The sequence below is a fragment of the Peromyscus maniculatus genome, chromosome 16 (assembly GCF_049852395.1).
Source record: "Peromyscus maniculatus bairdii isolate BWxNUB_F1_BW_parent chromosome 16, HU_Pman_BW_mat_3.1, whole genome shotgun sequence".
In the NCBI taxonomy this organism is placed as follows: Eukaryota; Metazoa; Chordata; class Mammalia; order Rodentia; family Cricetidae; genus Peromyscus; species Peromyscus maniculatus.
In genome coordinates this window covers 13,149,279-13,293,457 of record NC_134867.1, presented here as the reverse complement: position 1 = coordinate 13,293,457, position 144,179 = coordinate 13,149,279, and the positions used below count along the sequence as shown (strand labels likewise).

The 144,179-nt window shown below is 49.8% G+C and overlaps 1 protein-coding gene across 6 annotated transcripts; it reads right to left on the bottom strand.

Annotated features, from left to right (window-relative positions):
* Positions 1–39,866: 39,866 nt before the first annotated feature.
* Positions 39,867–142,044, bottom strand: Foxo3 (forkhead box O3). 6 transcript variants are annotated; one of them, XM_006982768.4, is made up of 4 exons: positions 141,811–142,044; positions 140,026–140,742; positions 57,455–58,895; positions 39,867–44,296 (listed from the first exon to the last, which is right to left on the bottom strand). In XM_006982768.4, the coding sequence occupies exons 2-3, from the start codon at positions 140,641–140,643 to the stop codon at positions 57,489–57,491; spliced, it is 2,025 nt and encodes a 674-aa protein (XP_006982830.1). In that variant the 5' UTR covers positions 140,644–140,742; positions 141,811–142,044; the 3' UTR covers positions 39,867–44,296; positions 57,455–57,488. The 6 variants fall into 6 exon arrangements, with proteins under 6 accessions (XP_006982830.1, XP_006982829.1, XP_076408504.1 ...); XM_006982767.4 differs by having other exon boundaries at positions 57,468–58,895; positions 141,811–142,027; XM_076552389.1 differs by lacking the exon at positions 57,455–58,895 and having other exon boundaries at positions 141,811–142,041.
* Positions 142,045–144,179: the final 2,135 nt, after the last annotated feature.

The following is a 144,179-nucleotide window of genomic DNA, read 5'->3' as shown; positions in this document are numbered from 1 at the left end:
TTTGAGCGGGGGCTGCAGGGCACGGAACTCCTAGAGGACCGTTTCCGTCCTTGGCGAGGCACACGGTGAGGAGACACGCCGGCCTTTCTTATGTTCTGTTTGATGAGCTCTCTCCTCCAGAGAACAGATGGTGACTGGTCGGGGGAGACAGAAGATCCAGCACCCAGCTCTCCCACTTCTCCCCCACACCCCGGGCTTGGAAGGTGACATGGATGGGATTGACGACTTCACTTGGAGGTAGTTTCTACCCTTGGCTCAGTTCGAGGAAAGAGGCAGAAGACCGTGACCCGCGGCAGGGGAGGCCTAAGTTGCCGTGGCACAGGCACGACCAGATCTATGTGGCACGTCCCAAGTGAGTCCTGTAGGCCCCCTCTGGAACGATGGCATTAATGTGCACACTCCTCATTCCCTCTTTGGCGCCCCAAAACGAGTCCTCTTCCTTCCCCAAACGCTCCCGTTCTGCATTTCTTGTCTCTGTTGTGAAATCCTGGACTCCACATACGGGACAACAGACAATCAAACGTGATGTTCATCTTTCTGATCCTGACTTAGTTCACTCAACACGAGGATCCCCAGTTCCGTCCGCTTCCTCCTGGCAGGTGACGCGACTTCATTCTTTAGGGCTGGATACAGCTCCATTGTGCCACATTTTTAAACCCAATCACTGTTGATGGACATCTAGGCTGGTTCCCTATCTCGGCTGCTGGGAGTGGGGTTGCGGTAAGCATGGATGAGCAAGGTTCTCATGCTGATTCAGAGTCCTCGGTGGCACAGCTGGGTCACAGGGCACTTCTATGACCAGTTTGTTGAGGAACTGCCACGCCGATTCCCATAGTGTCACGCTAACATAGTCTTCCCCCTAACAGTGAGGTGGGACAACACTGTGTTCTGGGCCAAAAAGAAGGCTGAGGCCTCATGATCTGGGGGAGAACTGTGCATGCGGAGGGTCAGGGAAGGTCCGGCTGGGCTAGCCTGGAAGCCAAAGGAAGGGACCACGTGGCATGTCGGCAGGCATCGTGGTGTGCTTTGGATGGCAATGCGTGGCTGCTTTGTGGCATGCCTTCAAGTGTTCCTAAAGTAAGCCTAGGATAAACCAGACCGCATCTGGAAGTCTAGATCCGAGTGTATGTAAGTGTGGAGTGATTTCTTTGAGTGATTTTAAAAAGAAAAATGCAAAAAAAAAAAAAAATTAAATTGTGGGGCCCAAAGCCAGGAGCCTACTTCCTCCTCCCCTCCCACCCTGTATGTACCTCCCCCCAATGTTCCCTTCCCAGAATAGGGACAAGATCGCTTTCCTTGCCTTGGAATAAATCTATCAAATCTAGCTTGTGACGGTAGAGCACTCTTGGGGAACCACAGTCAATGTGGGGTGGGCAGAGAGGTGGAGAGCAGAGGAAACTGGATTAAACCTGGCTATTACTCACTGGTTGTGGCAGGCATTTCATCTGGGCCCTGCTTACTGTCTCCCCCAAATCCAGTGTCTTTCTATTATGCCTAACCATTTAAATTTAGTCCCCGCAGTCTGAATGACAGTCTAGAGAGGACTCAGTGGAAAATCTTACTCGTCAGAGTTTCTGGAAGTATTTGAAGTGAGAATTTAAAAATTTGCACTTATTCACAGATCCATGAGAGGAGGAAGCTCTTGGAGGGATTTGGGGAGGCAGAAGCCACCCACATTCCTCTGGCTTTGTCGGCCGCTGCCTCCAGCACTCCTAGAAATTGTGACCAAGAAGTATTTCCAGAAGGCTAAAGCCGTAGAGATGATGTTCCATCCTTTTTCTCTGTTAACCGTAGAAAATAATTCCACTTCTCTGAACCCCAGCTGTGTCTCCACATAAATGACTGTTATATATGTTAATGTTCACTTGTTTGTTTGTTTATTTTGAGGCAGGGTTTCACTATATAGCCCTAGTTGTCCTGGAACTTGCTATGTAGACCAGGCTGGCCTCCAGAGAGACCCACCTGCCTCTGCTCTCCAACACTGGTATTAGAGGCACGTGCTACCACACCTGTTCTATGCTAAATTTGATCTGAATACTCAAATTGATGGCACATAAAATCCTGGAAGTGAAATGGGAGCAAATGATTACACAGGAGATTTTAAAAAATCATGGTGTCTCAACCAGGGGATGTAGCTGAAGTTTTCTCTGGTCCTGCCCAGCCCCATGGACCCCATAGCCGCTTATAAAATAATCACTCAGAAGCTTATATTAATTAAACTGCTCTGCCATTAGCTCAGGCCTACCACTGACTAGCTCTTCCATTTAAACTCAGCTCATTTCTGTTCATCTATATGTTGCCACGTGTTCCATGGCTTTACCTGTGTGCCATTACATACTGTTCCCTGGACAGCAGTTGGTGTCTCCTTTCTCAGTCTTCCTGTTCCCAGAATTCTTCTTGTCTGTTTATCCCGCCTTTACTTCCTGCCAGGCTACTGGTCCATCAGCGTTTTATTTATCAACCAATCAGAGCAACACACTCACGGCATACAGAACACCCCACAGCAAGGGGACAGCTAGCAACCAGAGATCAGCAAGAGTCTCAAGCCACCCCCACTGCCTGAGGCTGGAGGGACAGGGCTGGGATGGAGCTGGCCAAGTCCAGGCTCCCAGGGTCACCAGATGCAAACTGCAGCTTTGGAGGAGCTGGGTGTGGGGAGCAACAGGGGAGATGCGCAGGTGCAGCCAAAGGGCACGTACTCGGAAGGGGGATGGGGGTGCTGCCTCCTGCCCTCCCCCACAATCCCTTGTCAAAATGACCCCTTAGCTGGGCCAATACCCCTGCCCCAGGCATCCTGAGAAGCACGGTTTTCAGGGCTTAATCCTTGCCATTCAGAGCTGGGGAAGCTAAGAACAGGCCTGAGGTCAGTCAAGCCAAAGACTTTCTCTCTCTCTCTCTCTCTCTCTCTCTCTCTCTCTCTCTCTCTCTCTCTCTCTCTCTCTCTCTCATGTTTTTTTTACAGCATCTTCCTGTGTAACCCAGACTTGCTAGAACTCAAAATCCTTCTGCCTCAGCCTCTCCTTTGCTTTGTTTTTGAGACGACAAATCCTCACTATGTGGCCTCGGCTAGCCTGGAATTCGCTATGTAGCCGGTGATGGCCCTAGCCTTGTCTCTGTAAGCAAGAGTAGGTGGATCTGCATTCTCTCTAAGCATGCTGCAGACTCCCAGTACAAGGCTCCACTGAGAGCCCTCCTGTGGGGGGGCAGGCTAGACAGCATCTAGCCCTGAGGCGTGTGGACTCCCAAGGGTGCACAGGACTAGCAGACCAGTGGGCCAGGCTCAGGAGTCCCTCTCTAAGCCCCGCCTATGATAGCCAGGGTTCCAAGAACCAGGAGGAGCGGAGCCCTCCCCTGCACACATACACACTCTGTTCTGTGTGTCCAGGACCCTGAGCAAACAGACCTGCTGGCCGACCCCCTCCCTGCTCTGTTCTTGTGGGCATGGGCCACCCTTACAGCACACCTATCCTTAGGCCGGAGGCAGCCATGTGCCAGGGAGGGGAGGGAGGCTGGTAGCTCACACTCCAGGAGGGTGGCTGCCACACACCTGTCCAGGGAACGACTCATAATGAGCTGTGTATCTGCAAACCTGGGCGGGCTCTGGCTCCCCTGCTTTGCGCGGGGTCCAGGGGGCTGCTTCTCCCTGGGGACAGCTTCCCTGGCTGCAGAGGTGTCAAATGGTGAGGACGGAACAGATTCCGCAACGTTAGGTTTGTAACTGTCATATATGGAGAACTGATGTACCCCTGTCCCAGGCCCCACAAATTCCCCACTAGGCTGGTTCCTGGAAAAGCAAGGATGGGCTGTGTGTACAGGGAGGCTCAGGCAAAAGATCAGAGTTCAAGGCTTGCCTAGGTTACATGGTGAATTCAGGACCAGCCTGGGCTGGCTACACAGTGAAACCATGTCTCAAAAAACAAAATAATAAATCAAGCAGAGATGAAATAAGGTATCTTTCACAGTCATAAAATAAACCACAAATACCCCCCCCCCGACACAATCATGGTAAGTTTGTGAAGTGAAGGGTATGTTGACTAGCCTGATCTAATAGCACACATTCTATAACATATACTATGGATGTCAAAACACCATATTGTCCCCCATGGATACTTCATCATTTCTCAAATGTAAACATGTAACTTTTGGGGCTCTGAGAAGATGGTGCTTGGGCAGGGATGTGGGGAAGCAACCCCAGAAGCTGGGGCAGGGCCCACACAAGGAACCTGAGTGTAGAGAGAGCACTCAGATCTGGAGGGCACTCCTCCAGGCTTTGGGGACAGCACACACTCAGATGGTTTAAGCCAACACTGGCTGAGTGTGACAGACTTGTCATTGAACACGTTCCGTGCGGAGGCACTCCTGATCTCTCAATGAGGCAGTCAGTCATACAGTTTCCACACGTCACAGGTAAGGAGGCACACGAGGAAGGGGAGGACAGTCTTAGAAAGCGGCACAGCTGAGGTACAGATGCCAATCTGGGTCTAGCCAGGCTGTTCGTGAGACACACCTCCTGGGCCATGAAGGTGCGTGTGGATGGTTTCATCAGCCTCCTAAAGCGCCTGGGCCCTCACAACCTCACCTGAGTTTTCCCATTTAGCTCTTCCTGATTCCTCCCTCCCTCCCTCCCTCCCTCCCTCCCTCCCTCCCTCCCTCCCTCCCTCCCTCCCTCCCTCCCTCCCTCCCTCCCTCCCTTCCTTCTTGTAGCCCAGGCTGCCCTAGAAGTCACTGTAGCTCAGATCGGCCTCACACTCGTGTTATCCTCCTGCCTCAGCCTCCAGAGTGTTGTGATTACAAGTGTGAGTCCCCGTGCCCAGCCCACCTTCTTTGCTGACAGTGGTCACCTTCACGTCCTTCTGTGGGATCACACTGCCCTACCCCCTTGTCTCTTGCATGTCAGAGTTATCTCCCCTACCCTTCCCTATGTGATCAGGATGAGGGAATGAATTTGTCCACCATTTGTGTCCAGAAAAGCCAAGGTCAGAGTTACCCTGTAGACCGCAGACCCTCTCTGTGGAGAGTGACAGACACCGGCTCAGTGCAGCAGAGAGCCTGCTCTCCAGGAGGGACTCCGGGCATTGGACAAAACGTGCTCGGTGCCACAGGGGAGACCAGGAGGGTGCAGCCCACGGAATAAGTGGTTCCGCCTGGGTGGGGCTGCTAAGTGGATCAACCAGAGGAGCTGGAGTTCACCCGGCAAGCTGAAGGAAAAGAACGCAGAACCAAGTGCAGGTGGGTGGAGGGGTACAGGGGCATGGGCCTTCCAGAACCTACCAAGTGCCTGGGGGCCAGCTCACATGTGCAGGGGCCGGGGGTGGGGTGGGGGCTTACACATGGTGCCGAGGAAGGACCTGACATCCTGAAGGAGTGGGGGGTCCATGAACCCTGTGTTGTGGCTTGACCCTTGCAAACTCATTTTGTATTTTCAGCCCCCAATCCTTAAATCTGGACTCTTTCAAGGATTTGCTAAATTGAAATTTAGAACTTTCCACTGACTCTGCTTTCAGTGTTATGTCCGTCTGTCTAGATCCTGTTTGTCACAAATGGTTGATCTTGCCTCCTAACTCTGCAGCATCTGTCCTGAAAGCCGTTGGTCACCAATATCCCGAACAAGGCTGGGCCAGAGCTTCACTGTGAGCCGCCGAAGTCTTCCATTAAGTTCTCGTCAGCCCACATCCTCGGGCTGACGGTGTTGCTGTCAAGTTGTAAGAGGAGACACCTCCATCCAGCTCACACCTTCCAGTCGCTCTCCAAAGTCACAGGCCCTGCTCACCATCTTGCTGAAATGCAGATGTGCCAAACCAACTGAGGTCTGCCAGCTGTGACCCTGTTTGAAGAGGCAATGACTGGCCCCTCATAGCTCTTCTAAGGAGTGTACAGCATTTGCTGGGAGCCGGCCCAGCACCCGAGTTGGTACCCCCCTCACGCTCTCAAGGTCCAGAGTGCTGTTCATCCCTGCAGACTGGCACTTCTGCCCACTCCGGTCTTTGGGGATGCCTCACACTTGCTGTGGTGTGTGAGACATGAACAAAGGTGGCTGATCAAGCTGCCCTGCCGCCCTGCCTTCCTCAGACGGCCCAGCCACCCTAGCATGGTCATGCCAGTCTTGGGCTCAATGGTGTTAAAAGAACATTCCCAAAAGAGCAAAGGCAAGAACAGAGGGGGAGAACAAGGAATAAGAGACCATGGTAAATGGAGACCCCATGGGAACAGGAAGAAACAAAGTGCTAGAAAGGTCCCCAGAAATCCACAAAGATACCTCCACAATAGACTACTGGCAATGGTTGAGAGACAGCCTGAACTGACCTACGCTGATGATAGGATGGCCAAACACCCTAACTGTCATGCTAGAAATCTCATCCAATGACTGATGGAAGCTGATGCAGAGATCCACGGCCAGGCCCCAGGTGGAGCTCCAGGAGTCCAATCGTCGAGAAAGAGGAGGGATTGTATGAGCCAGAGATATTGAGACCATGATTGGAAAAAGCACAGGGACAAATAGCCAAACTAGTGGAAACACATGAACTATGAACCAATAGCTGAGGAGCCCCCAACTGGATCAGGCCCTCTGGATAAGTGAGACAGTTGATTAGCTTGAACTGTTTGGGAGGCCCCCAGGCAGTGGGACCGGGACCCGTCCTTAATGCATGAGCTGGCTGTTTGGAACCTGGGGCTTATACAGGGACACTTGGCTCAGCCTGGGAGGAGGGGACTGGACCTGCCTGGACTGAATCTACTGCCAGGTTGAACTCAATCCCCAGGGGAGTCCTTGCCCTGGAGGAGGTGGGAATGGTAGGGGGGCTAGGGGGAGGGGGGCGGGAGGAGGGAGGACAGGGGAATCCATGGCTGATTTGTAAAATTAAATCAAATTATAAAATTTTAAAAAAGAGAGAGAGAAACTCTGGGAAGCTGTACCATTTAGACTATGTTGCCCATACCTTAAGTGGTGAAGTATAAACAATGAAATAAAACTATATCTTTGAAAAAAAAAAAAAAAAGAGCAAAGGCGAGCCAGAGCTGGGTACTCTCAACCTCTCTCTGGTGTTTGTTTTGCACGCTGAAGAGCTTGGTCTTTGAACGATTTCAGGACATGAATACACATCTCTTATAAACATCTAACACTTGCCGTGACCTTCAAGGGGGACGGGCAATGCAACACACTCACTGAGGTTGGCTATTTTGTCCTCACTGTGAGAAAGAAGTTCCAGGAAGACACAGGGGCAGATCTGGCAGGCGTGGGTTTGAACACCAGTTCTCTCACTAAAAGGCTGGGGACCTAAACAACCACCTCCACACCCGTGAGTGTGTATCATCTACAAAATTCAAGTCCTAAGTGTGCTCTCCTGTTTCGGTCGGCTCTAAAATGTCCCCCCAGGCTCAGCTGGTGGCACTGTTTGGAGAGCGTGTAACCTTTGACACGGGCCTCGGTAGTGAACACGGTCAAGGGTAGGCAGGCCTTGGAGGTCAGTCTGTTTCCGCTTTGCCTCCTGACCACGGTGATGCGAAGAGACCTCATCATAAGCTCCAGGCTGCCGCAGCACCTCTACTCTCCCGACTATGGTGGGAGATGCTCTGAAATACTCTGACGCTGTAATCCCAAATACACTTCTTCCCTTGAGTTGTCTCTGTTACATTGACAAGAAAAGCAAAACATCACCTCCCGGCGTGGCCAAGAGGAAGGAGATAATGAAAGGAAGAGGACCCAGAACCACAGAGGTTGGTGCTCAGCAGGTGTCCAGTTGGTGCTCAGAGGGTTGCAGTCACCTTGCAGGATTCCTAAGCCTCCCAATGCCAAGGACATAGCATGAGCAGGGCGGGGCCAGGCAGCTGTGGAGTCTGAGCTGTGGTGTCCGCAGGCCCACACAATGCCAACCCTTGAGTGACCTGCAGGGGAGGCTGGCACTGAACTCCCAGAGTCCCGGCCACTGTCCCATCCTAATTATTACCACCTTGGTGGGGTGAGTCAGGAAATGCAGGGTTAATAGCTGGAAGAATCAGGTTTAAAAGGCACCTCCAGGAATTAATCTGGGTGACTCCTCAGAGGTTCTTAGAGCATGACTGGGAGGCGCCAGGCTCCAGAAATGGCATGTGTCCCGGGCGGCTGCAACTTCCTGCACGTGTGGCCTGTCGCCTCCCACACATCTGTGCCACATCCTCCCACCCGTAAGCAGAAGGAAAACACGGTATGCCGGGAGGAAACAAGGAGAGGGAGGGTAGCCATGCCTCTGTCCTGCTGGCCTTCCACCTGCCCTCTGGGCGGCCTTCCACAGCTAAGCAAATGGAGCAGATAAAACTCAGGAAGGCTCAGCGCAGACCATCAGAAGAAGCTGCCGTCCCATGGAGCCCACCACCACCTAAACACCCTGTCCTGTCACTGCGGTATGAGTCCTCTGGGTATACACACCACACTCCACCCCACCTGAGCGAGCCGGGCAGTGATGGTGCACGTCTTTGCCCCCAGCACGCTGGAGGCAGAGGCAGGTGGATCTCCGTGAGTGTGAGGCCAGCCTGGTCTACAGAATGAGTTCCGGGATAGCCAGGGCTACACAGAGAAACACTGTCTCAAAAAAACAAAGAGAGAGCGAAAACCCTGGAATTCACCAATGCTGATGTGGAATGCTGGGCACGCTGCTACAGGTCCACACAGAACGATACAGTTGGTCCTCACTGTATGCCTGTAGCAGAGGCTCTGCCCCAATTCATGGATGAAGAAATGGACAGTTTGATACCTAGTATCTTGCCTAGGGCCCCGTGTCCAAGCAAGTGGCAGAGACAAGACTTGGCATCTTAGAAGCTCACGCTACATATCTATTTTTTTCTCATATTATAGAAAGTCGGAAACTTAGAGACTTCACAAGGACAATCACCAGATTCCACGGCCCCCATCACTTCCTCTGGTATCTCCAAGTAAAAAGAATCATAGAATCACAATATTAATGACAAGATCAATTTGGGCTTCTAGGACCTCTGGAGCATGGTGGAGGCAGAACAGGACCCCAGGAACCTTCTCCTACACATGTGGGTATCTGTTACATTCATGTGCATAGGAACACACACACACACACACACACACACACACACATACACACACACCTCCCACGTCTCCTGTGTCTGGGCTGTAGCCACAGACTTTGACCCCTGGATTCTTAAATCCACCATTTTATTGTGGCAGAAAACATAATGAAGCCCTCTTAGCCATATATATATATATATATATATATATATATATATATATATTTTATTTTACAATACCATTCAGTTCTACATATCAGCCACGGGTTCCCCTATTCTCCCCCCCTCCCACCCTCTCCCCTTACCCCCAGCCTACCCCCCATTCCCACCTCCTCCAGGACAAGTCCTCCCCCGAGGATTGCGATCAACCTCGTAGACTCAGTCCAGGCAGGTCCAGTCTCTTAGCCATTTTTAAGAGTATAATTTATTAGTGTAGAAGTTATTTGTTTAAATTTTATTTACTTATTCATTTTATATGTATAGGTGTTTTGCCCACATGTATGTCTATATACTATGTGTATGCCTTGTAGTCAGAAGTTTTCCTGTGTCTTGCCTGGTCCCACAACCACTCAGACCCAAATGAACGAAGGCTTATATCAATTATAACCGCTTGGCCTTTAGCTCAGGCTTATTACTGACTAGCTCTTACACTTAAACTCAACCCATTTCTGTTGATCTATATGTCACCACATGTTGTTCCATGTTCCGTGGCTTTACCTGTGTGCCATTACATGCTGCTCTGTGGACAGCAGGATGGCATCTCTCCTGCCTGTCCTTTCTCCTTGCCCTATCTCCCTTGGATTTTCCCACCTGGCTCCATCCTGCCCTGCCATAGGCCAATGCAGCTTTATCAACCAATCAAAGCAACACATATTCACAGCATACAGAAAAACATTCCACAGCAATACCTGGTGCCGGTGGAGGCCAGATCTTCTGGAACTGAAGTTACAGATGGTTGTGAGCCACTATGTGAGTGCTGGAAGCAGGACCCTGGTCCTCTGGAAGAGCAGCCAATACCCTGAACCACGGAACCATTGCTCAACCCCAGTAGTATAAAGTTAACTGAAGTTTTGGGTGTCCAATCTCTAGAACCTTTTCATCTTGCAGATAGAATCATATAATATTTGTCTTGTTTATCCTTTTCACCTCCTGAGGACGACTCTGGGTTTTGCCATGCTGACTGGATCTATAGGGAGAGAGTTCTTCAAGTTTGGGAAGTGATGTGTTAGAGGGAATTTGGGGTGAGTAGTGGTAAAGTCTCAGCTTTTCTTCAAGAGAGAGGTGTATCTTTTTTGCTCTTTTCAGGGGAGGTTTTTAAGGATCTCAGTACCTTTCTGTGCCAACAGCATCGGGCTGGCATTTGCCAAGTGCACCTCCAGACACAAAGGCACCTGCGGAAGGAATGAGGAAGCAGGCTTCAAGTACTAGGGACAGACGGACACAACAAAACCCACTCCCTTCAGTATTGTCTAAGGAGAAGGAAATAGAATGTGGCCAGCCCAAATGCCACAGCTAGATGCCACAGTCCGTAAAAACCAGTGGGAACACAATGTTGCTGGCCCCGCTCCAACACACACCGCTCTCCAAAGATGTCTTTATCAGCTCCGTCTTCCCCATTGCCCCAAGTTTAAAATGTAGTTCCTACCAGACACATGGTAAAGCCAAAGCCCATTCTAGGGCTTTGTGGGGATGTGAGACGATAGCAGACCTTCAAGTTCAAGGTCCACCTAAGGCTTGAACCTTCCTTCTTCCCGCCTTGACCTCAGTGGTTTCACACGCTCAGAAACTGAGTGCCCTGTCTACCACACTCACTCTTTGGTTCTCTTGTAGACTGGCTTCCCGGAAAGCAGACACTGACTAGGGTGAGTGACTGATGGAGGCCAAGCTCCCAGAGCAGAACAAAAGGGAGGAAGCCGAGGAAGTTCTCAGCAAGCCTCCGAGGGCACTCTGGACTCACCTGAGTCTGCACATGAGCCGTCCCAGTTGTAGGGAAGGGAGGTGGAGGAAAAGACACCAGAAAGCAATCTTTCTTCCTGTGGCTCTTAGTGACATGCTTAGGGGACATTGTGCTTCTGTGCTCCAAGACTGTAGGTTCTGTGGGTCTGGAAGTCCTGCTGCCCAGGAGGAGGCACGTCCATCAGTCACAGAGCTCCGCTGAATCTCAGTCTGTGGTAACCAGAGGTTTGGGGGAGGAATGTTCATTCATCGGTAGACCACCAGGCCAAGACAGACTTCCCTTAGGGGTGGACAGAACTAGCCCTGAGCAACAGAGGAGAACAGAGCCCTGATTAGGCCTGGGTCACCTCAGGAGGGAGCAACCTGCAGAAACGCTATCCAGGTGAGAGGGGAGGAAGGGTGCCATTTTTGCCTCCAGGTGAGCCACAGCAGGTGAACACATTGCTCCGCTACCCATGCTCTCGACGTCTGTTCTCTGCCAACCGTGGCCAGGGCCTAAGACAGAGACTTCATGGTAGGAGAGCGGGCTTGAGTGCAAAACGTGAGGGAGCAACGTCCGTGCCCCACCGGGGCCCTCCTAGGTCCCTTTGCTGCCCATGCTGTACCTGGCCTCAGTGTCCCCTGCCTTCCAGCTCACCCCTCACGCCCACTGTCTTAACTGCAGGCATGAAGACCCATGTGGCTGGCTGAGAGGCAGGACAGAGCAGGGCAGGGGCTCAGGTCAGCATGCCCAGAGCACAGTTCAGGCTGCCCCAGAAACCCTCCTGAGGGATGAAGATAATCGAGAGACAATTGTGCCCTCTGCCCCCACCTCCCCGCACTGTAGCTCTCAGATATTAAAACAACAGAACCCAAGAAATCGGAACTTCCTCAAGAATTGGAAGCTGGGAGAAGGAAAAGGTTGAGGCTCCCCGATGCCCTTAGCAGGACCTCATCCTTCAGAAAAACATTCCACACGGCTGTAACAATCTGTCTAAGCTCTGTCCAGGAGAGACTGCAGCCAGGGCAGCGATGGGTCAGTGACAGACTGTTCCACACCTTGAGCCTTTAAATCCAAGTCTCATGGGAGGACCCTGGAGATGGACTCAGGAGAGCCTCTCCATCGGCAATTCTTCCTAATACGGTCACATCCAATACATCTCCTTTCTCTGCTTTTCTCCTTTAATTTCCTGTTCAATTGGCCTACTGAAGCCGGGCGGCGGTGGCTCACGCCTTTAGTCCCAGCACTTGAGAGGCAGAGGCAGGCGGATCTCTGTGAGTTCGAGGCCAGCCTGGTCTACAGAGTGAGTCCCAGGACAGCCAGGGCTACACAGAGAAACCCTGTCTCAAAAAACCAATAGTAATAATAATAATAATAGTAATAATAATAATAATAATAATAATAATAATAATAATAATAATAGGCCTACTGAGGATCAGTGGCCGAGCATGACTGTTGAGGGCTGCTGGGATCCAGGCTCTGACCCTAACAACTCCAGTAACAATGACACAGGCAGAGGAACTCCAAAGCGCATATAGGTCAGGATTCTGGCTCTATCCAGCCTGGCTAAGCAGCTCCAGAGCCCCCCAAATGCTGAGTACTCAAAGAATCTAGCTTGTTGATTTAGTAGCAAAAGTACCCCCCAAGCCAGGCGGTGGTGGCGCACGCCTTTAATCCCAGCACTCGGGAGGCAGAGGCAGGCAGATCTCTGTGAGTTCGAGGCCAGCCTGGACTACAGAGTGAGTTCCAGGAAAGGCACAAAGCTACACAGAGAAACCCTGTCTCGAAAAACCAAAAAAAAAAGTACCCCCCAAATCTGGAATGTGTCAAAAGTGAAAAGGAGGCCAGGCGGTGGTGGCACTCGCCTTTAATCCCAGCACTCAGGAGGCAGAGGCAGGCGGATCTCTGTGAGTTCGAGGCCAGCCTGGGCTACCAAGTGAGTTCCAGGAAAGGCGCAAAGCTACACAAGAAAAACCCTGTCTCAAAAAAAAAAAAAAAAAAAAAAAAAAAGTGAAAAGGATAGGGAAGCCCAAGACAGGGCACTGACATCAATCACAAGGCTGGTTTTGTCAGGCAGGACAAAGATCAGCAAGGGCAGTTGGGCAGACTGTGTCCTGAGCTGCCTGGGAAGGGGCCTCACGTGCAGAGGAGGAAGGAGCAGAGACTGTCCTTTTCTAGACCCTCCCTCTGGACTGGGAGAGGAGAAACCACTGGTGGTTCATAAATCACAGCCAAGACGCCCCCAGGCAGAAGGAAGTGATTCCTCTAAGGAGGTCATTAGCAACCCAAGAGGAAGCACATGCGTGCGCGCGCGCACACGCACACACACACACACACACACACACACACACACACACACACACACACACACACACTGAAACTGGGCAAGTTTCCTCAAAGCCGCTCTGAGCGCGACCCTGTTCGTAGTTGGTTCGATCTCGGCTTCTTCCTTCCACTAAGCATCCCTGGGACCGTGCAAACAGGCCTGGTGGACCCGGGTGCAGCGCCCCAATAAGGACTTGCTTGCCTAGCATGTGAGGCCCATGTTCCACCCCAGCACAGGGAGAAAGCAGGCCTTGTGTGTGCACAGGGCTGGGGAGAAGCAGATACCCTGCCCCTGTGGCATTTATAGTCTATTAGAGAGATAATCATCAAATCAATACAAACTCACGTAAATAGGAAAATAGGAATCGTGATGAGTCTTGAAGAAAAAGCTGGAGTGCTATAAGTGAGATCAGGAGGGGGACTGAGGGCCTGACTTCCCTCTAAAGACGTGATAAAGAAGGGAGTTAAGACCTGAAAGCTAAATAGGACATCAGAGAGAGAAGGGGAGGGGGATGGTGTGAGTGGCCTTCCTGGGCAAAGAGGACAGCCTTGTGCAGGCCTGGGACTGGAAAGATGGCGGCCGACCAGAGAATCAAACCTAGCCACAACGAACACACCCCAACGCTGGCTCCAGACCCCTCAGGGACAGGTTCTGTGTGCACGCCACGAGGGAGGGACACTAAAGCAGACCCCTAAACTAGGCAGAAATAATCAATAGTTCTGATGAGTGATGAGGCAGGAAAGTCCCGGGTCACCGCACAGTCCCTCGGGCCACAAACGAGGACAGCCATGGGGACAGGACCCTCAAGAAAGGCAATGTTTGAAGAGAACCAGGGAAAGAAGAGAATATTGTTGGTTTGTTTACTGTGAACAAATGCTTTGCCTCATACACGTTTGTGCACCACATGTATGCCTGGTGTCCTCAGAGGCCAGAAAGGAAGTCTGAACCTACGGGACCGGAGTTACAGATGTAAGCCACCATACGGAAATTGGCACTGAACCCTGGTCCTTGGGAAGAGCAGTCAGTGCTCTTAACCATTGAGCCATCTCTCCAGCCCAGAAACGCCTTGAGTCTGTAAAAGATTTAACCTTTAGGGAGAGAAGAGGAGGTTAATGTAACAGTTTATGTTCTTATTTTTGGAGACTGAAGGAGTTAACTGAGGCCAGAGAGCATGCATGGAAGCAGGCTGTATGTTGAAGTGGGGGCTTCCGCTGGGTGTGGTGGTTCACCCTTGTAATCCCAGTACTCTGGAGGCTGAAGCCACAAATTTGAGACCAACAGGGAAGAGCACATAAGAAGTCCCAAGCAGCCGGGCGGTGGTGGCACATGCCTTTAATCCCAGTACTCGGGAGGCAGAGCCAGGTGGATCTCTGTGAGTTCGAGGCCAGCCTGGGCTACAGAGTTCCAGGAAAGGCACCAAAGCTACATAGAGAAACCCTGTCTTGAAAAGAAAAGAAGAAGAAGGAGGAGGAGGAGGAGGAGGAGGAGGAGGAGGAGGAGGAGGAGGAGGAGGAGGAGAAGTCCCAAGCTTGGGCTATAGAGTGAGACCCAGCTTCCAATACTGAATCAAGCAGGCCAGGCCCTACCTGGTGAAGTCAGTTTACAATCTAGCAGTGAACAGGAAATATCCATTTCAGTAACACAAGAGCCGATGAGCAACTGTAAGTTGAAAAGAAGTGTGAAGAACAACAGTGTGTGTGTGTGTGTGTGTGTGTGTGTGTGTGTGTGTGTGTGTGTGTGTAAGGGTGTCTGTGCTAGGGTCTCAGAGTCTAAAAATCAGCTCCCCCAAGGAAGTAGTATAAGTTAATTAGGCAAAAAGTTGGATGAAGGTGGGATGAATGCCTAGAATATTCTAAGCATTGATGTAACCAACACTCTTGTGGTAGGAACATCAGAGGAGCTAGAAACTTAGAGATGGGTGCAGAGAACAGAGCAAGGGGACCTCATTCGATTTAAACTTGTCCTGCTCCTTCATGGAAGATGGACGGAGGGGATCAGAGAGGAAGCCGAGCAGCTAGTGAGGAAATTCTCATGAGCGCTGTGGTGGCCTGCAACAGGGCAGGGCAGCGGGACTCGGGAGGTGGCTGGGTTCAAGACATATTCAGCGTATAGACAGAGCAGACTAAACGGGTGTGCTCAGTGCTTACGGGGCGAAAAGGAGCTAAAGGCTGAGGCTCACAGAGTTCGTGGGCACGTGCGGCCATTCATCAGGTTAGGGCACCCCAGAGATGATGAGGTGCTGGCTAGAAGGTGCTAATTTGGATTTCTGACAGTTTGCAGAATGGGCTCCTTGACACCCCATTAGAAACAACTGGTAAACAGGCCAGAAACTCAGATCAGAACTAGACATGCCCACCTGGGGGCTGGGCAGATGGTCCAGTTGGTAAAGGACTTTCTCACACGCGTGAAGACCTGAGTTCAGATGCCCAGAACCCATACAAGTGTGCTTCTACAACCCCGGTGATGACAAGACAGGAAACAGAGACAGAGGATGCCTGGAAACTCACTGACCAGCTGGTCTAGCTACTTGGCGATGTTTTTGGTCAATGAGAGACCCTGCCTCAAACAAAAGGTTACAGGCACCTACGGACCAATACCCGGGGCTGTCTCAAATGCATACCACGCATGTACGCACCGACTCCTACGTGTATACCACATACACACATGCAAAAATAAAGACAAACGAACGACGAAATGCCAGTTTGGCAGACACTGGTGGCTGTGAGTCTGGCTCACGTGGGGAGAGTATGGCACCTAACTGTGCAGAGGGTAGAGGTGCGTCGGTGGGCAGGCATCACACGGAGGATCCATCCGTCAAGTTGGTTTGGGACGCGCTGGACAGAAACACTGAAGCCGATGTCTTCCGTGCAAGACTTCTCAGGGCCTTCCGCAGTGTGGGGGGAGGGGGAGCCAGTGAGGCCTAGGGTCTCCCACAGGCAGTGCCGCACCAGAGGGTCTTAAGTACGTCTCTTGTTATGAGAACTTTCTAGACCGGAACACCTCCTGGACTAGACAAATCTTCCCGACAACCTCGGGTGTTAGGCAGAGCACGCCCTCTGCCCGCCATCGGCAAAGCAGTGTGTCACGCTTAACCAAGTCCTTCCAAACCATGTGGGTCAATGCAGGACCTCCAGCAGAGGCCGTCCCTATCCCCCAGCCCTGGGAAGGCTCAGACCTCGGTCTCACTGAAAACGCCTTCACTTTTAAAAAGTGATTTTATTTGTAGGTGCCGAATTTTGGGCTCCCCCTTCTTGTCACCTTCTCTCTGCCTTTGAAAGACCTTGTTTCATTCTTCTGTTCTGCTGAAAGGTCAGCTGGGTATTGATTGTATCTCCGCACCTGCTCTGTGGTCGGGTTCCAGCACAGCTGTGTTTACAGTTTTTCTCTGCTTGGTGTGGTGCTCGTGAACATCTGTTTGCATGTTCACATACGTGTGAGTGCATGTGGGTGAGCATGTGCGCCTGTGTGGAGGCCTGCAGTGGATCCTGAAGTCTTCCTTGATAGCTCTGTTCACGAGGCAGGGCCTCTTACTTGAGGAAGAACTTGCCTCTGTCTGAGTCTGGCCAGCCAGCTTGCTCTGCAGAGAGAGCCCTTGTCTCTGCCTTCCGACGCTGGAATCACAGGCAGGCTGTCACGCCTACTGGGCAGTTAGCTGGGGTGTCTCTGACCTCCAGCCTTCACATTTGCACGCAAGCACGTTGCTCTTCGTTGCTCTCCGAGCTCCCAGTCCTGGAGAACTTCTTGAGTCCGTGCTTTTCTGTCTTCTGCCAGTTTTTAAATCCTTAGCCATTTTCTCTTCAAACATGGTTTAAGCGGCTTTTCTTCTTTCCTTTCTACTAAGACTCTGCACGCATGTGTACTCTGGGTCTCACTTCACTCAGGCGTGTGTCTGTGCTTCATAAACCTTTTCTCCTTACAGGGAAGTCTGGATATATTCTTCTGACCTATCATCAGGTTCACAGATTTTTCTCTTCTCTTGCATGTAATCTACTTTTAAGCTCTTCTGAGTTCTTAGGTTTCGTTTGATTCTTTTTTTTTTTTTAAGACTCTACACAGGGACTAGAAAGACAGCTCAGCAGTTGAGAGAGCTTGCTGCTCTTGCAGAGGACCTAGGTTCGGTTCCCAGCACCCACATGACAGTTCATAGATGTCTGTAACTCCAGGTCCCAGGAATGGGACATTCTCTTCTGGCCTCCTCACACCAGCCATGCATATGGTACACTTACATACATACAAGCCAACATGCATACATAGAATATAAGAGCAAATAAGTATTTTTTAAAAGACTACATATACATTCGTGAGGTATAAAACAATGTATATATGATGCGGCCTCAAATGATACCGAAACTGAAAACTTCTTATCACTTAGTGCTTTTACTATACTTTTCTGTTTAGACATGTTTATTAGTGAATAAATACCTAACAATCGTGCTATAATTGTCTACACTATTCAATATAGCAGCATGTTACCTGGGTTTGTAGACTAGGTACAAAAAGAGGCTGTACCATTAGCCTAGGGGCATAGCATGCCTTGTGGATGAGATCACCTAATAATCCAATGGTTATTTCTCTAAAAGTGTCCCCATCGTCACATGACACACGACTTTAAACTCTCCTATTTTTTTTTCTTGGTTTTCAATCACTTGATCTGCACTCTCAGTGTGCCTTGTAATTGAAAACCAAGGGGCTCCAGAGAGGGTATGAAAGAACGTAGTGATGGCTGAAGCTGTCAATCAACGCCATCTTCCTCTGGAGAGGATTCGCGTTGGTTTATGACAGGCAGTCCCTCACAGACGCTCTCCTTTAATTAAACCTGAGACTGAATTCTCAGCTAATAGCTTGGGACGTTCACTAGGCTCTCGGCCCTTCAGCAAGAACTGAATGCTAATTGTTGTCTTCTATCCCTGCAGTACAGCAGAGAGCTGCTGCTCCTGATGCCCGGTCTCTGTCCTGACCTGAATCTGCAAACGCTTCCCGGGGAAGCCGGCTGTTCACCTGCGTGCCTCTCCGTCTTTCTTCCTTTTGGTGGCTTCGATTTGTCTTATTAGTTCTCTGGGGCTTTCCAACAGCTGTTGCTCGCTTTTTACAATCAGGTTTTCTAGCTGCTCTTAAAGGGTCTGATTCAAGTTAGTCCGTAATGGCTAGATGCAGAGGTTTCCCTCTAAAGAATTACCAATGTGTGGCTCTGTTCCAGGTTTTCACTTTCTATCCTTCAGTAACTTTTATTTTAAACCTCAGCCCAGTGACTATCATGAAAAATCTCAAGGTAACAAAAATATATTTTTATATTTCTGAGCCTTATATGATATTATCTTTCAAGCAAAAAAAAATTTTTTGGCCTTAAATCTTTTTATTTAGACAGGGTCTCACTCTGTAGTACAGGGTGGCCTGGAACTCACAGCAGCCCTCCTGAAGGTTATAGGGTTGTAGGTATGGGCCACCGTGCCTGGCTCTGAAAGCCTTTTTAAATTAATTTTTAAGTGAGTGGACAAGATAATGGTTTAATGCTGACTTTTTCATAGATGTCCACAAATGTCCTTTGTCCTTATTCAGCCCTTTGCTCTCCTTCCCAAGTCCTCTTCTTCCTCCCAAAATAGTCCTGTTCATGCATTCATCACACACACACACACACACACACACACACACACACACACACACACACACTCTCTCTCTCTCTCTCTCTCACACACACACACACACACACACACACACACACACACACACACACACCAAACCTAGACTCCACCTATGAGAGAAAATGTGGTATTTTTGAAGACTTAATTGTTATACACACACACACACACACACACACACACACACACACACACACATATCAAATCTAGACTCCACCTATAAGAGAAAACATGGTATTTTTGAAGACTTAATTGTTACACACACTCTCTCACACACTCACACTCACACACACACACCAAACCTAGACTCCACCTATGAGAGAAAACATGGTGTTTTTTGAAGACGTATTGTTGATAGACTCTGGTTGTCTGGATGAGAATGACCCCCACAGGCTCATAGATGTGAATGTTTGTCACTGAGGGGTGGCACTATTTGACAGGATTAGGAGGTGTGGCCTTGTTGGTGTGTGTCAATGGAAGTGTCTCAATTCGGGTGGGCTTTGAGGTTTCAAAAAGCCCATTCCAGGTCCAGAGTCTCCCTCTCTTCCTGCTGCCTGTGGATCCAGATGTAGAACTCTCAGCTCCTTCTCCAGCACCACCAGCCTGCCTGTGTACCACCATGCTCTCCACCATGATGACAATGGACTGAACCTCTGAAACCTTAAGCAAGCCCCAATGAAATGCTTTCTTTTTCAGAGTTGCTGTGGACACGGGGGTCTCTTCACAGCAACAGAGCACTGGCTAAGACATAAACTAACCCATCTGGCCTATTTTATTAACCAGTACTTTATAATATTAATGAGTACTTAGAGCCAAGTGTGGTGGTACATGCCTGTAATCCCAGAAAGCAGAGGCAGGCGGATCTCTGTAAGTTAGAGGCCACCCTGGTCTACAGAGTGAGTTCCAGGATTAGCCAGGGCTACACAGAGAAATCCAGTCTCAAAAATAAAAAATAAAAAATAGAGTGCTTAGTGAGTGCTTTCTCTGGACCAGGTAACATCCTCATGCCCATTAATTCATTTGATGGCATACAACCAGCAGGCTTTGCCGTTCATAGTCATCAGTTACAGATTTGTCCAAGGATGGGTCACAGGTAAGACATGACATATCATTCGGCACACAAAGCCAAGGCAGTGTGCAGAAGAAACAAATTTAGGTGGCAGTATTGTGTAGGTTCTCAGATTAGATAGACTGTAGATGTAAAGCGGGTACCCTCAAGCCCTGAGTACGGCTCCATTGGTGTTTTCCAGTGGGAGCTACTGGCACGAGCTGGTTGACCCAGAAGACCACAGGGAACATGATTTCCTCCAACTGTGTCCTTCCTGGTGGCGGGGAGGAGATGTATAAAGCAGGAAGAAGAAACAGGAAGCTGCAGAGAAAGAGGAGGAGAGGGGACACTCAGGAGCTGGAGTCAGCTGTCCTTGGGTATCTTGAAGCTTTATTTGCAGTTAGCAGACATGCAGTTTTAGGTCATAGAAACAAGTTGAACAACAGCTATAAGACCAAAATGAACACTTGCTGCTCTTCTAGAAGACCAAGTTCTTCAGTTCACAGCGCCCACGTAGGATGGCTCACAACAACCCGTAACTCTGGTTCCAGGGCATCTGACACTGTCTTCTGGCCTCCACAGGCACCCACACACATAAATGATTTTTTTATTAAAAGAGGAATGAGGAGGCTGGGAGTGGATGGCCTAAGACCTTGCCAAGGGGAAGTGGCGATGTAGCCTATTGCACAGAGACGGACTCCTAAGCCAGGTACGGAGCACAGGACGGAGGACTCCTGCTTCAACTTCAGCTTCCAGCCAGGCACTCGGTGTGACCTGACACTGCTCATTCTGCAGGCTCTTCCAGCCCGGGACATAGGCAGTGCGGACTCTGTTCCTGCTGTTGAATGGAATCCTGTTACACTCCCTCTGTACTCCAGAGAGTTGTGTCTTCCCCAATGGGAGCAGCACGAAGTGGGCGAGGCATGAATCTACCTCATGAAGGTTGACTGTAGCTGTTAGTTAACTCAGGGCCCTGGGGTATGTAGGTAGAGTTTACCTAGTCTTCAAGGACTGGGTCTCACGGGTCGTTCCGTGGATATATGACTATAAGAAAGGATAGATATCCAATCCAACAGACGCAGTGCTCTATGGCTAGCATCCAGGACGTGGAGGAATGTTGCAGAATACAGGCATGTGGGAGGTCATTGGCCAGGTGTCCTGTTTTCACCCCTCCCTGGGAGGAGCTGGCTCTCTCAAGGTCATCGGCGACTCCTTCTTGAACACTGGGGCTAAATGGACATAGGTTAGTAATGAACTGGATGCCTTTCCACCCTTAATGTTGGAAGCACTCCTCCTCAGATCACAGAGGCCTCGTCGTCGTCATCGTCCTCCTCCTCCTCCAAACCTCTGACTGGTAAAATAATCAAAGCAATGGTTTAGTTCCTAGTGTGAAGTGAACTAATGTATTGTGTCACCCACGCACACTTATGCTGTAGCTTGTCTTCACTCTGGAACGACGTTTGTACCTGCACAAAAGCCCAGAAGAGAGTTAACAGGCAGCCATCGTATGTGTCAGAAGGTTTCAGCCCAATCCCGGTTGTCATTGGCTGTGTGGCTTTGGGTGGTCCTGTCTCTTTTCACTGTCCTTAGAGCTCTCATTGAAGGACCTTCAAAGTCCTGGCCAGACCTGAAATACAATATCTATGATGGCGGTTTTAGTTAGAAGACCTGAAGTTAGTCTAGAAATTCCCACAGGCTGAGAGAGTGAGCCTGCTCATTCCGGACTCAATCCCCTCTGAACACTCACAGCGAGTGGCTCTCACTCGCCCTCCCCAGCCCCATGTGAGGACAGGCTCACCCAAGCCAGGCTGTGAGGACGCCGGTTCCCAGCCCTGATCCAGCCTCTCTGTGGAGCCTTCTCCATGCCCTTCCCCTCCAGTCCCTTCCCTCACAAATGCGGCAGCTCAGGCCGACAAGGACAGTCTACAAACTTTCCTGCCCTCTTCCTCTTCCCACTGACTTATTCTAAACTGGGTCCAGTCCCGGCAGTTTGGTTCTCCACGACATCCCATATATAAAAATACTTCAGGGCCCAGCTCTCCTGCTTGGAACATGGCATCAGCCTCCAAACCACCGGCCAGGTCTTTCCTGGCAGGCGGGAAGAAGGGCAGCTCTGTGAAGACTGGAGTCTAATTAAGTACAGAGAAAACTAACCATGGGCTTTAAGCTCTGAAAATAGCAAGGGCCCAGGATTCCTGCTGTGGTCCTGAACTGGGAGAGTCATCTCCCTTTGCCTATGGAGTGGGGAGGGAAAGATTTCCGGGGCCTCTACATCCAGAGAAGCAAGCAGGAGAAGCGGGCCTCTGCCAGGGAGACAGACAGACAGACAGACAGAGAGACACAGAGATAGAGACAGAGAGACAGAGACACAGAGAGAGACAGAGACAGAGAGGCAGAGACAGAGATGGAGAGAGAGAGACAGAGACAGAGACAGAGAGAAAGAGAGACAGAGAGGCAGAGACACAGAGAGCCAGGCCCTGGGGGAGGGGCAGGCCACCGCCTAGGTCCCGGCTTGGCATCCTCACCCTGATCCTGGAATGAACCGATACCCAGGAGTTCTGAGCCCTGCTGAATGTTCCTCCAGGGCTGGTAGAGCTGTGGATGCTAAGCTCTGGTCAAAGTTGAGGCGCATCTCTGGGAAGCTAACGTCATATGTCACAATTCCTTACACAGCTGGCCCTCCTGAGCACAGGACAGCTCCCAACAAAGGGATGCATGAGAAGGAACGCGCCTGGGAGTCACCGGAATGTCTAGGTGGCCCTGGCCCACTCAGATGCTAGCCTTGCTAGCCTCTTCCGGTCCCCCTCTTCTCTTGCATGGAAAGAAGTCAGCTTGTGGGGAGATCGCGGCATGGAAACAACTCACCATAGGAATCGAGGCGTGTCTGAAGTGGGAAGGGAATGTAGTTAATGCTGACCACTCAGCCCCTGTTCACTCTTCCCATTCCATATGGAAATGACCATCATCTTCCTCATCGGACAATGGGGCACACATCCTACAGGACAGGGGCTCCCCAGAATTTCTCCTTTGCTGTGTGTGATTGAGTTAACAGAGGCAGTGAGTAAATGAAGGACAGACAGACACACAGAAAAGCTGGGATCCAGTAGACCGGGCTCTCTGTGGAGAAGCAGCAGCATCCAAGAAGTTCGGGATATTTATTACACACAGCTAAATGAGGAGGTGGGCGGGAGCGAACTCCAGCCATAACACCCGGGGAGAAGGAAGCTACGGCGGACATTTCCTGCACACACTGTCAACGTGAGCAGGTGGATGGGGGGGGGGGGGCTTTGCCATCTCTCTGAGCCTTACCCAGAGAAGGCTGCTACTTCCATGGGGCTGAGGCATTGGTCCTTGACATGATCCTGCCCACATCAACAATACCCAGGACTTCACTGGGTCCTCCGCTCCCGAGACATGGTGCCCGGCTGATGTGTTTACGGCACCCGCCTTGCCATGAGCACCTTACAGCATCGTGGGGGAGGGCGCTCACGATGCAGGGTGACCCACCTGAGCTCCCCGGAGAAACTGGTCCAGGCTTCCATGCGACCTCGTGGGGCTATGCAGAAATGGCGCTGGACCTGGGAAAGGCTCCTTGCGTTCCTGGTGGCTGTGAGGAAAAAGGTCCTGTGCACCTGCAAGCCTGGTGCTCACTGCCCCTGGGGAACTGTTAGAAGGAGGAGAAAGTTAGGGCATGGCGGTCAGGGCTCTTCCTGATATGGCTTCGCAAAAAACCTATCCATGTTGGCTGGGCTGCCTAGTGGGCAGATCCCTGTCCCAAAGTCTCTCTCCTGGAGACACCTCAGGTTTCTGACTTTTCTTCAGGTTTGTCAAGTTACACTCGGGCTTGGGCTTGAGTTCCTGCTACAGTAGGAACCCTCCTGTAGTACGGACAGTGAGGGCCCTGCCTGTCAAACAGCCAATTAAGGTGCCACTGAGGGGTTAGGAACCAGGGCTGAGAGGGAGGGGGTCAGGCCAGAGGACCCACAGCTGCTCAGGAATATGGTGCTTCCAAGAGAGACGGACGGTCAGCCTCGGCTGCCTTCCCCTTCTGTTCCCTTCCTCTTGCAGCTCTTAACTGCCCTAGTGGTGCTGTGGGGAGCAGAGGCTGTGGGAACACTGGTCACTCCCATGGTGCCTCGGGTACCCGGCCCCCTTCCTTCTCTGCTCTCTGGAGTCTTTCCTGGACTGGCCTTGGACTTAGGACCCTCCTGCCTCAGCCTCCTGAGGAGCTGGGGTGATGAATGGTACCACAACACCCAGCACAAAGTCGGAGGCCAGAATATAAGTCACGACAGGCCACAGTACACACGGTGACAGCGCACACAGGCCTGCAGGTCAGGCCAAAGTCCCGGCACAGACAGAGGAGGGGCCCACCAAGTCCAGCCCTGCCTGCCCAAGAAGCTACGTGCAGAGGGAACCTGCTGGGAGAGGGAAAATCAGTGTTGTCCAGTGGAGTGACACAGGTGTATCAACCCACCCAGGGCAGGCCCCGCGCTCACGAGTGGTCAGCCAGCACGCAACAGACTCCATGGGTTGGGGATTTGTGCGTGTGCGTGCGTGCGTGCGTGTGTGTGCGTGCGTGTGTGTGTGTGTGTGTGTGTGTGTGTGTGTGTGTGTGTTGGGGGAGTGTTTTGTTGTGGTTTAGTGACTTGTCTTTTTAGCCTTAGTTTTGCTTTCTTGTTTTGTTTTGTTTTTTTTTTTTGAGAGAGAGTGAGAGAGAAAGAGCATGATGTTGGGTGGGTAGGGAGGTGGGGAGGACCTGGGAGGACTTGGGGGAGGGGAAGGGATATATATATATATATATATATATATATATATATATATATATATATATCATATGAAAAAATTGTTAAATAATTTTAAAATGTAATTGGAAAAAAACAGTGCCTGTGGACGAAGGGGCGGTGGCTGGGGAAAATGCTGCATCCCTGAGCCCCACCCTGTGGGTGACCGTCCCAGCCCTGGCTCTGCATGAGGGGACACCTCAGTGTGGCCAAACCAAACCACAGGGTCCCCATTTGGAAGATCCCGTTCTCTGACCACCCTGGCCCAACATCAATAGTAATGTTGCCCCACCAGAGGCAGGCCATTGACTGTGGGAACACCAGTGTCTGGGCTCAGACCAAACTCACACACCAGGAACTTCCCCTGGAGAGGGAAGTCACCATGGGGGTGTGGGGGAGAGGAAAACAAGGCTCAGAAGTCCAAGTTTCCTTGACTGGCCTTGGAGGAGGAGGGCTGCCCAAGACACCCTGGGCATCCCTCCTCCTCACAGCTGGGAGGGTCCCTCTCTCCAGGCTTGCCCCCTCATTAGGAGCTAATAAAGCCCAGCTGTGCCAGCTCCTGCTGTCCAGGTTAACCCCTTGCTCTCCTCGGGTTGCCAAGTGCTACAGCGCTCACCCACCATCTGGTCAGTGGGGTGCATTAAACAGCTTCTCCTGGGAATAGTTGAGAAGGGTCTGCCCTTCTCCCTGGGTTCACCACTACCTCTCCTGAACACTAGGCTGTGTGACGGTTCACCCTTGGAGGTGAAGGCAGGATTTCACTTGCACGGGGGCTCTTTGGGGCCATCCTGTCCCGCGCTTGGGTAAAATTAGACTTTCAGTGTATAGATTACAGAGATCAACACCCTTGCACTGTGCACCTCTAGATGTTTGTAAACTTGGCGCACAGAATCCTGGGTTGAAAATAGGAAGGCTCTAAAGCAGAATGATCGACTTTGGACCTCTATGGATCTCCTTGGGCTTCGGCCTCCTGGTCTTCAATTATAGCACAAGAAAAAGTATCTGCCTCTCATGCTGGTGATACAGCTCAGCAGTAAGTGCCTGTTAGGACTTTCAGGCATTCAGGGCCCCAAGTTCCATCCCCAAGATAGATAGATAGAAGGGGGGGAGGGGGGAGGGGGGAGGGAGGGAGGAAGGGAGGGGAAAGGGAGGGAGGAAGGGAGGAAAGAAGGGAGGAAAGAAGGGAGGAGAAAGGCTTTTTTCTTCTCTTGAATTTATTTGAAAACTAACTAGATTCAACATTGTAATACGGAGCGTCTCAAGAAGGACAGCGATGTTCCATGACCAGCAATAGATTTAACCAGATAGTTTGAGTGACTTTGGAAGTCCTTCATTTCCTTTGTAAGAAGCGGGCTCTGGGGCCGTCTGTGAACTTGTGCTTTTTTTGTGATTCCAGGAGTTGATTTATCATGGTTGACTCCTTTATGCTAACTGAAAGAAACCAGGTTGTAGCTAGAGTTTTCCTGCCTGGCCCACAGTCAGGACAAATCTTTGTCACCCGCCAGTCCCACAGCCGCTCAGACCCAACCAAGTAAACACAGAGACTTATATTGCTTACAAACTGTATGGCCGTGGCAGGCTTCTTGCTAACTGTTCTTATAGCTTAAATTAATCCATTTCCATAAATCTATACCTTGCCACGTGGCTGGTGGCTTACTGGCGTCTTCACATGCTGCTTGTCATGGCGGCGGCTATAGTGTCTCTCTGCCTCAGCCTTCTGCTTCCCAGAATTCTCCTCTCCTTGTCCCACCTACTTCCTGCCTGGCCACTGGCCAATCAGTGTTTTATTTATTGACCAATCATAGCAATACAGACATACAGACCGTCCCACAGCACTTCCCCTTTTCTTTTTTTTTAAAGGAAGGTTTTAACTTTTACACATCTCCAAAGCCAGCTTGGTATATTCGGGAATTTGGGCGTAGCTTCTCTTACTACTTCCTGCTGGAGGGGGGCGCTGTATCTTATGGGGACACAAAGAAAATTTTAGGATCATGGAGTAGTCCGTGAGACTGTATCGTCTGAGCCAGTTGCCTTGAAACGATTCTGGATGTTGGATCATCTGGGCCATGGTGTCATCAGAGACCTTTCAGGTGGTCTTGGCTGGTCAAACCTGATGTATCTTAATCTGGAACAAATCCATAGCCTCTGGCTTTCTGTAGAAACAAAAGCAGAGCCTCTTTTCCAAAGCAACATATCCTTACAGCCAAATTTTGAAGTCAAGGTACCTTTAAAATATACATTTTGGCATAACTCAACAGCTTTTGCAATCAAATGTTTTTCTTCAGTTACAAATATCAAAGAGAACATAATCCAGATTCTCTGTGTGGTAGCCATCTTAATGTAGCTTAAGTTTTATATTACCTTGAGACTATTGCTTTAAACTGCAGCCTTCTTAGCACTGTGGCTGCTGACTCCGCCCACTTTCAGCTTCCCAACATGGCGGTGGTACGTTTTCCGCCAGCTCTGGGAGCCATCAACTCTCAGAAATAGTGGGTCTATGCTTTTATCCAAGCAGCGTGTAGCCCAGAAACCTCTTTTTGTTTTGTACTAGCAAAGGCTAAATCCACCATGCAGCTTAATGTGCCACTTGCAGAGGCCTCATTCCCGCCATACTGCAGATTGAGCGCACACGCCAGGAACCCGCCAGTAACTCAAACTGGCAGCTGCTGCTCATTTGAGAGAGATAATTAGGAAGCTGTTTTTAGCTCCGTTTTAGAATCCTTTCTCAGGTTTTAGGTGGAAACTCTTGCCCTCTCGTTGGGCGCCATTAGTTGCTAGAGTTTTCCTGCCTGGCCCACAGTCAGGACAAATCTTTGTCACCCGCCAGTCCCACAGCCGCTCAGACCCAACCAAGTAAACACAGAGACTTATATTGCTTACAAACTGTATGGCCGTGGCAGGCTTCTTGCTAACTGTTCTTATAGCTTAAATTAATCCATTTCCATAAATCTATACCTTGCCACGTGGCTGGTGGCTTACTGGCGTCTTCACATGCTGCTTGTCATGGCGGCGGCTACAGTGTCTCTCTGCCTCAGCCTTCTGCTTCCCAGAATTCTCCTCTCTCCTTGTCCCACCTACTTCCTGCCTGGCCACTGGCCAATCAGTGTTTTATTTATTGACCAATCATAGCAATACAGACATACAGACCGTCCCACAGCACCAGGTCGAAAAGAGTGCACACGGTATGACTCCAAGCACATGGCCTTGCCTGGGCCATGCTTTCCTGGGAGGAGGTGTGGGCCTCTCCTGTGGGTTCCTTCCTATCTTGCATGGGTTTGGGGGTGCATCCTATACTCCTGGAAGAATCCTTTTCATTTATCTGGGTTTCTGGGAGGAGCCAAGTGGGCCATTTTCAGGTGTCCCAGCCCCCCAGGATAAACACGATAGAGATCCTTTGGGCATCGGACTGTGTGTCATAGATCTCTGAAAGCTCCTGATGCACAGGATTTTTGCTCCATGGTTGTCCAAGCCCCAGACTGAACAAAGAGACCTACATGACATAGGAAGGACAGCCCACAAGCCATACTAGACCCCCCGGCCAGGTGTGGACACAGGAGTCACCCGCATCTAGTGACACGGATCTAAACTGGAAAAGAGCATGGGCTTCCTACCGCCACCTGTACAAATCACCACCACTATAGTAACTTAAAGCCACACACGTTTATTGTCTTATGATTTTGGGGGTCTGAAGACCAGGGCTGCTCTCGCTGAGCTTAAACCAATGAGGCGGCAGCTTCCTTCTGGTCTCCCCCATCCTCAGTGCCAACAGGCTGGCAAAGCCCTTCTTTCTCTGCCTTCCTTACGGCCTTGACCCTGGCTCCTCTACCCCATTCCAAAACCTTTACAATGACGGGGACCCACCGAGGATGACCTTATTTTTTTTAATAAGGCTGTGCAGTTAACCCTTAATTTCCCCTTGCTGCACTACCAAACACTTACAGGTTCCAAGTTTAAGACATGGACATTGCTGGGCGGTGGCGGCGCACACCTTTAATCCCAGCACTCGGGAGGCAGAGCCAGGAGGATCTCTGTGAGTTCGAGGCCAGCCTGGGCTACCAAGTGAGTCCCAAGAAAGGCGCAAAGCTACACAGAGAAACCCTGTCTCGAAAAACCAAAACCAAAAAAAAAAAAAAAAAAAACAAAGACATGGACATTGTGTCCTGCAGAAGCCCATTCAGGGTTGGCATTTTTACCTTTGACTGAGATACCTAAACTTTAGTGTTCGTCAGAATCATGGTAGACAATGCCCTCAGATGTTGACACTGAGCCTCTGTTGGATTCTGATTTGTCACTTATGGCCCAAGGTAGCTGACTTCTTAGCTAACCTCCTCACGCCTTCCTGGCACACACCATCTAGACACCATGCACTGAAGAATTTGCCTTCTTTTGCCTTTGGATTGGGGAGAGTGAATACATTTTAGATACCAGATTTCATGGTCTGTGATCAGGGGCTGATTGAGAAGTCCTACTGTACTCATAAATAGTACTGATCCTACCAAGGCCTACTGTGTGCCGAGCTCCAAGGCCTTCCCTGCATCATCTCTTTTAATCTTCACAGTAACACAAGATAGGATAAAATTGCCACCTTTACCTTTCAGATAACAGAAGCTCAGGGTTTAAGCCAGAGGCCACACAGCACAGCTGGATGCCCATCCATTTCCTTTCTTTTCTCAAAGTGTGAACTATTAAAAAAAAAAAAAAAGCTTAAGCTCTAATCACTGACTCTAATACTTGCACATAGGAGGTCCTCGTGAACACACGTTGACTGACAGGGTCAGTAGATACATGGGTGATTTGTACGCATTCGCTCTAATTCTTGTCAGAATCCTCAAGGGAGGTGTTGTGTTGTCCTTCTCCCTAGGGAAACAGACAATGGCCCTTCCATTCAAGGAGGCTGAAGCCCCGTGGCCACAGCTCTATCTGAAGTCCTGAGCTTCTCCCTGTAGCATGGGCCCCCAGGTTCCAGGCCACACGTCCTCACAAAGGGCTGGCTGTTTTCCCATTTCACAGACCACTCACCATCCCAACACTTCCTTTGGTTAGAATTCTCTAGTTAACAGATGCTTGCATGGTGAAGAGCTTACTGGTACTAAATGAGGCGTGTGTGGTGTGCACCACTCAGGGAAGATGTCTGTATTCCTCCAGAGGTGGAGCCAGCCTTGGGCATGGGCAGGCCTCAGGGAGGAGGCCTGAACCCTTATGCTCAGGGAAGCATAAACACAGCAATTAAAGCTTAAGCCACCCCAGGAGCCCTCTTTAATTACATTCTTCCTTAAACACCAGCCGGGCCAGCAGTGCTGTGGGCAGGAAGTGGTCCATGAGGACCCATCCTGGAGACAGCAACATCAGAGGGAGACACACACACACACACACACACACACACACACACACACACACACACACACACACACACACACGAGGACAGTTTCCCTTCATTACATGGGCGTGTTTCAGTCTGGGCCCTTCCCTGCCTCCCTCAGACTAGTGAAAAAATCTGTCTGGCTTCCTCTCTGCATCAGGCAGATAATCCATTTGGGCCACTGCATGATTAATGTTGTTAACTTGACAGGACCTTGAGTCACCTAGCAGATAAACTCTGCACACTCCTGTGGAGGGTTATCTAGATCAGGGAAATTAAGGTGGGAAGACCCATCCTAAATGTGGGTGGTCCCAACCCCAGACTGAATAAAAGAGAGAAAGCGAGCTGAGCACCAGTGTTCATCTTTGGGCTTCCTGACTGCAGATGCGATGTGACCAGCTGCCTCATGGTCCTGTCACCATGCTTCTTTTGTTTGGTTGCTCTGGGAAGGTATTTCATCATAGTGAGGAAAAAATAAATGATATAGCCACCTTGGCGCCCCATTTTCTTTCTCTTCTTTGAAACTGAGACTGGAGAGATTTCATGCAATGACAGGCATGTCACAGGGCTTGAGATTGGGGCAGAGCACATCACCTCCTCTGAAACAGATGCCATGGACAAGCACTCTCCCGATCTCGACGACACACCTGCTCTGTCCATCTCCATTTCATCTCTACACCTATCCTCCCCACCTGACCTCCTCTATACTCCTTCCTACCTCCACTCCTGTCTTCTCCATCCTCATCTCCATCCCATCTTCTCCATCCTCACCTCCATCCTCATCTTCTCCATCCTCATCTCCATCCCATCTTCTCCATCCTCATCTCCATCCACATCTTCTCCATCCTCATCTCCATCCACATCTTCTCCATCCTCATCTCCATCCACATCTTCTCCATCCTCATCTCCATCCACATTCTCATCTTCTCCATCCTCATCTCCATCCACATCTTCTCCATCCTCATCTCCATCCACATCTTCTCCATCCTCATCTCCATCCACATCTTCTCCATCCTCATCTCTATCCACATCCTCATCTTCTCCATCCTCATCTCCATCCACCTCTTCTCTATCCTCATCTACATCCACCTCTTCTCCATCCTCATCTCCATCCACATCCTCATCTTCTCCATCCTCATCTCCATCCACATCTTCTCCATCCTCATCTCCATCCACATCTTCTCCATCCTCATCTCTATCCACATCCTCATCTTCTCCATCCTCATCTCCATCCACCTCTTCTCCATCCTCATCTACATCCACCTCTTCTCCATCCTCATCTCCATCCACATCCTCATCTTCTCCATCCTCATCTCCATCCACATCCTCATCTTCTCCATCCTCATCTCCATCCACATCCTCATCTTCTCTATCCTCATCTCCATCCCATCTTCTCCCTCCTCATCTCCATCTGTGTCCCCATCTTCTCCATCCCCTACTTCTCCATCCTCGTCTCCATCTGCGTCCTCATCTTCTCTATCCTCATCTCCATAGTCTCTCTATTTCTATTTCCATCTCCTCTGTGCCCCATCTCATCTCCTCCCTCCTTCTCCCTGTCTCCATCTCTGTCTCCACCCTGTCTCCATTTCCTCTACCCTCTCCAACTCTATCTCTGCTACCCTTGTCTCCATCTTTGTCCCCATCCTCAACTCCATCCTCCTTTTCAAATCTGCCCCAGTTTCCCTTCTGGAAATCTAAAATATTGTCATCAACAACTACCTCACTCAAAGCAGTGTCTGTGACTTGAATAAAAGTCTCTATGTGCTCCACCTGTGTGTGTGCTCCACCTGTGTGTGCTCCACCTGTGTGTGTGCCCCACCTGTGTGTGTGTGCTCCACCTGTGTGTGCTCCACCTGTGTGTGCCCCACCTGTGTGTGCTCCACCTGTGTGTGTGCTCCACCTGTGTGTGCTCCACCTGTGTGTGTGCTCCACCTGTGTGTGCTCCACCTGTGTGTGCCCCACCTGTGTGTGCTCCACCTGTGTGTGTGCTCCACCTGTGTGTGCTCCACCTGTGTGTGTGCTCCACCTGTGTGTGTGCTCCACCTGTGTGTGCTCCACCTGTGTGTGTGCTCCACCTGTGTGCTCCACCTGTGTGTGCTCCACCTGTGTGTGTGCTCCATCTGTGTGTGTGCTCCATCTGTGTGTGCTCCATCTGTGTGTGCTCCACCTGTGTGTGCCCCACCTGTGTGTGCTCCACCTGTGTGTGCCCCACCTGTGTGTGCCCCACCTGTGTGTGCTCCACCTGTGTGTGTGCTCCACCTGTGTGTGCTCCACCTGTGTGTGCTCCACCTGTGTGTGCTCCACCTGTGTGTGTGCTCCACCTGTGTGCTCCACCTGTGTGCTCCACCTGTGTGTGCCCCACCTGTGTGTGTGCCCCACCTGTGTGTGCTCCACCTGTGTGCCCCACCTGTGTGTGCTCCACCTGTGTGCTCCACCTGTGTGTGCCCCACCTGTGTGTGCTCCACCTGTGTGCTCCACCTGTGTGTGCTCCACCTGTGTGTGCTCCACCTGTGTGTGTGCTCCACCTGTGTGTGCTCCACCTGTGTGTGCCCCACCTGTGTGTGCTCCACCTGTGTGCTCCACCTGTGTGTGTGCTCCACCTGTGTGTGTGCCCCACCTGTGTGTGCTCCACCTGTGTGTGTGCTCCACCTGTGTGTGCCCCACCTGTGTGTGTGCTCCACCTGTGTGTGCTCCACCTGTGTGTGCCCCACCTGTGTGTGCTCCACCTGTGTGTGCCCCACCTGTGTGTGCTCCACCTGTGTGTGCCCCACCTGTGTGTGCTCCACCTGTGTGCTCCACCTGTGTGTGCTCCACCTGTGTGTGCTCCACCTGTGTGTGTGCTCCACCTGTGTGTGCTCCACCTGTGTGTGCCCCACCTGTGTGTGCTCCACCTGTGTGCTCCACCTGTGTGTGTGCTCCACCTGTGTGTGCCCCACCTGTGTGTGCTCCACCTGTGTGTGTGCTCCACCTGTGTGTGCTCCACCTGTGTGTGCCCCACCTGTGTGTGCTCCACCTGTGTGTGCCCCACCTGTGTGTGCCCCACCTGTGTGTGCTCCACCTGTGTGTGTGCTCCATCTGTGTGTGTGTGCTCCACCTGTGTGTGTGCTCCACCTGTGTGTGTGCTCCACCTGTGTGTGTGTGCTCCACCTGTGTGTGCTCCACCTGTGTGTGCTCCACCTGTGTGTGTGCTCCACCTATGTGTGCTCCACCTGTGTGTGCCCCACCTGTGTGTGCCCCACCTGTGTGTGCCCCACCTGTGTGTGCCCCACCTGTGTGTGCCCCACCTGTGTGTGCTCCACCTGTGTGTGCTCCATCTGTGTGCTCCACCTGTGTGTGCTCCACCTGTGTGTGTGCTCCATCTGTGTGTGTGCTCCACCTGTGTGTGCTCCACCTGTGTGTGTGCTCCATCTGTGTGTGTGCTCCATCTGTGTGTGTGCTCCACCTGTGTGTGCTCCACCTGTGTGTGCCCCACCTGTGTGTGCTCCATCTGTGTGTGCTCCACCTGTGTGTGCTCCACCTGTGTGTGCTCCACCTGTGTGTGCCCCACCTGTGTGTGCTCCACCTGTGTGTGTGCTCCACCTGTGTGTGCTCCACCTGTGTGTGCTCCACCTGTGTGTGTGCTCCACCTGTGTGTGCTCCATCTGTGTGTGTGCTCCATCTGTGTGTGTGCTCCACCTGTGTGTGCTCCACCTGTGTGTGCTCCACCTGTGTGTGCCCCACCTGTGTGTGCTCCACCTGTGTGTGCTCCACCTGTGTGTGTGCTCCACCTGTGTGTGCTCCATCTGTGTGTGTGCTCCACCTGTGTGTGTGCTCCACCTGTGTGTGCTCCATCTGTGTGTGTGCTCCACCTGTGTGTGTGCCCCACCTGTGTGTGTGCCCCACCTGTGTGTGCTCCACCTGTGTGCTCCACCTGTGTGTGCTCCACCTGTGTGTGCTCCACCTGTGTGTGCTCCACCTGTGTGTGTGCTCCACCTGTGTGCTCCATCTGTGTGTGCTCCACCTGTGTGTGCCCCACCTGTGTGTGCCCCACCTGTGTGCTCCACCTGTATGTGTGCTCCACCTGTGTGTGCCCCACTAGTGTGTGCTCCACCTGTGTGTGCCCCACCTGTGTGTGTGCCCCACCTGTGTGTGCCCCACCTGTGTGTGCCCCACCTGTGACTCACTGTGACGTCCCATGAAGCAGATGATCATGGAGTACTCTGCGGATGGTGACACTGGCTCCTGGGGACGCTGACACGGTTCCCAGCGTCCCAGTGTCACTAGTGCTGTGGTGAGGCGCCGTGACCGAAGCCCCCTGGGAGGGTCTTTGGCTCACACTTGCACTGCACTGTTCATCCCCGAAGGAAACTGAGGCCTGGACTCAGAGCAGGAGCCTGCAGGCAGGAGCCGATGCAGAGGTCGTGGTGGGTGCTCCCCATGGCTTGCTCCCTATGGCCTGCTCCCTAAGGCCTGCTCAGCCGCCTTCTTATACAACCCAGGACCCCCAGCCCAGGGGCACAAGCTCACAGTGGCCTGGCCTCCCCCATCCATCACTCATTAACAACAGGCCCGCCTCCAGCCTGATCTATGGAGGCATTTTCTCAGTGGAGGCTTCTTCCTCTCCAGTGACTCTAACTTGTGTCTCGTTGACATAAGACTAGTCAGCACCCTCGGGGAACACGGCTGTGGTGGCAGAGCCTGGGTGGCAAACACATCATCGGATGTTCTTTTCCTGGACGTTTGAGTCTCTTAGATCTCGGCTGTGATTCGATGGTTCACAGCATGCAGGAAGCCGACTGTGGATATGGCTCTCGCCAGCATCCTAGCGAGTATCAAAGAAAAGGTGAGTGGGGAGATCTTACAACTTTCATTCTTCATTAGTGTGTAGTCAAATTATTCTAATGGATCCATTAATGTTTGATTTATTTTGCTGTATGGTTGTTTTGTTGTTTGTTTTTTGGTTTTTGAGACAGGGTTTCTCTGTGTAGCCCTGGCTGTCCTGGGATTTGCTCTGTAGACCAGGCTGGCCTTGAACTCATAGAGATCTGCCTGCCTCTGCATTGTGTATTTTCATATAGTAAAAATTATCAATCGCTCCTGGAGGGTCGATCTGCAGACCTGGATGAAGTGTTTGCTCAGAACTTTCTGGAAGGGTGTGTAGACACATCTGGGCACACTCACACCATCTGCATAGTGCTGCAGCCTCGCTTCCATTTCACTGAGGACATTAATTATCATTCTGCCGGAGCTCGGTAGGGCAAGGCTCCAGCGGATGTGGTCCTATTTCAAGGCAGACCTTCCTGTGACTCTAGCTCTGCAGTCTCCAGAGGTGTGTGTGGCTTATTCCCACCCCAGCTCCTTTTCCATGGTGTTGGCAACCCGCAGGGTGGGCAGTGGGAGAGTGGGAGAATTTTTCCTTTGGATAGCAATGCCCCAGTGAGCGCCTGAGGCCTCCCGGCCTTGGGAATACCTCGCAGAACCTTTGGAAATAGGCTTGCTCAGAAGGCTGGCAGGCAGGCCCTCAGCGGCGCTCCTCTCTCAAGCACAGCTGAGCGATCTTCCGTCGGCTTGCGCAATCTCACTGTGAATGGGTCTGCGTGTGCGCTTTGGAGCCAAAGAGACCAGACTTGTTGCGTCGGGGGTGATAGCGTCCCTCTGGAATTCTGGGAGATGAGGGAACCCAGCTGCCAGGTTAGGCTGCCGACCCTGAGGCAATGCAGTCCAAGCTGGTGGCGTGAGGGGAGGAGACTGTGGCCAGACTGGATGGACAGGTTGGCAGCGAGACTTCCTGGTGTGGCACAGAGATCACCTGAGTGCTCAGGACGGCTTCCCTTCCCCTTCCCAGCAGTGTCAGGTGGCTCTGGGGCTTCCCTGAGTCCTCACCCTCACCTCACTTGTCCCTTGAGACCCACTTGACCCTTGCCTTGCCTTAGGTGTGGGCTTCCAGTGGGGAGGGAAACACAATTTGCAACTGTACTTTTTTTTTTTTTTTTAACTTTATTTTATATGCATTGGTGTGAAGATGTCAGATCCCCTGGAACTGGAGCCCACGTGGGTGCTGGGAATTGAACCCGGGTCCTCCGGAAGAGCAGCCAGTGCTCTTAACCGCTGAGCCATCTTTCCAGCCCTGCAACTGTATTTTTAAAGTACTAAAATTATGAGTTGATGAGAAAACAGATCTCATTGTGTGTTGTGAACTGGTCGGTCCATTGGAGGAGAGTTAGGCTAACTTCTGTCAAAATTACCTATGCATCTCTCCCTTGGTTTAAGAATTCCACATTTGGGGATCAGTCCTTCAGAATTCCTGGAACATGTGTGACAGAACACGTGTAAAATTATTTGTTGCAAAGTTGTTGAGAACAACAAACGGCTGGATCCAGTGGCGTGCCTATCGACAGGAGAGTCTGGGTTAATTATAGTGTAGCCACACAGCAGAATCCTGCCAGGTGTGGTGGCTCAGAGCAGCCAGGGCAGGCACTATCTCTATTTTTATATTTTACCTTGCATTATTTCTCCCCAGCTAACTTTTTATCAGTGCATACCACTTGAATTCTGTATTTTATTTTTCTTACATAAATATGTAAGGTTATAAAGATACATTTGTAGGAGCATTTGATATGAACATTTTCTCTGTAGATGGATGGTTTTCATGATTATTGTTTTAACGGCTGTGTAATATTCCTTTGTTCTCAACAGGCAGGGAGAAGTTAAAAAAACTTGAAGTTCTGAGGACACAGAGCGGCAACTGCACCAGCCATGTGCCAGTCACGGCACTTTATCTAATCCCACTTCCGGTCTCCCGTACCCTTCTCCATTGTATTCTCTCTCCAGTCTTAGGAGGCAAAGCCAGTCCACCTCCATGTTTTTGAAGCTATCTTCATACAAGTAATAACACACTCCTCCTCGCTAAGTTACAATAGCATACCAGAAGAGCTACCGAGAGCAAGACCCTCTCGCCTCCCTCCCCCAGACCTGGCCATTGGGATGAGGCTAACTTCTCCATCATGGCTGTTCAACTCGTCTGTGAGAGATTGGATGGTGCAGCCATTTGAGACCGGGGTGGCTTTCTCCACCACTTGGACGGGCCACAGATACAGCAGTCCTGTGGGTGCCATGCTGAAACAGTCCGCCAATCACTATGGCTTCTCATTTCTTCAACACCCTCCTGGACTCCGCCAGAGCACTCCCGGGGCCCTGCCTTTCTAAAGGTCACCTTCGTCCAGGTCACCATCCTGCTGGTTTCCACTCCATCGACGAGGCGGAGCTCCTTGGTCTGGAAGTTCCGGCAGGCTGCTTTTCTTGCTGGAGTTCCTGTTTCTTGGAGCACACCGAGTCCCAAATATGCCCACTACACACTGTCTCCTGAGCAGACTTAACCTTCCCTTGTTGCCTGAGTTCTGATTATCAGTTAGGAAGCCCAGCCCTCTGTCCCTCCAGCCCTCTGTCCCTCCAGCCCTCTGTCCCTCCAGCCCTCTGTCCTTCCAGCCCTCTGTCCTTCCAGCCCTCTGTCCCTCCAGCCCTCTGTCCTTCCAGCCCTCTGTCCTTCCAGCCCTCTGTCCCTCCAGCCCTCTGTCCTTCCAGCCCTCTGTCCTTCCAGCCCTCTGTCCTTCCAGCCCTCTGTCCTTCCAGCCCTCTGTCCTTCCAGCCCTCTGTCCTTCCAGCCCTCTGTCCCTCCAGCCCTCTGTCCTTCCAGCCCTCTGTCCTTCCAGCCGGTTATTAACTCCTCGGCTGCTCCAGCTCTCAGCCCATCGTGCCCCACTCTGTGCATCAATTATGGAACTCATCCACTGAGGGAATCAGCCGGGGCTGGGCCTGAACATTTCAGTTCGGCCTCTTCAGCCCATCTTACTACGGAAAGCAGGATGCCTGACGCATGATAGGCGCTGTGGATCAATGAAGCATCACAGAGCCCGTACCAACCCAAGAGAGGCACCGAGATCTTCTCCTCAGAAGCACGGAAGCGTGTTTACTGCACGAAGTCTTCAGAGACCAAGGTAAAAAGAACGGAGCCACTGCCACGTGCCGGACCTTAGGAAGACCCTCACATGCACACAACCTCTTCTTTAACGACAGCATTAAGCTTCTGCGTTCTTCTTAAAACCTGTCACTTTGGTGTACGGGTGCTCTCCCTGCATGCCTGTCTGTGCACCATGTGCGTATTTGGTACCTGAAGAGGCCCGGTGCTGGCTCCCCTGGAACGGGAGTTATCACGTGGGTGCTGGGACTCAGAGCAGGTCCTCTGGAAGAGCAGCCAGTGCTCTAACTCCTGAGCCATCTCTCCAGCCCTCAACTTCTATTTTCTTTTTCCTTTCTTTCTTTCTTTTTTTTTTTTTTAACCAGGCTGGCCTTGAACTCACAGAGATCCTCCTGGCTCTGCCTCCCGAGTGCTGGGATTAAAGGCGTGCACCACCACCACTCCAACTTCCATATTCTTGACACGGAAAATCGAGAAGAAATGGTTCCTCCAGCCCTGAAAGCGCACAGGCTTCTGGGCCAGGAGCATGGCTCTCTTCAATGGAGCAGGTTCCACGAGTGTTCCCTCTTCACCCTTATGCCTGCCCATTTCCACCACCCAGCTGAAAGACACCCAGAGCACCATGGGTAGCTCCCCACCAGACAAGCTGCTGCCCCACTGCCCCATGCTTCCCGGGGATGGCTGTGTGTTCTCGAGGTTGGCGACTGGCTAGGAATTCCACTTCCCCCTATTGGCCACTGAACTGCAGCTGTGGAGTATGATTTGGACGGTATGTGTCCACAGGGCCTTTGATGGCTGAAAGCCTTGCTTTCGAATTAGAGATTCATACAGACTCGGGTTTTAAATCAGATGTGGAAGCAGGGCCAGTCACCCAGCCCTGGCTCTGCTTTGGGACACACCACGCCTGGTGCACATCACAGCCACGGCTGGGACCTGGTCATAGTTCTCTTAAGGCCGTCACAGGGCTTGGCTACTGCCATACTGACTTGGCGATCAGTAAAGGGATTTTAACCTACTGTTGGCTCTATGTTCACCCGGCTTTGAGAACTCAGTCTTGTAGGACTGGCATTAGAGGTCTCTTTCATCTTTTGGGAACAGAATCAGGATGCGGTATCAGTGAGGCTACCTCTCCCAGTTGGATGCCAGATGCTAAAGGCTTTCCTTTTGTAAAGGTTCAGCAACAGGAGAGAAACAGACTGAAGGCAGGGCTTAGCCTGTTTTCTAAGACACAACTTACCCCAAGAGCCCGACTTGCAAATCTCCCACCTCCTTCAGGTGAACCATGAAGCAGCCTATGTCCCAAAACCTTTAAACTAGTTCCTGGGGGTTTCTCTAAGTGCCGTAATGTTTATAACACTTATTAAAGAAGGGACTGAGACAACTAAGGATAGTTTCGCACCGTTCTGGCCCTCCCAAAGGCGCCTTCCGTGTGCGGGCGGGCCCTGATGCGGGGACTCGCTGGAGGACTCCTTTAGGACCAGGCACTCCGTTAATCTTTCTGATCCCTGCCTTCAGGTTGAGCAGCTTCTCTGGGGCTTCATGACTCAGCGCACACCAAGCCCAGCCAGCCATTAGCCAGCATGGGCAGCTCTGTAAACATGCCATGTTAAACTGTCTGGTCGTCTCTGGAGGTCAGAAGTGGGATGAAAAGTCCGTTTAGTTTAGATGTAATAGCCTCGCAGGTAGGTCTCTGCCTGGGAAGCGAGCCCACAGGAAGAGTGCCACACAAACCCAACCACTTTCCTCCCGGGGGGGGGGGGGGGGGGGGTCCGGTCACAGGACAGAGAGGAGGACGGAGACTTCTGGCCATGGAATAGAGTGTCATCAATGCTTTATTTACATGCGTCACCACCGCTTTTACAAACTAGATTATGGGTTTAAATGGAATACACAGGCAATATCTACAAACACCAAGGGAAGGAAGCATCTCCATGTCACCGGAAAGGGGCAGATTCCCAAATCAAACTGGTTTTGATCCTTGAGAAAGAAGAGAGGCGGCAGAGCTAATTCATGGCAATGTCTGGCTAGACGAGGTCCTCAGGACTCAGAATGCAGCACAATAGTGTTTGCTTTGCAAGGACGAGCTGCTTCCCACCGAACGAGGAACGGCTTCTGAGGTGTCGGGATATGGCCACGCGCCATACTAAATTCTAGTTTGTGTGGGGCAGAAGCGAGAAATCAAAACAGATAAGCCATTTTTATAGAAACGGTATACAGAATTGTTTTTTCATTCATGCAACTTTTTTTGTCCCTTAAAAAAAAAAATTAAACATGTGAAGCTCAAATGCACCAGACATTTTTCAATATTTCCCTAATTCCTCTGGTCTCCTTCACATCTGTTTACATCACCCACGTATATAATGTGCTAGGCCAAGTATCCAAGAGAAGGCTGATCGCCAGGCAATGAGATCATTTTAGAGAAATAAGTGACCAGACACACACATTTTCTTTTTTAAACTAGCTGCACAAGTATTCCCGGAGTGTGGCAGGCTTGTCATCATTAACTCACAAAAGAAAAATACAAATGCATAAAACTCAACAAGAGAAAAGGCTGCAGCCACTTAATCTGCGTCTTACACACTCAAAATTTAGTTCAAATACCACACACTCCTGTCAGTGACCTGGGCATCTGCTCTAAGGTCGTGTTTGACAGACACAATCCCACAAGCCACCTCTCCCCCCATGCCCTGGTCCCTTGCTGCTCCCTACCCACAAGTGGCTCTGTACCAGTGAATGCTTTTCTACAAAAGATCTGCTTTTAATAATAATAAAAAAAATTATTGTGCCTAACCATATGTTCCCCAAATACCTGAAGTAAAAGGAAAACTAGTCTATACCACCTTTCCTTTGTTTTTAGAGAGAAAAGGATTCTGTGTCCCCCCCAGTCCAAGAGACAGACGGAAGGCTTCCTTTCTCTGCTTTACTCCTGAAGGTCTTTTTTTTTTCCCAAAAGATTCAAATGTTGCTTGCTTGTTCAGTGGATGGCGCTCCTCAGGAAAAGGCCAAGTTCTCTATCCCTGTGACCTTTAACCTGTACACGGGCGGCCTGGAAGTTGGCTGAAGTCACACCTGAGATGGGATGTACCTCTCCCCTGGCTGGGAAAGTAACACACGTGATGCTGATCATCACCCTACAAGCAACGTCCGCTTTGTGCTACCCCCGTGTGCATGAGCCTCCATTGGCAGGAGATGCAGGAAAACATCCTATGTGCTTCAGCAGCTGCAGAGGACAAGGAGGAGGGCCGCCGCCTCAGACGCAGTCACAGTGAACAGGGTGTGCCGAACCCCGCCAGTCCCAACGCCAGCACGGGGCAGGCTTGCCATAACGCTCTTCTCCAGCTTTGGTAAAAGACAGCAGGTTCTAGAGCCCGAAGAGAACCACGGCGCTCAAGCATGCCTCAGTCCTCAGCATCGGGCACGAGTGTGCTGGGCGCCCTGAGAAGGTTCATACGGGCATCTCTCATCAGGACTCCACCACAGCAGCTGGCCCTAGCCTCGGAGGTCCTGAGGGCATCTGCTCAGATGTCTCCACAGAGCACTTCATTGTTACAGGCTTAAGACATTGAGACTGCTACTTGGTGGACAATGGCCAGCCTACCCCGAAAGCATGGTTTTAGCAGAAGGTACAGAGGGCCCGGGCGTCACCTCTGTGGAGTATGACTGCCAGAGACCTGGGCTTCTTACAGGAGTGTGGCCTCTCTGTGTGGGGCCCCTGAGGGTGGGTGTGTCAGAGTTCTGGGCCTGCAGGCCTCAGCTCTCCACACATCCTATGCGTGGACTCCGTATTATTTTTAAAAGTAAAGAACATCAAGGCATTTTGCCTCCACTTTTCTGATCTGCTGAGGCCGCCCTGGCCTCACACTGTCTTTGCTTCAGCTTATAATCTGTTTCTAGGACATTCTGTGAAACTTGGTGCCTGAAATCCAACAAACACTGGGAAAGGAAACAAATGAGAAGTTACGTGTCTAAAAGGAATTCAACATTTTAAAACTAGGGGAATACACTGGAGGGTTGCCTTTCCCGCTCCCGGGGCCTGGAAACTGCACAGACGAGCGGCTGACTGGTGAATGAGTCTGCTCATTTCTTTAAACTCAGGAGAGAATTCTCAGGGCCCCCCTGTTGGAAGCACTTGGGTCCTCCCTTGTACCTGAGCTCTCTCCACCCCCTCGACCGCCACCCCCATGCATCCCACCGAGGAAGCAGCACTCTGGGAAGCCAGCCCGCCAGCCCTCTGCTGAAATGACCCAGGTCATGTGGACAGGGGACTACGGAAGCACATGGCGTGGCTAGTATCACCATCAAGGAATGAAGCAAGCAGGTAGGGCTCACTGACAAGCAGACCACGTGAATATTATACACATCTTCAAAATGAGACTTTAAAAATGAAGACTATGAACGTGGCAGTTTGGAAAAGGCAATGTGCTACAAGCCTGCTACAGCCCTAACTGCGTGACAATGCACAGATTCCAGAAAAGGCAGAGTGAAATCGGCAGGGCCATCACTCAGACATGATAACCCGAGTGAGGCCAGAAAGGCGTGGGACAACACCAAATGGAACTCCCATTAGGCTAGGAGCTGTGACTGCCACCAACACCACCCCCCGAGGGGTCAGAAAGCAAAGGTGCACAAACAAGGGAGCCGGTGGTGGGTGCAGGGGACCGGGGGGGGGGGGGGGGCACGCCCGTGTTGGGGTCTGCTGCCACAGTGCATGCAACAGCAGGAACGCAAGCGGGAACCGTGCTGGAACATCAGCCCACATTCCCAAGGCCATGCATGAAGCTCCACCTTTGTGCTGTACACGGTGAAATGTATCTGTACACCTATATGCCTAATGCTTCTCTTCTGCAAAGAAAAGAGTCTTCGTGTATCACTTTGGAGGGGTATGCATACGCTGTGCTAACCAGGGCATCGTCACACCAGTTCTGTATGTACCAAAGGTGTTCCCAACTACGCTGTCTCTCAAAGGAGTCATGAACGCGCTCACACTTTGCAGGTTCAACAGAAAGCACCTAGACAGCACCATAACTGTTGGAAAACAAAACAGAAAAATGAGATCCGTAGAAGCAGAGAGTTAAAAAAAAAAGTTTAAACTGCCTTAACTTGTATTTCCAAGTGTCACTTGTACAATTACAACCTAATCTTCTACATATCACCTTGTACGCTATTGCCTGTCACTCATACACTTCTACAAAGATCAGAGTATACACAGCAAGGTTGAAAATAATCAAAAGATGTGTATGTTTCAAAAACAGTGAAGTGGGACCTGCCTTAGTACAGACTTGGTTTGCCTAGTTCACACATTTCTCACCGCACGCTTAATGGCTCACCAGTAATCCCACATCTATGAAGCCAAACAGCACACATTTCTTTTTCCTTTTCTCCTTAAAACTCAACCCATTAGTGGCATTTGGCAATGAGCGGTAGCTGAGCTTTCCCGAAGAGGTCCTAGTTCCTAAGAGCAGACACTGTCTACTGCATTAGCTGAGGAGAATGATGGGACCGTAAGCCCTGCTGAGCAGGCAGCTGGAGGGGGGGGAATGGGGTCCCCGGCCACAGACCACCCCGACTCAGAACTGGAAACTACTGGGTCAGATGCCTGCCTCCATTTGCTCCGCCCACGCACAGTTCAGTCCTGGACGGGTGCGCAGGGCAAACAATTGTGCCATTGTTCAGTTTTTAGAAAAGGATAATTTTCTACCAAACAAAAGAAGAAAGAAAATCCCCCTTTAGTTTATGTAATGTGTTAAGTTTGTGGAGTTCCACGGGCTGGAAAGCTTGTGACGCTCAAAGCCAGACCGGGAACTGGTACACACTCCCCTTCTGCTTTGAAGTGTGCTAGGGGAAGGGCAGTTAACGTTTTCAACAGAAAAATACTGCAAGTGACTGTGTGTAAAAAAACTCAGAGGGTCAAAGGGAAACACACAACACTTAAAACATCCCATAAACCATCATGATATGAAGCTCGACAGGATCGCCAGGGGCTCCCGGTGTGCTCTGAAGGAGGGTGGGTGGTGTGGAAGGTGCTGTCCTCGCTGGCAGGTCACTCAGGAGTTAGATTTTGCATACATTATAGAGTTCTGTTCCACGGGTAAGGGCTTCACCCAGGGCCACGGCTGCTAACAGTCTCTGCTGGGTTAGGAGAATGGCGTGGGATTCACAAAGCTGTAAACGGTATCACTGTCCACTTGCTGAGAGCAGATTTGGCAAAGGGTTTTCTCTGTCGGTCTTCTGTCAGTTGGAGGGTCTAAAGGAGAAAAGAAATCCAGAGTTATTAAGGCCACTCTGAAAACAACAGGAAGCAAGATGGGGGTGACTTCATCGCCCCCCACCTGCTTGTCCGACTGCAGAGCCCAGGCTCAGGTCTGCAACCGAAGGACAATGCAGAACTACTTACCTTAGTTCTTATTTGTTCTTACTACAGTATCCTCAAGTTAAAAAGCCCAAGGGGAAGGGATCATGCACCGCGGGAGGATACCGAACAAAGGCACACGGGTTTTTTTGTGGGTCTCGTTGTTAAGTTAGGGGCAGCCAGGAAATGGATTGGGGTCTGGTGTAGGTTTTGGAATGTAGCAAGCTTAAGACAAGTCCCCCGAAGCAGTCAGCAGTACTTCTAGGGTTCTCCCTGTCAGCCCAGGGGCAAATTTAGTGAGATCCCATGGGTAATCTACACACACACACACACACACACACACACACACACACACACACACACACACACATAGTGATCCACCTGCCTCTGCCTCCCGAGTGCCAGGATTACAGGTGTGCGCCACCCCTGCCCGCCTCCCACAGAACAGCTTGTTAACATTCTTCTGTCTCCACAGTCATCGGCGGAGGTCTTCCCAGGGCACCGGAGTCCAGGGAGCCCAGTTGAGAGCACTGACTGCTCTTCCTTCCGGAGGACCTGGGCTCACTTCCCAGCACCCCCGTGGCAGCTCACGACTGTCTGTAACTCCAGTTCCAGGGGACCTGATGCCCTCTTCTGACCCCCACAGGTACCACACGTCGCCCTTACATACATGTATGCAAACACTCCGAACACATAAAATAAAAATAAATCTTAAAGATCCTCAGAGATGAAGCTAAAGGAACCAGCATGACAGGCCTCGGGCCATGAGCTCTGTTGTCTGTGGGGACATGGCTGGTGGTCCTGGTGAGTGCAGCAGGGCAAGGCACTGGGAGCTCGACACCGGCCGGCCATCTTCCCAGGCATGTGACTGAGCAGCAGAAAACAGTAACGGTTCACACAGTGAGGAACACCCCACCTCTTCCTTTCAAGACTACTCCAGAGCTGCGATCGTTTCAGAGACTGTCAGTAGGGCGTCTCTGTGGGACGGAGTACCCTGGTCATATTTTCCTTGGTGACGGCTCTGAAGAGCAGAAGGCAGGCTGTTTTTTCAGTGGCAACAAAGACAATAAATCAGGAAAAGAAGGCCCCTCCCTCTCTTTCTGTGGACCCCCGGTTTGGCTGAGGACCTTTTTCTGGGGGCATTCTGTCTTGTAAAGCCACTAGACACTATTTTATTTTGGCCTACAAAACAATGGCTTATTAGTTCCAGAGGAAGAAAAAGCTAAAATAAACCCAGACCCCATTATCTACAAGTAACTTCATTCGGCCTGGTAGAGACACTGTTCTGAGTCTTCTACGTGGGTCCTGAAAGCATGATCCAACATGAGCAGCAGATGAAGTCCTTTGAAAAGGACTAGGCTTTTTCCTTCACAATGAGAGCTAAGAAATCATAGTCTAACATCACTATGACATTATTCACCAGGGGACTAAGTTCCCCAAGTCCCAATCCTGCCTTTCTGAAGTGCCTAGGGAGAAGTGGCAGGGTATTACCTAATTCAGACCCCTCCCCGGTCCCCTTTGGTGTTAATTATTCTGCTGTGAAAACCAGTGCACGATGGGAAGATGACACACTTCATTCCCCCAGAACAGAGGCTGAGCACGTGGCCTGTGCTTTGATACAGAGGCTGGAACAACTTGGAAGGGAAGCATCCAGAGTGCACCAAGGCACCCAACATGTCATCATCTAGTTAGGACCGGCCATGGGCCCTGAAACTGGGACATGAGCCTCACCATAGTAGTCCAAAGTCACACCAGCAACAACCCCCAGGCTGCCACACCCCCATTCCCTCAGCAAAGGCCCAGCATCCTCTGGGAATGTCATCATTAAAAAGAAGAGGCACTAATCATCACTCTCCCCGTTCTGCAGACTGGGGGGGGGGGCCTGTGACACTATGTGCCTGAGTGTTCCCTCCGGGGTCTCCGCAAGGCCTCCTGGGGCGGCCTATGCAGGAAGCTGCCTCCCTGCCTACCAGCTGAGCCAGGAGGGCCCGAGGCGGCTCCTGCAGGGCCCCGATTCACAAAAACCCCTCACTTCAGCCCTCAGGGAGGCCACTGCTTTTAGTTCTTCTTTTCTGTGGCAGAAGGAAAACAGTGTAAAGGAACCAGACAAACCCGAAGAGAAACACAGCCATCCTGAAAGGGACGGCATTGAGGACTCAGGTGAACAAAGGAGTCCCGGAGAGAGCACCCTTGAACGTCCTAACAGCCTCTGCAGCTCACTGTCGGTGTCTCTCCATCAAACAAGAGCTGAGGGGGGGCAACGTGACAGGACCAGCCACTAACTGGGGGTTCCATGGCGCTTGATTGCATTAGTGGGAGTTTCGTGGGTTTTATGGGAGTTCACACTGATTTAGCTAACTCTGAGGCATGTGTATGTGTTGATGCCTTTGTAGCTTAAAAAACCCCAGACTTTAGAAGGAAGCAGACAGCCGACAAACTTTACAGACGATGCTCTGTGGTTACTAAGCCATATACCAATTAACAATACAAAAAGACTGACTGCCCCGGGGAGGAAGAAGAGGCCTCCTTGCTCCTCCCTAAGTTTGAAGCCAGGCTGTTGGATCAAGGACAAGGAAGTGGTCCATTCTAAAAATATCTGCTGAGAGGTACTCCCTCTGTGATCCTGGCATCTAGGGGGAAGACAGGTTTCTGCCTAATTATCACCAAGTCACACGATGTTCTAAGAAAGGAAGATGCCACCACAATGACACCAGACAGAAGCACCCAGTCAACCTGGATTTGGACACGGAGCGCGGCAGTTCCCACTGCCGTCCCTCCCACCTCCGACTCCACCGTGGAGAGCATGCATTTGTCAGCAGGAGGAGGACGACCCCAATAACTACACAACGAGGTGAGAGGCCGGGGAGAGCGAGAGGGCCCATGCAAGTCAGTTAACAACTATTTCTTGGCCAGAATTGTAATTGTCTGGAAGAATGTCTGCCTGGGAAAAGCAAAGTTAAAGTGAAACACTCTGACCTTCGTGCTTCGAAACAGGTAAAAATTTTAAGTCAACCTGCAACTCCAAGGTCAAGCTGGGGACCGTATGCAACATTGAGGATGGATAAGGAGGAAGGGATCCTCTGATGGACCAGCAGCCTCTCCCGGAGCTCAGAGAACAGCAGTACGCTTCCGAGTTTCAATATCTCTGCTGGAGCACAAAGCAAAGCAATGCCTGCCTGCCCCACTCACTCATCAGTGACCTGTCACACTCAACAAAGCCCCAGTGCTGGTGCCATCCTAGGCAAAACATTTTGGTCAGGCTTAAAAAAAAAAAAAAAAAAGATTATTTTTATTTTTATGCGCATTGGTGTTTTGCCTGCATGTGTGTCTGTGTGAGGGCATCAGATCCCCTGGAACTGGAGTTTCGGACAGCTGTGAGCTCCTATGTGGGCGCTGAGAATTGAACCTGGGTCCTCTGGAAGAGCAGGCTCTTATCAGGTGAGGAAGTCTAAACAGAGGTGGTGTATGAGCGCTTTGCCTATCACATCCACGGCTGGGCCTAGGCTGGCTACACAGAGCTGGCCAGAGAGGGGCTGGGGAAGAGCCGTCTGTGTAGAAACCCATCGAGGCAAATGCCGTCTAGGAGCCAGGCTAGGCACTGGAAGGCAAGTTTTTATTTGGTGGCAAAGCCTCCCAGAAGGAAACCTGGACCTTGTGTAGCCCACCTGTCTGGAGGAATGAGCGAGTGTGTTCTAAAAAGAGGTTTGTGCTCTGCTGAAAGAATGGACCCTAAGAACTAGGATCTCCCCAGGAATCTCCCACGGAGAGGAAACGGGTGACGCCCTTGAGGTTGGTCAGGGAGGGACTTATCTCCAGGAGAAAAATGTACAACTAGGGATGACCTGGCAGGGGACACCTGGCATGAGCTGGTGGTGGGCAGGGACCACTATTCCCCGGGCTGCCCAGCAAAGCACCTCTTCCTTTCTATTTGAACCCACCACCACTGTCAGGATCCCCAAAAGCAGCCTTGGGGAGTCTCTGGATCCCATGTTCTCTGCCCATATGGCCACAATGGATAACTCTCCCGTCCTGCTATTTACCACCGTCTCCTTTAGATGGGTATTGCGGACAGGTGACCGAACCAGGCTGTGGCCCCTCCAGTCTGGTAACATGAGCTCTTCCTACCAGGTGAGTAAAGACGGAAGAGATAACACTTGGGGTAAGGTGGAAAGGCACCAACCTACACACACTGCTTAAAGACAAAAAGTTCAGCTTGCAGAAAAGCAGGAGAGACCCGTGACGTGCCGGGCTGGGCTGTGACGGGCTCTCTTTCCTCAGGAGCACGCTGAAGCTTTTCAAGTGTCGGGGCAAGTCTCCAAGGCCTGGCCGGGAAGGCTGGAGACAGCACTCGCAAGAGCCTTTCGCGCCCAGGACACTTTGACGCCTAGACTTGTCTGTCTGCCCTCTTGGCCGCCTTTGTGCTGTGCTGACAAAGTACAGGGAAGCTAAGAGAAGCAACAATCTTCACACTTCCCAGCTGAGGACAGAGCGGTGCCAGGAGTTACTGACAGCTAAGGACCACAGACAACAGCCTGTCTCCGCCTTGGAAGAAGGCGAGAATCCTCCATGCAGTCTGCTCTCCTGTACATGCTCTTGAGTCGTGGATGCTTCCGACTCATAGATTATGCAAAGTTTGGGATTCTATTCTTTCAAAAGAACCACTTTTGCCAAGTGTGGTGACACATGCCTTTAATCCCAGTCCTAGGGAGAGAGTTGAACGCAGAGCATCGTGAGTTCAAAGCCAGCCTGGTCTACATAGCAAGTTCCAGGCCAGCCAGGGCTATATAGTGAGATATTGTCCCCAAAAACAAAACAAATAAACAAAGCAAACAAAACCCAAATCAACCAACCAAAAAAAATCCAAACCTAACCAACCAAACAAAAAGAACTACTTTTTTTTTTTTTGGGGGGGGGTATGTTTAAGATCCTCTCCAGATTGTAATTAATGACCCTCAACTATAATACCCCAAAGTTTAACTGGCAAAGACCTGTGGGATCAAGTCCTGCCATCTTCCACACAGTCTACCAGTGTGCTGAGCATAATAAACCACACACTGACCCAGGAGTCATCTTGGGGACACTTGGCCCAGCCTGCTCTCCTCCTACCCAGGTGACTCACCAGCCAGCCCTCCACTCTGCCTTCCCCAGATGTTCCCTACGCCTTGTACGTAGCACTGAAGCACTTGGTGTCCAGAATGCCTGCCTACCACACTCTGAGCCCTCAATACACTGAATTCCTTGAAAGCAGGACAAAGTCTTTGCAATGATTCAAGCACCAGGGAACGCCTGCTATTTTAAGAACACCATCTTAGACATAGTATTTGCCCTCAAGCAGCATAAATTCCTGTGAGTGAAATAAATTGTCTTGATGTTCCAAGTAGCCTGGAAAGCTTAAAGTTAAAAAAAAAAAAAAAAAAAAAAAAGGTTTGCAGTACATGTTAGCTGATTAAACTGGAGGGGCCCTTGCCCCTGTCCATTCCGGCACCCAGTGTCCTTTGCTTCTAGGACTTCGTCCCATCTGCCCAGTGAGGCTCACTGGCACTCAGGCAGAACCTTCCGCTTGTGGAACAGAATCTAAGGTTTGTAATGCTTCCCAGGGAGGGGGTTTTCAGATAAGTTTCTAAAATTCCTGTTTCTTATAAGAGGAAATTGATACAAGGCACATTTGAACATTGAATGGATTCTCAACTATGTGACAACTAGCCTTCTTTTGTTTCTGTACACTCCACCATAAAAAGCCCTCAAATTCCGACATTCTGTCTGTAACTCCAGTTCCAGGGCTTCTGACACCCTCCCACAGACATATATGCCAGCAAAACACCAATGAACATAAAATAAAAATAAATTATTTAAAAAAGAGTCTTGCTATTCTGTCTCAAGCTGCTGTCACCACGAAGTGATCCACCATCTACAGGAGAGAACAGGAGCCTTGAAGAAATGCTTACAGACACAAGCCATGACCGGAATAGTCCTGTTTACCTTCACCGGGTGTGAACCTGGGGCCAGGTGGGTAAATGATGGCAGTATGCAGGCTGGGGATGCTCTACATCTCCTGAGGGCGGGAGGAATGACCAAAGTCCTCTCTTCCTGTTCCACACATACACAAGATCCTGGGAGACTAATGTTTCCTCCAACAACAACAACAACAACAACAACAACAACAACAACTCAGTTCTTCAGGTTCCTCAGACTTCAAACTACCCATCCACCTGCAAGGTACCACCAGGACTTGCAGGCAACACAGACGGTAGCCAACAACCAACCGAGGAGGGAAACCGAGAGGGAGCAGAAGGAAGCTGACACCAAGTCAGAAGGAGATGGGGGGGTCTCTCCTGACAGGTTGGCGGCGTTGCGGGTGTGCCGATTCCAGCAGGGAGGAGGGAAGTCTTGGGCTCACGTGGCCCTGATCTCAGTACAGCCCACTGTCCACCTGCACCACGGAGGGAAGCCTGACACAGGGAGCCTGACGGAACCCAGCTGCCTCCGGCAGGCTGTGCTTGGGCTGAGACACTCAGTGGCAGGCGGCGTTTCTACCTCCGCCTCCTAACAGCTCCACCATCACATTTTTTGATTATTTATAACTTGGTCTGTATGGCTTTGTGATCATTTTATGAACAAATGATCAACAGATGTTCCGGTGAGCTGCCGGGAGGACCTGGAGAAAGATTTTGACTTGGAACCTAAGTCTAAGAATGCCTCTGGCTGGGGTCTCCTTGGCTATTAACTCCCCTAGGGAACCAAATCAAACATTCCACAGGGATCTAAATATTTCACCGAAAAAGAAAGAAAATGTATGGCCTGGACTGCTTTCACCAGAGAGGAAGAGGGTGGAAGACTAGCCTGGGAGGAAAAGGGAGGAGAGGAAGAGGGGACACAGCGGCACACAAACCCTCAATCACTCGGACCGGCAATTAGAGCCTGTCCTCCAGAAACCCTGGAATTACCCTGAGACTTCAAGACCAAAGATTCTCATCCTTCAACAAATGACCATCATGCACTTAAAGGTCACCAACCGAATGGAAAATCTAGAATTACAGAGTAAAGTCCGCATCTCCTGCTGGGAGGGAAGGGAACAAAAGGGACCAGATATAATCCCTGTAGCCCAGTTCTGGGTCCTGACTGATTTCCTGACATCCCCCCCCACCCCCCCCCCCAAAAAAAAAACCTGTGTTGTGCCAAACCAGTAACCACCAGCTTTTAGAGGCCAGGCCACGATGAGCATCTGCCCATCTGCATATTTCTTTCTGCTTCCACAAAAGCCCCAGGAGGCTGGGAGTACCTCTGCATCTCTGAGCAGTTTGAGATGCCTGGTGAGGATGGGAGGTTCAGGTTGCCTAGGCTCTGGCTTCTGAGCAGAGGAAGGCAAAGCTTCTCCCAGTAGCCTGGTCCTGGCTCCAGTGAAGATCAACAGCCTAGGGAAAGGTGGGGTCCCTGGAGCCCTCCTTCAGAGATGCTAATGGAATGCTTTGGTAGAGCCTAGAACCTCGCCAGTCCATCTGTGGCAGAAGTTCCCTTTCAAAATGGAAAGCACCAGCCTCTCTAATGTGAATGCCCAAAGTGGCAGGCAGGACTTGGAAGGCACAGATGCAGAAAGCGAGTTTCACCAAACAGGCACGAAAAGAGACCAAAACTAGCGTCAAGGGAAGCAGGTGCGTTTTGCCAACAGTGTAAGAATGGTTCAGTTGCTTCAGAGTCTGCGTGAGAAATTACAGGATCGTTCCAAATCACAATAGACATCAAATAACTTCTTTAAAAAGCGACGAAACACAGTGCCCCACGTAACAGCTCTTATAAAAGCTAGCTCTGTACGAGAAGTATAAAATCTGCCCCGTTATCTAAGTAAAGCCTGGTGAGACTGGATGCCATACAGCCATGAAAACACAGACAACCTCCAAGGTCAGTCTCCGCCATCTCAAGGACCTCATGCAACCCTGAGTGTTTTAATTGCCCTCAGAGTGGAGTCCGGGACGACGTGCTGAAGCGGATGCTCATGTCCAATCTGAGAAACCGGCCCTAGAAGCCAAGCATGAATGAAAAGAAAGGTCCTGTTGGTTTTTAAACAAGAAGCCAGCACCTGGGCTCGGCCTGAACTCTGACCCATCTGCAAGGAGCTCCTGTAGTAATAGGGCCTTTATTTTTACGCTCACAGGAAGAATGCATGGAAAACGTGTAACAATGGAATTGTCTGCCGGGTTGACCAAGAAACTCCAGCACACTAAGGTACTGCATGGGCCTGTGGCTCACATTCCCATGGAAGTCACTCTTGCAACAGGGTAAGTGGCTGCTACCACTGCCACCTCCTTCCCAGCTAGGCCATGCACCTCTCGAGGGACAGATACAGTTTGGTTCGCCTTTCTCTCCCATGCCAGTAGGTACCCAGACAAACTGCATTCAATGATTCTGGCTGCTCTGGAGCATGCCCACCCAGGTGGGATCAGCCACACTTTGGGGCTGGGAAGTGCTCGCTGTATGCCGAGGCATATGAAACACCCAGCAAAAGTCAGGAGAGCTACGGTCCTCCAGAGGGCTGCCGATTCTATCGGAAACACCCAGGGGTAGGGTTTCTGGTGCTGTGGTTTCCTCAAGAGAGATTCGAGTCAAGATACTGAAGAAACTTGGGAAACACTGACTCATTATCAACTTTCCTTTACTGTCATCAACTCTAAGAAGATCCAGCCTGATCTGGCTGGTGGCGCACACCTTTGTCCCAGCACTCCAGAGGCAGAGGCAGGTGGATCTCTGAGTTCAAGGCCAGCCTGATCTAGAGAGCGAGTTCCAGGACAGCCAAGAGCTACAGAGAGAAACTCTGTGTCAAAACAGAAAAGCAACAACAACAACAAAAACCTAGTCAGTCTCAGCATGGATGACAGGCCAGCCTTTCAGCTTTTATAATTGAGAGACGGACCTCTGTGGGCTGGTGGACTCTAACCAGAGGCAGACAGCAGGGTTCACTCTCCACACAGCACACCACAATCTGTGTTTACCCCATGTTACAGGCCCTCAAATGAAGTGATCGACGTTAAGAAAAATGTAACACAGATAGCCAATATTCCTGCATTTTGTTAGAATTATCCCCCAATATAAACATGATAGACTCACAATGCTCAAACGTTAGTCAAACTGGCATCACAGATTTGCCTCTTTGGGCAAGCAGCCCATGCATCAACCCTAAATTCTAAGTCTACACATGTATACCGCCAGTTCCTTCTAGTTCTGCCCCTCAGTGTTCATCCCAGTAGGACCATTTTTACAGACTGGGTAGGATTCAAGTTTAAGCCATGCATGTCACACACATTTAAAAGGCTACGGTTCTGCTCCCCATTGACAGACAGAAGCCCAACAGTCTTAGAGATTTATCACTCACGTAGCTAACGGCAGAGCAAGGACAGCAATCCCTCCCATTCCCATTCAGCTTCCGCTAATGGGTGTTTTCCAGTTTTTTATCATAAAATAGTTTAAATATAAAACTACATTCTGAATTCTCCCCAGAGGGATCTCCAAATACAAAAAGAGGAAGGACAGCAGAAGATCTTGTGAATTTAGGATCCACTATCAAGACAATGGTGAGATTGAAGTAGCTTTCTTGTGTCAGAGGATGCCTGCCAGACTCAAGAGGGCTCCCTGGAAGCCCAGATGACAGCAGCCAGCACACCACCTTCTCCACACGTGTACATACTTCCAAGTCCACAAGCACCTGGAAGACAGTGCTCTAGCCACCCAGGAGCCGGCGCTCACAGAACACACAGCCCAGGAGGTGGAAGGCTCTTCTCCAGGCCCTAAAATGAATGCTGTATGTGAGACTCCCAGATCTCCAGAGATGCCCATCACAGAGGTTCTCTAGTAAGATGTCACCTGGCCAGAGCTGCTCCATTGGCCACGGTGGGGCCATGTGACCTTGTACTGGCACACCAGTCTGAAGAAATAAAGCAGAGGCAAGCCAGAAAGAAGGGGGCTCAGGGAGCTGGGGTGACTAGTGGGGGGTGGGGGGTGAAGCTGAGAGTCTGCCTTTAGGCCTGTTTCCCAAATGGAAGAGAAACCTTTAATAAAGTGGAAACAAGTTAAGCTTAAAAGTTAAAAAAAAAAAAAAAAGCAAAAAACAACTCCCAGTACTTTTTGGGTCACACCATGCTCCTGATGGTTGACAGAATTCATTCTAAAACAGAAATTCTCCACCAGGAAACCAGACACCCCCAAGTCCCTCCCGGTCACCCCCTTAGGATGTTCCTTCTCTTGTCCTGTGGGCATCCCGAGATAGACTGTTCTTAGGAAAACCGAGTCAAATTTTCTCTGGTTTGTTTTGTTCTGTTTTTAGAAGGGGTCTTCACTATGTGTACCCCACGCTGACGCTACGCTCTTATCTTCTAGCGCTTGAGAGACTGAGGCAGGGATCGCCGGTGTGCTGCGCCCAGCTCTGACTTTTCCTTTATTACTGAGTGATAGTATGTGCAGGCGGGGGCACGCGCAGGCCACTGCAGTGTGGAAGTCACAGGACAGCTTTGGGGAGTTGGTTCTCTCCTGTGGATTCTGGGGCTCCAGCTCAGCCCCCACCTTGTTAGGTAGGCCCTTTTACCTGCCAAGACATCTTGCCAGCCCTCACTCTATTTTTAACAGGAAAACAAACACACACCCCAAATCCACCTCCCTTAAAAATGTTCTAAAAAGCTAGCTAACCACCTGAAGTTTCTTTGGGGTATAATGACGAAATGCACTGTCTCCAAAACAGAAATCTATCACTAATAAAATTAAAGTGCATCATCTATCTAAATCTCCCTTTACAGATTTTCATACAACTTTGTAAGAACACACACAGCATGCTAGTCAGCCAGAAGAGCAGTCCACACGGGAAACAGACAAGAACTGAAAGCGATTTGCTCATAAACGCTTCCTGGTGAACTAGGAAGTAACCTTCTCACAATGATGAACAAATTAAACTTCCTTGTGTCTTCAGAAGCCACAACCACACTCTTCTTCAAGGAAGACAAGCTATTTACTCTTCCAAATCTGAACATCTCCATCTCTAAGGTCCAGTAAAATACCTGCATCTCTCAAGTCCAGCCTCCGGCCCAAGTTCAGGTCTGGTGGTAGCTGGCTGCAGTACCCTTCTCCTCAGCTTCCATTCCAGTCTTCTCACCAGCTCGAGGCTACTAAATGACTGTAGCGGACGTCTGGGTTTCCATCGGGAGCCTGCTTGTGCCTGGGAAAACTGAGCCTCTTTAGACTCAGAATGCTCTGACATCCCCTTGACAGCTACCCAGGGAGGCTTCAGTGAGCTCTCCATAGGAGACCCTTGTAATTCCTGCCCCAGGGAGGAGGGTGAACAAGGCTGGGGTTAGGGCTTTGAGTTTCCTTTTTCTTTTGAAGGAGGTGGTAAGCAGCTTGCTGAGATGGAAATTACAGAAAGAAGCCAACAGGGAGCTGAGGGTCCAGGGCCCTTTAACACTGGGCACTGGAGGCAGAGACTGAAACAAACCAGTTGGCAGAAACAGCCAGATGCCCCTCCCTAATCCAGGAGAAGAGTTCCAGGGAAGTTTTGTCTATTATTCACACTCTGGCCCAGTCTAGAGTGCCTCTGGTATTTTGTTTTACTTTTTTTCCTTTTTAACCATTTACAAAAAATAAGAACTGTTGCAGATCAAGCCACTTAAGAAAACAGTCTCTGGGACTAACCATAGGACCTGGGCAAAGTGATCAGGCTTTGCGGTTCCCTGCCGGCTCACCTGTCTGTCAGCATGCTCACCAACTGCGTCGGATCCCCGCAGTAGCCCTGTGGAACAGCAGGACCCTATCTTCCTAGTATAAACGGGGAGAGAGAGGTTCAGGAGCTCAGGGACCACCCACCCCATCACTGCAGCTGGAATGGCAAGGTGGGACCGGGCCCTCAGGGCCTCTTTATGTAGCCCAGGCTAGCTTCAGATGCATGCCTCTCTTCTCCTCCGCCTCCCCAGAGCTGGGATCGCAGGTGTGTCCCGCCTGCCCACGTCCACTGCTTTCTTCACTGCGCCAGCCACAGCACCTGCCGGTTCTAGCAGAGCAGTGTGGAGACACTGCCATTTAAGGAAAGCTGCCACGCTCCTCCCACAGCCCCGCGTCTCCTTTCTTCCCAATGGGGGCCTGACGGAATGGCTCCGGCAAAGGCTGGCAAGAGGGGCCTCGGACATCAGCGAGGTGGTGACCTAAGGAGACGCCATTAACAGCCCAAGCGCTGCATCCATGCGGTGAGTGGGCTGCACGAAGCGTGGCCCCTGGGCAAAGACAGAAACTTGACATGAAGGAGACAGGGCTCCAGACGTGAGCACCCACACCGGCTCAACAAAGCTGTCTGGAGAATACGCCCTCTGTGTACACTGTGGCACCTACTCTGTGGTAACCTCTACCTCTGTTAACAACCTTAAAAACTTATAGACAGTCGATGCTGACGAGAACTAGCTGCTGAGTGTCAAATACAGTTAAAAAAAAAAAAAAGCTGTCACCATGCATAACCACGTCCCCTGCACCTGACATCATCTATGGGTTGAAAAACAAAGAGATGCACAAAGGAACTCCTATGAAACACGTATTTTCAACCTAATTTGCTTTTGTAAATGATTTAAGTCTGGGCACCAAATGATGTCCTATACTGAGAAGGATAATCTGACAGATTCGGCTCCATAGTCACTGAGTCCACAAACACAGCTACAGTCAATCGGAAGTCATGCAAAACACTACTTTTCTAGGGGGTAAAGAACCATCACACAGAAGACAGAGCCGGAGCTGGGTGGGAGTTTTGTAAGAAACTCCCTGGGCTGGGATGCCTCACTTTGACCTATGACCTATGGCCTATGACCTAGCATGTTCCTTCCTCCCCTGCCCTCCGTCCACCCACAGAGGTAGGAGAGCCTGTGTCTTAGCTCTCTCTGAATACACGGGTGTTCTTTTTACTCATGACAGCTGTGAGGCCTGTCTAGTCTGCAGTTGGAACCGATGACCCGTCCGGGAGTCACAACTGCTTCCCGGTGCTTCCCGGGCCCTCGCCACCCCCACCTGCATTTCTTATGTACGGCACTGGGCACTGACCTGCTTTACCCACCTCCCTTTCCTCAGTGATCCTTCAGCCTGGCACCCAGCTCTGAGATGAGGCCTGCTTAGCACCAGTGAAGTTCCCCACGTTCAAACCAACAACGTTCTGTGAGGAGATGAGGGAGTCAAAGTTAAAGTCCAACCCATCAGCATCCATGAGTTCGCTACGGATAATGGACTCCATGTCACATTCCAAGCTCCCGTTGAACATGTCCAGGTCCAGGTCACTGGGGAACTTGTCATGGCCCAAGACGGGAAGGTTTGCACTAGCTGAGTACAGTGAGGAGCCTGAGAGAGAGTCCGAGAGGGTTTGCATAGACTGGCTGACGTGGGACTGCTGCTGGTGTTTGGCGGACCCAAGGCTGCTGGAGTCACTCAAGCCCATGGTGCTGACGGAATTTGACAAGGCACGGCTGCCACCAAGAGCGCCCTGGGCTGGGTGCTGGTGGTGGAGCAAGTTCTGATTGACCAAACTCCCCTGGGGGGGCTGGGCAGCAAAGGACATCATGGGGTCGTTGCGGAGCATCACATTCCGGCGGGCGTTCTGGGCAGACACAGCAGAGCTGGCCTGAGACATCAAGGGGTCCGACTGAGTCATCATGACGTCGCTGTGGCTGAGGGAGTCTGACGTGAGCAGGTCTTGGAGTGTCTGGTTACCATAGTGTGCCATGGAAGAAAAGGTGGCCGGCTTGTTCTCTTGGATGGTCTGCATGGGCGCCTGGCGCAGGGAGTTCAGAGACGAGGGTCCAAACACCGTACTGTTGAAGGAGCTGGTTGGGGAGCCCAGGCCGGAGCTCTTGGCGGTGTACGGGAAGCTGGAGCTCCGCTGCATGAGCCCCCCGGGGGGCGACGGCTGCGAGGGTGGGAGCGTGATGTTATCGAGCAAGTCATCCATGAGGTTGTCGCTCAGCCCGTCGTTCAGGTTCATGGTGCCTGCCATGTCCGTCAGCCGCGGGAGCTCCACGGTGCACGGCTTGCTCACGGAGGGCGACAGGCTGGCGGAGCTGCTGTAGAGCATGGGGGAGAGCGGGGCGTCGTCGTCCTGGACGTCATCCAACTCTGCGCTCGCCAGGATGGGCGACAGGCGGCCACTGACTGTGCTGGCGTTGGAATTGGTGCGGGAGCGGAAGTCTGTCCACGCGTCCAGCTCGTCGCTGCTGCGGGACGTGGGGCTGCCAGGCCACTTGGAGAGCTGGGCAGGACTGTCGTCCGCCCCCGCCGACTCCGGGGCGGCCTGCAGGGCCGCCTTCTTCTTGGCCGCCCGGCCGCGGCTCTTGGTGTACTTGTTGCTGTTGTCCATGGAGACGGCCCGTCGCCGGGGGGCCTTCCCGCTCTTGCCGCCGTCGGGGTTGATGATCCACCAGGAGCTCTTGCCGGTGCCTTCATTCTGCACTCGCATGAAGCGGCTGTGCAGTGACAGGTTGTGCCGGATAGAGTTCTGTAGAGAAAGAAGGGGAAGGGACAGTGTGAGCCAGACGGTCCAGTCCAAAGCAGACATTCATAAAGACCTCTCAATTTGTTTCTAAGAAAAAAAATATCATTTTTGGGGGGAGAGAGGTGGTACCACATATGCACGTGGACATCGGAGGACAACTGTGGTGCGGGCTCTCTCCTCGCACCACGCGGGCCCCGGAACGAACTCAGGTCATCGGGTTCAGCAGCCAAGGCTTTTACCCACTGCGCCCGCCATCTTGAAGGTCAGCTTCCATTTCATAGGCTAGCATTTTTAATTTTATTAAATAACAAACATCTGACTTGGAACAAAGCATCCGGCTAAACGGGAAGCTTTCGTGTTGGGGAGGCGCTGGAGGCATGGAGCTCCTTGACACTGCTTTCGCAGAGTCTCAAGTTTTGTTGCACTTTCTTTAATTATATTTCTTTTCTTTCATTTCTGGAGACAGGGTGTTCCTCGGTGTAGCCCTGGCTGTCCTAGAACTCGCTCTGTAGACCAGGCTGGCCTCGAACTCAGAGATCTGCCTGCCCCTGCCTCCGCCAGAGTGTGTGCGCCACCACACCCGGCCTATAATTACATCTCTTACACTACAGTTCACACTGATAATTTATTACCATATCACTCCCTCGCCATAATTGTCAATAAACCTCCCAGCTCTCCGAGAAACTAGTCACCTTGGTGGCTATTTTGTTCTCCTGCAGTCCTCGGCCGCACAAGTGCAGGGCCAGCAGTTACTTCTGGAGCACTTCTGTGTGAAATAGGGTCCATCCATCCTGCCACAATTTCACAACTCACCATGTAATTCCTGCAGCCATGGGAAGGGCAGGGCAGGGTTTTTCAGGGACAGTGAAGGAGTAAGTCTCCCATTTAGAAGAATTTGCCTCATTTATACATTCTGCAGCCTCAGGAAGTGTGGGTTGAGTAACTTCCTTCCAAAGAGTACAGTATGAAAGGGGGAAAGAGTAATTTGTAGTGGAGAAATCTGACCGATGTTGTTGTGTCCACTGGGTGGCCAAGGCCTCCATTAACAGGGACCAGCACACTGCTAGTGTGCATCCTAGATAAAATGAACTGAAAATGCAGCTTTTCATCAGTCTTTTTCTAAAACCTAAACCCCAGATTAATCATAAGAAAAACATGAAAAGCCTGCTTAGTGCTCCCAGAACCATCGCAGCCAAAGAGAAACAAAGGGACATGGGAAGTAGAGCTGGGTGGGATCACATCACAGAAAAAAAAAAATTGTAAAAAAACTGGGAAGTCTGATTAGCATGTACAGACTTCAGTTCATAATAATGATAAATATTGGTTCATCCACTGTGACACTTATACCAGGACTGTAATGTAGGGTGTTAAGAGGGGACACTTGGTGGTGGATACGTGCGGATTCTTTTCACAAGTTTTCTATATATCTAAGACAAAATCTCCCTGGCCCCCTTTTAATGTAGGGCGAATCCCTTTAAAGTCCCAATGATTTGAACTCACTGGAAGAATCTCCCTCCTGGCTTAGTGGATACACCCAGTTGTCAAGGATCACCAGGCCCAGCCATATCTCTGCCACTGGCCAAGCATGTGACCCCAAACAAATCATTTCATCTGTCTGCAACCACAGCAGGTTCCCATCTTCATCAGGGCCATGATAACATCCAGCCACCCCTCCCTGCCACGGATGACATAACAATGATGGATGATAATGCACTTCAGACACCAGGCACGCTATGCTTTCAGGTTTGTTTCCCCCCTCCTCTTATGAAGTGCAGGTCCACAGTGAAGAGCACTCAGAGCCTGGGGAAGCTCATTCTAATCTGTAAAATGCCTTCTGTGCATGCAACAGGAAAAGAGCTGAAGGTGTTCCCCACATCTGGAAGAGCACCTGCAGGCCAGATGAGTTTTTACTGGCAAGTTAAAGACGAAAGACATTGCCTAATAATACTGCATATTAAATTATGAACAATTCTAAAAGTCACATTTAAAAAGACTTTGGCAACCATCAACTGTGTTTATGTAGAAGAGACAAATACATGTGTTCTACCAGATTGTTTTTAAAACACAGAAAGTCAACAGGATTTTGTCACGAGTAAATAACTGAAAATACACAGTATTCCTAATGCACATTCCTACCCAAGAAGGGACTGCAGTCCAGGCTGGGCCAAGCACAGCAGCAATTACCGTCACGGCGCCATTTCCACAACTGCCATCAGGATGGGTGGGACAGCAGGCATGGCCCGAGGACCCAGAGACGCAGGCCGTGCCCGGAGACTGCAGACCCTGCTCCCTTCACACTCCACTGCTTTTGAAAAAGAAGAATGGCAAGGGTACTAAGGGTTGGGAATTTTATCCCTTCTCTACGAAGTGCATTCCTGACACGCGCTTGCAGAAAAGAACACGGGTAATTCAGCCCATTCAGTAAAAACGTCAACACAAACTTCAGGGTGAAAAGTAAGCTGGTCCTGAGGCTTTGGGGGTGCAATGCAGACACCTCCCTAATCATTCCTACCTGTCAGCTTGTGTACTGTGAATTCTGGGAAGAGTTCACATGAACACCAAACATTTACAAAAATGAGCCATCTCAAGACATTCAGTGATCCTGTGTAATAGGGAACAGTATTTTTTAAAATATATTTTACTGCTACCAATTCCAAACCCTACCAAAAGACCAATCAAACATTTTATGGATTTTTCTGACAGCCATCTATGACTCTAACCCCCCAATGATGTATATTATAATTTTCTGCAATTACAAGTGGCTAAAATTAGAGAGACAGCAAGCTTCTTCTATAAGGGCCTGGACACCTGGCAAGGAAGGCCAGTGCCTTGGGAGTCAGGGCAGGGTGGGTCATGAGGACTGGCCTCCTGTCCAGGTCCCTAATTACAAAGCGAAGCTCTGAAGATCTGCCAGGTCACTGCTGGGGACTGAACATAGTCACGGCCTCCAATCCTCACGTCAAGGCTGCGGCAGTTATCAGGGCCCCGATTCTGCACACAAAGGCCAGGCTCAGAGATACGAAATAAGACAGGCTGCCAGCCAATGCACAGAAACCAAAACCAGAAGCAGTTTGCCAACTCTCAAGCCATGCTTTTTCTCTGGCCCTTCAGGTTAACGAGAAGTCCTCATGTAATGTGCTTGTACCGACAGTTCAGAAAAGCACCCAGAATAACTCTGCTTTAAGAAAAAGGGGAAACACACAGACTATCATCTTACTGTGATTTTCTTTATGAAATACTTTGCTAGTCTTTGTAAAAAGGCATTCTGTTGTTGTGAAGTAGTCCCCTTCCAGAGGAGAGGCAGTATGCCCACACTAACCAATGGGACCGTCCACCCGGGTTCCTACACAGAGAGACTGGCTTTAGTGGCCAGCCTTCACTGGCCTCTCATTTTAGAGGTTCACTAATAGCAGAATACATTCCCTGAGGTCATTATCTACAGTGCTCAGACAGGTTTTTCTAGCTCCTTTATTACTAAGGCAACACCAACAAGAACTGGGCCACACCGCCCTAACAGGCCAGTCCCAGCAGCCTCTCCATGCAGTCTGGACACCTTGCATTTATAAAATCCACAGTCTGAGGGTGGGACACTGACAAAAGCCAATAAACACAGCTCACCTGTCCATCACTGTTCAAACGCCCTTGCCCTGCCAAGGCTAGACGCCACAGATGTATTTTCCTCAGAGTTCAGAGGTCTAATGATTAGCTTTCCACCTCAGTTTTATCCAAACAAGAAAGATTAAAAAAAAAAAAAAAAAGATGAAAAATGAGGTTCTGTAAGATTCCCCTCCACTTTAATCTCAGGAAAACTACCATTAAAAATATCCTATTGTGCCCGGCAGTGGTAATGCACACGCCTTTAATCCCTGCACTCAGGAGGTAGAGGCAGGCAAAGCTCAAAAATTCAAAGCCAGCCTGGTCTATAGAACATTTGTGGATAGCCAGGGCTACATGGAGAAACCCCTTCTTGCAAAACAAAAAAACAACAACAACAACAACAACAACAAAAAAAAAACCCTCAAAAATCCCCAAACCAAAAAGCACATTACCACCACCACCACCACCACCACCACCACCACCACCACCACCACCAAACTATAGTTTTCAATTAATATATGTATCACCCTAAGAAGTAATCTAAATTTCCAAGGTTTTCCTTCCGTAAAGTAAAAGGGGAAGGGCAGCTGAAGGTACACGAACATACGGTCTGCTAAAACTCTAATTCTAACAAGTGTGATTTTTCTAGGCCTACTCAGCCTACTCATATACACAATTCAGTACACTGTGAAGTTCACTTGGCCAGAAAACTAGGGCTATGATTTCCTGGGCCATTCTATCACATCGCTACAGTTGCCCAGGGGCCACCCCACAAAGACCTTGTGAGCAGCTCCAGTTACTGAAAACTCAAGATTCTGATGAGTTACAAGAACGTGAGTACCAACCACAGGCAAACACACCAGCTTTTCCTCCAGTTGGAACGCTGAGACTTAGAAAACCTTAAGAGACGTACGTCTCCAGTCTGGGAGCAAAGCTAAGAATAACGCCCATCCCATTCTGCACCAGCCTTCGGTTCTATGAACCAGCTTACACTGAACAGGCCTGGACTGGGGCCAAGCCCCCACTACATGTGGTTAACTAATCACTGAGCTGGCAAACCTGGTCCCTTGACTGTGGCTACAATTAGTGAACTACTGTTCCAAGAGGCACGTGCAAAAGGTACATGGGGGAGGCACCCTGTTGGGAGTGGCAGTTCCCCGTCACGCACAGTGCACTGTGTGGGCCGCTGCCTAAAGAGCCTTTTGCCCGGCCCACCTAGAAGACATCAGCACCAAGATGACCAGTTAGAATCCGATCATTCTTCTCTTGATGTAACCAGCAGCTCTCTGTCGCAAAATACATTCAGTGCTGATGTGAGGTGCCCGGGACTCTCCAACAGATACCACATCATTACGAAGACAGGTGGACTCAAAACAGAACGGGAGTCAGAAAGAAGCTGCGTGGAATGGCAGAGCATCTACCGCTCGTTTACAGGGTGGTCGCGGTGGAAGACCGCAAAGCCGGACCAGGTCCCAGAGTGCTGAGCTCAGTCTGTCTTACGGGGCGGGCAATGACACTGGCCTGCCATCTGAACCTCAGCTGCCTCTGCGGAGGAGCCAGGATCCTTGGGAGGGTTCTGTGAAGCTCAGCATGCAGCACCCCTCAGCCGGGCGCCAAGCACAGCTCTCCTCAACTGTCAGACCCCACATACAGAAGCAGCCATGTCGCGAACCTTAGCTTACTGTTTGCGTGTGCTTTAGGTCAGAACGGGAGAGGGTGGCGCCCTCCAAGAAAGGGTTACAAACTTTGAAAAGCTTTTAAGGTGCTGTGCCAGTAACTGGACATTTCTGAGCTGCTGCTGCTCTGCGTCTGTTTCAGCTCCTTCCATGCCATGTTTACCTTGTGGAGACTCCACTAACCCAGACACCAGCTGCATGTGCTTTCCCTGGAACACAGAGAAGGCTTGTCTGGAAGCAACATGTGGTATCAATTCATCTTTCTCAGCAACAGCAAAGAGAAATCTACTCGCTTTAAAAATAAAAAAGTTGTGTAATTTAACTTTTAAAAGCTCTGCTTTTTTGCAAAGAAGACAGTTCCTTCCCCTCCTCGTCCTCCTCCTCTCCCTATTCTGGGATGCCTATAAAGTAAGACAGTGTGTTCTGGTCACCAACTTGGGAGCCTACCAGTCTTTAGGAGGGGCTTGGGAGACACTGCAAACGGCTAGTTTCCAGAAGTGCTCATCTGGCTCTTACGCAGAGCGGGTCTTTTAAGTCTGTCTCAGGGCTTCTCTTGTGGGCACTGACGATCTGAACAAAGTTGCTCAGTGCCTGGACTCCAATGCTTGCTCCCGGTCAACCACAGGTGGCTAGGGGTGCAGGGACAGTTCAATGTAACCGGTGAGTCACAGAGAGCCACCGAGGTTGTTGAGCCACAGTAGAGCATGCAGGTCAGCTACAGGAAGAAGAACTGCCTGGGAAGTGCCGTGGCTGGCCTCAAAGGGCCTCTCAAAGGCAGTTTCAGATAAGACTCTTGGCTTTACTCTGTAGCAATTCTCCACCCTGGCTGCCTATGTGAACCCCCCGGGGAGACTTTGCTCACCCATGTCCCATCCTCAGAGCTCCAGCAGTTGTGTCGAGGTGTGGACATTTTAGCGCTGCCCACTCCCCAACCCCCGCCCCCTTACCCTAACTTGTAATCAGGACCAAGAACCACCAAATCTCCCCTCTTTAGCATTTTGATGACAGATTCAGCAGTTCAGCTTCCTGACTCCCAGCATCCCTGATTTGGTAACAGTGTAGCGACATCCTTTGAGTCCAAGGCTCCAAGACTTCGGAGGTTAGGGTAAGGACTAGGGTCAGAAAGTAAAGCGGGGGTTAAGGTGATTATTTGAAAACCATCGCCCAGATCTGGCAGCTCTTCATGGAAAACCACTGGGCAAGGATCCCTCACCTCATTCCATGTGGGCAGCTTCCCTTCTGCCCAGTCCCCAGCAGGAAGCAGAGGGAAGCCCCGGGGCTGACCCTCACCTCTCACTGCACAGACACTTCTGGGGACCAGCCATCAGCTGTCTGCTCTCCAGAATCCGTCTCCTTGGGACTAACTGACATGGTGAGTGAAAACAAACCAACTACCAGGGCAAAAACCTGAAGTGCGGTAGCAGGCCTGAAAATAGAAAAACAGTATTTCATACGTACTATCTATAGTGTCCAAAACCCCAAGCCTTTCGGCTTGATAAAAACATAAATAACCCTTCACTAAAAGGGTTGCACAATCGACTCTGATGTGTAAGACAAGTTCGTCCGTTTCTACCCTCGCTCTTGTCCAAAGTCTTAAAAGTTTAAACCATTAAAGGACTTTAAAAAACAACGATGTTCTAAAATAAATATTGTTTGGAACTTGGCTGAAGGATTGTATTTCCAGCTAGAAACAAGATTTCCCGTTAAATTTGCTGACAGTAATTCTCTACCCACAGATGTCCTCTGGAAACATTGTTAAAGTTTTCACGCAGTGAGCCAGCGACGGGGGAATAAAACAGCCGTCCCATGAGCAGAAGGGCAGTCCATTTTCACTCCGGACACCCCCTCGGCCTTCCTTAGGTGGAGGGCTGGGCTGGCTGCAGAGGCAACTGGAGGGAAACTCCTAGCTGGGACGCCAGCTCTCCTTAATCTTGTAGAGCGCCAGCGCACGACCACAGTGTCGGTGGGTTTTCTAGTGTGGACTTTATTTTAATATCATAAAATACATATTGGTTTTTCACTGAGCAATTGTCTTTTCAAGCTATCCACAGCTGTTTCTGCTCTTGGAGGGCAACAGGGAACATTCCATTCCTCCCAGCAAACTTGCACTTCCGGCACACACAGAACCCTGGCAGCCTTGCAGCCACTGCCCACACCCACCCCTGGCAGCACCTCCCTCCCCCCAGGCCTCCGACTTCCCACTCCAGTCTAGACCCAGACAGAGGAAGCAGCCACAGGTACACTGTCCACAAGTCTCCACAAAGCGGGCTAAAGGGTGGCATCTGGCCAACTCTTCCAGGCATTTCTCCCAAGGTTTTCAAACTGTTTCCCTCTCCCATGGGATGTTTTAAATACACGCTGCTGAAATTCCCCTTTAAAAACCATGTTCATCTAGCCATATAAAATCAACGTGTCAGAGAGTTAAAAGCCAAGGAATTACAGAACATTTCTGAAATTTATTTTGCAATGTATAATAAAATAATTTTATCAACCCAATCTTTATCTGAGATTTAAAAAAAAAAAAGGCAGCATCATTTTCCAGTTTGGAAACATAGTTTGTATAGAAAAAGTAAAAATGGGCACTAGAAATACACATCCAGAACTCAGGAAAATGCTAGAACATTGAGAATCACTTTCATAACATGAGACAAGCAATCGGGGCGGGAAGCTTGATATGAAGGGCTATGGGGAAAAGGTGGGCTGGGAAACAGTGGCCACAACTTTATCGTGAAAGAAAGTAAGAACGAACCAGAGGCCACAGCTAAATCCAATCAGCCGGTGAGTGGCAACAGGGTTGAGGCAAAGTCAGACCTCCTGGCCTTGAGGCATAAAGGTAGTTTCACCCAGAGACACAACCTCAAGTCAGTGGTGTAGATATCCACACCAGCTGAAAAGCCTGCACACATGCATGCACCCTGATACAGGGCCTGGTTTATAGTTTTGAGTACTCAAAACACTCCCAATTAATCACTGAATTAGTGGGAAGGGGGCCGGAGCCACAAAACAGATCTGAATTGCACTTCAGGATGAGATGTGATGACCAAGGCCAGAGCCTTCCCGGTGCTGTGAGGAAGCTTCCACTAAGTCTGAAGCAGCATTTAGGCTCCTTTCCAGTTCAGGAGTCTCACCCAGGGTAGGTAGAGATGCCGGCCCGTTCTAACACAGACCGAAGGTTCTGTTAGAGGGATGAGAGGAACAGAACAACAGTGTGTAGACTGGTCGATGGAGCAAGGCCTTGGCAGAGGGCAGCTAAGGCCTACCTGGGATGAGAGTGGTCTCAGTCTATCTCAGGAGGTATGGGGCTTCATTACTCACTCAAAATCACCACCAACAAATCCTGGTTCCAAGACTACTCCAAGCAAGCACACAAGAAAGGAAATTCACCAGCAACCTGAAGGAAATGGCGGTATTCGCTGACTCCCAGGACCACCGCTCTGTGCCTGGCCAATCCCATCTCATTTTCTCTTCCTCACACACAGGAAGCTGAGCTGTGGAAAGGTTAAGAACCTGCCCAGTAAGGCTGGTGCTGCCAATCCAGCCTGTTGGCCAACTCCAAAGCTCTTCTACCATGTGCTGTCTCAAGTAAGTTCCCACAGCAGCTGTACTAACAGGGAGGCTGAACTACCTCGGACCAAGGAACTTGACACACAACAATTCTCATGTTGGGTGGCTTCTGTGCTGAGGGAAAAGCAGTCCCTGACTGAGTCAAGGCAGAATGACCTGGCCCTCCTAGGGAGGCCTGAAATCAGGTCCTCAAAGAACTGGCAGCGTGCCACAGATCCTCAGCCAGACACATCAGGCGAACGTCTGCTAGGGCCCTGGACCGCTGGGCTGAGGCTTCATCTGAAACAGGGGCTCCGCTTTATACTATTTCAAACATGTAATGAGCCTATTAGTAAGCCAGAAAAAGATTAGCCCGCTTTAAGATTACGTGACTCTTCAAATATGATGTCCTCTGCCTGCCAAGTGACAACAGTCAAGGCTTCTGTTCAACCTCAACCAGAGACTCCGGAGGACGCTGCATGAGAGCGGCTGCATCAGCGCCTCCTCTCCTGGCATTAAAAACCTGCAGCCACAGGAACCCCGGAGAGTGAGCGGCTGTGGAGGTGTCAGGGGGTGGGGTCCACCTGACAGCCCGAAGCTGATCCAGCTGAGATCCGGGAGGACCGTACCAACCGTTTCCAGCTCTCTGGATGCTACCACTCAGAAAGCCTGTTCTCTGTTGTCTTGTTATTTCAAAAGTGACACGTGTTTGTTTTTGTAGTTCTGAAACCCATGCCAGTGCGTAGGCACAATCAAATAGTGACATACACCGAGGGGCTGGGAAGAGAGAAGACACCTTTCTGAACTACAGGAAGAAGTTTGGACAAGTACTTGCATAACAGACAAGTGTGTGCATCTGGAAATGGCGCTCTTTCAAGTGTCTGTGTTGATTATGCTAATGCCGTGAGTCAGGGCGAAAGAAGCCATGAAGGGGGCCACCACCACATACCAACACCCAAGGCTGACAACTCCACACAGAGTAACTGCTGGGTTTTTCTCCACAGGAACGGAGAGTACGACAATGCCAGTCCTGTGGAGATTCAGGCCAGGAGTACCCCGGTCTCTCCACACACCACTGGGGCTCAGCTAACGTGGAGCCTGTGGGGAGCCACCTCCCCACACTATCACCTCACATGCGTGTGCAGCCACCCCGCACACTGGACGTGCAATGCTTCGCTCTGCTGGTTCCACAGGATTTTTTCTTGTTCAAAAACCATAGGATGCAAAAGCGGCTGACGTCCAACATAATAAGACAGCTAAACATCGAAATGAATCAACCAGTGACTCCAGGACCCTGGCTGGGTACCAATTACACAGACAGATGAGCACCAGCCAGCTCCACCATCCACATCAAACGATCCGATGAGAAAAGGTTCTTCCACAGACTAAACAACCACACACCAACACTGCATTTTCTGGAAAAGCTTCCACTGGGCCACTCATTTCAACTTAAAATCTGCAGTGTATAATATCAGACTGCTCCCTGTGCTATGATGAGTTAAGGAGAGTGAGTTCACACGGGGTAAATCAGCTTTTCTAAAGACTGCATACAACAGGAGAGTGTTGTTTTAGTAGTTACACCAGGTTCAAGCTCCTAGAACAAAGTATCAGTGGTAGTGTAACACCTATTGGCCAAAGGAAACGCAAGGGGAACCCAGGACTGTCATAAGAGAATCTGTAAGCTGACCACGATCCTGCACATCCTTCTCTAGGATCTACCCGGGTAAGTATCCTTCTCACCCCTCACCAAGGAAACGTCTCTTTGGGGCAGATGAAGTCCTTTACAGAAAACCTCAACCAATCAAAATGCAGAGTTGTAAAGCCCAGGCCCAAGTGACACACTGACAACACAGATCCCATACTCAGGGAATATTCCAGAAGAGGGAACGACCGTAAGAGTCAGAACAGGGAGTCTGCTATGATACGGTGTCTCCTACGAGTGTCAGGTTCTCCATTCATGAAGTCTCACCAAGATGGCTGCCTAAACATGAGCTGAACAAGCGCTACAGACATGATAATGTGGAAGGGAAAAGCCCACGAGGCCTCAACCATACGCCAAGAACTACAGGTAACTAAGGAATCGTGAGAGCAGAAAGAGTCTTCCCCAGGAAAGGGCATACCAACTGGTTATCTAGTATGAAATAGTCAGCCCTGAAAACATATACACAAGCAATATTATACAGACTGAGCAGGTTTTATTTATGTGTTTAGGAATTAAATACCTCCCCCCACCCCCACACACATGTAGTAACAATTAAAGAAAAAGACACTATGGATTGGGGGGTATATGGGAAGGTCTGCAGGGAGGAAAGAGAGGAGGAAATGATGTAATCACAATCTCAAAAAAAAAAATAAAGATTTTTTTAAAAGAAAGGCAAACACATAGTAGGAACGGAAAATTCCTGTACCTGGGTACTTGAAAGAGTAAAGGGAATCAGGAAGCTTTTTTCAGACCCTGCCTGTTACGGGGGGGGGGGGGGGGGGGAGGACACGTCTAAGAGGAGGAAGAGGACAGAGTACAGGAGCTGGGGACGGGACCAGGGCTCAGCCAGGTCTTACAGTTCTCCAGGGTCACTAGTCCCACACATGGGCTGACACGGGAACCCCTGGCTGACAACAACTGCCATGGTAGACTCTAACTTGGCAAGGTTAGCTGGGAAATTCTTTTCTCCACTTCCTTAAAGTCCATCATCTGGGTCACCCGACATCCCAGCTCTTTCTGACTAGGTTGTTCACTTGCTAATGGGAAATGCATTGAACTCACAGAACAACCAAATACTAGGTCTTTACTTAAGATTTAACAAATTACTGCATGTGTGGAAAGGTAAGATTAATCCCTTTAGATCAAAGCAAAGGAAGAAAAATACACAGGAATAGATACTGCCCAGGCATTTTCAGGTTCAATGGCATCTTCTTAAAGCATCGCACTTTCAACTCTCAGAGGCGTCATGTGAAACAGTATTACCCCATATGATTAGCCATTTCTGCAGAAGCTAGTCTATCTGGTTCTCCTAAACAGCTTTGACCTCAGAGTGGGAGTACATCTATGTCTTCCCAAGTAAGAAGATGGCCAAGCCCTGGAAACAGTAACTTTTGGACAGAGAAGCAAGGGACCGGCTTCTTAAAAATGTAACAATCTAGTCTAGAAGACCCCGCCCCCACCCCAGCTGCCTTGTCTCTGCAAGTCTTGCAGACAAATTACAGCAACTCTGTTCCAGACCACCACTCAAGGAAAACTGTATCTTCACAGTAAACTGCATGAAAGGTGACTGTGTGTCTTCTTCAACAGCAGGAAGACATGTGTACTGCCTATTCTAAAGCCGCATAGGAGCTCTAAGTCAAGGTTTCTGGACAGCCCTGAATGTGCAGTCATTAACTTGAGCTTACTGGTGGTAGCAGCATGCTCTCTCTACTCCTCACTGTCCCAACTAGGAGAACAAGGGACAGAGGGGAAATGATGCAAAGCACACTGTTGCCAGGCAGTAACCACAGCACCTGGGGAGCTGAAGCAGAGGAACCAGGAGTTCATGGCCAGGCTGGGCAATGTAGGAATTCCAGAGCAGCCACAGCTATATGCAACATCCCATCTGGAAGGGCAGGCCAAGAGGGAGCTGCCGCCACCGCTGCCGCTGATGCTACTGGGATAGGAAGCTCCATGCCTCTGGGCCCAGAGGCTTATGGATGAGAAAGCCCCATCTGAGGTCCCTGCAGTTCTCAACAGCCCACGATTTCAGCGAATAAACTACTCAAAGTCCTTAGCTGCAAGAGATGGCAGTGGACAGCACTTTTCTAGCCCGCTTTCTTCTCCACCTTTTCAGGAGACACAATCCCCATAGTCAGAGCAGGAGGAGACAGACATGGCTCCAGCACTTTTTGATGCTCTGGCCCGGCTCTCCTGAGGATACTTTAGACAATAAGCCGTGAATAAAGGGCAGGAGAACGAAGACTCCTCAGATACCATCCTGCTGATGCAGTCAATCTGAAGTGCTCACCGTCTCAGTCAGCTGCTGCTCAATGCTGTAGTTCTCTTGTTCAGACACATCAGCCGAGGTCACTCCTTTCCTTCCTCTACTACGGGATACGAGAGCAGCCCACCCAAGTCCTGAACACTGGACACTCCATCTCAGGGAGCATCTCACCTGCCTTAGTCACGGTTCTGTTACTGGGAAAGGACACCAAGACCAAGGCAGCTCTTACAAAGGAAAGCACTTAGCTGGGGGCTGGCTTACAGTTTCCCAAGTTTAGTCCATCACCGTCATGGCGGGAAGCATGGCGGGAAGCATGGCAGCACATGTAGTGCTGGAGCGTAGCTGAGATCTACGTCCTGATCAGCAGGCTGAGAGAGAGAGACTCTGGCCTTGGCATGGGCTTTTGAAACCTCAAAGGCACCCCCAGTGCGCATTTCCTCCAGCAAGGCCCCACCTCCTCATCCTTCTAATCCTTTCAGATAGCACCACTTCCTGGTGCCTAAGCATTCAAACAGATGAGCCTATGGGAGCCATCTCATTTAAAGCACCACATCCATTTATCAAGTTTCTACAGGGGCCAGATGTCCATCCTGGAACACTGGGCCATTCTGAAGGGAATCTCTTTCGTTCTTGATTTACCCATGGGCTGCTCTCTACTTAACACCCATCTCTCCCCCAGGCACAGTGACCATGGCCCTAAGACATGTCATGAATGTGGAAACCTAGGATTCCCTTTTCCTTTCACACAATTAGACCTCCCAGAAAATTCCTTTTCATTCTTCTGATAGAATTTAGCAGTTTGGGATCTAAAGAAAAATGCACGAGGAAGTTTTTATAAACCAGTAACAATGACACGTAATATACATTATACATTCACTGCAAGTTTCTAAAAGATTAAGTTTCTATGAACCACGAGAACCTTTGCCACGCACAAGAGAAAAACCTCATGATTTTATGCACCACAGTTTTAAGCCAGACGTGTTCTGGTTCAGAGAAAATTGGTATTCTTCTGTTTCCTTCCCTTTCCTCCTGAATAGCCTACTTCCACTTGGCAAAAGGAAGAGTACATTTACTATAGTGATCGTTCGCATCTGCTTGTCCAATGCCTCTGGAATGACACTGGATTGCTGCCAGATAGCCAAATAATGTGCTCTTGGAGAAATAATGATCAACTAAAATGCCATAAAATGGGCCAGTACCTGCACTCTGCTTGTACTGTGAGATATTTTGGCACCAAATCCAAGCTTTCTTTGGTTACTCCTTGCATCAATCAGAAAATTACTTTAATTTGCTGTGATGCTATTTGTGGACATGCATGGAAAAGAAAGCAGGCATCTAGGAGGAACTAGGTGAGCCCACTGGACTTGAGCAGCAGGTCCGAGCCAAGCATTCCAGGCACAACAGCATTCAGAGCCCCCAGCCTATGCTGAGTGGCAAAGGCTGTAGATGGAGAATAACCAGCAACTGTGTTCACACTGTCAGTTTTGGGTGCTTCCAGCCTAGGTTGACTGCCTAAAGAACTGGCAACAGCACTGCCTTAAGCCACAGTGGGGTAAAGAGCTTTTAGTCCACTCTATGTATATCTGAGGTCTAAAAATGGGTGTGTGTGTGTTATTTAAGTATCATTTGGGCTTTTACAGAATCCTATGGCTTTTTTATAGCCCACCCGCCAACTCTCTTTCCTTTGCATGTTATCATGGTGGTTATTAAAGCATTTCTGGGAGCTGGGGAGATAGGCTCACTAGGTGCCTGTCACCCAACCACGAATGAAGCCCTCAGTTTGATGCCCCGCACCCACATGAAATCTGGGTGCTACAGTGTAGGGGAGACGGAGACAGGAATCCCTGGAGTTCACTGGCAAGCTCCATGTCCAGTGAGAGATCCTGTCTCAAAAATTAGGTGGAGAACAAAAGAAAGAAACCACCTGACGTAGACCTTTGGCCTCCGAACCCTTGCAAGTATGTGTGTGCACACCACCTCCCCCCCACCCTTGTGGGGGATGTATAAAATATGGATAGGCCATGAGCTCATATAACAAGGGAAGAATTATGTAAGAACAAGCACAGCTACCTGCCCCCAGCCTTCCCGGTCCATCCAGCGCGGGCCATGCACCTCTCTGAGCCAATGGATTCCTCCTTCCCCTTTGGACTAAACTATGCCAGTAGATGATACACAGAAAAGCTGCCATCAGTGAAGAAAACACCCCATTCCCAGACTCTCCATGGTCAATGAAAGCTACCTTTTGCAATGGAGTCAGTTACAAATACTCAGATTAAACAGTTTGTTATCTTACACTTCGGAAGCATTTACACATTCAACTCAGATACATGAGTTCCCTTGCAAGCCATTCTCGTGCTTCAAGTCAACCACACAATCCAAATACAGCAGGAAAAGTGTTCTTAATTAAGATGGAGAATTTCCTGATAGCCAATTAAGAGAGCACTGGATCTGACGATGAGAGAGGTAGGGGATGCAAATCCTTTGGGGGGCCATTATATCAGTACTGTTAAAAAACTAATTGCTTTTGGTAGAACAGACCACTCCATTTTCCCTTTCTTTACTAACAGAATGTTGATTCTGAGCTGGGCCCAGAGACTCTGTTCTCCAGCTTTCCTTGAAGTGACATGTAGCCATCCACCTGAGTCCTAGAAGCGGAAGAGTTTGTGGAACTCGTCAATAAAGGGGTATACGGGAGCCAACTTGTCCCAGAGTGAAGTCCCCTCTGGCCTATCTTTCTTCCTCTTTGTGACCTGTATCTGGATGGCCATAAGGAGGAAGCCACTTGCTGAGATGGAAGGGTTCTACATAAGGAGTTTCCAATCACTTCCTATTTTTCAGATGCTATTTTGTTGCATTGCCCAGCAAGTTTTGAACTCCTGAGCTCAAGTGAGCCTTTTGCCTCGGCCTTCTGAGTAGCTGGAACTGAAGCTATCTATGCTCTACTACACCCAAGCCAAGCCAGCCTTTTTGGGAAAGGAATTCACCACTACAGTGGAGTAGTCTGGGGCTGAGGAGAGCCCAACGATGAGGGCTTGCTGTGGGGGCAGCGGTCTTGGTAAAACACTCACCTGTAATCCCGGGGCGGGGAGCAGAGAGGAACCTCTGGGCTCACTGGCCAGCCCGCTAACCTCACTGGGGAGCCCCTGATCTTAGAGGAGAGACTGTGGACAATTCCTCAAGAATGACAGCTAAGGCTGACTTCTGGACTCCACAGGCATGAACACATACAAAATAAAATGAAAACATAAAGGTGCATGCCCAAACCTAACTAACGGTCAGGCCTAGCAACTCTCCTGTTGGGAGTGAGCCATACTGACACACTTCCGCACGTGACATACACGCATATAACTTCTCTGTGCATATTCTCTTGTGAATACTTTTATAACAAGATAACTATTGTTATAAAAGTTAAAAAATTATAGAAGTCTAAGTGTTTATAACCGTGATTGGAGGTTTGTGTTCACAATAAGGTAACACAACAGAACCACCAAGCAGAAAAGGCCCTTCCGTGCCGAACTCCGCCCACACACCAGGCATTCACGGCTTTGTTGAATAGCTTGGTGGCCAAGAGTACTCACTGCTCTTGTAGGAGACCCAGCTTTGGTTCCCAGCACCCACTCGCTGCTCCTTAAACTCCAGCTCCAGGGGATCCATACCCTCTCCATAGACACCAGGCACACATATGGTGCACGTACACACACGTAGGCAAAACACTCACACACATAAAATTTAAAAAAAAATGAAAATTCTAAAATAAATGAATTTTAAACAAAAAGTGGCCTTTCAGGAATGATTGTGTGAGTGCTGAACACTCACTGTCGGCTTCCAATGGTCCGAGCAGCAGGATGCGCTGTAATCCTAGAGGTGGCTTCCCAGGTTCTGACAGGGAAGCCACTGAGACAGTCTGCATATCTGGAAGTCACAGGCAGGGAGACAAACACAGGGTGACCGGGTTCTTAGGAGTTCTGCTAACCCAGCAGTTCCCTAGCTTCATGCCAATCTAAGGACAGCTGGTAGGCACGCTGGAGAGTGAGCGCTGGTTCTGAGGGGATCGCAAAACTCCCAAACAGTGACATCAGTCCATTCTGCCTCTGGCCAGCTGACTTTACATTAAATCTGGAAAGGCCAAGCTGGCTAGGGAATGAAGAACTTATTGTTTGCACAATGACATTACAAGAATGAGCTAAAGCTGAAGTCATACTCTGTGGAACCGTACTATAAAAAACTGGACTGTGGCAGAATTCCTAGGGCAAAGTTTCCATTAATAGACCAACTTCCCCCCAAAATGTGGGGAAATGAGTGCTTTGTGTTGAGACGGGGTCTCACTGTGTAGCCTTGGACCCCAATATATTGACCAGGCTGGTCTTGAACTCATATAGATTAAAGGCACACACCACCATGCCAAGCATAGGAAGAGAATCTTAAAAAAAAAAACAAAAAATCTGTTGACATTGCTATGACTTGGTGTCTTTGGATTCAGAATGAAGAGGGCACACAGCTCTTTTTAATAAAGGATCTTTTTATTCATGCATTTCCTTCCAGTGCATGGGAGTTTTGCTTGCATTACATCTTTGCACTACTTGCACACGCCTGGTGTCTGCAGAGGCCAGAAGAGGATGTCAGACCTGGAGTTGCAGACAGTGGTGAGCCAGCGTGTAAGAGCTGGGAAGTGAACCCGGGCGCTCTGCCAGAGGAGCCGGTACCCCTAACCACTGGCCTCTCTCTCCAGCCCTACAGAGAGGCTCTTAAAGCCAGGAGCAGGCGTACTTGTGAAGACACTAAAATACACATTCTGTTCTGGACTCCTGCAGATGAACTCACACTGTCTGCAGAGACCAAAACCAACAAGCTGAGACCTTCACCGGGACTGCTACATCGACGGACTCGGTGGACAAGATTAGAGACCTTCACCAGGACTGATGCATCGACGGACTCGGTGGACAAGATTAGAGACCTTCACCGGGACTGATGCATCGACGGACTCGGTGGACAGGATTAGAGACCTTCACCAGGGACTGATGCATCGACGGACTCGGTGGACAGGATTAGAGACCTTCACCAGGACTGATGCATCGACGGACTCGGTGGACAGGATTAGAGACCTTCACCGGGACTGCTGCATCGACGGACTCGGTGGACAGGATTAGAGACCTTCACCAGGGACTGATGCATCGACGGACTCGGTGGACAGGATTAGAGACCTTCACCAGGGACTGATGCATCGACGGACTCGGTGGACAGGATTAGAGCCCCTCCCACCACGGCTTGTCCCACCACCACCAAAGTTAAATTTATAGCTTTATCTGTTGCCACACACACACACTTCTCATTTTCCAAGACGGTCATTTGCGAGCTTTGCACTGGGGAGAGACGCTGAAGGTCTGTCTTCATCATGAGAAGCAGAACAAATACTGTATCATTCACCCTCTGGGTACATTGGGTTTTGCTGATGACTTTCTGTAATTCTTGTTTATTTCAACAAGGATACCGTGTGCTGACCTGAACCAGTGTCCCCCAAATAAATGTGATGTTACAAGCAGTCCTACGTTCCTATTTCTAAAAAGTCAACAAATGGTACTACTGTTTGGCTGGATGATGCTTCCAACCCTAAGTCATTAAGGATTTAAGACATCAAGTACCGTGTACTCTTGCATTCTTCTCCCTAAACATGTTCTCCTGTCGTCAGCCCACCGTGTGCATCCTGGGTCTTCGTTTTGATTGGATCGGAACAGAGGATGAGCCTAGGGCTAAGCCAGCATCTGTACCGCCAGTCCTCTATTTACTTTTGGGACAAGCTCTCATTAACTTTTCCAGGCTGCCCTTGAACTTGTGATGTTTCTGCTTCTGCCTCTGGAGTGGCTGAGATTACAGGCTTGTGCCATGAAGCCTGGCTTGGCAGGTCTTAATGTGATGAATAATATATGAATTCATGGTACAAATACTTTTTTCTTTTTCTTAAAGGACAAAAGCGTGCCTTTTTACAAGAAAACACAAGAGATTTTGATTGTTGAATGTCCCTTATTTTGTTTGCTGTTGTACAGCTACAGCCCTACTACATACATATGTATTGTGTATCAGCCAAATCTCACACATACCGATTGTATGAAATTGTAAATGCCCTATATACGCTACCTAATGGATAATAAAAAAGTTCATAATAACTAAAAATGACGCATATTTTCTAATATCCAAACAAATGAAAAATACATTTATATGAGAAGCTGCTATTTGTTACTAGTGAAGTTTCATTTTGTTTGTACTTAGTAATCATAGAAGCATATGGTTCGGCATGTGTGACCCAAATTGAATGTTGCTGCTGCTGCTACAGCTCTCCACACCCTAACATAGGTGCCTACATGAGGACGCACATGGCCAACCAGGGCAGGGATATTCCCATTTCAATGCAGCCCACCTATGCTTCTATCCTAAGTATGCGGCCTGAAAATTCTCCTGCCCGCCCATCTCCAGGCTGCCTGTGCCGCAATCCTCGTTACCTCACGAGCGAGTGGCAAGACAACGGGAACATACTGTCAGGCAGGGAGGCAAAATCTCACCTCTGTACATCCGGAGTCTTGATATGTACAGTAAACCTACACAGGGTTGCCCTTCTGAGTATTATGTTTATGTGTACGCGCATGTAACGGTCAGAGGCCAGTTACACCATCTGATTATTAACCAGCTCTGCTCACCTCCTATTCTGAGAAAGAGAATCAAAAACTAGACTTAGTCCTTGTATTGTTGGTTTTTGTTTTGTTTGTTTTCTTGTTTTTTAATTATTATTATTATTTTTAAATCTCATTATATAGCCCTGGTGGGCCTAGAACTCATTATTCTGCTATCCAGGTTGGCTTTGGACTTGTAGGCTCATGCCTCTGCGTCCTAAATGCTGGAATCACAGGCATGCGTCATCAGCCAAGCCTGACTCTAGATTTAGAGGACTTTCCGTCCACAGTGCGGAATCAGGAGGTAGGACTTCGGGACCAGCCCTGTGCTCGGTCCAGACTTGCGCTCTCTCTTGTGTCCTACACCATTTGCCTAGAGGAACCTTAAGGAACTATGCCGCACGAGTCCAGGATATGAATGCATCAAACTTGAATGTAAAATTCAACATCAAATGACCATAAAAACAGGTAACAGGGGCAAGAGATGGCTCAGTGGTTAAGAGCACTGGCTGCTCTTGCAGAGGACCTGGCTTTGGTTCCCAGCACCCACAAGGTGGGTAACTCCAGTTCCTGGGGATCTGATGCCTTCCTCTGGCCTCTGGTGGGCCCCAGGCACACATGTGGTAGACAGACAAACACTCATATACATTAAACAAATTAAAAACCGGTCACAGAACAGGAAGCTCAGTTACACGGATGGATGGTCCAATACTTCAGCTTTTGCCTTAGGGAAGGCATAAAATTATAAACTAAAACAAAGGACAAAGCATGCAGCAGAGCCCTCTCAACACCCAGAACCCCCCATTCTGTGCTCATTTTGAACACTTGGGTCGCCCCCAGGTGGTTCCTCTTCCAAGTGTCCGGGAGGACACTGCAGAGCTGCCAGGTTGAGGTTGCCTAGGTCCTGTAAGCTCTCAACTTCTTCCAGGGAACACTAGGCTTGGAGAATACAGTTTGAAGTGAGGCTCGTGGGGGCAGGGGGTGGGGGGGGACACAGCTGCTTCCTGGGTTTGACCAAGGGGAGGTAGCAGTGTCCCCCACTCCAATTCTCCTCCTATACACTCCACAGATGTCCACGCATTCTTAACCAAGGAGGCCACTTCCCAAGATCAGTGAATCTAGGTATAAAAACCAAGGTTGGGCTGGAGAGATGGTTCGGCTCGAAGCACCCATGCGGAGCAGCTCACAACTGCCTGTAACTCTAGCTCCAAGGGGACAAGTCACCTCTGGCTTCCACAGACACCTGTACTCATGTGCACATACACATAGCTAAAAATTAAACTCTTTCTAACACAGATACCTGTACTCATGTGCACATACCCACATGTAGATATACACATACACATAGCTAAAAATTAATAAACTCCTTCTAACACAGACACCTGTACTCATGTGCACATACCCACATGTAGATATACACATACACATAGCTAAAAATTAATAAACTCTTTCTAATGAAGTAAAATAGAAGCACACGGTCTTTGGAGGCTTAATGTACCCTCCACTCCCTCACCCTAGGCAGGCTCAACATGGGGAGAGACTCTGACCAGAGAAATGTTGAGGCTATGGGACAAGCATGCTGTTTTCCCCCCAAATCCTCTTCTTCAAAGCTTCTTTTGACAGCTCTAGTGAACAGACAGCCGAGCCTAACTCATGTCTGTATTCCCCATGGGACAGAACGACACTGTACGTGTGCTGGTGCTTGCCGCCCCTCACCGCATTAAGTCACACACAGAATAGGACCTGGGCACAAGGAATGCTTCAGTCTCTGGGTATTCCTTCTCCTCAGAAACAGGGCGAGGAAACCAGGTGCCAGTCACATCTTAAGGCAGCCTGTGCATGCAGAATCAGAACGATCTTTTTGAGTGCCGGGCTGAGGGCTGCCCCTGGAGCCCGAACTTGGGGTGGCCCCGCAGAGAAGCTGGCACAGTCAGCACACGACACAGCCAGCCAAGCAAGAGTGGACACAGCTTTCTTCACTGGGGAAGGCTCCTCAGTGGAACCAGACATTACACACAGAAGCTGTGCTTAAAAAACCCTTTCCTTGTCTCAAAGGACTGAGTTATTATAACCAACTCAGCCCACAACACAATCTCTGCGAAAGGTGATACATTATGATGTTCTAGAAAACAAAAACCACCACTCTGCTGTATCTAACCTTTAATCTGCCTGCCGCCTTCTCCTGACCCACAAGGTCTGCCCCTCAGATCACCAACTGCGCAAGTGGCTGGGCCTTTATTTCCATGCCCAGCTGCAGGGGGAAGTGTTGGAGAGAGAGAAAGGAAATCACCCTGGGCACCTCCCACGGTCCAGCTCCCGACCTGCTGAAAAATCCTTCTTAGAGGATCACACAGTCCACGGCTGCATGCAACAGACACACTTTAAACAGACGACATGACCTCACGGTATCACAGCCAAGTACCAAGTTCAACTTCAACAAGTCAAAGTCTTTTGCTACATTTGCTTCAAATACTTAAAATATTAGATTCAGGTGAGAACGCCCCATCTAGTCTCTGTTCTCCGAACTTCTAACCCCCTTACACTTGGTCACCGCCCTCAGGTTAAGTGTTTAATGTTTACAGAGTATAACATTCATAAGAACACTACTGCGTATTTCAGATTCTTTATTTACACATACCACACTGTCGGTAGTCTTGCCGTTTACATGTTTATTCAATTTTTGATTCCTTTTAGTGGAAAGCTTCCGGCATTGGCAAATGCAGAGGAAGCAGACTAAACTCACAGGCTCCTCACCCAGCCTCCCCCCCCCCCCCCGGCCCCCCAGCTGTGTGGCTTACATTCAGATTCCTATTCCACTCCGGACCCCCTCGCGATCTTCCCTGCACACGGAACTTTCTTTTCAAAGTCTACTGGGGCTGGCCGCTTCTCTATGGAGAAGACGCAGCAGAAGGGGAGGAAACCTGGTGCCACCTCAGCCACCCCTGAACAGCTCAGGTTGGCAGACAGACGCGCAGGGCAACAGGGAATGCGGCCTGGCCAGGCCCACCGCGGTCCAGGCACAGCTCCTTCTTCCTCACGGGCTTTGACTGGCGTGAGCTACCACTTCCTTTACCCTCTGCTCAGCTGTACCTCCAGAATCCGGAGTCACCGGGAGCAATACCCTCTTGTCAAACAGAAAGAACTGCCTCCCCGTCCTCCTTCCTCGACACCTCAACTCTCTCTAAATGAACTCACAGCACAACTCGTTCGTCGTTACTTCTCCAGGTCTCTTTACTGTGCTATTGACTAATTTTATTGAGGAAGACACTGTGGCCCCGAGAAGAGTCCTTATTCCCCAAGGTCAAACGGCTAACACACAGAGCGATGTGTTGAGCCTGGGTGGATCTGCTCCAAGGTCCACACAGCAACTGAACAGCAGGACCCACTCCAGGGGTATGTAAAAAGCCACAGGCTTCTGGGTAGTCAAAATCCCCTGTGTGATGAAAATCCCAGTGACCTAGTCCGAGGGAGGGCTGTCTGGCCAGCTGCTTCTCAGATCTATGACATTCAGTTTTTCCACTTAAGAGGCTGCAACCAAATTGAGTCCCCCGTAAGAAAAGCAAAAAAATAGCACAAAGGTATAGACAAAAGCCATTCATTAGCCTAAGCTCTCCCCTCAACAGCCATTTAGACCTGGAAACAGAGAAAGGATCATGTTCTTAATGTCTGAAAAAAGGAAAGGCAACACGTGACTGTCCTCGACATGGGAGTGTGGTGCTCGGTATCAAAGAGCGCATTGTACTGCACACACAAAAGGGCCAGAGTTATAACGAGGCAAGTATGTGACCTTCAGGCAGCAAACACATCATTTGTTGCCCCAATAATTTCTATTACTTATAGTAGAAATTGGTTTTTATAGAAAAAAATGAAATATTTTTCCTTTTAAACAAAATCTAGTTCACTCAGCAGCTCCTAGGCTCTATATATCTTAAGTACGACCTTGTTTACAGTAAACATAAAGTCTTCCCTAAATATCAGCTAATAAGACGCATTCTTCTCTCTCCCATCTCTTGTACTTGAGTCAATTTCTTCCAAAGTCGGGCTCAGGATTACTCACTGATTATTTTGTTTTACTTCTGTCTTCTCAAGAATAACAATGTTGCCACTACTCGCTCGGGTTCTTCAGTCAGTGCACACAGAGCGCACGGTACCATAGTAAAACCTGAACCCCAGCGGCAAATCTCTGCTCAGCGGATGGATGCCGCATCCTCAACACGGCCAAGAACTTCCCCCTTGTTTAAATTCCCTCTCATGACCTGGAGAGACCACTCTCCAGTTGAGATTTTACCTTCTTATGGGAAAAGGTGATTCCCAGGAGATGCTAACTGGATAGGGAAGAGACCGGAGGGAAAAGCCCTAACATGCTACCATACCCTTCCAAAGGTGTTCCAAGCTACTTTCATAAAGCACCCACGCCATTTTTAAGTTCCAGCTTCATTGCTGGAAAGATGTGGACTCCTCTTCCAGATTGCTTACAAAAACAACAACCCCACCAAACCACGAGGTGTCCTGTCCCCCAGGATGTGGGAGTTCCCTGCCTGCCTGAAGCTATCTGCTAAGAGGACTGTCGGGAAACAGGACACCAGGGCTGGTGGGCATGAACGGGTCACCAGGTCAGGAGTGGCCTCACTCAGGAGACACGGGACGCTACAGAGCTCTGCAGGCCCACTCTGGAGCTAGGAGACGCCCAGTGGGTAAAAAGAGAAGGATTCCTCAACAAAATGATGCCTGGGAGAAAACCGGGCGCAGGGAAGCAGCAGCGTGCTGCAGTCTGGGAAAGTGCGTGTCTACACCATCTTTCCAGACTGCCAACTCCCCAAGGCTTCTTGGGCCACCACTCTTGATACCAAGGGCTCCTGTCCCCCGGTTAACTCCTGAGCCACTGCCCCTCTGTCTCACCATCCCTCTGTCCCTCAGGTGGCCCATCAAGGCAGCTAAGACTACATAGCTCGTCTGTCTCTGTACTCCCGAGTGCTCAGCACTGGGTCTACAAGTTCAGCGTTTGGGAAGATTTGTTCCTTTTATTTACATAAACCAAGGAGGGTTTTCCTATTGGGATATGACAGGGGACACACAGCACTTGTAATTAAAAAGGCCGAACTCGAATGTAATCAGGCTTCCAGAGTCCATTTCCAGTTTCAGGAAATTCAGGTGAGAGAGGAACATGATCCCCACAAGAAAATAGATACATCCAGAATGTGGGGCATTCTACAGGACAACTCACCTGGTTTCTGAAACTCGTCAATGGCGGGCATGGCAAAGAGGAGGGGGGTATGTGTGTGGCTGGGATTGTTCTTGATTAGAAGAGGTGCAATATGCCACACCAAAAGTGGCCTTTGATTAATCCTTTTTCTTTAAACAGCTGTGGTTTTAAAATTTTTATAGAATTTCTTGGCCAGGTGTAGTGGCACAGGCCTTTAACCCCGGCACTTGGGAGGCAGAGGGAGGTCGATCTCTGATTTCAAGACCAGCCTGGTCTAGTGACTTCTAGGACAACCAGGGCTATAGAGTGAGACTCTGTCTCCAAAACACAAAACAAAAAATGACAACTTGAGACAAGGTCTCACTATCTAGTCCTGGCTGTCCTAGAATTCACTATGTAGACCAGAGACCACGCTGGCCTTGAACTCAGAGAGCCACCTGTCTCTGCCTCCTGAGTGCCTAGTGTCACTACGTCTGGCCCAAATTTAACTTTTAAAAATTATACATTAAGTATTAGATTATACTGATAAAAAAGTAACTATGGTTACTTGTGCAATGGCGACGTGGCCATTGAACAACACAACCGTGTTTTTTTCAGGTGTACATACAGAGGGTAAAGAAACTCTGTCTAACGTTTACTGTAAATCCCCAATAAAGCTAAGACAACGAGAGGTGGGTGATTTCAGCACGGGGGGGGGGGGGGGCAAAATCTTGACTGCTGCTTTAGATTTTGTATTATGCTTGAATGTTCCAAGGAAGCTCGAAAAATACTTATGCATGAAGTAAGTGCACTCTTCCAAAGCTGACCACACACTCATATTTCTCAGTGGGGCAGAATATAACTGGCAAAGAGCTCACACTGTACATAGCACCTGGCTTCTGAGACCTGGGGAAGGAGAGACCGGTACACGGGCAAACCACAGAGCCTGTCCGAAGCCGAGTCAGCACTGGGAGATGGGTGCACTACTAAAAAAAAACCATCATGATAAAATGACACCGTATTCGCTTCAGGGCCAGCTCACTAGACAAATGATAAAATCAAACTTTCTTTTCTGTCTGACTGCATATTTTTCAGGAGGACAAGCCATTGTCCATAATGTCGGGTGGGGGGTCACAGTGACTCCATCCGGCAGGGTTCCACTCAGCCCTCAGCTGCTCTTCTGCAGAAGTCTGGCAGGAAGGTCAGCAGGCAGGCCCAGGCCCCTTCAGGTGAGCCTCAAAGGAATACCGGAAGAAGAGCAAAGGAGAAAGGCAGGACCGGAGGGCCGGAAAGGCTCTTTACCCTGGGCAGACCATCCGCTCCACAGGATGAGATCTGAATTTCTCTTACAGACATCTCCAGGTGTCTACTTTAGAAACCACACAAAAGGACTGGTTTTTCACACATTTCATGCCTTCTGACAGGGGTGGGGAAAGAGTGTCCTTTAAGGATTACAGGATGAGCATTGCAAATAGAGAAATATCCCAGACTAAGGCCATCCTACCTTCATGCTAACCAACGTGTACCCTTTTCCTATGTCTCCTCCTCCCCTGCAGCCCACTGAGAAACCGAAACCCAAAACTGCATATGGTTCGTGGGGCTGGACATTAGCAAGCCAGGAGAGGAAAGCCCTTTAAGGTCCTAAAGAAAGCAATGTTCTATCCAGCCAGCCACAGGTAGAATGGACGGGTGTGAGAACTTGTCTCTCATTCTGAAGCCGGTCTTCAGAAAAGAAAAAGGCTCATGACAGGAACTAGGATGCAGATTTACTTAAAGAAGCCACACTATCTTATTATAATTTTAGTAAGAATGTCATTAAAATGTCTAAGCCAGACATGGTGGTGCACACCTGTAATTCTAGCCCTTAGGAGATGGAGGCAGGAGGATCGACATTTGAGGGCCTGCTTGATGAGATCCTATAATCAACCAACCAACCAACCAACCAACCAACCAGTGTGTGTGTGTGTGTGTGTGTGTGTGTGTCTCTGTGTGTCAAAGAGTGTGTCTGTGTGTGAGTGTGAGAGACTGTGTGTGTGTGAGAGAGAGAGGGTGTGTGTAAGAGTGTGTCTGTGTGTAAGTGTGTGTCTGTGTGAGAAAGTGTGTGTGTGTGGTGTGTGTCTGTGTGTGAGAATGTGTTTGAGTGTGAGAGACTATGTGTGAGACTGTGTGTGTGTGTGCGTGTGTGTGAGAGAGAGAGAGTATGTGTGTGTGGTGTGTGTGTGAGTGTCTGTGTGTGAGAATGTGTTTGAGTGTGAGAGACTATGTGTGAGACTGTGTGAGTATGTGTGTGTGTGTGTGTGTGTGTGTGTGAAAGCAACAACAAAACTCCCCATCAAATGAAAACATAAAAAGATCACACATAAGCCAAGATTGCTTTTTGCATTCTAACCAGTTAGCAAGTTTTGGGTAAAAATTCCTTGAGAAAGAATACGATTTTGGTGGCAAGGGGAGAGGAAAGGGAAGCCAGGGTTTAGAGCAATATGATATAAATTAATTGATCATGCTTGTAAAATTTAAGATCTTCAAAGGACTATGGAGCCCCCCTAGCAGTCTTAGAGGCCTTTGATATAAAATATAGACGTTGGCAAGAAGAAATGGATATAGCAAAAAAAAAAAAAAAAAAAATCCAATTCCAAATGAGAAAGCCTTTTTTGCTAGTTTATTAACTAAATTCCTATCAGAGGTACTTACACACAAGTGCTACTTTAATCATTTAAAACAAAACAAAAAGCTGAGCAAACCACATTAAAAAATGGATACCTCACTTACTTAATGCCGCCTGCAAAAAGAAGGGGCGTTGAAAGATTATGAAACAATATCCTAAAAGAGAAGTTCTGCTCTGAGAAGTATTACCTAACTGAAGCTTCTGCTTCCTCCTAACCCTTCCGGAAGGACCGGGCATTTGCTTCTCTCACGTCTCTGACTTTCAAATCCAGCAAAGCACAATCTGTGCCAGCTACAGAAACAACACCAGACCCACGGGAAGAAGGTACCAGAAAATCACACAGCCCTTTTCCTAAGTGTGCGCGGCCTCTACTCCACCCTTCATTCAGACGTTACCAGTGAGAAACGGAGGCAGAAGCCAAGTCATAGAACATGTTCAAGGTCCCCCTAAAGGGTACCAAGTTCACACTGCAGACAAAGTCTAAGTCCAAAGTCCAACTCTTCACCACAAGGACCGCCCCAGTCCGAAGGCCACCAGATGCCCGAGGAGCACTGGAACCCAAGACTCGTCCCACTTCTTACCTTTCACTGACCATGCCAAGCGAGCGAGGGAAGAGGTGTCCCTCCACCTACCCGGGCAGGCTGCTGCCCCTCCCCCCGGCTGTAGTCAGCCTCACTGGTCTGCCTAGTGTGGTGGTGATGGAGCCTCCTGCTTCATGTGCTGAACGCAGCAAACGGACTTGAAGGAGGCGTAACCAAAGAAAGAAACTCAATAGCAAGACACCGTCCATCTGTTCCTGGTCCCTTTCCCCAAACCTCTAGTGCCCCAGCTTCCGTGAACTACCCAGTGTCCGCCCTTGCTGCTTCTGCCCAGGCCACCAGCCGATACCACAGCAGAGCCCAGAGTGGGCATGCCTGTGTCGGAGTGTGTGAAGACAGACGGCTAGATTGAAAACTGTCTACCGGGAAGTTCAGATTCCTATGCTCTTCGTTTCCCAACCACCAGACAGCACCCAAAGCAACTCAACTAAGACACGCCTTGCTCCACGCCCTGCCCAGTGTCCACAGGCTACAAGGCCGTCCTTGGCTCAAGAAGCACCTGAGGGACCCTCATCAGTCAGCACACCAGAAAGCATGGCCATCTGCAACCGCTGCTGCTCTGCAAAACGGGAGCAAGCCCTTGGTGACCTCTCCCGACTGTCTACCTTCTCAGGACGGTTCCTCTGCCTTCCGCTGTTCACTGTCTCCCGACCCTGTCTACCTTCTCAGGACGGTTCCTCTGCCTTCCCTGTTCACTCTCTCCCGACTGTCTACCTTCTCAGGACGGTTCCTCTGCCTTCCGCTGTTCACTCTCTCCCGGACTCCTGTCTACCTTCTCAGGACGGTTCCTCTCCCTTCCGCTGTTCACTGTCTCCAGGACTCCTGTCTACCTTCTCAGGACGGTTCCTCTGCCTTCCGCTGTTCACTCTCTCCAGGACTCCTGTCTACCTTCTCAGGACGGTTCCTCTGCCTTCCGCTGTTCACTGTCTCCCGACCCTGTCTACCTTCTCAGGATGGTTCCTCTGCCTTCCCTGTTCACTCTCTCCAGGACTCCTGTCTACCTTCTCAGGACGGTTCCTCTGCCTTCTGCTGTTCACTCTCTCCCGACCCTGTCTACCTTCTCAGGACGGTTCCTCTGCCTTCCGCTGTCCACTCTCTCCCGACCCTGTCTACCTTCTCAGGACGGTTCCTCTGCCTTCCGCTGTCCACTCTCTCCCGACTGTCTACCTTCTCAGGACGGCTCCTCTCCCTTCCGCTGTCCACTCTCTCCCGACTCCTGTCGTCCTTCTCAGGACGGTTCCTCTGCCTTCTGCTGTTCACTCTCTCCCGACCCTGTCTACCTTCTCAGGACGGTTCCTCTGCCTTCTGCTGTTCACTCTCTCCCGACCCTGTCTACCTTCTCAGGACGGTTCCTCTGCCTTCCGCTGTTCACTCTCTCCCGACCCTGTCTACCTTCTCAGGACGGTTCCTCTGCCTTCTGCTGTTCACTCTCTCCAGGACTCCTGTCTACCTTCTCAGGACGGTTCCTCTGCCTTCCCTGTTCACTCTCTCCAGGACTCCTGTCTACCTTCTCAGGACGGTTCCTCTGCCTTCCGCTGTTCACTGTCTCCCGACCCGTCTACCTTCTCAGGACGGTTCCTCTCCCTTCCGCTGTTCACTGTCTCCCGACCCTGTCTACCTTCTCAGGACGGTTCCTCTGCCTTCCGCTGTTCACTCTCTCCCGACTCCTGTCTACCTTCTCAGGACGGTTCCTCTGCCTTCCGCTGTTCACTGTCTCCAGGACTCCTGTCTACCTTCTCAGGACGGTTCCTCTGCCTTCCGCTGTTCACTCTCTCCAGGACGCCCTCTCCTGTGCCTTACTTCACAAATATCTGAATGCCCTCCAACGTCCAGGCTCCTTGTTAGGGATGAGAAATACAGGGCGATATAAAGACATAATTTCTGACCCCACAAAGCTCACCCACCTTCTTCACCTAAAGGTCCTGTAGTTAGGTTACCACTGCTGCAAGGAAACACCAGGACCCAAGGCAACTTGGGGAGGAGAGGGTTATTCTGCTTACACTTCCACATCACTGTTCACCATAGAAGTCAGGGCAGGAACTCAAACAGGGCAGGAAGCTGGAGGCAGGAACTGATACAGAGGCCATGAAGGGTGCTATTTATTGGCTTGGCTCCTCATGGCTTGGATATACAAACTTGAACTTTACTCACCAAGGCAGTGAAATAATTTCTCTTCTAGAACATTCTGAAAACATCAGCGGGGTTCATGAAGAACATGGGTCTCCATCACTGGGCTCTTGGAGAACATGAAGCCCCACCGCTGGGTTTGTGGAGAACACAGAACTTCCCTGCTGGGTTCCCAGAGAACACGGATCTCCACTACTCACACTATTTTATGACGTCCTCATCAGTCGGTATATAATCCAGATGACAGAATCCTGGTACTAGCAATTATTCCAACCTATCCAACAACTTCAGCTATTTCCACACAGGGATATTATTTTTCTCTATCACTTCCAAATCTAGTTAACAGAGAACAAAACCTTCCAGGTTCTTTGTTTTTTAAACTGGGGAAAGAAACTCTTGTGTCCACTGCCCAGGGAAACCACTGAAATTAACGGGCATCAAGCCAAAGAGGAAGGCCCTTGCTGTGAAGCCCAGTTGTGACCCATGGCTCAATCCCTGCCCCCTCTTCCATTCCAATAGTCGAGATGATTTACTCCCTGGGACACAAACATATAAATGGCATTTACTTTGGTACAACTTTCCACAGAGATCATAGGTCATGTATTTTTTATTTACTTTGTCTTCCCGAAAGGAAGAGTGTCCTTTCAGTAGAGTGGACACCCATAAGCAAATGTCCAAGGACAGAAAGCAGAACAGAGCTCCCTGCAGGGAAAGAGCAAGCTCTTCCAATGCTGAGGGAGCTAAGCCAGTGCCAGCAGGAGTGTGCCAGGGCCTGTCGGTCTGGAGCCTGGGACAGTGTGGAGGGACAGATGGAGAGGGTCAGAAACCAAGAAGGGGGGCTTGCTTGTGCAGATGGGCTCCCCAAACTCAACCTGCCCAAGCATTTTCTTCCTACTCACAAAATATCCTGTAACTCCAACCCAGTCACCAATGACCCAGAAATCACGAAAGGAGGCCAGCTCACAGGTTCACCAGAGAAGGCCCCAAAGACAGGCAGGGCTCTTCCGTGTCTGCCCTGCCACTTCCCAAGAGCTAGCCCTGGAGCTCCATCAGAGCCTTCCCAACCTCAGAGGCTAAAAAGGTGCTGGCAGGATGGTTCGGTGGGTAAAGGCCCTGGCTGCTAAGGCTGACAGACTCAGATCCCCGGGACCCACAGGGGAGGAAAGAAACAACTGTCACGTCATCTTCTGACCTCTGACCTCTGACCTCTGTCAGCATGCACCCACGTGAGTGCACACACGAACACAAAACTGGAACCTATTCTGGTAGGTTTCTGAGCATGCTCCAGTCCTCCGGGACATCCACACGGCCACAGAACTGGGGTAGACTCACCACACCCACCTCAACTTAGCCTGCTTCCTTCTTCCTGCCTCCGCCACTGCCACTCAAGGAGGGCAACGCTTCCGATCTCGTTAAAAGGATCTCGTGTTCCAGCTTCTAAAGAAAGCTTCCGAGAGAGAGAGAGAGAGAGAGAGAGAGAGAGAGAGAGAGAGAGAGCGAGCGACAGCTCACAGGTGTCCCTGCGCTCACAGACATCAGGCAACGTGAGTCATTTCATCTGTGCCTGCTGCTGTTGCCACTGTCACTCTGGCTGGGAGAAAGCAAGTAAGACACACGGCTCAGCGTGAGCGTGGAGGGAACGGGGTGTCTAAGGTTCTCCCGGCAGATGGGGGCAGACAATGAGCCTCCTCGGCTCCCTTAGTGTGGGGGAACAGGTAGAGAGTGAGTGAGGCAAGGGAACAACAGAATAATATAAAATCGAAAGAAGCCGAGATGTTAAAAGAAAAAAAAATGGCAGGGTTAAAGCTCAGCTCAAGCACACCCACATAATGATTCTCGGGGGACAGGCTCCTTCCTCTGATGTGATCCCCAGGGAAACCACTGTGGAGGAGCTTTATCTTTATCTCCCTTCCCCATCCTCACAGGACAGCTTCCTCTCCAAGAGAAGGCTATGGAGAGAGAGCCTGCTGATCTCCCAGCATCCACCTGCAAGGCCACACAGAGCAGGTGATTTACTGCTGAACTGTATCAGGCCGCCCCCAGCAAAGACAGGCCTGCATGAGGCCTGCAGGCAGATTCTGGGTTCTGCCTGCCTATAAGCACCGAAGGGCCAGTCAGGAGTCACCTCCACCTTTCCCCCCCACATACTGTGAGACTGGCCACGAGGTTGCCCATGTTTGTCTGTTTATTTTTGAGACAGAGTCGCTATGTAGCCTCGCGAGTCTGGAGCCTGATGTACGGACCGCTGAGTCGGGTAATTCTGCTCTTGGTCGATCCTGTGATCAGCGGAGCCCCAGGCTCTCCACGCGGCACTTCAGTGACACAAACTCTTCTCACTTGTTAGAGTGGCTGACCAAGTGCCCTGGGTCCCCTGAAGAGTCACTGGCTTATGACCCTGAATAGCAGCATCTCTGTAAGATTCTGACAGGAGGAAGACCTGTCCTTCTAACTAGTAAGTCTTGGTGTGAATTCATCTATACTCCAAAAAGGAACAGTCTTCAAGAACAAGAGGAAACTGAGGTTGCTGTCTGGGCAGGGCTGTGGTGGGACAGGAGAATGGAGACCCCAGACAGGAGAAAGATCAGCAGCTCCCACTCAGCTCTGACACTGCCTGTCCCCAGTTATGGGGAAGAAGAACGGAATCCAAGCCCGTCTGAGTCCGACTAGAGACTTGTCACTCAGAGTTGACAGACCCTCCAAATGCCACCCCCACCAAACACCTGAAGCCAAAGGGTCACACTGCACCTCGGAGCTGAGATGAAGCTGAGAACCCCAGCATGTCTGCCCCTGGCCAAGCAGCCTGGTTCCCCAGAGGAAGACCAGAGTGGGTTAGACCAAGTTTGCAGTACCCCGAGGGGAAGAGACCCCGCAGGCAGTCCTGTAAGGACTCAGCATCACATCTACAAAGCACCCGCCAATTATGATTCAAGATCTGGCTGGTACACAAAGGGTTAAGGCATTCCTGCCGTGGATCGCAGACCGTCAAGCTGGAGGAGAAAAGGTTAATGACACACTCATCACCTAATGGCAGCAGCTGAAGTTTATGGGAAGGTTATAATTTGCCAGGCTTTATGCCGTGCCCTTCATAACCATGATCTTCTTTTAATCCTCCCATCAACCTCCTAATAGAGGGAGCTAGCTCTCGCCCTGTGCTATTTAAAGGGGGAGGAGGTGCCAAAGGGACTGACTTGTCCAAGGTCACACAGCTGATAAGTGGCACTCTAATTCCATGCCAACGGCCACTGGGTGATATTATATAAGAGACACCAAAGTTGACACAGGGCAAATGCCTGAGAGCTGAGGCTGGACCTCACAGCGGAACTAAAGATTGGGATCGGCAGAGAAGCAAGTGTTTCCACGAAGCCGGCCGGGCGCCTTTAATCTCAGCATGTGAGAGGCAGAGCCAGGAGGATCTCTGTGATTTTTGAGGCCAACCTGGTCTACAGAGTGAGTTCCAGGACAGTGTGAGCTACATGGTGAGACCCTGTCTCAAATAAAACAACAAAACACCAGAAACCAACCAACCAACCAGACTGTTTCTATGGCCAGAAGGTGTTCAGAAATTGGTCCTCTGCCCCAGAGCCACTAACCAGCTACTGTAAAAGCTCGGTCAACAAGGGAAATCCGAGTCTCCCACGGACTGGGACTCGGTTGGAACGAGCAGGGGTGAAGCAGGGAGGGCAGAGCGCCCTTCTGCAGAGCTCTCCTGAGCTACCTTACCAGTCTCTCCTGTGAGCAGGTCTGCATCTCCAGGAGTCACAGACAGACTCTGCTTAGAGTGCAGAGGACGCTACAGATCCACACCCGAAACACTGTTCACACCCCTTCTTTGGGACATTTTCACGTTTTATGAGGTTGGGCCCACGTGAACCCCGACTTTAGCCCTAGGTTCGAGTTTTACTTTCCCCCCCGATTTTTAATTCTACAATTTACTTCTAAGAGGTCTGTACTGGGCTGAAGAAAACTCATTGATGGGATCGAAGATTCACCCCAGAAAGTTTTCAGTGCAGGAGCTGACGTGTACACAGCCTAGACTGGATGCACAATAAATCTATTCTGGAGGTTGTCTCATGAATCACATTTTGAACTGAGCCTTCTGCCATGGCCTTAAGAATGACCAAAGGAGTCCTTGGTTTGACCTGATGACATCTGGTGCCTCTGTGACACAGAACAGCAAGCAGCCAGCACGGCAACTCAGGAGCAGGGAGCTCCCAGAGTCACCGGATGACGAGCATCCAGATGAACTGCTGCTGTTCCTCACGGGCAACTCCTAGTTTTTCAGGCAGAGCAAGGGCACACAAGCCTGGCTTCCAAAGTGCTAATGGCCATACACCAGTTTGGTGACTCATTAGCAGCACAGGATGTGCCCAATTATATACCCTATTTTTTCCAATCCAATTTCATAAACCCAATTTCACAAGAGCATAGATTCTCTATCCAAACAAAGTAATCCAACTTTAACAATTAAAACAGTGGTTGTCCTCAAAATTCCTTTTGGACGTGAAAATATGAACAAAACATTTTAATAGGCATTTTGATCTTTTTGGTTGTCATTCATTTGAACATCCAAGAAGTACACACATTTTAGACACTGTGGAGGGCTGTAGGCCGAGTACTGAGGGTCAGAAAAAAAGCATCAAACGATAAGGATATTCGATTAGGCCTGAATCAAATAAAACTACCATGTCAAGTGAAAACATTCACAACATTGACTTGGCTTTCCTTTACTCCCACCCCAATTAGAACTACAACTTGAAGTCTTTTTAGCAATAAGCTGCCTGTAGCAGCCGCTATTGACTGAGAAAAAGAGAAAATTGTTATTACTATAAACAAATTATTAGTTCTTTCCACAATAAATAATGCCTTGGTGTTCTCAGACTCAGAAAGAAGTGTGGTTTCCTACCATAAATGACCCAGCTCACCCGGAAAATACCACACTGTCACGAGACCCTTTCATGTCCAGACCTACCATGGCAGGCGAGAGGCACACAGGAGACATCTTGCACAAAGCAGCTAACTTTAGGTTTTAGGGGAAAAAAATCTCTCTGTTCAACACAGAATAAAATGATGCCATTACAAACACATTTTACTTCTGAAGAAATTCTCCTTTTTAAAGAAAAGGGTAAAAAGAACAAAAAGCAACTACTACACACTATTAAAATGTTAAGGACCAATATGCCACATATAAAAAGAAATCAAAAGGCACCATGAAACAGGCCTTTAAGGCAGGGATAAGTCTGAGTTCCTGAATTCAAGAATGGTCTGTTTTTCTGACCCAAAACTCATAATCAAAGACGTTATTAGCTTAAAGGTCTAACAGGGGTCCCTGTTAAATATGGTTTAGAATGAAACACATTCCTGGCCAACACGAGTTATTTAACTAGACACTAAGAAAGCCCAGTGGAGACTCCCTCTGACTCAAGGCAAGTCAGCTCTACCCTGTGACTCTGCTCTAAGATCCCAGGCAAGTTTAGGAAACGAGGCCTTGGGAGGCAATGCCAATGTCTGAGCTTTGCATACACAGAAGACTATTTATCAGGCTTGAAACCAATCTTCGAGGGAATCCAAGAGTAAGACACGCCAAAACAAAACTCTTACGGACTATTAATTACACCCTCATACCTTCAGACATAGCAATACAGCATATGCTTATGTAGGTCTGGCTCTTTATTCTTAATCAGGGGTATTAGCTTCCTACTGCCACAGACTACAGGAAGATTTATCTCAAAAGTGGGGCAAGTATGTTTCTGCCCATTAATTCTTTTTAGTAATTAAAAAAAAAAAAACTGGACTGGCAGGATGGCTCGGCAGGTACAGGCACTTGTTGTCAGAGGGCTGACCTGAGCTGAGCTCAGTCTCCAGGACTCAGCATGGCAGGAGAACCAATTCCTGCAGACTGTCTTCATATGTGCGCATGCACACCATGGCACACACACAAACAAACACACACACACACACACACACACACACACACACAAATTAATCTTCAATTTTAACTTTTCAAAAAGCTTGTAAATACAAGTGACTGGGAGTTTTGTTATTCTTGAACACAAATAAACAGAGGGCCAGTGAGAGAAACGAGATCAACTTATTCTGTCCTCTACCTTCTGTTTCTGAATGTCGGAGGTGGAGCCAAGAATTTAAGAATCCTACCTGGTAACCAGAAAAGCAAAACTATTTTTATTATATTTGTTTAGCATATTCCAAATGCTAAAAAGCAGTAATAAAGAGAAGTGCCGTCTGCCTGGACATGAAGCACTCAAGGGTAGTTAATAAACATTTCTTGGATGACTAAACAAATGGAATGGAACAATTAATCAATACTGAAAACTCAAGGTGTTGCTTCTCCAGATCACAAACACCCTCAGTCAGAAAGCAAACCAACCGTGATGCTATGCAGGCAGAACCCGGAACCCTTTTCCTGCCCTAAAGAATTAGTACAGTTGCAGAATTTAATACTGGCCTCACACTTAGGACGAGTTAGAAAAATGAAATAAAAATACACAAAACAATCATTGCTACACTGTCCAGCAGGCAACGTGGAACCTGATTCCTAGGAGACCCAGGACAAATGAAGCAGGTCCTCTGCTGGCTGGGATGGACTGCCTTGCCCCAGTAGCAAGAAGAGGAGCTCAACCAACAATTCCACTTAAGAGTCACAGACACCAACACAAAGTTGTAGTAAATGTTTACAATATTCATTAACAGTCAAAACACGGACACAGTGCACATGTCCACCAACTGATAACGTGGATTTTTAAGAAAACTTTTAAAAATTAATGTTATGTGTTTGAGTACTAGCCTGTTGGTGTGCCCATGCACTCACTAAGTGAATGCCTGGTACTTGAAGAGGCCAGAAGAGGGAATTAGATTCCCCTGGAACTGGAGTTATGGGTGGTTGTGAGCCATCATGGGGGTGCTGGAAAGTGGACCCAGGTCTCTGCAAGAGCAATGTGTACCCTTAACTGCTGAGTCATCGTTCCAGTCCCCCAAATGGATTTTAAATTATGACTACATTTTAAATTTTTTGCTAAAACTATACACGCTCAGATCCAGGAAAAGTCAGTAACTCCCACGTAAATAAGGAAAATTACAGACGCCTATCATAGAAGCAACAGAAAACAAACAAACTAGCAGTGTGTGTGAGTTGAAAAGACAGCAGAAGCACATCCCTAAGCTATCAAATTAGACATCGCTAAGAAGCAAAAATGAAGATAATCGCACATGTAATCCCCATGCTCAGGGGCACAGGGAGGAGGCCCAGTGGGCCTGAGGCCAGCCTGTGCTGTAAAGCAAGTCTGTCACACACACACACACACACACACACACACACACACACACACACACACACACGACTCCCTTCAGACAAAGGAAACTGAGAACTCAGTGCCGGGGGTAGGGTGGAGGTGGGGGGGTCCATGGCTATAATCCTAACACTCTGCAGGTGGAGGCAGGAGGATCAGGAGGAGGAATGCCAGACTTGGCCACATGGCACATTTAAGGCCAGCATGGACTATAGGAGACCCTGTCTCAAAGAGACCAAAAGAAAAAAATGCTTATTAAGTAGACAGAATATAATACAACATGAACTTTTAAAAAAAGGGGTGAAGAACTAGAAACAGTCAGTACATGGGCAGTGAAACATTTCCTCATTTTTAGCCTTTTGAAGATATGATGACAATTTAAAACAAAAATAATATAGTGACTTGGGTTATAAACCCATAGTAGAAAAAAAAGGGAGAGAAAGCCGTATATACGGTCTCAAGGATCTCACACTCAATTATTTGAAGATTGACTAGGATCAGTTAAAGACATGTAAACCTTGTAATAACCTTTTTTTTTTTTTTTTTTTTTTTTTTTTTTTTTTTTTTTTTGGTTTTTCGAGACAGGGTTTCTCTGTGTAGCTTTGCGCCTTTCCTGGGACTCACTTGGTAGCCCAGGCTGGCCTCGAACTCACAGAGATCCACCTGCCTCTGCCTCCCGAATGCTGGGATTAAAGGCGTGGGCCACCACCGCCTGGCTTGGAATAACCTTTTAAAAAGTAACAGAAACGTATCAAAAGCTGGGTTTCCGGGGTGGACAGCACGGACTCACTAAAATGAAAGAAAACAAAAATAACTCACAAGAAAGCAGGAAGAGGAGGGGAGAGCACAAAGAACTGACAAGGAGAGCAGCAGACCACTAGGGATGAACCAGGGGCCCAGACAGACTCTGACTACAGTGTATCAAGCTAGAAAGTGCAGCCCCTCAAAGAAGGCTGAGATTGCTAACTGGATAAAGGGCAAGAGTAAAGGCAGGTAGACTCAGCCACCACCCACTTTAAATACGGACACACACACAGATAACGTCTAAGAGGTAAAATAGCAGTGTCTGCTGTTACAGATAAAAATGTCTCAGAAATGAACCTGGACAACCCGACACAAAACATTCACCATAACAGACCACATCACAATCCACAAAACAAGTCTCCATGAATTTAAAAATACAAAAATGACACACAAATAGGTTCTTTAACTACAGAAGAATTAAGCTAGAAAACATAAATAAAAGGAATTTGAAAAATCCTCCAAATAGAAATTTAATAATTCACTTTTGAGAAAAACTCATGGATTAAGAAAAAAAATCACAGGTAAGTTAGAAATAATTTTGAACTGAATGCTTAAAAAAAAAAAAAAACTTGCTGAGGGTGTGGCTGGGTGACAGCGAGCTTGCTCAGCACTTAGAGGCTGAGCTGGATCCTCTGGCATTTCAAACCTATGGCAAAGAGCAGGTGTGGTGCAGACCTGTAGTCCTAGCAGCTGGGAGGCTGAGGTGGGTCCAGAGCGAGTTAAGGCCAGCCTGAACTACAAAATAAGTTCCAGTCTGATAACAGTAATGTTAATGACAATGGCTGTGGTCGTTTGAATAAGAATGGCCCCCACAGGCTCATATATTTGAATGCTTAGGGGGTGTGGCCTTGTTGGGGTAGGTGTGGCCTGTTGAAGGAAATGTGTCACTGGGGGTGGGCTTTGGAGTTTGAAGTGCTCACGCCAAACCCAGTGTCTCTCTCTTCCTGCAGCCTGTGGCTGCTGATGCAGAACTCTCAGCTACCTCTCCAGCACTGTGTCTGACTGCATGCCACCATGCCTCCTGCCATGACGACAAGGGACTAAACCTCTGAACTGTAAGCCAGCCCCCAATGAAATGCTTTCCGTTACAAGAGTTGCTGTGGTCATGGTGTCTCTACACAGCAAGAGAACATTGACCAAGACAATGATGCACAAAAACCATGGAACTAGAAACACAAACGCAACAAAAGAAAACAATCAGTGAGAACCAAAAGTCTATTTAAAGGAGGATATGTAAAATTATAAGGTATCAGCCAGACCTAAGGGGGGAGGGGAGTAGAAGAGTTAAACCAAATTATCAACAAATGAAAGTAAAACCACTAGAGGTGAGAAATGCAAAAAAGGTAATTTGGGACTATTAAAAACCGCATACATATTTATTTATTTATTTACTTATTGAGGCAGGGTTTCTACATGGATAGCCCTAGATACCCTAGAATTTACTATGTAGACCAGGCTGGCCTTGAACTCAGAGATCCTCCTGCCTCTGCCTCTCTAGTGCTGGGATTAAAGACATGCGCCACCATGCCAGGCTCTGTATGCCTATGAATTTGGTAACAGATGATATGAAATAATCCCTTTAAAAGTGAGAGCTATCAAAATTCACTACAAAAGAAACTAAGTACACAGCACCACTCTATCCATGAAATGCACTGCCTGAGCAGCTAATGACTGGAAACCACAATTTTCAAATAGCATGTCCAACAGCCCGAAAATGTAAACAAAGTTCCGGGCCAGTAAGATGGTTCCACAGGTGAAGGTGCCTGCTGCCAAGCCTGACCCCGAGTTCCATCCAGGACCGACAGGGTGAAGGAGAGAAGGAACTCCCAAAAGTTACTCTCTGACCTGCACACACACGCTGTAGAGCACCCACACCGACACACACACACACACACACACACACACACACACACACACACTACAAACTGTAACAGTCTTTGGATACATCTTAGCAAGTATGTGTAAGAGCTATACTCCATATAAAAACAAAGTTCCCTTGGTTAAGTGAATCTGTACTCCTAGTTACATACTAAATCAAGAGCTGGACGCAGAGGAAAAAGAAAGCTGTGATCAAAGATTAGTCAAAGATTTCCGAAACAGAACAGCAAAGGACAAAGTGGGCATAACCCAAAATTTGTTCAAAAACAAAAACAGCCCTTTTTCAAATGAACAAGCAGGCCAGGTGTGATGGACAAGCCTGTAACCCCAGCACTTGAGAGGTGGAGCTGGGGCAGAAGGATCAGGAGTTCAAGGCCATTCTCTGGATACTTGAGTTACACGAGACCCTATTTCAAACTCCATAACAACAAAACAGGTAATCCAGACCAAAGAGGACTAAACCTACCTTTGACAAAAATAATGTGTTCAGAATAAGGAATAAAGAATTGCTAATAACTAAGATCCTGTGGACTAACACCATTTTTAAAAGGCTTTAGATTTACATAATCCAAGCAATTGGGAGGCTGAGACCTGAGGACTGAAGTTCAGTATCAGTCTGGGCCACATAGTGAGACCCTTCCTCATAAAAATAACAAAGGAGGGTCTGGAGAGATGGCTCACGGGTTAAGAGCACTGGCTGCTCTTCCCAGCACACTTGGCAGCTCACAACTGTCTGTAATCCAGCTCCAAGCGATCTGACACCCTCACACGGACACACATGCAGGCAAGACACCAATGCACATGAAAAAACAAAACAACAAGAAAGTAAAAAGCCTCGAGGGCCTCTTCACTGTAAGGGAGATCCGTACATTACACATAAGGATGGAAGAGTGGGGCCGTGAGACGGGCTCCATCCGTGGCTAAGGGTGCTGCTTGCTGCCAAGGCTGCTGACCTGGACTCGACCTCCGGAACCCACACAGCAGAAGAGAACCAATCCCCACCAACTGTCCTCATACTTCCATAAATGCACACACAATAAACAAAGACATAAATAAATGTAAAAGATATTTCACTTTAACAGACAGTAAGCAAATGCAGACTAAAACTACAGCAAGGTTATCTACCACTTCAAACACTCCATTCCACAAAGGCCTGCACTGGGGGTGGTAAATGTGGAAAGATGGAGGGTAAACAGAACTCAGCATTGCTGGTGAAAGTGTAAGACAGTCCATCCACTCTGGAAGAGTCTGGTGATAGCTTGGGAACACACTGTGCCTATGGCTTGGCAATCTTACAGTTAGAGTCTTATCCCCCAAAATGAATAAATACCCCTAAGTATGCGAGGCAACGTACTCATAACAATAAAAAGCTAGGGACTAGTCCAGTGTCCATCTACTGATGGACACACACTGTGGTGAGTTATATAATGGAACAGCCATAAGATGGCAGGCATATTCCTTAGCCATTAAGAAGAAGGATCTACTGATAAAAGGCGTGGGTGACTCTCAAAAGCTCTGTGCTAAGTGAAAGCTGTTACCACAAACAGCTACACAGGGTATGACTCCATTTGTGTGAAATTCTAGAAAGGCACCACAGCAGCTCAGCAGCTGCCAGGGTCAGGAGCGGCAGGAGGAACTGCCAGCAAAGAGGCAGGCAGACAGGAATGTGTGCTGTGTTTATAACATTAACTGCAACCTCAGTGACACCACCGTGTGCTCTTAACAACTCAAACTGCCGCTGGGTGTGGTGGTACAGCACTGGGGAGGCAGAGGCAGGGGGATCTCCTTGAGTTCCAGGCCAGCCTGGTCTACAGAACGAGATCAAATTGTAGCTGGGTGTGGTGGCACACGCCTTGAACCCCAGCACTGGGGAGGCAGAGGCAGGGGGATCTCTTTGAGTCCCAGGCCAGCATAATCTATAGAGAGTTCCAGGAAAGCCAGGGCCACACAGAGAATCTTTGTATCAAAAAACAAAAACAAAACAGACACAAGACTCAAATTGTTTCCTGGAATTGGTTGCTTTCAAATTACAACTTAATAAATCTGATTAAAATTTTTGCCACAGGTGGACCTCCAAACAGATTATTATCTTTAAAAAGCATGGCCATTTTATTTCATTATAACATTATCCAAACGCCACAAAAACAGCAGGTTCCTTGAGGAACAGTCTCCCCTTCCTGTGAGATGGGGAGGGAAGCAGTGACTCGGAGGAGCACTGGACACATGTCCAGACTGCTCTCCAGCTCCTGAAGCTGCTCTTACAGGCTTCGGCAGCCACTCATCCGATACCTTCTTGCAAAGACAGAGAATGTATTCTTCCTTTCAAAACAAACCACCACACACAGACCCCATTCTTCCCCCTGACTCAGAGCACAAAGGTGAGGAGGCTCAGCCCATTAAGCAGAGAGGACTGGGTCTCGTGATCTCCTTTATACTTAAAAACACTTCTGATTCCATTGAGTCTCGTGTGTGGCAGGTTTTCGGTGGTTACTCACTGTGAATTCCAGGACTGGAGAGCAGTTAGAAGGAAAGTCACGCCATAGGCCTCTTGATTCACCCCTCTTACTGTAAAATTGTATGTATGTTTGATATACACACACACACACACACACACACACACGTATATATACTAACTATGATAGCAAAGATTATTTAAGAATAGAGTTCTCCAACAGAATAACCAATACATCACAAATCCATCTAATCCTTGCCCTACTAAAGCAATTCATTTAAAATATCCAGTACTGTCTTTGTAAGGGAGGGACACACAGCAAAGAGCAGAAACTCTCACTACAGCTAAGTAAATATGTACAGACAAACAAGCCTTCAACAAATTAAGAAATCAAGGAAGTTAAGAAGTTTCTCAACTTCCTTTTAGGAGAGAGAGGGAAAGGGGGAAGAGAGGGAAAGAGGGAAGGAGGGAGAGGGAGGGGGGAGAGAGATTGATTGATTGATTGATTGATTTCAATCTCCTAAATTTAATGAAAGGACTCTGACCTAGCCAAGGAGTCCTGTGTTAACACTAAGTCCCCTAGAGTCATCATGTTAAGGAGCGTATCCGTATGTGTGTTGTTAAGCCCAAAGTTACAGCCGAAGGACCAGAAAAGACATGCCCACTAGAAGTGTGACCTGAAGCAAGCAGGTGAAAAGATCAAACTACATTCCAGTTTGAGAGCGTCCACACTGGCCATGTAACTGACCCAGAAACGCCAATGCCTTTGCACAGTGATGCACTGCAGTGATGTGGAAAGCCTGGAACTCGCTGGCCACCTCCCTTCTTACCCCCACCCGCAATCTCTATGCTTCTGCACCCACACCGTGAAAAGCAACATTTAAGGCAATGAGTACTTTGGAACTTGGCCCGAGGACGCCCGGCTAAAACTGGACTAGAACCCATCAGACTCTTGGTGCCTCTCCATCCATGGTGGACAGGTACTCCAGTGGCCCCCCAAACCATCCGCACCCTCTGCCACCTCCTAGAAACAACTCCTGGGAGCTTGCAGCCTCGAAATTGGCACTGGGGGCCAAAACGCCTTTTAGAAGTGTTTTGAGGATTCATATCATTCATTTTGGGAGGAGTAAGGCTAAAAATAGCAAGGCTTAGAGATAATCCATTTACTCAGCTTACTAGTTACCGAGCATAGCTCTATAGAATGTGGATGACCACGAGCTGATCTTAAAGACATTTAAGAACTAATCTCTAGCAGCCTCTTCTGCATCACGTAGCTGTGCATTTGGATTAAGGTGAAACCAACCAGGCTATTGTCCACAGCCTCAAGTCCGGCTAACCAACCTTGGGAAATGGCTGCAGCACACTGCCTGTATCGCGGGCTTCTGCTGCTGCTGTTTCGGAGTGTATTTTATGTACACAAGCGTTTTGCCCAGATGTGTGTATGTGCGCCACGTGCATCCCCAGTGCCCACCAAGGTCAGAAGGAGGCGCTGGGTTACGGCTGGTTGTGGGTCACCACGTGGGTGGGTGCTGGGAACGGAACTTGGGTCCTTTGCAAGAACAAGAGCTGTCGGCTGCTGGGCCGTCTCCCCAAGCCCTGGCTACCTTAGTTTTAACAAAAAGCCATGCTCAGTACTGCTGTGCATAAACGGCTCCAGCAGCTAATGAGAGGGGAGGGGCCGCTTCCATTGCTCTTCACAAAGAGCTCACTATTAGAAACACTAAACCTACGGAAGCACTGGAGCTCAAAGAGAGGCTGTAGACGGTTTCCACTAACCAACACACTGTGCTGGGGCTAGCGTGCAGGAGATTTTCTTCCCACTCATTCATTCATTCATATTTCTGTTTTAATTTTTTGTTTGCTTGTTTTGAGACTGGGTTTCTCTGTATGGCCATGGCTGTCCTGGAACTCACTCTGCAGACCAGGCTAGCCTAGAACTCAGATCTGCCTGCCTCTGCCTCCTGAGTGCTGGGATTAAAGACGTGCGCCGCCGCCGCCGCCGCCACCGCCACCACCACCACCACCGCCTGGCCTATTAATAGATATTTATTAAGTAAATAATTTTCTAATTAGCTCCTACGATGAAGCGCTGTATATTTAATCCATGGGTCCTGAAGGGATTGTGCTTATATACCACTATTGTCAGGTAACAGAAAAAAAGAGACCACACCCCTGTACTTTACAAGCTGAGTAGAGTTTCCCACAGCCATCCAAGCATCCAAACAGAGACATATTAAGCTAGATCTTAAGATGTGCAGCCTTTCCACAAGTCAGAAAACACGGTATCAGAAAGGCCGCTTCTCAGGAAGGGAAGGCAGAGAGCAGCCTGCGGGAATTCAGTAAAAACAGACATTCCTTCATTCCTTATGCCCTGTTAGGTGCAAAAGACAAAACGTCCATGAATTCTAAGTTCTGTGATTCCAGGAACCAATGACGATACCTGCCGGCTTCTGAAAACTCTACCAGCCCCAGATTCAACTGTTGTTTTGTTGTTGTTGTTGTTTTGTTTTGTTTTAAGCAGAAGAAAACAAATTTTAAAAACCAACACAGACACCTGCTGGTTACATCGGCACTGTCTTCCACAGGGACTTGAACTTTCTTTTATTTTTTATCTCCTGTAGGTCTCTGGGTTCAGGCTAGCCTCTCTATAGCCAAGGGTGACTTTGAATTTCTAATCCTTCTGCCTCTACCTCCCTAGTGTGTGCCACCACACCCAAATTAATGTGGTGCTGTGACTCAAACTCGGCTCAATGCGTGTCGCGCCAAGGCCTCTGCCGACTGAGCCACATCTTCAGTCCAGAACTCCATGCAACCCCATCGTGAATGAAAATCGTATGACAGGCAGCGGAGGCGAGCCTTTTACACTGTCACGTGCTGAAGGCAGTTAAAATACACGTTTCCACAATTTTCAACCTGCAGCTGGTCACTAAGCCTTAAAGTAGGGCAGGCTGGTGAAATTCTAGACGGCTTTCCTCTCCTGAATGCTGCGCTACCTGTGCCAACGCCATTGTGTGTCAAGAATCCAGAGGGTAAGAGGCAGGAACATCACAATTGCAGGGGCCTGATTACTATGCAGAGAACACTACCCTCCCAGACAGCCTTGCCAACGAACTGCCCTTGCCAAGAGGAGCCAGGGGGGTGTGCAGTAGTGAGCACAGAGGTGAGGTGGGGTGTGCAGTAGTGAGCACAGAGGTGAGGTGGTGTGTGCAGTAGTGAGCACAGAGGTGAGGTGGTGTGTGCAGTAGTGAGCACAGAGGTGAGGTGGTGTGTGCAGTAGTGAGCACAGAGGTGAGGTGGTGTGTGCAGTAGTGAGCACAGAGGTGAGGTGGTGTGTGCAGTAGTGAGCACAGAGGTGAGGTGGTGTGTGCAGTAGTGAGCACAGAGGTGAGGTGGTGTGCAGTAGTGAGCACAGAGGTGAGGTGGTGTGTGCAGTAGTGAGCAGAGGTGAGGTGGGGCGTGCAGTAGTGAGCACAGAGGTGAGGTGGGGTGTGCAGTAGTGAGCACAGAGGTGAGGTGGGGTGTGCAGTAGTGAACACAGAGATGAGGTGGTGTGGAGAGTTTGGAAGGGGATTCCTCAGCTCCAGTTTCTGGACGTGTTATCACCAAGAACAGGGCTGACACCTGAGGACGGAGCCGAGGCGCCTGTAACACACACTCCAGCCTTCACACGCAGGACGATCTGGTTCTTTCCTCACGCGCTCCACCCTTGCAGACGTACGAGTGCTGCGTTTCACAAGAAGTTCTCTCTCTGTGGCACCATCTTCTTCATGTTCTTCTACCGACAGCAGCTTGCAATGCGGTAAATTACCAAGCGTCGCACACGCAGCCTCGGAACTGATCTGAAGGCCTCTCCTTCCACAGTGTCACTGGTCTTGTGACTTCTTCCTTTCCTCTTGTCTAGTTTGCTGGCTCACATGCTAATCTGCCTCCTCTGGGGTCATCCCTGCAAACAGCGGCCCTTCTTTAGGGCTTTGTGACTTTAGACAGGTAATCAAAAAAGAACATACCCCAATATTTCCTTCACTAAAACAAAGCCCCAAACTATCTCTGGACCATGTATGAATGGACAAAAATCTGACCTGTGGTTCAACACTTATTTACCCAAAGCATCATTTTAAGTATAAACACAAAGGATCCCGTGATAAATCATATGACCCGGAACTTCACCGATTTCAACTAAGAGTTTACTTTGGCCAAAAACAAGCTGAAAACTAATTAATTAGTAAAGCCGAGGCCATGTGTCATGGTAGTGGGACAGGGTAAGAAAACCACACAGAAACAGGAACATCCGACTGGAATGTGGTTTGCTCTCTCCCTCTATCACAGTCACGGGTAAGCCCTGTATAACATGGGAAAGGCTGAAAACACCACCCACACACGGCACGAAGATCTGGCCAACAAGGGCATCTCCATAGGGATGGGCCAGAACTAAATCCGCTCAGATCAAACCAGCAGGAACAATGGCAACAAAACCAACCTTCAAAACCTGGAGGGCCTAAGGCAGCCGGAGCAGCTGCTGCTTTGGCTACGAGTACAAAGCTGCTGTTCAACTTCAGTTCTAGTACAGACTCTAAAACTGTAACATTTATTTGTTGTTCAAACACAATAATGAGAAATGAAACTGAACTGATTATTCCTTGTTCACAAATAAACCAGTGCGAAAGTTAACACAGCCTTCTAGCTAAGACCCCCACTCCCAGGTAAATAAAACTGCAGACGCTCAAGACTCTTACATAAAATTCCACTTACATGTAACCTCACACACACCCTCCTGTACACGCCACTCATCTCTAGATTACTTATTATGTCTAATGTAAATGCTGTGTAAATAGTTTTTATACTTGCCTGCCTGGAAAATGACAAGAAAAAAAAAGTCTATACACCTTTAGGGTATGGTTACACAGATCACACACCAAGTCACAGAAGTTTCTACACTTCAACACACGCGCTCACTTCAGCAAAAGCATACCCGTTAAATGTCATCCAAACCCAGAAAAGAACACAAAGGGATAGGGACCCACAGATGCTTCATTTGCCACTGTGCAGAGGGCAAAGGAATCCTCAGTTGTTCACCAAGAAACAGACTCGACATCATCACATTTCCTTTCTCTCCTAGCGCGGTAACCTTAACATCCATCATAATTTTCTAGTTTATGGGCAAACCTTTCCTAAAATATGTAATAAATCTTACCTAAAGAAAAAGTACTTTTCTAGCTTCCCTCCTTGCCTCAATGAAGTAATTCTGCAAGATGCTGACTGGATCCCTAGTGATCACTCAAGGCAGGTACCATCCATCCACAAGCCAGTTCCAATGCTGCTCTCACTTGCATTGGAGACTGTCTTAACTAGGGTTTCTACTGCCGTAAGGACACACCAGGACCAAGAGCATCCATCTCAGAGGGAAGTCAGGAACTCAAGCAGGGCAGGAACCCGGAGGCAGGAGCTGATGCAGAGGCCAAGGAGGAGAGCTGCTCACTGGCTTGCTCTTCACGGCTTGCCCAGCCTGCTTTCTTACAGAAGCCAGGACCACCTGCCCTGAGGTGAACCTGCCCACGATAGGACAGGCCCTCCCACATCAATCACTCATTAAGAAAATGTCCCAAAGGCCAATCTAACAGAGGCATTTTCTCAATTGTAGTTCCCCTCCTTCAGACACATCTAGGTTTGTGTCGAGTTGACAGAACCCATCCAGCACAGGCATCCTCGGTACTACATTCTTCCAGGGCGGCTTAAGACCCTATCGCCTCAAGGTCTTGTCAACTAGTTCTTGGACCCATAGGCATTTTTAAGATCATTGCGAAATTACTTCTTTTTTAAATACATAAAAAACTATAATGTACAACACAGGAAAGTTTTATTTCAAAATCGAGACTAAACATGAACCTCAAAGTTACACATTCAAGGCTCATCTACTGCCCTGAAGGAAGTGATTGTCCAGTTGGTCTGAGAAAGACTACGCAGGCCAGGCTCACAGAAAACGCACTACCTGAAGCCGCTAAAACGGCCACCCCTCTCCCCGTCAGCCGTTTCTTCTCTGCACCCTCTTCCTATCAAACGTTACGCTTTGGAAATCGGACTCAAGAATGACCATCCTGATACGCAATACATATTTTCTTTTCTGGGCCAAAACTATGAGAGAATGTTCCGATCGACCGGCACTGTTAAAGAGTCATGAGAGATTGAAAGCGATGTCCCTGGGCAGAGGAACAGTTCCTGTGGGTGAGATTCACTTCATCTGCCCCCGTCACTGCGACCACCAGTGGAGCGTTTAGCGATACATGTACAGAAGGTGCCCGAGTGGCTGGGGGGATGGAGAGCGTGGGATAAACCTTAAAAGGGAAGCGGGGAGTGTAGCTGCATGGGTCAAGTGCGTGCCTGGTATGCACGAAGTTCCGGGTTTGGATGCCTGGCTCTACACAAACAGGGTGTGCTGGTGCATGCCCGTAATCCTACCACTTGGGAGGTAAAGGCGGGAGGATTAAGCTCATTTTTTTCCTGTCTACATAGGGAGATTGAGGCCAGCCTGGGCTCTGAGATCCTGTCTCAAAGACAAACTTGAAAGAGGAAATGCCCGATTCTGCCGGTTGCTGTACTTGGAAGAATGGTCTTCCTTTGCTTTAGGATAGGCTGGGTTTAGCACCCTCTCCCCTAAAGTCTCCCACCTCCTGTTAGAGGGATAACCACCCCCCCGAAATCAGCCCGAGCCCTCTTAACATGGCACCATGAGCAGAGAAGAAGAAAAGCAGAAAGAGAATAAGAGCATACACAGATGGGAATGAGTTCTCTCTTGCTGGCCACCATAACAAGGCAGTGTGGGAAAGCGCTTGCCATAGGCCACGTCCTCACCACCCAGACTGTAGTATCAGGATAAGACAGTCAACCAGCCACATCTCAATATAAATCTAGCTGGGCATTACTGGAAGCCATGTGCCTATGGAACCAATTCCATAAATGGGAGCCTTCCCAGAACACATTCAGAGTCCTTTCCCTAAATCTATTTCCATAATGAATTTCCAGAAAGTCCATCACCACAGAACATGGAGTGTGCACCCCTTAAATCTGTACGGCCCCAGACTTTTTGGACTTAAACTTCTAATTCATGCTGTATTAAACTTTGGGAGAAAACTCTAGCTTGTTTTTATCCCTACGTCCCAGCAGTCCTCAGCACAGACAGCTGGTGCAGAGTAATGGGTCAGTGTGTCCCAGTCATTCTTCTGGGGGGTGGGAGGGGGCTCAGTTGAGTTTATCACTTAGCAACTGCTCGGTAATCCCCTGTCATCCCCACTCGGCAAATGGGCAAATGTCGTATCAGCAGAACTGGGTAGCAGTGTGTGGGCAGAATCTGGCCAATCCAGACCTCCGGCTGGGTGACTCAGGCTTCTGAAGTTCTAAGACAGGAAGGCAGAGGTTTCCCACCCTGCACTGGGGCAGACTCCAGAGGGAGTCAGGTGGGAGAAAGCAGGAACCGTGGACAGACAGAGCTGAGTCCTTCAAGGAGTGCTGCCCCAAACCAAAGAGCAGGGTTTTTTTTTATTTTCTTAAGTAAATTCGTCTTGCTTGTTTTAGGTTAAATACTCGTAAATTTGCTTTAGCAACGATGAGTTTGGGGGAGATTATTTAATAAATAACTCCTTAGTGTCAGTAAAGGAGAAATAACTATTTAAAAAAAACTAAAGTATGAATTCTAATTTTGGTCGCTCTTTAGTGCTCTAGTGGATGGCACGTGATGGAGTCGGATACATCTCACGAGTCAGGCAGCCAGCCCTAAGAGCTTATTAAAAACGAGAGAAACATGAGGTTTGATCCTGAAATAGCTCACTGGCTACCTCGCACTGCTGCAGCTGGACTTGGCTACACACAGGTCTAGAGTGTCCATCATAAGAACCAGCAGGATATCTGCATTTAAAAAACAACAAACTTCAGATAAATGAAAAACTGGGTGCCTAATCAAAACACTGCTGGAGCCTAGTGGCACAGGGCCGCATGGAACCCAAGCCCCTTCCCTGCGCCTTGTCTGGCTGGCTTAAGCTTCGCCTGGGAACTCCACACCGCCACACAGGCACTATTGGGAGGGACCAGGAGCCCCACAGAGCAGCCCCTGGAAACTCACATACAATTAACAGCCGCACAGCACTCTGTTTAAGGCAGCAGCTCCTCTGCAGCGAGCATCCTTACGGCTGGAAGTGCTTTCTAAGCCCAGCCACAGACAGTTGCTTTGAGAGTGAGCCCACACCTCTGGATTTAATGAGGACTGCAAACTGACGAGGCGTCTACGCACTCAACGGAACACACTAAGGATTGGTTCTCTTTCACCTCTGTGCGCAGTAAGAAGTCACACCACCCAAAGCTGAGCTGTCACTTACACAACCCAGTGGCACCACTCACATCCCCGCACTTTCTCTTTGGGGCCAGAAAGAGACCGAACCGCAGGACTATGCGGATGCGCGCGCTCGAGTGTGTCTTCTCACTCTCTGGTCCTGGGGCTTTTCCCTTCTCGTGGTGTTAGGACATCACTCACACTTCAGGAAGGCTCTTCCCGTTGGAAAGGACCCTAGGTTATCTAGCCCAGCATTTCATTTCCCAGAGTGTGTTCTGCTACTTTTCTGCCCCAACCCACCCCTCAAGTCCCTAAAACTGTTTGGAATGTGCTACACTAAATTTTGCAAAACCAGACTTCTTTGCTGAAGGGCTGGCCACGGCTTCAGTGTGCTGTCACACACCTCAGAGCTCCTGCAGCATGATTCGGCATGGTTTCCAATCCAAACTCATTCAAACACAGATCACTTTTTACTAGAAGGTGTAACGGGGCTAGATTCCGAGATTCCCTCACTGTATCCCTTACTGTACCTGCAGAAAGCGGCACATTTAGCGTTCTTTTCTCTGAACGCCCTTCTTAGCACTCATCTCCAATCCTCTTTGCAAATACATCTTTCCTCTCTGCTAACAAAACATACTTGACGGGCTGTTCATTCATCCACTGCTAACTTTTCAAGTAATCTGGACATTTCTATTACAGTTCAAGAGTCCACACTCCTGCATTCGCTTTGAACATTTTTCTTTTAAATTTCATGTACTGACCAGGAGTCCTTGGAAACATAGGCAAATCATAAACAAAATGTGCCTGTGGTCATCTTGTTTTTAAAAACTGTACAACTTTCTTAAGTGGGTCCATTATTCTTCAGAATCACCGGCAAGTAACAGCACAATGACATTATAAAATACTTGGATGCTGAGGGCTAAGAGGAGAAGGAGAAATGCAGAGGCTAAACTGGCCTTGTAAACTTGGAAGGCCTTCTTCAAAGTACAAAGGACCATCTCAGGAAAGAAAATGAGGACGGAGGCTTCAACAGAAAAGAGAGAAGCAGCTGGACACATGAAAGGAACCAGGAGCCACCACAAAAGTACTTACATGAATCTTCAAGTACTTGACCCATTAATGCAAAGCCAACTTCTAGCCAAGTTATGATGCTCATCACTAACCCTCTAAACAGCAGGAGGCAGACTCCATGTCCCATCCCTAGCACAGTCAACAAAAGCCACGCACAGTCGGGTATGGCTATAATCCTGGCTCTCTGGAGGCTGAGGCTGGAGAGCAAGAGTTTGAGGTGAGCCTGGCCACAAAGAGAGATCCTGTCTGCAAGGGCTGGGGGTGGGGACAGGGTGGAGAGCAGGATAAGCCAATAAGTAGCATGCTGTCTGGGCACTAGAAGACCACTCACACCCATTGCAAACGGGGGCCACGGCAGTGCTGGGATGCGGCTCAGACAGAAGAACAAGCCTTGCTGTGGACTTGCAGAAGACAGGAAGGCTCCGGCTGCAGGTTGCTGCTCTTGCCCAGGGCAGGGTCTCCATCCTTAGGGTTTGCTAGTAAACAGCTGCTTTTCCTCTAGGGCAGCCAACAGGGAAAGTCAGGGAAGACAACCAACCATACCTAAGCAGCTTCAGTGAAAGGGTGAGGGAGTCTCTGGCACCTATTGGTTTTCGTTGGGTTCTTCAAAAACAAAACCTTGGGTTATGTTTCATGGGAAACAATGGATGTGTTTGGGGGAGAAAAAAAAAATCAATGCAATAAGATAAGCACCAACTTCCTAAATATGATTATTTAAGTTTAGCTCAAGTTCAAGAGTGGTGAGGTGACTGTTAGAATGAAGAGGATTTTGTCACTCTCCTTTAGAAATACCCTCTGTATTCCTGAAAATCGATCTGCGTTTCACAACTCTACATACAACACCACTGTGCTCATATTTCCCATGATTCAGCAGAAATGGGTCAATAATTTTGGACTCATCAACTTGTGGCTTGACAAAGGTTTGAAAACTCCAGCTGCTTGGGGGTGGGGGAGAGGGGGAGAGGGTGGGCCGAGGTGTGGCCCGGGAAAAAGATGTCTGCCCTTGAGTACAACCTTCAAATATCAAGAGGAATGGGCTGCACCCTCGGCTCTCGCTAGTGCCGTCTGGAGAGCTCCATGCAAACACCTTAGCTTCCAAGTGCCGGTAACAAGCCACACCTTCCTCTGACAGAGTCCGACGCACATGCTTTGAGGGTTTTATAAGGACATAAAGAAACGGTGAGGACCGGCCCTACAAAACTTGGCTCGGGTGCAGCCAATCCTTATCGCACAGCATAGGGCTGGCAGTTTGGAAAGCGCCAGAGTTCTGCCAGAGTCAACAGAGGCAGACGTGGGGACACACAGGCATGCTAGCGCCGGGCCGGCCTGCCCTAGCCCCTCCCCAGTTTAGTCAACTGAGGCACGCCAGGTTCATGAGACTCATGGGCATGGACGACCAAGGACGGCCACCGCTGCCACACGGAGTAAGGATCCTCCCCATACAGCTTTCCAGTTCAGAAAAGCAGTAAGACAGAAACAAGTCAGCCCAAACCCAAAGGGCTAAAGCCAGGGGCAGGCCAAGCAGGGCAAGTCAGGAGGGCTGCCTGCCTGCCGGGGGCTGGAAGGTCCTTCGCCCCGAGACCCTCCCCCATTGTGACTGGCAGGAGGGGCGCCCAGCAACTGCAGCTTGTTTCCCTAAAGTTGGGAGCACAGGAGGTCCCCCACATTCCGCAGCTCTCCTGAGGTAGCGGCAGATCTCTCCCTTCTCCTCTCTCTGAAGCTTTTTAAACTGCACCTGTTTTCATCTTTTTGTAAACAAATATTCTACTTCAACTGGAAACCACGAGCTGCCCTCTGACCCCCCACTTAAAACTACCTTTTCAACAACCTCGGGCAAGGAAGGAACAAGAAAAAGGGGGGCGGGCTGCCATCTCTCCTCAGAGCTCTAGCGGCACGGAGAAAAGTCAGAGGCCGGCCGGCCGAAGGAACGAGGCAGTAAGGGGAAACTGTTTACTTTTCCATCTCGTGCCAATATTTAACTTTCCTTGAGGCCAGTTAACCTTCTAACAAGCTCCTCTCACTGGCCTCTATTTAAAAACCAGTAAGATTAAATTACCCACACACCCGATTTCACAATCACCCTCTTTTGATAAACTAGGAAATAAAGGAACATCTTGTGACTGGAATGTATAATCCGCTCTTCTGAGAAAACGCACTGCTCTGGATCCAGCTAGCTCGGTCCATTAAGAGCAAACTGGTTCTGTGGAGGCTGCTGCTGCTGACAGGACACAGCGGACCCGAACTTTAAAATGGACACTTAAGGACGCCATTCCCAATACCTAGATGTTCAAACTGGCCGCTAAATTATACATTCCTCAGCTCACACCCATCTCTGCGGATGCACTGCAGAACCACTCTGAAGTCTCACGGCATGAAGATGGAGCGAGCCTCGGCCCGAGCAATCCACCTCCTCCTGCTCTCTCAGCCACTGCCCTGCCAGCCACACTCCAAGCCTTTCAACAAACGGCTTCTCCAAGACGGGGACCACACGCAGCCAGGGCACAACGGAGGCCCCAGCCGTGACACCCAAGTGCCAGCAGCTGAACTCGGGACACTTTCTTTCAATAGGCACAGTTGCTCAGACAGGTGTGCGGCCACAGCACCGCGATCCGAAAAACACACTCTTTGCACTACATGTCCTCTCCAGACAATCCCCAACACTATCAGAACCCCGTCCTTAAACAATGGGGGTGTGTGTGTGTCAATTTACGATAAGTTACATTCTTGCTTATTACTAAGGGCTGTAAGTGTACGCAGCAAAGACTTCTACTATTTAGGTCACGGAATGAAGAGGAAGGGAAAAGGTGGAAAGAGTGTCTCATGATCACAAAGGAAGAACAGAACTTTGGGCACAAGCGAGCTGACCCTGCGGCAAAGTGTTGAGGATCTTGCTGTAAAGCAGTTCTAAAACATACTCTTTCTTAAGTTACACAAAGAAGCTCCATTTGGAAACTTTTTTTTTTTTTTTCATTTTAAATCGGCTTTATGGAGTATAACTCAGATGAACAGAAATGTAGACCTGCAGACATGGCAGCAAGTGTACACACGTCAGCGCGGCTACCACCGCCACCACACACGAGATTTTCATTTCCCCCCAACAAATGCCTCTTCTGCAACCAGCCATCTCCCAGCCCACCCTCTGGCAGTCACTGAGCTCTGCCCTCACCATGGTTAGTGTTGCCTTTCTGGAAGCTCACAGGAGCCGACCCAGCAGCATGTGTTCGCTCTCTCAGGTATTTCTCTGAGCACATTTCTGAGATCTGTCCATGCTCCGCGGCTTGTTCCTTTATTCCTCTGCTGAGAACTGTTCTCTTTATATTAACAAACCATAATTTCCTCCAAACTTTTTTTTTTTTAATAAAAAGAAGACAGTGCTTTAGAAGGTGCACATACCAGTTTCTAAGGATACCATTACGTTTTTCTTTCAAGGTAACCGAAGTCAAAAGTAACTCTGCATAACCACAAATCCAAACCTGGGCTTTGGGAACAGAGCTTGGTTTTGCTTTGCCCCCCTAAAGAATAATCTGCTCAATCATGGGAAAAACCTCGATAACCTGAGAGTGTAGTTGACTGCCAACTCAAGACGCTATTTCAAGCTGCTCAAGAACTAGGAGGAAACTGTAGCCAAGTAATTTTCCTGTGCTGCCCCCTGAATGCCTGACCGAAAAGTGAACTTGGGGATTTCGGGTTAGTGTGGGTTTGGTCCTCCCACTCTCCCCGACTCCTCAGGATGTTGGATTCCACCGACTCCTTTATTACCAACAAAAGGATGTGATGGAATTGCTTTTGAGTCAGGACTGCCCTGCGAAGTCCTGTTTAGTAAAGAAAATAAACAACCATGTAAATCTGTTTAATCTAACTGCCACACCATGCAGGACCCCTAAGATTTCCAAGGGAAGAAGCTACTCCACATGTCTCACAATACTTGGTTTTAGGGTGGCTGCCTGTATACACTGTCACCACTGCTCAAGGGAATGGACCACCTTTAACTTAATGTGACACGTCCCTTTTCTCCTCCAAACATTTTGACGATAATTTCTATTTTATTTGTAATTATTACAACATTAATAAGATAATGAATTTATTTGAAAGAGCCTTAATGACTCTAACCATGAGCCCCAACTTCCCTGAGGTTTTTAACTAGGACAATTTAATACTGCGGGCTTCGAAGGATGTCTTCAGCCCAGTGCCCACTTCCCTAACCTTACCAGGCACGCCTTCCTTTCTAACAGTCATGCAGGGAGCCAGCCCACCCTTCCGAGCCCACCAGCAGCTTCTGTCGAGGAAGGCTGAGTCAGACTGAGTCCCAAGGTTTCCAGCAGGCTAACCACTATAACATGATATTCGTAAATGAGCCACAGTTCCCATACCAAACTGAAAAAAAGCCGTAGGGTTTTTAAACCATATTTGAATCTGTGAGCAACACATCTAAGATTCTGACAAAATATGTCTTGATTCTTCACTCATAACTCTTGGCTGTTGTATTTATTCTCTAAATAAATTTCCTTCTTTCTTTTCCCCCAATGTAAGTATTATTCCTCAAAAAAAAAAAGAATTTAAATCCTGATAATGAGTCCCGGCCTTCACTGTAACTTTATGCATCTACGTGCCCCTTCTGTACGAACACTAGTATTTAAGGCTTACAACATTGTACAGAACATAATAGCCTTTGATTAAGAATAAAACTTGCCGAGTGGTGGTGGCACATGCCTTTAATACCGGCACTCGGGAGGCAGAGCCAGGCGGATCTCTGTGAGTTCAAGGCCAGCCTGGTCTACAGATTGAGTTCCAGGACAGGCTCCAAAGCTACACAGAGAAACCCTGTCTAGAAAAACAAAACAAAAGAATAAAACTCAAAATGCCAATAACACAACAGAGAATGAAAGCTGAAAAAAACAAACAACAACAACAACAACAACAAAACACCTGCTTGCTTTTCCAACAGCATCCTGGCAACAGCCAATGCCTTTGTTTTAATCACGAAATTGCAAAGGATCAGTCTTAAATCCCACCAGCACCAGCCACTGGGCGAGACTCGTGGAGAAGGCAGTAACTGCACAATCCAGGGCCCTCGAGGTCTCTCCCCAGCATGTCAGGAAAGCCCACACTGAGGAGCGGCCACCCACCCCTGCCTTACTCCTCCCCAGCTCCAGGAGGTTCCAGCCTGCAGCAGCGGAGCAGGGCCAAGCTTGCAAGCCCGCCCTGGAATCCCGGGACAGAGGGCACTGCAGGGGAACAAGGCATGCGCTCTCAGAGCAGAGCCCACCTCAGGGATGTGGCGCTTTCCAAGACAGGCGGGCCGAGGCCTAGGAGGTGCTGGCAGGAGTGTTCCCGCAGGCACATGGTCCTTCTTAGAACTGAATGTCCCCAGCACTGGAGAGGAAGTAAACAAAGATCCAGGTCATGCCTGTGTCTATGCAGCCCAGGGCAGCCAAGGCCTGGCCTCGGCAAGACTTCCAGCACCAGGCAAGGAGTGCTTGCTTACATCATCAAGCTTTCAACTGTGGGCTGCCTGTGACCAAGAGAAATTACAAAAAGTACAGTCTATATTTTTCTCTGCCATTTAGCTGGCTTAAAAAAAAAATTAAAGCCACCATTTTCTGAAACAAAGCTGGATCAGAGGAAAGAGTCCTTGTGGAATGGGCCACAGTGGCCTCGTGAAGCCCTCCGCTTCTCCCGTCCTCCCAAACTCAAGGCAGACCCAAGGGCGGGCCCTGGGGGACGTGCAATGCACAGGCAATCCTGTAAAGCCGTAGTCCTCTGTTTGCCTAAGAAACCTCAGGAACCGAGGCACCTGGTCAGCCCCCCCAAACCTTCACAGTGGAGTAGCCTGGCAAGTCTGTTCACCTCCCTCCCCCCGGGGCTCTGGGCCTCAGAAAATAATCCCAGAAGAGCAGAAAGCCCCACTAAAGCCCTGCACCCTGCTGAGGCTTTGGTGGGAGGGCGAGGCCCAGCCGAGCTGCAGGGCCTGCCTCTCCACCCTCCTAGGGCCGTTTCCCAGCCAGCACAACAGAGGAGTCTGTCTTGACAGCCAAGCTTCATCTGAGCCCCTGCTACAGGCAATAGAAAAGAGAAGCCGGACTGACGGGAAGACGACAGGAGAAGGCAGGGTCTGTGTCTAGGCACACACTTCATTTTTGTGTGCAACAAATTCATGCTTGTAAAGTTATCCATAATTGAATTTATGAAATAGTAAGTTAACCCATTCATTAAAAAATTATAAAATGTAACAGCTCATTAAAGACAGCTAATCGTTCAACAACCTCAATTTATCATTCTGTAGATCTTGATTTTTCATATAGTTTAATGGAGGCAAAAAAAAAAAAACCCTACCTACATCCAGTCAATGCAAATGAATAAACAAACTAGCAAAAGGAACAAGCCAGGTGCTGAGAAATTCACAAAATGAATCCTTTTTTCTTTGAGACAAAGTCTCACACTGTAGCTGAGACTGAATGGAAATTGACTTATGTAGCCCAGGCTGGCCTTGACCTCGCAAACTTTCTGCCTCAGCCTCTTGAGTGCTGGGTTAGAGATACTGGCCACCAGATGGACTATACAATGAACATTAATAGTTTAAAATGATTTTCTTTAGGCATTTTCTTTGCCTTTATTGAATTATCAGTTTAAAAGCAACCCAACACATTTTTAAATGGGGTCACGGCAAGGCAACAGGTGAGCGGACTGTGGTGGAATTTAGAGCCTTTCTCCCTGTTAGAGTAGCTTAAAAATCTTAAGTCATGAGACACATCCTGACCTCACTGTAAACAGCTGCCCTTAGCAAGGACAGCTGTTCTGAGAAAAGGGAGAGTGGGAGCCTTCCGGTAGGAGTTGGGAAAACACTGGTCTGAATCAGTCAGAGGCAGGAATCCTCAAGGTTCCATAAAAATCTCAGGAGTGCCCCCCCCCCCCAGAGTACAAAACCATACAGGTGGGCAAGGGCAAAGTTCCAGGTTCCAGAATCGACTGTGCTATCAGCACGTCAACTAAGAACAGATAATGTCGAGAGAAGCGCGACATTTCATCAAGGGTTTCTGATGACAGTGCACCACTGCAGACAATGCCTCGTCTGTCCGCAGACACGCACTCTGGTCTAAACAGAGAAACCACGGCGCAGGCCCGGCAGAGCCTCCACTTCAGAGCAAATGTACAGCTGTGTGTGTGTGTGTGTGTGTGTGTGTGTGTGTGTGTGTGTGTGTGTGTGTGCGCGCGCGCGCGTGTACATGTGCGTGTACGTGTGTGTGTGTCTGTCTGTGTGTCTGTGTGTGTTCTCTCAAACTCTTCCAGCTCCTGTCTGCCCATCTCTTAGCGGTCCCCTGCCTCCCCGCCCCCATCCACACTGCTTCTTCATCTGTTCAGAGCTGGGAACTGATGTCCGGATCCACACACACCCCATCAAATTCTTGGGATGCCAGAAAAGGAATTACAAGGAAAATATGTAAACCACAGAGGAACGAATGCTCAAATGAACTGGATCACTCACTACCTCAGAAAACCACACTTTTAAAATGAGAATCGCATCTATTACAATGTCAGTGTCTTCCTCGTGGTGTCTTCAAGGGACATCTCTGTGAGAGAAGGCCGGGCTGCCACCGGGAAACTCGTCACTCAAAGCAGGTAGATCCTGCTTGGTTACTGAGAGACAAACCTGATAACCTAATTCAAGACTATGTAGTCCATAACTACCCGGCTTGGTCACCGAGCAGCCAAGACTTGGCCAAGCTGCTGCCACCATGGCACACAAAGGAGCCATCAATAAGTCAAGTTGGAAGTCAACCTTGGAAGAGGGTCTTTGCTTGGTCAGCAGTTGAATCCACCCAGGAATGGCAGATCTCTGTCAGTGTTTGAGGTGAGCTGCTATGAAAATGGGGAGGGAATGAGGGGAAAGCCAGCCATCTGCCCCTCAACTTCCTGCTACACACCCCAGGACACCGGAGGGCAGTAGCCACCCAAAGGGCACTGAAGTCTGGGCCAACACCCCACCACTCCACCCCACCCCACCCCCGCAGCAGCCACTGGAGTTTAAATGATACTGAGCCCAATGTGTATTTAAAGTGGTTTGGATTTTCATCTGACTAAAACCAGAGAGGCTGCAGGCTAACAGAATAACAATGATAGCCTTTCTTAATGTGGCCTGGATAGCCACTAAGCACTCTAATAGGAGGTGAAAGATATCTCTGGATGGAGAAATGTACGGGGCACACCTTGAGAGGCTCCCAGCTGTCTCGGGAAGAGCAGTCGGCCTCACTCTGCTGAAGTGCCAGGGAGGGGGCACACAGTCTCTTGCAGAGTGATGGGGTCATGACCCCACTGCCACTTGGTTCTGAACAGCATTGTGTGCGTGTGCACAGGTCAGGTGGCCTGAACACCCCTGTGCAGGCTTATTTTGAGACCCCTCAAAGGTCTCAAAGCCTAGGTTGTAAGGGTTCCCCCAAGGGGGAAACCTCTGTTCTCCAAAAGCTGGGACAGTGATCTAGCCAAGATTTTTCAGGGTTTGAACATTCAAAGACAACTGTCAAACAAGGAGCACAGCCCAGATCGGGGACCCAGGGATGAGGGGAAAGCCAGTCATCTGCCCCTCAATTTCCTGCTACACACCTCAGGACACCAAAGGGCTGGCTTAGGGACTGTGTGCAGGGAGCATGCTTCAACTTCATCGGTAGGAAGCAGGGCCAGATCCGTGCCATCTGCCTGCCATTGGAGGGCCTCTGCAGCCATCCAGGCTTCCTTGGGAAAGGTACCATCTTCTTCCACGAGCCTACAACCTCTTAGGCTTTAGCAGATAAAAATCTAAACCATTGTACACAGACACGGGGCTTGGAACCACCCAAAACTGACTCTGTATCCTGATAGATGCAAGTTTCCAGACAGCTAGACTACAGGTGGACATTCCCAAATGCTACAAGGTGTCTGGTGGTGTGACGTGTCCGGTTTGCCTAATAAACCGTCTGTTAGGGATGAGCTATGTTTGCTTAAGAAAGCAGACTCAGTATTCTCTCACAGTTACACAAGCCGACTGCAGAGCCCACGTGAACGGAGGGCAACCCTCGGCTCCCAGAACCCCAGTCACCAAGCAGGTCTGGGCTCTGCCGCCATTTGGGAGTGGTGAGGGTTCTGTGGGAATTTTCTGATTACTATACTGCTCTCAACAACAAAAGAAAAACACTCCACTGTGTTGTCAGAAACGTTATTATCAGAGGTAAAAATAATGAATGAAGCCAGTGAGTCAGGCCACGATGGAAAACTCTACATGACTGCCCTTTCTAATCACGGTGAGAACAGTCTCCCGAGAGACACTGCCAGCATTACCTGCCATCCACAGGACGGCACCAGTCAGAGCGCAAAGCAGGCTGGGTACAGTGGACGCACCTCTAACTCTAGCATTCAGGAAGTGGAGGCAGGCAGATCATCTCTGTTGAGTGTGAGGCTAGCCTGGTCTACCTATAGTGAGTTCTGAGCCAGCCAGGGCTACATAGTGAGATTCTGGATTTTAAGAAGAGGTGAAGCTGAACACAGCGGCTCCAGCTACTCAGAAGGCCGAGGCGGGAGCACCACTTAAAGGCAGGATGTTAAGGACAGCCTGGACAACACAGAGAGGCCCCATCTCCAGAAGTGCCCACTTCTGAGTCTGCACCCATCCCGCACCTTCCTGCGTGGGAGGGGGAGGAAGTGGGTGAGTGAGTAGGTGAATGATCACAGCTGTGGCCCATCCTGTCCCCAGGGAACAACTCACGAGAGCCCTGGACATGGATACTTTCCTTTGGCCTTGACCTGAGTCAGGCTGCCGAAATCAACACCAATGCCACCAGCTACTACTGAGGGACCAGAACATTAACCATCTGTGGAACTGACAAAACTGTTCACAGGAACTAAGGCCAGGTAATCTGGTATGTTGTTACTGTATCTTCAAACATACACAGAGTTCATTCACCACAGCATTAGACATCTTGTTTGCCACAAGCCTCTAATAACCAGCATTGAGACCGAAATCCCTCCTAACATTGACTAGAGGTGGTAATGTTGCTCTCAGGCAAAAAGTAAAACCAAAAGAAATCCCTCAGTTCAAAAAAATTCCAAACTTCCCCCGTGTCTAAGAAGAGCTTAGCATTATTTATCAGACTTAAGAGTTACAGAAAGTTAGCCGGGCAGTGGTGGTGCATGCAGATCTCTGTGAGGCCAGCCTGGTCGACAGAGCGAGGTCCAGGACAGGCACCAAAGCTACACAGAGAGACCCTGTCTCGATAAACAAAAAAAAAAAAAAAAAGAAGAAGAGTTACAGGAAGTTGTTTCTGGGGGTCAAATTCTCAAAGATACCCCAAGTCTCCCCCCAAATATTTACTATACAGGCTACCCAAGACCAAGACCGGGGGAACTGTAAATTTCCTTTGTGGCAAAATGCTACCAGTTAAAGCTATTAATCCAAGTCATTGTGCCCACATCTCAGGTACAGGTAGGTACTCTTGTAAACATTACACTCAGCAATTCTCTCAGTCGTAATCCTGAAGATACAGCCACTTAGAAATTCAGGCCCCATCATCCCGGATGACAGAGTTGATACCAGGCAAGAATTCCTCAGGGTCTAACAGGTCTAAAGCCACCACTTAAGAGTTACCCACCAGGACAAAGTCTCCCTCAGGTGCGTTTTATACAGGGCCTCCACACTGGGCACAGTACAACAGTCTTGTTCTTCCCTAGGGAACAGGGCGGTGATGTCTGCAAGGAGACTGGTGTCCTGACAGGTACAGGCATGCTACACATCTTCATGAGACAGACAGGCAGGCTATCTGCTCAAGACCATGGGATACACAGTGAGGCGCTATCTCAAATAAATAAAAAGCTGGTGCCCACCTAATCAATGAATAGTTAAGGGCAGCCTCACTGTGTGGTTTAGAACAAGGTCTTCTTCACACCTGTGAGCTTTAATTTCCTAATGGGGGTTGGGAAGTGGGGGCAAGTTGATGGCACCCATGCCACAGCTCAGGGGGTCCGTCATTAATTTAACATCGTTTGCTTCTCAGATCAGTCCTCCCAGAAACCCTCTCAGGACAGGGCCAGGTGGGACAGATGGGGTGTCAGGAACACAAGGTGTGAAGAAGCTTGTTCCCTGAGAGTCAGGAGAATGATACTAACCTCACATCTAACCCTGACCTGTGTGGCCAGCTAAAAGACAGGCTGGCCGAATGTGACCCTTTCTGGGTCAGGTTGGACTCCCTACCTCCTATTTGGCTGTAAGGCATCAGAAGAAAGCAAAACACCAAGGCCGCCCTAAAAACTATCTTCTCAAAGAATAAAGCAGGATGGATGCATTACTTGACAAATGGTTGTTTATTTTCTCTTAGGTCTTTGGGGCATTCCTGTTTTACTTACAAGGAGCACATCTTTTATTTTAAAAAATAACCACTTTTATTTAAAAAAAAAAAAAACCACTTCTAAAAATGCTACTAGTCTGTGCCTGAGAAAAAGATGCTCCTGAATTATGTAACGAGATACAAAGATCTGCAGGTGGTCCTCACAGGACACCCTGACTGGGTCCTGGTGCAGGCTTCACCTTCACCTGTACCCAAGCTTGTGGGGCCTGCCTCCATCAGGAAAGCAAGATGCCAGGACCCCAGCATCCGAGTTACAGGTGGCTGGCAGGCGCTTGCTCCCAAGTTCTTCCCCAAAGGGAAAAGAAGTTATTTCTCCTTTCTCCTGAGAGGGTTGGGGGTGCTACAAAATTTACTTGCCCCCACATAATTGTTGAGAGTCTTATAGAACGTCCCCAAAACAGCTTGCTCTGTTTCAGGGCTTTTCTTTGGACCTATACATTATATTGAGAAAGAGTTCTCTCTCAATCCCAGAAAAAACAGAGATACTTTTCATTTTTCACACAGCTGAGAAATGGCAGACAAGTGTTTCTTTGAACACCGTGTTGCCAGCAAGCCGTTGATCATTCCTCACGGGAGGATGAGAAGGAGAAGATGGCCCAAACAACCCCCTCTCCCTCCTCTGGTCCTGACATCCGCCCAGCCCCAAGGACTTCATGAGATTTAGTTTGTACAAAGAATGCTTCTCCAACCTTGACAAAGAAGAATGACTCTCATGATGCACGACTCTTAACTCCTTGGAAGGTAATTCGGAAAACAGGCCTCACTATTACTATTTATTCCCCAAACCACAAACTAACTTAGCTTCCTCTTCTTTCCATGGGAGATGTGCAACGGTTCACATTCCTCCTAGGCTCAAAGATTCCACAACTGAGGCTCAGGATTCTGCCAGCACTTTGGTTACAAAGTGGGGTCACTGATGTTAACACCTAACGATGAGTACACATGTACTGTCTGATAATGTTCTTTGAAGAAATTACATAATAGTTTAACTCTCCTAAACCCAGCCATTGCCCCTAATAATTTGTTAAAGTCACACAGCTATAATCCTTCAGCCTCTACCTCTTCAGGAATTTATAGTGGACCATCTTCCATGCTCTGGACTTCTGTCCAGCAGTCACCTTGGCCTCCCTCCATCAACAGGGTTCACTGTAGTCACCACACACAGTGTCCTGACCTACAGTGTGACGGAGAGCCAAAAGAAAAGAATGAGAGCTGCATCTAACGGCTCCAATGTCGCATCGCCATCAACTGATGGTACACAGGCCTCTGCTACAGGGAAGAGCAGGGGAGGAGAGAGAAGGCAGTGAGCGCAGAATGAAGGAAACGGAGAGAGAATGAGAAAGCCAACAAAAGCAAGTTTGGATGCAATCTGGAATAAAAGTATCTCTGCGTCTCGTTTCTGAACCTGCAGAGATGACCAGGCTACTCTTCCTACATCGCTTACATTTGGACTGCAGCCTCAAGAAAAATGGGCACATTGGAAAGTGCCATGCCTAAGAATAATTAACCACATGTCACCAGATTACACGCCTGAACAGCCTTTTGTGTTCCATGCAGACACATGTCCACACCCTAACACTCAAGACTCTTCTTCTTAGGGGTTCTGAGGGTGAACACATCTGTCTCCATCCCAGCAGACCCTGCAGGCTCCCTCCTTTCCCTTCTTGTTTTCCAGAAGAATTATGATAGAAAAGATCGCCCGCTGAGGTCTCAGGCAGTTATCACAAGATCAATATTTAAGAAATCAAAATCTCTGAAACTTGGATAAATGAATGACTTTGGAGTTATATCAAATAGAAAGACACTATGCCAACACCACCTCCGACCATCCCCTGGTCTTGTCCCTACTCTTCCTCAGTCCTCATCCGGAGGAAGAGCTACTAAGCTCTTCACATGGGCACAACACCATGAGGCGTTCGATAACAGGTCCTTTGACTTAGTCATGGAGACAATGGATAAACCAGAAGGCAGTGACTGCGTGTTTGCACCAACTCAGACTGAAGGTTTATAATGGTTTTGCCCTCCTTGTCAATGGGGACAGATAAAAGTTTTCACCTATGACTCTTCACAACTTTGGAGCACGTAGAGGTAGGGATTCGGGGACCCTCTAAAACCAAGGGCTTCCTCTGAGACCTCTGAGAGAGGTGTGAGTAGATAATTTCCCCCACGGCCATCTTCAGATAAGTCCATGGGAACCAAGGTCTCAAGGTCCCACTGGGATGGAGCCAACCTTCCAATACTATAGCCAGGCAGGCATCCTCTCATGAGCCTGGTGTTTTTGAAGGAATCTAATTCCTCAGTAAATGAATCCTTGGTGCCAGAACCTTTCAAAACACATTGATTTTCTTGTTCTCAAAACATGCCAACAGAGGTCTGTGTTTTGGGAAACCAAATGGAAGCAATGTTTACACATTTCTTCTGTGAGCAGTGGTAGCTTTGGAAGGAAAGCCTCCACTGTTCCAAGCACTTCAAGTTCCCACCAGTGAGGACCAACTGACTTCTCATCTTTAGACGCCCCCAGGACTTTCCTGGAGGCAGGTGTAAATGCTGCCAGCAGGATTCAGAACGCACTACTGAAGACTCCTCCAACTCTAGCCCAGATAAAAGCCTCTCTGTGCATGTCCCTCCTGGTGGTGTTCCAACACCTAATGCCATCTTCCTGACCCTCTCAAGGACCCTGAGGAATGAGGGGTGATCTGCCAGGCCTTCCCACTCCCTTAGAGCCCAGCACACTGCCACCTGGGAGGCCACACTCAAGGTCAGCATCCTCGGGGCTATGAGACCCCGGGGTGCTACAACACAGAAGGATTTACTATCCGAACTAGTACAGGTCGTCTCCCTCACGATGCATCAGATGAAGTGTTTATGGATGCCACGCAACATTCTGAAGCAGCTGCTAAGGAACAGATCCTGGAATGAACTGCCTACCCCGCTGTCCTCTATTTATACCCCAAAGCCATCAGCTACGTCTGATATGGCCGACGAGAAGGCCCTGCTTAATGGACTACAAATCCAATGACACTGGCAGGCAGCAATAATTCCATCTGCCCCTGGCTTCACCTTGTGGGGAAGTAGGCCAGGCACCATTTAGGACCCTGAGCCAAGACAGATGTCACCTGCTCACTCCTGACTTCATGGCTAGGCTAAAGCTGCTCCCCTCTCCTCCCCTTCTCCCTGATTACACCCAGCACATTTTAATCTTATCGTTCTCCCACACATCTCAGGGCTGTCTGGGGATGAGTCAGAGGCTTCTCCCTGGACTCATACTGGTCCTCAAACTGGGGACATTTCCCCAAAGGCAAGAAAACAAACAAACAGGGAAGACCATGAAACAAGAATCCAATCTAGAACAAGCCCTGTGAACGCATTATGTATCTCAGGATGAACACAGGTGTTCTTATACAACCCAGTAGGATCCTTTGTTCCCATAACTGTTGTCCTGGAAGAAGCCTGGTCCCTGCCTTTTGCAGAAAGCGACACAGGACAAAAAGATTAGTCTTCAATACTCAGGGAACCAGACTTTACTGCACTCAACAGACTCCATCACAATATGTCTGTTCATTTTTCCCTTTGCCAGGATTCATAAACCAAGTGGCATGAGAATTATGATTCTGACTTCTTAAATCATCACAAGCATCCCATGCATTTAGCAAATGACTTTAGAAGACAGTTTCTGGGGCTGGAGAAATGGTTCAGCAGTTAATAGAGTTGGCTGCTCCTCCAGAGGCTCTAGGTTCAATTCCCAGAACCCGCCTGGCAGCCCACAGCCGTCTATAGCTCCAGTTACAGGGCATCTGACAACCCCCTCTCACCTGTCAGCTATGTGCAGGGTGCCCATATATACACACAAGCAAAATTCACAAATAAATCTTAAAATAGACATATAAAAAAGTCTAGTTTTGAGGCCTCAGCTTGCAGCAGAACCGCCAGAGGGCTTGTTAAAACACACACTTGCTGTCCAGAATTTCTGATTTAGTGTGTCTGGGATGGGCCTGAGGAGCTGCATTCCCAACACGTGCCTGTGTGACGTCAGCACTGTTGGTCTGAGAACCGTATTACCACCGCCAAGAGCTCAGGGACCGTGTATGGCGGAGCCCAACGCTGCACACCACAGCAGCTTCTCCAAAGAAACAAGTTAACTCACTTTTCCAGTCTTATACAATGTCTCCAAACAGTACCATCTCTCCTTACAAGTTCCTACAGGCTTCAAAATAAGTTAAGTAGGGTCCAACAGAGACTAGAAAAACAAGTGGGAGGTGGGAAGTTTAAATAAACCAAGTACAATTAGCGGCAGAAAGGAGAAGAGGTTGGAGCTAAACACAGCTTGTTAAGGAATGATGTCTCGTCTCAAGAGCCTTAGATCAGCTCACCACATCTCTCTTCGTTCAGAGCTCCCAGGGGGTGAACTGGACACAGAGAAGGGAAGGTAAAGGGGGTCCCAAAAAGTCATTACTGAAATAGCCAATGACTTCCACACGAGAGAGAGAGAGAGAGAGAGAGAGAGAGAGAGAGAGAGAGAGGAGAGAGGAGAGAGGGAGAGAGGGAGAGAGGGAGAGAGGGAGAGAGGGAGAGAGGGAGAGAGGGAGAGAGGGAGAGAGGGAGAGAGGGAGGGAGAGAGGGAGAGAGGGAGGGAGAAAGGGAGGGAGGGAGGGAGGGAGGGAGGGAGAGAGGGAGAGAGAGAGAGGAGAGAGGGAGAGAGGGAGAGAGGGAGAGAGGGAGAGAGGGAGGGAGAGAGGGAGGGAGGGAGGGAGGGAGAGAGGGAGAGAGGGAGAGAGGGAGAGAGGGAGAGAGGGAGAGAGGGAGAGAGGGAGAGAGGGAGAGAGAGAGAGAGAGAGAGAGAGAGAGAGAGAGAGAGAGAGAGAGAGAGAGAGGCTGAGGCCCTGCAGCCAGAGATCCCTACAGACCTGTCCTAAGTGGGACTTGAGCACTGTTGTTTCTAAGGCTCTCCATCCAATTCTAAAACACAGCTAGAGTGTGCCCTCATTTGCCAAAGACTTGGTAACAGTCCAAGAGCCTATCAGGAAACCCTCCTATAACAAGGTGTACTTTCCCCAGAAGAGCTAACAGTCACAAACTAAAGGCAAAGCAGCTTGGACTGTTTGCAAATTATCTAAAGGTTCAACCTTGAAACCATGTGCCAGAACGATAAATTTTCTCCCTCAGCAAAATAGCTCTGTTTTGTTTTAAGGGGGAGATAGATTTAAAAACTCTCCAAGCACTCGGTAGTTCAAACGATCATCCAGCAATGCTCTGATAAATAGGTTTTCAAAGTTGTAAAATCATGTGATGCAAACAATAAAATCAACAGATTTTCTTCTTGAGCAATAAAAATGCACGAGATAACAAGCAAGGGAATGTCTTTTGTCAGCTTTATGGTCCTGTTTGAGGCAGAATGGCGTGCCTAAAATAACGTTATTCCGAGAACAAGACACCAGGCAGACTGAAAGAAGGACATCATAGGGCAGATCCGAGACGCCCACAGAGAAAGCCCTAGGTGTGGTCACGCCTGTATCCAACACTTGAAAAGCTTGAAGCAGAAGGACCTCCAGCAAGTTCAAGGCCAGCCCAATAGACCCTGTCTCCAAAAACTAAGACCAATAACAAACAAAATTCTAGGCATATTTTTACTTCATGAAAAACTAAAACAGGCTGATCAATTAAAATTTGGTTATAGAATATAGGCATCTTTAAATCTTCAAATGAGAATTGCAATTTTTTATTTAAAAATTCACTTGGTAATCTTTTTAAGCCTATTTTAGAAGTCAATGGTTTCCACTAACACAAGATTGCCTCCCTAATTTAACACACAGTGAGTGCCTCCCTAATTTAACAAGTGAGGATGGGTGCCCACAAGCTTCCAATTGGTATCTGCCACAGGCCGCCTTAACAATCAGGCCAAGGGCACTTTCAGTGGTCAGTTCAGGCTTCTTTCTCCAAACTACACAAAAGATGTACCTGATCTAATCTCCCCCCACCCCAAAGGTATCTAGACAAATTCTTGAACTCATAACTATGTTCCTTAACCAGAAGCAGTCTCTGATTTTATGAGATTATTAGAATAAATCTCTCCCTACCTATCAAGGAACAACAACTAACCCTTGTCCAAGGTGAGGGCCAAACATTACCTTAGCAACTGGGTGTGATAAAGCCGAAAATACAGCCCAAATCACAGCACCTTTCCATCTGAAATAAGGATCGTTCTTGGAAAGGAAGAGACTAGCTGGGACTGATTGAGGAAGTTCAGTTCAGCGGAGGACATGCACCCGTTCAAACAGGAGGCTGTAAACTTATCTTTCCTGGATGGGGCTGGAGATAGAAGGCCTGATCTAGGACACTAATTTCAAGAAACAGTATCCCAGCTCACCCAGGGAGTTAGCTACCTGAGCTAAGAGCCCCAGAACGCTAAAGCAGCGCCCCAGAGCATCTGCGGGAAGACCGCTCTAAACACGCCAGCACCAGGTTGTTTCCAGATTTCCAGGCCCGCTTCATGGGTTATATAAATGGTGCAGATGGTCTGATCTTTTCGTCTTTTCTAAAGAGATTCAGATGAATGCTTGAACTCACAGCTTCAATTTTACTCAAAAATGGCTTGCTTCAAACTGTGTTAGCCCGTGGGGTCTGTGGGGGGCTACTCGTCTGTACAATACATGCCCTGATATACAACAGCAGACGGATGCTGTTGATGGGGCTATACAGAAAAAGAACCAGCAAAGAGAGACGGCCCTTCTCAGGCGACCCATGGAACCGACGGCCAGAGAAAATGAGGAAACAAAACACAGTATGAAAAGTATGAAGAGTCAGCGAGACTAAGCAGATTAACCTGGGGACGAACACTGGCTCAGAGGCCCAGAACAACCAGCTAAGGCCTGAGTGCCGAAAGGCCTTACAGCAAACACTGACTCTTTACGTGTGTGTGTGTGTGTGTGTGTGTGTGTGTGTGTGTGTGTGTGTGTGTGTGTGTCTCGGGGGGGTTACGGCATGGATGTACTCGGAGTGGAATGAAAGGAGCTGGGAGTGGTGGTGCCAGGCCATGCTCTCGGCATGCAGGAGGCTGGAGGAGCAGGATCTCACTCGGGGCCAGACGGAACTACACAGTAAGACCCTGTTTCTCTCTCTGTTTCTCTGCTTCTCTGTTTCTCTTTCTCTCTCTCTCTCTGTCTCTCTCTCTCTCTCTCTCTCTCTCTCTCTCTCTCTCTCTCTCCTCTCTCTCTCTCTCTCTGTCTCTCTCTCTCTCTCTCTCTCTCACACACACACACACACACACACACACACACACACACACACACACTCCCCAAAAGTTCAAATGCAGACATCTAGGAAAAAAAGTGTTTTATTTTGGAAAACTGTTAAAACAAGAAAGAAACTTAACTGAATATTAAATAAACTTAAGGAATATTAAATAATATTAAGGAGAACTAAAATGAAAAAAAAAATCAAGAGAAGGTGGCAAGCAGGAGGCTTTAAACATCACTCAGCACAAGCTTGCTGTGAACTATAGAGCCAAGGTAATTATCTGGATAATTTATAATGAAAGAGCAGCAGTTTTAAATTTAATAAACGTACTTCAGGAAAAAAGGCAGTTCTGAGATGTGAGTGACCTGAATGGACACCTTCACTAGGCCCTTTTTTTTGTTTTTTGGTCGGCTAGGGATGCACTCTAGCACTGCCAGATCCTAGCCCTCCATTCGACCACACCACCAGTTTCCAAGGAGACACCAACAAGCTCCAGTGAATGGAATTTTATGCCCCCTCGCTTAAAAGGCTACCGTGGGCACTGGCACTGCCAGCTCAGCTGCCCTCCGCCCTCCGCCCCACCCTGTCTGCGTGCCGGCTGCTTGAGTTATCGGGCAGGACCGACCCGCACACTCACACTTATCAAGGGGGCTCAGGCTATCATCTGGAGAGTCTCCAGATTCCACTCGCCTATCTTCACCAGAAGGAAAGCCACGGCCTGGGTTTCCTCCGGCACACACAGAATGACCTGTGATATGTAGCATGCTGCTCGTCGTCGTCCTGTTCTATTAGCACATGGCTAACTGAAACTAGCACTTTGGGGCCTGCTCAGCCATAGTGCCTTGAAGACAAAAGCAGCCCACTCTGCAGCAGAGGTAACTCACCTGACTGGCAACGTGCGCTACGCAGCAGCTCCGACTGCCTTGGCAGCCCACCTCTGAACCTCAGGACGGCTCTGCAGAGAGTCAGCCACCTCAGAAAAATATTTTTAATACCTTTAATTATGAAATCTGATTCTGAAGCCAAACTTCTGCCAGGAACTTGCAAACTTTTTTTTTTTTTCTTGAAACCTACTTTTTCTTGGGACTCTGCCATCACCTGTCTGCCTGCTGCAAAAGCACAGATGTCCTGTTGTCGGGAGGCACAAGTCCCTCAGGGATGAAAGCCCAGCCCAAAGACTGTCTACACACTATGTATTACTCTGCCATTTCTAAACAGTGCACTCTGTATGTGACCCACGCTAAACCAGAAGGCAGAACTGCTGAATCTACAGTTTGAAAGTGTAAGTCTCAAGTTCCTTAGTCGCCACTAAAGGCCCAGCCATGCACAGATTCCTTGGGTTTTCTTCAGTCCATGAAAATATCCAGGGAAAGGGGCAAAAATCACGGCCCAATTCCACTCCTCAACTGTGGTGGTTTGAATGAGAATGGCCCCCAAGGACTCACATAGATTTGAATGCTTGGTTCCCAGTTGGCAGAACTGTTTGGGAAGGATTAGGAGGTGTGGCCTGGCTGAAGGTGTGTCACTGGGGTGGGTTTTGAGGCTTCAAAAGCCCATGCCATTCCCAGTTAGCTCTGTCTTGTAGTGATGTCTCAAGATACAAGCTCTCCAGCGCCATTCCTTCTGGTCTGCTGTCATGCTCCCTGCCAGGCTGGTCATGGACGACTCTCCAAAACTGTAAGCCATTAAAAGCTTTAGTCTCTAAGTTGTCTTCGTCACGGTCTCTTCACAGCAATGGAAAGGTCACTAAGCCAGCAGCTCGGAGACGCTGCCGCCACGTTAGATGCTATCAGCCTCAGCTCCAAAGATCCACAGCGATCCACAGCACTCCGCAGGATGAATGTGAGCACCACTGGGGCTCTACAGAGAGAATGCAGCAAGCAGCATGCAGAAACTCCTCCCTAGGTGGCTGCGGTTTAACTTTCAAATCACTGTATCCCACACACACTCCAGGAGGCAGAAGAGCATAAAAGAAAGGGTAAGAGCCCCAGAGTCAGGCTACGTTTTCATCCCAAATTACTTTCGGTGATCTAAACCATTTCCTTCTCCTGGGATTTACTTACCTTGTGGGATCAATGTTAAACATAAACAAACAAACGAAAAACAAAATCACATAGCTGAGCAGTTGGCACACGGTGTAAACACTAAGCAAGTCACAATTACCTTGCTTCCAATCAGGTCACACTCAGAGGTTCCAGGTAGCCACGAATCGTGGAAATTCGTGATTCAACCCCCTGCAATCACCAAGTCTAAATAAAACTATCATCGCAAGGTGGGGAGCAAACAAAGAGTGATGGCAGATTTCAGCACCACAGAGTTAGAAGTTCAGAGTTAACAGTCTCCCCAGATCCACAGCCACCAAGACTGGACTAGAAATCACGTTCAGGCTCACAGGACTCGGGGAAGGCCTGGACCACAATCCAAACAGTACTAAAACAGAATATTCTACTGATTTTAACACAATCTATAATCTTCAGAGTGTGTGTGTGTGTGTGTGTGTGTGTGTGGTGGCCAGAGCTAAATTGTCACTTTTAGGGTGCACTCTACCTGCTTTTTTATATCTTGTTTGTTGAGACATGATCTCTCAGTGGTCTGGGGCTGACCCATTGGGGCTAGGCTGCTAGTGTGCACACCACACAGCAGAGTGCACCACACACCAGTGGGCAGGGGTGTGTGCTTGTGAATGCACGTGCGGAGGCCGGTGGAATGTACCAGTCATCTTCTTCGGCTCTGACTGCCCTCAAGACAGGGCCTGCCACTGAACTAGACACTCGCCATTTGGGGCTAAGCTGGCCAGAGAGCTCTTGGAATCCTGCTTCCTCCTCAGTTTTAGGGGCACAGGCAGCCACGCCCTGGCCTTTTACCAGGATTTGAACTCAGATCCTCACACTCGAGAGCAAGTGCTCTCACCCATGCCATCTCCCCAGGCTACCATGCCCGCTTTCCGCGGACTCTGGGGCGCAAACTCAAGTCTTGGCGCCCGCATGGTAAACCATTTTACCAAGCAAGCCATCGACCCAGCCCCTCGGTGTCAGGTATAAATAATTATTCCTACAAACATCAGGACCAGATATGCTAAGGCACAAAAGGCAGCCAAGAGCACTTTCAGTGGGGAAAAGCACACCTGTGGGGAGGATCACGTGACCCCAGTCTTCAGTAGCTGAGTTAGGGAGACTGCAAGTTCAAGGACAGCCCGGGCTACAAAGCCAGACTCTTGGAAAATTAAATAAAAATTCTTAGTTAACTATTTTAGGCAGGAAGTGAGCATGGGTCTCAGGAAACCAAGGCTTTCTTTTAGAAAGTTACTTTTAGTCTTTAATCTCCAGCTCAAATTACCCTTTTCAAACGATGACGTTTAGTCACGGATGCACTATATACTAAGAGTTCTTTAGATCAAGACATCTTAGCTTTACGGAGGAAGATACAGTCAGGACCAGTCTCAGGACCTGGGCACTCCCTCCCTGTGCTGGCTCTGAATTTAGGTTCCCCGCGGCTTCAGGAACAAAATGACCACTTTAAGAGGTACACAGACTGCGAGAAGAACTATGGATTCTCCCTACACACGCACATACAGGCCTTCAAAGAAGTGAACGGTAAACTTCAAACCACACTAGGAACTGCACACGCATCCCCACGGACTCGTCTGTCACCCGCTCACTCCGAAGGGAAACACATGGCTAGGCTGTTGCCGTGGGTGCCGAGCCCCTGCCCTGGCCCCTGCCAACTGTGCCAACTGTGCCGTGAGCCTTCCTTGTCCTGCAATCGCTCCTCGCTGCTGGACTAGGGTGCCTCGGACAACTCAGGTATGGGGAGCCTCAGGATAACCTGGCTCCTCTTGGCTTCTTCACCACAGGCTAGCAGGGCCACAGCCAACCAGGGAGTTAGCATGTGTTCACTCTGCAGCGCTATGGCCTAACAGTCACCCGGCACTAGGGGAAAGAAGAAAAAAGATCGAGATGAAAGCCCAAGCACCCTTGAGAAGTAGGACACTGACACTCTAAAGCAGCCTACCCTGCACTGTCCTCCAGTCACACATCTGCACCCCACCAGGCCGGGGCCAGCACAGCCCTCCACAGCTGCAGACGGTTCTTTTGGTTTTCCTAAGCGGGGAAGGGGATGAAAGTGGTCAGGGTCATGGATACAATGACTGACGTTACCGAGACTCGCTGGCAGTGATGTAATCAGAATCTGGGTCTTCTAAGTTACCTGCCTAACCACCTATTCAGAAAATCCCTAACTCAGAAAAGCCACAGGCTGGCCCTGACGTGGCTGGTCACGCGGACTGACTGGTAGCTCCTCTCCCTTCACAGGTGACTTATCTCCTAGGAGACCGATATGAAACTTGAAAAGTGCCTCCAAGGCTTACATCCCCAAATACAGAAGATTCCAAACAACTTCATTTCACTGACCAGCTTCGCTCCCGTGAGAGAGGTAGAAACTTTGCGCTACCAACTACTCAGGGACCCTCCCGAGTGCGCTGATGCTGAAGACAGCATGGTACACAGACGGGCAACCCCGACTTCATCCCTTCCTTAATGAAATGCCGTCCGTGGCGCTGCCTCCCAGTTCTGGTGTGAACTGTAGGTTTCCCAGACTCTGACAGTAAGGAACAAACAGTCCAGGAGCCTCCACCTTCACACCACATCCTGTCGACATCCAAGCCAGGTGGCCTAAGGCTGCTGAAACCTTCACACCTGCGAGCATCCCGGTCACCTCACCAGCTCGGTCCTGAGTCACAGTTTCAACTTTCAGCAACAAGAATCTCAGAAGAAGGCCACCCTTATGGGCCGAGGACACAAGGAACCAAAAACCACCTCCTGGTGTCAGAGCACATCCTGGCCTGTCTCTAACACTGTGGACGTGTGAGAGTCAGAACCAGGCAGGAGTCAGGGCGTGAGCTGGGCAAGGAAGCCTAGAGGACTTCGTCAGCAGGACGAACTGAGCGCTGGTGGAGAATGGAGGAGAGAAACAGGCCCTCCTGTGAGAGTCAGCCCAGAGGGAGGAGGAGGAGGAGGAGGAGGAGCCAGGCAGAGCAAATGAAGTGGGAGCTTGCAGAACTGGAAACAACCTGCAGGACAAGAACAGCTGTGAAACTACAGTGGCTATCGGCAGACACTACCCAGCAGTGGTGCCCTGCACTCCTGTGAACACACTTCAACCACACCCCAGCAGGCCGGGAAGCTCTGACCCCGTCACGCGTGTGTCCCTGGCCTCGTACTTCACCAGAAAGTGGAAGTGCAGCTTTTAAGACCCCCTTTGGTTACGAATGTGGTCAGTGAAAAGCCCTGCAGATGATTCAGCTCTGTCAGGCTCCACGCCCCGCAGAGGACTGAAGCGCTCGCCTCGGTGCAGTGCTCCACACAGGTGAGCACTCTGGAAACTCAGGCTCCTCTCAAACTGACTCCAACTCCGGGCCTCAGGCTGCAGAGGCTTCCCATCTACACAGCAAGCTCAAAGTCACCTGCCGCGAGCTCCAGGACAGAGGCTCTGGGAAAGGTGGAAACCCAGGTGTGCAAAATGCCAAGCGTGAGCAGTAAGGACACGCTCACAGGGCACAGCCTTCCTGGCAGCAGCCTGTCTGCCCTCTAGAACATAAACTCGCGTGAACTGGAATTTTGTCTGCCGTATCCCGCCACCGTATCCCTGGGGCTGGGCAGAATGCCCTGTGAACAGTATGCTTTTAAGAAACAGATGCTGACAGATGCTGAACGAATGGAACAGGGACTGATGGAGGTGGGCACCAAGAGTTTCCATCCTGCCACCTTCCATCACTTACTCCCAAGTGTCCTATCAATGGATAGTAAGGAACACACTTGTGGAGGTCTGCTCCCCAGCTCTTCCTCAAGTAACCAGAAGGCAAACTGGTTCCTAGACGCCTGTTTGTGACACATATAAAGGAAATAAGTAAGTCAGGAAAAGAATCAAGTTTGTCTTCCAAAGGAAAGAGATATTAGAACAAAATAAACTCCATTTTCCCTCCAGCCCTAGAAATCTGCACTCTGGTCAGCAGCCATGGGTAAATGGGAACTCGCCAAAACGCACGGGCCTGCCCAGCTCACCTCAGCACTGTCAAAGGTGGATGATGGGTAAATGGGAACTCGCCAAAACGCACGGGCCTGCCCAGCTCACCTCAGCACTGTCAAAGGTGGATGACGCCTGCTAAGTTTTGGGGTTTTTTTTCCAAGTCCAAGTAAACAATTTTTTTTTTAGTAGACAAGGCCTTTTCATTATCTTCCAGATAAAACTATCTGGTATGTTTAAATACAAATCAGAAGCAAGCACTAAAAAGTTTATCTTCAACACGTTCTATGGTATCATTTCCCTAAAATAGAACCCTCCTAAAGTCTCCTAAAAATAAGTCCGCTATAGTTTCATTTTCTGAGGAGATAAACACACGAAAACACACACTTAGCTTCTCTCTGAAGTGCCTTTCTGTTACATGAGGTTCAAAGATCAAAGTCTAAGAGGTCCAATTTCTTCACTCATAGGTCAATGACACAGCTCTGCTAAAGAGGAAAACAGTCCCCTGTGCGGGCTGCTGTAGAAAGAGGAAGTGTGTTATTGAGAATCACTGACAGAGAGCGCTGCCAGAGGAAATTACAAAAGAGCCCAGGCCAAGCAGAAGACAGATTCTTCACACACAACTGTAACTGGCCCTTCGGCAGCCAAAGGGGCAAATATCAAGATTACAAACCAACATGGAATTATGGCTGTGTCATTTTGAAATTTAAAACTAAATTAAAATAACATTTTTTTAAATACAGTATGTTGAAGTCTCCCCAGGTCTGGGGTTCCTCCCTGGAGGCACTGTGGGCAGGTCAACCCTCATCTTTTTTTTTTTTTAACCTTGGCAACACTTTCCCATGAAAGGCTCAGACTTGGAAGACTCACCCTCTGCACTGGAGCAGAAGTCTTCACACAGTAGGTACCCCAAAGAAACCCAGGGCTGTTTAGTATGACCCTGCCCTAACCCTGAGAAATGAGTGGGTGTGGGGATCTGGATAAGGGAGTAAATGATGAAGTGGGGTTCCTGGTAAACCCCAGAGTCCTTGGGGTCTCCCAATACAAGGGGAACTGAGGGAACTCACTGCAGTGCCCTTCAAGTAAACTTAATCTGAAGAGAGGAACTTTACCCTTACATCTGGTTGTTGGTCTACTGTAAGGCTGAGGTAAGGGAGCCTGGGAGAGATAGCCATCACCCCCCTAGGCGTAGCATGCATTGGGCAAGGGCTTCCTCTTTTGTTAAAATGCTATCTTTCCTGCCATTTGTGCTACTTCAGGCTTCCTAAGCAACCGACGGACGACAGATCATGCAGCGACCCAAATATGACACCCCCACCCCACCCCCCCACCCCGTCCTTCTGATGCTGGAATAACCACCAGTGTCCGCAGGCTGGCGGGAGGGGCAATTGTGCTTCTCAGGAAAGCAAATTTTTAAAAGACCAATTTCAAGAAAACAGTGTGAGAAAGCCCAGTGACCAAGACCTCTAGACCTGTAGCTACTAATTAGCCTCGTGCTCCTTGTGATCTGAGAATAGTCTCAATCTCTGGAAATACCAGGTTCTTCTCCAGTGAAAGGATCGAACTACATCAGCAAACTTCGTCCTGACTATACATTAGGATCACCTGAGGAACCAAAGCAAAAAAAAAAAAGCGCTGATGCTGTCACACATGAGCCAAATTCCATCCAATTCTCTGAGCGCTAGTAGTTTTCAATTGTTCCCAGGTGACTCTAAAAAGTCAGTCAGCGCTGGAAATGACTGGTCTGCGTTCCAGCTTCCAAGGCTCTTTTCTAATTCTTTAATCCCGTAATTTGGGGGGTGTTTTGTTTGTTTGTTTGTTTTGAGATAGTCTTTCTAGTAAGTAGTCCCGGAACTCACTCTGTAGCCCAGGCTGGCCTCACACTCAGAGGCTGCCTGCCTCTGCCTCTACCTCCCGAGAGCTGTGATTAAAGGTGTGCACCATTATGCTCCAGCTTCATTCTATAATCTTAAAGTGATCATTCTGGTTACAGAGTCACATGATGGTCTGGCCCAAAAAGCCACAAAAGAAGTAAGTTTAAGACCCTGCATACCTGCCCTGTATGCAAGTGTCTGCAAGGTAATCTGAATTCTAGACCATTTTAGAAGCTAAACACTCTAAAGAGTAACTCACAACGAAAGCAGTGTGGTTAAAGTGCAGGTTTCCAAAATGACTATTACAGGAGTGAGTTCCTAAACTCCGAGGCATGGAAGTGGGTCACACTTAGCTCCTGACCTTTCTCCCCTTTACCTCGTCTTCCAGCCCCACCAAACCAGCAAAGAGAAAGGCTGCCTACTAGTCACAGCCAGTACATAAAACCAGCTTCGAGTCAAGGGCCTTCTCTCTGCATCATTAGAGACACGGACGTCCCTGCCTGGCCATTGCTTTTGATGAAGATCAACTTACAAAAACTTCAACTAAATTACATTCCTTCCAGTCTTCAAGGATTACTTGACACACAGAATTAAAGTACAAATAACGAGAAAACATATGCCCTGAAACACATAATAAGCCTTGAAGTATTCTATTTTTAATATTTCATATGGCTTTAGTAAGATAGAGATAGCAGTGGGGGGGGGGGGAATTTGAGACAAAGTCACAGTTATAAAACCACATATGACTACCCGCCCCGCTCTACTGAAATCCTGAAATCTTTATGAAAATATGGCCCAAACTCAATTCATGGCTACTTTTGGTAACCACTTTCTGAAGTAAGTCTAAAAAAAATTAAACATTCAGACATACAAAACTGGTATTTCTATAGACACAATAGCTAGAAACACTATTGTGGAACTAAACTGCTTTTGTAATCCTAGAACTCAGTGGATGGGGCTGGTGAAGGCGGTTAAGGGGTGAAGTCACCTGCCACCAACCTAATGGCCTGAGTTCCACCCCAGGACCCACATGACGAAAGGAGAGAACCACTCCCCAGAGCTGGCCTCTGACTTACACGCACACAAACACACACACATTCTCTCTTTCACACACACACACACACACAAACTGTAAATAATACATACATATACACAGACATTCATTAGGAAGGTTAAAAGCCCTATGTTAATTTTACAGTTAAGTAACCTTCAACTAATAGATTCTCTATAGCTAATTCAAATATGTAGGATTTAATTTCAAGTATGAAATTTTTGAGAAATATTCCAAACTCCCAAAAGCATTTTGCCCAATTCTACACACACCTTCCCGACAATGTACACAGACATAAACCCTTGCCATCCACTCCAAAGCCGTGTTCAAAGCTATCACATTAGCAATACTTGGAAACAGAAGCCCCATCCCTTCTGGAAACAACCCTCACCTCACACTTATGTCATCCCTTCAGAAATCAATAAAATCAGATCAAATATAAGACTTGTAACATCAGCATTGGAATCATCATCTGAAATGAGACAGATATGTGGAATGGTATCAAAACACACGTTTGGCTTCTAAACCATGTAAGCAAGGCCTCTTCAGGACGAGGTCACTTTTTGGGAGACATTTTAGCTGCAAGGCTTTTAAAGCTCTATTTCAGCTCTCCACAAAAATGAACTGTTCTTACTTTATACACCTAAAAACCTAGAACCCAGGAGTCACAGAGGTCCACAATGACAGAGAAGTAAGGAAAAAGAAGAAAACTGTAAGCAAAAGCAAGGGTAAGTGATGAGGGCCTCTGCGGCGACTTCCAGGGGAATGGGCCTGGAGGTGCCCAGAAGAGCATGGCAGCCCAGCAGGGAAACAGGAGTTAATCTCTTTGGATGCCTAACCGAGGAAGTCATTACATCATAGCCTTTCCTCACCTCTCCCCCTCCCACGTGTCGGGTGCCCCAAGAGGCCGAAAAGGAACAGAAGTCTCTCTCTGGCTCATTTATAGGTAGAAGCCATTACGCCCAACCCTTCTATCAACCCCCCTCCCTCCCACACAGGTAAAGCTCAGACTCGAGTCTCCAACGCTCGACCCCGGCCTCGAACACTGCCTGCAGCAGCATGGGCCTCCACAGGAACAGCAGGTGTAGCCGGTACACTTTGGGGTGACGAACCTGGCCTGTTCTGAGCCCCAGAGCATTTCAGAGGCTACCTGCTGGCAGGCTTGCTGGAGTGACAATTCTAAAGAATTAAGGTATGTGAGCAGGAAAGGCATGAGAGCCGGCCAGGAAACAGTCTACAATCATTGCTTTTTCTAATGGGATCGATTTGCCTGTTAGTGTCAACACCCACAGGCACAAGTTGGACCCAAGGATCCACATTCAGTTTGCTGGTATCATGCTCCTGCCACTGACTTGAACGCAGTCCCGAACACTCCCCCACACACGCCCCTTCCCTCCACCCACACTGTCCTCGCTGCATCCCACTTCTATTCCAAAGTCGGCCGCGGACCTACCTCCTCGCCCCAATCGGGGTAACCCAGCAAATACAAATGTCCCCGTCCTTCCCTCGTTACTGTCCCCTGCCCACAGCCTCCTCACCTAGGCATGCCCAAGGCTTGCTCGGGACACTCCTTTTCCCCCTCTGAGGCCATTTCCAAGCTTTCCTCCTCCAGGGGTGAAAAGAACCCCCTCTCCCCTCCAAAAAAAAAAAAAAAAGCCTTACAAGAGAGGCTTCCCTGCCAACCCTCCCCGGGCGCGGGCGGAACGCTCGCTTCAGTGCCAGCCCCCGGTAGGTACGCACCTTCCAGCCCGCAGAGCTGTTGCTGTCGCCCTTATCCTTGAAGTAGGGCACACAGCGCACCATCCACTCGTAGATCTGGGACAAAGTGAGTCGTTTGTCCGGGGAGCTCTCGATGGCGCGGGTGATCAGGTCGGCGTAGGACAGGTTCCCCCAGGCATTCCGCCGCGAAGAGCATTTTCTCGGCTGCCCGGAGCCCCCAGCCGCCCCCGGCTGCGGCGGTGGCAGTGGCTGCTGAGGCTGCAGCGGCGTCTGCGTGCCCCCACTCAGCGCGCCTGCGGCGGACGCTGGCCCGGACCCGAGGTCCTGCCCTCCGGGAGCCAGCAGCCTGGCCGAGTCCTCGAGGAGCAACCCAGAGCCCAGCGTGCTGCTCAAGCCGCCACCGATCACCATGGCCGAGCTGGCCCGGCCGCCGCCGTCCTCGTCGTCTTCATCGTCGTCCTCCTCGGGGATCATGGAGTCCGCGGCCGTCTCCCCCGAGGGCTTGGCCGGGCTCGCCTGCAGCTCCGGCCTCTGCAGGGGCCACGTACAGGAGCGCGGCCGACTCTGGGGCTCGAACTCTGGGTCCAGCTCCACTTCCAGCGGAGAGAGCGGGACCGGGGAGGCCGGTGCCTCTGCCATCTTCGCCGCCTGCCCGCCGCCCGCGGCTCGGGCTCTCGCGCCCAGGCTGGGTGCGGCGGGAGAAGACCCGGGCGCCGCGAAGGCTCGGGCTCCGGCTGCCTGGGGAAGCGCGAAGAGAGAGTTGGTTATCCCGTGCGGGAGCCCAGTCCTCCGAGACTCCTCGCCCGCCACCGCCGCCGCCACTGCCGCCTCCTCCTCCTCCTCCTCCTGGAACGGGCGGACCTGGGGACGTGCGTCCCGCGAACCTGGCGCAGCAGACGCCGCCCCCTGGCCAGGCCGCCCGGGAGACGCGAGCGAATCGACGGCCGCGCACGGGGCAGCCCCCTCCCCCGCGGCCGTCGCCAGATCCGCAGGTCTCTCCCGGGCTAGGTGGCGGGGCGGAGGGAGGGGGGACGGGGCGGAGGGAGGGGGGCGGGGGGAGGGGAGGGGAGGGGCGCCCGCACCCGTCAGTGGGCAGCCTGCAGACCCCAGCCGCACAGCGGAGGGCGGGCGGGCGGAGGGCGGGCGTGCGTTTGTTTATGTTTCGCTCCGGCCCGCCCTAGTGCCTCCCGCGGAGGCGCAGCCCAAGTCACCGGAGTCCCGGGCTCTCCTCTCCTTCCAGGGCCCTGCGACTCTTCCCCCCCCTCCTCCCCGCCCCCCGCACACCCCTCCCAGACCAGTGGCCCGAGCCCAGGGCTGGCGCAGGCAACTCCCGTCTCTTCCTCTCCACCCGAGGACCAGCAGGGCGAGCGTAGGGGGGGTCTGGGCGCAGACTGGCCGGGGTCACTTCCAACAAGAAAGAGAGAGGGCCGACCCCGCAGGAGCGGCCACCCAGAGGATCTTGGGGTGTGTTTTCTGGGGGACGTGGGGCCCTCCGCCCCCTTCCCGGCCAGAAACGGGAGGGAGGAAGCAAGTGGGAACATAAATCTTCCAACAGGTCGGGAAAGCGCCAAATCGCTCGGGCTGCCAGAAAACCCGGACCAGCACGTTCATCACCTCCTTGCTCCCGCTGCTGCCATCTTGACAGTTCCCCCCTTCCCTCAAGTCCTTTAAAGACACGAGCGGGAGGGAAGGGGGGGGGAGTGCACCGAGTCACGGGGAGGGAAAGGGAAGCGCCTGGCCCAGCTCGGAAACAGATCCGGAGTCACTGGGAAGGCGGCCGCCCCACGGCACAGCTCCGGCGCCTACCTCGGCTCCTTCCCTTCAGGGACGAGGCGGGAGGACGCACGATTCCGAGCGAGCCCGGGGCACCGCGACGAGGGGGCGCTCGGGGCGCCGCCGCAGCCCGCCGGAGGAAGCTCCTGTCAGCCTGCGCGCCGCCGCCGCCGCCTTCCACATTCCTCCTCCTCCTCCTCCCTTGCACGAGCAGGGCGGCCGCGGCGGCAGCACAAAGTTATAGACACACGCAGGGAGCCTCAACCTAGGCTGACGGCGGGGCGGGTCCCCGCCCAGGGGGAGGGCTGGGGCGGGGGCCCGGAGTGCGGCCGTGCGTGCGTGGGGGAGTGCGCGTGTGTGCTCGGTCGCGCCTGCGCGGGGCTGCGGAGTTGGGGGGGGCGGCTGGTGCGCGCCGCGGGCTGGGACTCGGGCCGCTCCGGCAGACCGGGGACCCGGGGTCCTCCGAGCTCCCGGGATCGTCAACGGCCACCCACAGCAGCACGCTGGCCCGGGACGGACCGGCGATCCCCGGGCGAGTTGGAGCGCACCACGGTGCGCAGTCGTGCGTGCCCTCTCCGCGCCAGGGCCAGCGTTTGGCTCGCGGGTCCCTGGCCTGCGCGTCCGAGCGCCCGGGTTCGGAGCCCGCCCTGGTATCGAGTTCCTCGTGAGAACCCGACACCAGGTAACACCCGAGATAAGACCCTAAGCGCAGATGACAAGGGTTACCTTGGCGTGAAAAGCCTGGCCAGCGAGGAGAGCGCTGCCTTGCAATAGGCACCGAAAGGTGTGTCCTGGACTCTCACCTGGGACGCCCAACCCCAGGCGTGCTTAGCTTTTCACGATTTCCCGGCAGACCCGGAAAAGTGTAACTCAGAAGAAAAGTGCAGTGCGCCCCAGTCCTAAGAGCGGGAGCAGACAGCGAACTGGAAGCGGGCTACAGTTTTATTATGATAGAGCAGCTGGCTACGTGCTTGACTTTTTAAGGTCTTTAGGCTCCAAACAGCACCTTGACGAGCCCTGAGCCCACGATCCGTGCCTCTAGACCCTACGTGTGTGCTTTCCGGCGCCACATGCGACATGCATACCCAAAGCCGACCCATTCGGATTCATGTGTGTCTTTCGGAGCAAAATCCTCTCGGTCACAGCAGATAAAAGTCGGAGCACCACAACAACCCAGTGCACACAGAGGATCGGCCGAGAAGCGCCTTGCAAAGGCGGCCTACCCTGGAACTCCGGCCTCCGGGCTTTGCGCGCGACCCGTCACTCAAGTGACGTGAGGCCCCGCCCCTGCACCAAGCTAGTTCGACGCGTACAAACAGATGATGTCATCGTCTCTCCACGCGCGTGACCCCGGAGCCCTGCGCCGCGTCGCCATTCGCTGCGCCGCTTCCTCGTCAAGCCACGCCGCGTGCTGACTGGCCGCTGCCACCAGTCTCCGGGGGCCCCCAGACGCCCCTCTCTCCCCCCCCTCGCCCCCGCCCCCAGCAAATAATAAACAATCGAGTAAAATCGGAAGGACGGAGCGGGGAGGGAGGAGAGGGGGAGCCAAGGCGCTCCGGGAGGCAGCCTTGGGCGCGCCGATGGCGGGAGGACGAGAGGGAGATCGTGCGGGGAGGAGGGAGAGGAGGACCGCGGCGGACCGGGGCGGCACGCTCCGTCAGGGCAAGAAACTTGCAGAACCTCGGCGAGGAGAGCCTGCCAGCGCGCCGGGCGCTAGGGCCCCTGGTGCAGGGAGAGGCGGGTGGGCGGGGCCTGGGGAGGGGAGGGGCCTGCGGGGGCGGGGCCTGGGGCGGGGCGGGGCCTAGCTGCGCAGAAGCTGGCGGGCGGAGCCGAGCGGCACGTGCGGGAGGAGGGGGCGCGCTGCACGGGCTCGCCCGGGATGCGCAGCCCCGGCGGCGGGCGCGCTTGTTTACCAGCACACGTGTGTGTTATTTTTGAAATGGAATGTGGCACTGGCGGCGCGGCTGGCGCGTGGGGCCGCCCGCGTCGGCGGAGGGACGCGGTGAGGCCCGCGCCCCGCGGCCTCCAGCGAGCGCAGCTGGGCGAGGCAGCCCGGCTGGCCGCTTTGCTCTTCCCGCATAGCCGGAGGCTCCGGCCGCGCATCCGGGCGGGCGGCGAGGCTCGCGCGCTACCCCAGCAGCTGCGGAGACGGCGGGCGCCAGCCAGCCGAGAAGGGCTGCCGCCTCTGCGTGCTGTTCGGGCTCCTGTCTTCACGAGAACAAAGCCGCAGCCCTCGGTACACACTGGTGCACACACCTGGACCACGAGGTGGACTCAACACCCTGCGCGCTCTGTGCTCTTGCTCCGAAAATCCCGTCTTTTAGTGCAGGTTTTCGGGAATGCGTGGCTTGGCTCATGTACAAATACATGCATTTCTGCCCCTCGGCTTGTCTTTCGAAAGG

What these genes read in the sequence shown, in the direction of transcription:
- Foxo3 (XM_006982768.4), bottom strand. Translation starts at nt 140,643, where the DNA reads ATGGCAGAGGCACCGGCCTCCCCGGTCCCGCTCTCTCCGCTGGAAGTG. An exon ending in ACAGCTCTGCGGGCTGGAAG is followed by an intron (nt 58,896 to 140,025) that starts GTGCGTACCTAC and finishes CTTTCTCTACAG; the next exon opens with AACTCTATCCGGCACAACCT.